This window comes from Seriola aureovittata, chromosome 8 (genome assembly GCF_021018895.1).
Source record: "Seriola aureovittata isolate HTS-2021-v1 ecotype China chromosome 8, ASM2101889v1, whole genome shotgun sequence".
In the NCBI taxonomy this organism is placed as follows: Eukaryota; Metazoa; Chordata; class Actinopteri; order Carangiformes; family Carangidae; genus Seriola; species Seriola aureovittata.
In genome coordinates this window covers 8,960,079-9,075,699 of record NC_079371.1, presented here as the reverse complement: position 1 = coordinate 9,075,699, position 115,621 = coordinate 8,960,079, and the positions used below count along the sequence as shown (strand labels likewise).

The 115,621-nt window shown below is 37.6% G+C and overlaps 9 protein-coding genes and 1 non-coding gene across 11 annotated transcripts in view; 3 read left to right on the top strand and 7 right to left on the bottom strand.

The window, feature by feature from the left end:
• Positions 1–927: 927 nt before the first annotated feature.
• On the bottom strand, positions 928–1,009 carry trnal-aag (transfer RNA leucine (anticodon AAG)). The gene has a single exon. It is a non-coding gene; the product is annotated as a tRNA-Leu (tRNA).
• A 432-nt stretch (positions 1,010–1,441) lies between these two features.
• On the bottom strand, positions 1,442–6,297 carry aurkb (aurora kinase B). The gene is made up of 9 exons (XM_056383037.1): positions 6,173–6,297; positions 5,141–5,179; positions 4,834–4,915; positions 4,712–4,754; positions 4,400–4,588; positions 3,564–3,702; positions 3,258–3,406; positions 2,957–3,131; positions 1,442–2,039 (listed from the first exon to the last, which is right to left on the bottom strand). Exons 1-9 carry the CDS (start codon positions 6,176–6,178, stop codon positions 1,866–1,868), a joined length of 996 nt encoding a protein of 331 aa, XP_056239012.1. The 5' UTR covers positions 6,179–6,297; the 3' UTR covers positions 1,442–1,865.
• A 1,934-nt stretch (positions 6,298–8,231) lies between these two features.
• On the bottom strand, positions 8,232–10,969 carry LOC130173830 (F-box/LRR-repeat protein 12-like). Its single transcript, XM_056383326.1, has 3 exons — positions 10,839–10,969; positions 10,628–10,703; positions 8,232–9,750 (listed from the first exon to the last, which is right to left on the bottom strand). Exons 1-3 carry the CDS (start codon positions 10,937–10,939, stop codon positions 8,707–8,709), a joined length of 1,221 nt encoding a protein of 406 aa, XP_056239301.1. The 5' UTR covers positions 10,940–10,969; the 3' UTR covers positions 8,232–8,706.
• A 193-nt stretch (positions 10,970–11,162) lies between these two features.
• Positions 11,163–16,586, top strand: cops6 (COP9 signalosome subunit 6). The gene is made up of 10 exons (XM_056383327.1): positions 11,163–11,303; positions 12,342–12,467; positions 12,603–12,734; positions 12,852–12,940; positions 13,312–13,374; positions 13,473–13,520; positions 13,637–13,751; positions 14,810–14,902; positions 15,167–15,267; positions 16,105–16,586. Exons 1-10 carry the CDS (start codon positions 11,261–11,263, stop codon positions 16,243–16,245), a joined length of 951 nt encoding a protein of 316 aa, XP_056239302.1. The 5' UTR covers positions 11,163–11,260; the 3' UTR covers positions 16,246–16,586.
• Positions 16,587–17,036: 450 nt separating this feature from the next.
• Positions 17,037–19,153, bottom strand: LOC130173816 (uncharacterized). Its single transcript, XM_056383308.1, has 4 exons — positions 19,078–19,153; positions 18,937–18,981; positions 18,643–18,803; positions 17,037–18,149 (listed from the first exon to the last, which is right to left on the bottom strand). Exons 1-4 carry the CDS (start codon positions 19,148–19,150, stop codon positions 17,358–17,360), a joined length of 1,071 nt encoding a protein of 356 aa, XP_056239283.1. The 5' UTR covers positions 19,151–19,153; the 3' UTR covers positions 17,037–17,357.
• A 1,741-nt stretch (positions 19,154–20,894) lies between these two features.
• Positions 20,895–30,804, bottom strand: mcm7 (minichromosome maintenance complex component 7). 2 transcript variants are annotated; one of them, XM_056383742.1, is made up of 15 exons: positions 30,600–30,804; positions 28,099–28,178; positions 27,318–27,482; positions 27,009–27,133; positions 26,662–26,842; positions 26,440–26,577; positions 26,198–26,347; positions 25,868–25,982; positions 25,622–25,753; positions 25,040–25,123; positions 24,496–24,707; positions 24,125–24,390; positions 23,823–23,991; positions 22,486–22,595; positions 20,895–21,512 (listed from the first exon to the last, which is right to left on the bottom strand). In XM_056383742.1, exons 1-15 carry the CDS (start codon positions 30,628–30,630, stop codon positions 21,287–21,289), a joined length of 2,184 nt encoding a protein of 727 aa, XP_056239717.1. In that variant the 5' UTR covers positions 30,631–30,804; the 3' UTR covers positions 20,895–21,286. The 2 variants fall into 2 exon arrangements, with proteins under 2 accessions (XP_056239717.1, XP_056239718.1); XM_056383743.1 differs by lacking the exon at positions 30,600–30,804 and adding an exon at positions 28,813–28,959.
• A 470-nt stretch (positions 30,805–31,274) lies between these two features.
• Positions 31,275–51,451, bottom strand: LOC130173099 (cohesin subunit SA-2). The gene is made up of 32 exons (XM_056382024.1): positions 51,351–51,451; positions 50,897–50,980; positions 50,409–50,505; positions 49,848–50,069; positions 48,895–48,991; positions 48,484–48,560; positions 47,869–48,073; positions 46,958–47,109; positions 46,040–46,237; positions 45,516–45,614; positions 44,941–45,020; positions 44,011–44,118; positions 43,656–43,752; positions 43,080–43,182; positions 42,718–42,821; positions 41,979–42,071; positions 41,639–41,731; positions 40,545–40,745; positions 40,152–40,219; positions 39,954–40,041; positions 39,434–39,514; positions 38,246–38,338; positions 37,537–37,705; positions 36,457–36,590; positions 35,923–36,024; positions 35,425–35,558; positions 34,971–35,093; positions 34,256–34,416; positions 33,525–33,714; positions 32,896–32,997; positions 32,681–32,774; positions 31,275–32,116 (listed from the first exon to the last, which is right to left on the bottom strand). The coding sequence occupies exons 2-32, from the start codon at positions 50,923–50,925 to the stop codon at positions 32,066–32,068; spliced, it is 3,645 nt and encodes a 1,214-aa protein (XP_056237999.1). The 5' UTR covers positions 50,926–50,980; positions 51,351–51,451; the 3' UTR covers positions 31,275–32,065.
• A 1,340-nt stretch (positions 51,452–52,791) lies between these two features.
• On the top strand, positions 52,792–67,054 carry gpc2 (glypican 2). The gene is made up of 11 exons (XM_056383074.1): positions 52,792–53,304; positions 55,181–55,339; positions 56,604–56,738; positions 58,270–58,445; positions 58,610–58,690; positions 59,191–59,356; positions 60,164–60,294; positions 61,105–61,251; positions 62,572–62,708; positions 63,711–63,883; positions 64,103–67,054. Exons 1-11 carry the CDS (start codon positions 53,103–53,105, stop codon positions 64,375–64,377), a joined length of 1,782 nt encoding a protein of 593 aa, XP_056239049.1. The 5' UTR covers positions 52,792–53,102; the 3' UTR covers positions 64,378–67,054.
• On the bottom strand, positions 67,053–78,889 carry LOC130173639 (integrin alpha-6-like). Its single transcript, XM_056383073.1, has 25 exons — positions 78,612–78,889; positions 78,400–78,521; positions 77,126–77,205; positions 76,759–77,029; positions 76,516–76,635; positions 76,147–76,360; positions 74,969–75,165; positions 73,551–73,639; positions 73,313–73,440; positions 73,077–73,166; positions 72,920–72,984; positions 72,409–72,554; positions 71,193–71,339; positions 70,911–71,032; positions 70,647–70,803; positions 69,990–70,073; positions 69,828–69,907; positions 69,650–69,724; positions 69,456–69,558; positions 69,185–69,361; positions 68,987–69,091; positions 68,619–68,729; positions 68,280–68,384; positions 67,875–68,000; positions 67,053–67,437 (listed from the first exon to the last, which is right to left on the bottom strand). Exons 1-25 carry the CDS (start codon positions 78,785–78,787, stop codon positions 67,357–67,359), a joined length of 3,171 nt encoding a protein of 1,056 aa, XP_056239048.1. The 5' UTR covers positions 78,788–78,889; the 3' UTR covers positions 67,053–67,356.
• Positions 78,890–112,994: 34,105 nt separating this feature from the next.
• Positions 112,995–115,621, top strand: part of LOC130173131 (uncharacterized) — a 4,835-nt gene continuing 2,208 nt past the window's right edge. The window contains exons 1-3 of the mRNA XM_056382082.1: positions 112,995–113,058; positions 113,171–113,515; positions 113,614–113,961. Coding sequence (XP_056238057.1) covers positions 113,016–113,058; positions 113,171–113,515; positions 113,614–113,961 — 736 coding nt within the window. The 5' untranslated portion in view covers positions 112,995–113,015. The remainder of the gene's footprint in view (positions 113,059–113,170; positions 113,516–113,613; positions 113,962–115,621) is intronic.

Below are 115,621 nucleotides of genomic sequence, written 5' to 3'. Positions count from 1 at the left end.
TTTAACTTCAAAAGTCACAATTGGGCATTGAACAGGTCCCAAATTCAAAATAGTAACATCAGAAATGTTGACCTCTTATTATGTGGCAGTAGTGACAATTAGTCACTGAAAACATTTTTGTGTATGGTGGTTTCGGAATGATGGAGACAGAGAACAATTTGATTCAAAATATGATGCAGGCTCTGGATGATTTTTTTTTTTTTTTCTAGGGCAACTATCATGTTTTCCCCAAATAATGTACAAATGGCTTGATACAGTAAATAGTGCACGTAGCTGCTGTGAATCCAGAAAATATTTCCTTGGAGGAGCATGTAGCCTGAATTAAACTGAAGTTGAGGCTAAGCCCCGAGTGTTTACAATGTCTGCCCCCGCCCCTGGATAAACGGATATAGCAGCTTGTGTATGAGAGACAATCAGGAAGATTAAACGACAACACAAACGCACGTTGTGCTGTGTGGTTTTATTCATACAGATACAGATACCAGATCCGAGACATATTCAAATATGATAATAAAGGCAAACAAAAGCAATTGAAAGAATTTTCGATTAACGATGTTGACTAAAACCTAAACTCGGTGTAACATTATGATCATTTAGTGACCTCTAGCGCTTTAATGTAACAAATTACATCCACGTTTGCTTAAGACTATGCCAAGTTATTGTGTAATTTGTTTTTTCGGCGATAATTGGCTTGACCCAATACTGATGGTGTTCCAGAGAAAATACGAGTTACCATCATTTCTATTGTTTTATGGTAAGTCAACCTAACGTATCACGTTTCCAGCTCGTTTGTTTTTGGTGACAATGTTATGTCGCTCGCTGTATAACTTCTACCGATATTCACCGACAACAAAAACTTTCAGAGAAGGCAGACGGTAGATCTCTGATAAATTAAATACAAAATACAATCTGAGGACAAAAATGTGATGGCAGCGGTGGGATTCGAACCCACGCCCCCGAAGAGACTGGAGCCTTAATCCAGCGCCTTAGACCGCTCGGCCACGCTACCGTATGTACACGTTACTGTCAAGTAACTTTGTGAATGTGTATTATTTAAATGATAAACTACCGATTACGAGTATTCTACTGTAGATGGGGGGGTCATTCATATATTATTAGTACAAACCTTAAGAAATAATTTCATAATATATACCATGTTCCCGTTTTATTAGTCTACCCTCATTGATAAAGAGGATGGATAAAATACTAAAATCATATCAGTATAATTCAACAGCACACGTGACAAACTAAACTACAGCCTCCAAAATGACCATAAATGTGAAGGAACATCTTTGTAAACAGTTTCAACAAAACCTGAACATAAACTTAATGAAATTAGGATAAATTGCAGGGTGCCTTTGTATTAGACCTGATATACTGTTTGGATCTGCAATGCAACCACTTCCTTTACATAATAAATTATTCAATAGATGTCCTCAAATCCTTTTATAATATTTATTAGAAATTTGAAGTACAGCTTGAGGGAAAATAAAACATGCTTTACACCCCATCCCTCAAACACATTATCTTAAACTATTTGAGAATATATTCGGCTTGAGGCTGTCTAACAGTAGTACTTTGGAGTCAACACCATCAGGCGCAGAAATACAAAACTGAGCTTTGTCCATTTTAAAAATGTTTCAGAAATTAAAGTAACAACACATACACCTCTAAATAACTAGACATATATAATGACACCACACTGTACAACATAAAACTGGGTATGCATGTATATGCATCATAAAATGTGCCGAAATAATGGCAGTTTGAAGCTCTTGGCAGTGAAACCAAAACATGCTGGCCCAGAGTCTCTCGTGGACATAAAACACCCCTCTGAAGGCAGTAAGCAGGCTGACCAGGTGGGCTCAGGATTTCTTGGCAGGGTAGGATGGGGGTAGGAGCCGGTGAGAGTTGCTGCGCACCCATGGGTGGTCAATGACACTCTGTAGTGAGAGGCGATTGGTGGGGCTGTGGCGAAGCAGCTTCGATATCAGGTCCCGTGCACCATCTGAGACAGTCTTGGGGAACTTCAAATCCACCTGAAAATGACGAGAGGGTATTTATTTATCTAATCATCACACAGACTGTTGCAGTAAATACTGACTTTTCTAAGAGAAATAGTTCATACTAGTTGTTTATATAGATACCTTACTTTTTTAAAATACCTGTGTATTGTGGTTTAATTGATTCATGATATATCACATCCCAATACTGATACCATAATTTTGCCTAAAACTAGGCTTTCTCAGCTCATGATCTGGTGTTGTTCAGGGTTCATGGACAGAAACTTATAAAGTTTCCTGAAATCACTGAAGAGTAAAAACATATGTAGATGAAAATATTATAAATTGATTCTTATTTCTGAATACAGCCATCATTTTGTATCAGTTATGATAGTGTTGTACTCAAGAGTAATTGCTAGGATCTGGAGACAGCAACAAGGCCACAGCAAAGTTTGTTGGGACACAAGAAAAAAAAAAAAAAAAAAAAATGTAGATGTTCTGATGATAAACCTTTGTTTGGAGGTAAATCTGTTAGTGAATGTACTTTAATTGTTGGTAATAATCCCCTAAGTACAGTAGGTAAACACTGAAGCAGGGTGACAGTCTGTAAACAGTGATGTGTGTTCAAGAGTAATCTTTAAAATTTCTGTTTTCAGTCACTAGAATTTTGAAAAACGCAAGAGACCGAGAGAGTGGAAGCATAACACGTCCTCACTCCTCAGTAAAATTACCCCTCAAACACCCCTACCAAAATAAGCACCAGCATGCTTAGTGCTGGTAGGGCCGACCCTTGACTATTCTGAACGGTGTAAAATATCTCAAAAAGGTTATTCTCACATATCCATGAATGGAAGTGGCCAAGGTTCTTCCAAACTTCACTTTACAAAAAGTGACAAAACAATTTCTTTAGATTTGTCCAACTAAGAATTTGACACCCAAAGAAAAACACCAACCTTCATAATTCTTTTGTACGTTTCTGAATGGCTGGCAGTTTCAAAAGGTGGGTTGCCAACCAGGCATTCGTAGCAGAGGACCCCAATGCACCACAGGTCCACTTTCTCACTGTGGGTGTGTCCCTCAATCATCTCTGGAGGGAGGTAGTCCAGTGTTCCACACATGGTGCGACGTCTGGGAAGGTTTAAAACAAGAGGTGAGTGGGGAAGGTAGCAAAAAAAACAGACATGCGACAGCATACAGCAGCAGACAGCCATTTCTTACAGGGTATAGTGGTGCATTGACACTATGATTACTCACCTCAGAGAAGGTGCATGAACAGACCAACCAAAATCGGCAATTTTCAGCTCTCCGCGATAGCCGAGAAGCAGATTTTCTGGCTTGATGTCACGATGAATCACTTTCTTCTCATGGCAATACATTAGAGCATCAGATATCTCCTCCATGTACTGCAAATTTAAAGAGGTTAACACTGAATTATGACATTTAAATTTAAACACACACAATACAAGCAATGTAGTTCATCAAGTCCAGTAAACTGCCTAGGATGAAGTAAGGATGTGCAAATTACTCCTGAACAATGAACAAACTTGGTTCATCTCTTACTGTGGCAGTGCGCTGGTCATCAAATCTTCCACATCTCTGTAGCTCTTTGTACATTTCACCACGTGGGGCGTACTCTAGCACTAAGAACACCCTTTTGCGGTCATGGAAGTAATTGTAGAAGCGCAGAATGTTGGGGTGCCTGAGGAGAAAATAGAGTATATTTTTAGGTAGAGTGTTGTTGAAGGTATTTCCAAAACCAAGTGAAAGACATTCAAAGTCAGTGTATTCATAGTACCAGAAAGCAAAATCCCTATTTGAGCAAGATGTGTGAAGAAGAATTGAATAAATGTGTTAATCTGGTATTTCAGAAATGAACCATCAATTAATCTGCTGAAACAGTGCTGCCAGTATTTTGCAGGGTTGTACTAGTTATTTTGTGATAAACTGGAGTAAATGTTTATCAAAATGCAAATGCTACTGCCTAAAAGAGCACAGATAACCATCATATGACATGCAGGAAGAACACAAATGTTCCTCCAAAACTGTACATGCATCTAACCTGGCATCTCATTGGTTAACCTACCATTAAAATTTGCAAAACATTATTCACATAAAACGTTGCAGCAATCGTTTCAGTTTGCAATTCACAGTAAAGATGTGAAGCACAAAATTAAACCACTGTTCATCTGACACCTTGTATATTATATAGATAAATGTTAGAAGTTATTGAATGTTCAGAGGGGCAGAGAATAGTAGCAAATAGCCTTCCAGGAAATGTATGAACTAAGATATTTTGCCCTGAATTATGCCCCTCAAGTACTCAGCATTTGTCTTCTAAACATAGCTAAATACCAACCCACATCAGACAACAAAAAATGTTCTTTCAGGATACTAACTTGAGATGGGCCTGAATCTCAATCTCCCTCCTGAGTTGATGCTCCACACCCTCCTTTTCCATCTGTGACTTGAACAACACCTTCAGCGCCACGATGGCTTGCAGCTTCTTTACTCTTGCAAGGTAAACATTACCAAACTTGCCCTTCCCTAATGGTCGACCGATGTCGAAGTCATCAATGGAGACTTTCCTGTAGAGAGTGCAAACACAAACATTCTTGTGCTAACCATTCAAACAGTTGAGGCCATCACTTTGATGAAAACAGATCATTATAGCAATACACAAATGGAGGGGAACGAATGAATACACTTACTTTGAAGCTGAACTGGATGAGCCAACGCACTCTCTCCCAGGGCCTAAAAATGACAATACAATCAAAACAGGAAGATTTGTTGAAGTTTGAATGGTATCTGTGTGTGAGGAGGCAGAGGTTACCTGTGATGGCATTTTTGTCCATCTCTGCTCGTGTCTTCACCTGAACACGCTGTGGGCCTGCCACCATGCTAGGGGTTGTAAACTGATATTCAGAAGCAAAAACACAAAAAAGCAGTTATTAAGTGCTTTATTGACAATAAACTTCAATTGGCTAGAAAACAATACTGATTTTGAATATTTTCACACCACATCAGCTCATTTGATAGACCTTTTTCCTAAGTGTTGGTACAAAAGGTAATCACAGATGAGATATTCATTAAGCACAGTGGGCAAATCTAGACATCTTTTTATAGCCATTACTACTTACCGGTCTTGGGAAATCCCTGGGCTCATAATTTTCCTTATTCTGTAAAGAAATAAATACAGACAGCTCACATTAACCTACAGTACATTTGAGTGGAGTGTCTTATCATTCAGACTTATTTTTAGCTTCAAGTTATATTTCTTATTTTAGACAATGTCCAGGGTATATATAGCAAGCAGGGTGATGAGGAAAACAGTCCATCAACTTAAAACACCCAAGGTGGCTCTGATTCTGAGGGTTTTTCCTGCATAGACTGAGGCTGGCTGAGTGGTATTAGGGCTCAACTACTTTCGCTGTTTATTGGGGATTTGTAGTCGCTTCAAGCTTCAGAAAGAGGGTGGACATTTTGATCTTTATGACTTCCCACTTTCATGATATTTTCTCCACCTTGACAACACACCCTTCAACAATGGACTGCATTAGACTGTATAGATGGCCCTTTTTGTCTGTTACTTCAGTGTACATTTTCAATATCTGTGAATGTATCAGACTGGGTACACTGGGTAGACTGTGAAGCTGACAATGTAACTTTGTAATGTTAAAAAGTTCTACTACATTTAGGTAAGGTAATACAACGCAGTTTATGTGTAATATAAAAAATGATTCATCACCACATTGATTAATTAGATTTTGGTTTAAGTTGTTCACTTAGATACAGTAAATGTCCTTAAATAGGCATGTTTCTGTCGTTAAACAATGAGAACGGTTCGGTAACGTTAGGCCACAGTTAAAACCTTTGCCTTGTTTGTGGGGTAGCGCCTGAAACATAGACTTACATTCAACACCATCGAATTACATTGAATATAGCCACTTATGTTTATCTTCTGTCATATACATACATTATACAAGGGTTGTTGTCATGTTCAACTCAATTTAAGAGACGTTATGCTACAATTAGGTTAGCTCAATAGGGTAGCTGGCAAACCTAACGTTAGCTACCTAGCTAAAATCTGCGACAACTGAAAGAAGCTGCTCGGAGTTCTCAATTGCTGCCCAGTCCAACCTCGCTACCAAAAAAGTAAAATACCAAATTACCTGCATCGTAATGAAGATACGGAGTATTAACTTTCCAGCGTGTAAAGCCCAGTCCTAATATTTTTGAACTTCTTCGGCCGCCAACGTTTTCAAAAAGCCAACCTTCACGACAGCGATTGGTCGGTATGCCTCACATAGAAGGCTCCCATTGGCCAGAATTGCTGCAGGAAAACACGTGTGATTGGTGAACACCGACGATACAGCGATATGGACCCGCCTTCCTCTCCTGTTTCCTTTTCCTGAATCTTTTAACAGCGGTGAAGAAGTGTTCACAGTGTCGTTACTTTATTATTGTTTTCATTCTTGGCCTGGCCAAAGTAACTGAACCCTATTGCTGTTTGCGTTTCCTTTGTAAAAGAGAATAAACATCTTTATGCTTGTGATGTCAACTATATAGTTTCAAATTTGAGTTTACCCACCATGGCCCCTTTTGTCCCTGGTGTTTCTTTGTAAGATGATATTTTTATTAGTGAAAACATCTGGGGCTGCAACTAACAAAAAGAAAAAAAAATCAAATATTTACAAGTTCATGATAAATCAAATAACTGTCTAGTCAATGAAAGGTCAAAAACAATTTGAGGAAAATGCCCATAATAATTTCTCAGACCACAAAGTGACATCTTCAAATGTTTTGTTTAGCTCAAAAATCTTAAGATTCAAAGATTTACATCTTTTACAATGATACCATTTCCAATTACATAAAGTAAAAATGAGCAGAGAGTCCTTCCCGCAGAGAATCTGGAACCAAAGAAAGTAATGTTTTTCAATGAAAAATAACTAAAATGATTGATTCACTATCCAAATTAGAGGCTATTTATTTTCTGCTAATCAATTATTTGATTACTCAACTTATCGTTTCAGCACTAACAACATTCTTTTTGTTGTAGATCCCAGATGTGTGAACAAGCTAAACTCTACAGCAGCTTCATAACATCTTAACATGACACAACAATTTATAACATTTTCCCCAATTAGAATATATGCTGTTAACTTATGTTTTTCGTTTAATGAGTGTGAATTGAATTTCATGAAAGGTCAGTCTGTAATTCAAAAAAAAGATCTTTATTTATTATTTATCTTTATTTTTAAGAGAATGCATCTATTAAATGACAAAATACAAAAACAAATATACCACAGGATTTATTTGTTCAAAATAGATTTATTCAAAACAGTTTCTCATTTAAATTTTCAAACATCTATAACTGTGCTTTAAATGACAATTCATGTCAAGGATGCACATCTTCCATGTTTTCTCTCCATTACACAATCAACAGACATTTACAATTAGCATTGTTATTTCATAATTTCTAAAAAGCATATAGGTAAAGAAATTGGAAAAATGACAGGGGATTGGGACATGATACAGATGAATTTACATATGGTATGCTGTTGTTCTGTAACACCAGAACCAGACACCTGTTTGTAACTGACATTTTGTCTGAATGTATACATTGTTGAACAGGAGTTAAAGTACAGGAAACAGGTGGATTGCCAGCAGTATGTTTCAGTTGTCTGCCTTTGTATCCGACACCTGCTTAAGTCTTTACAGTCTAGCAGCGACAGTTCCATATTTTGTGTCATATTGTGACTGAGTTTTAAACACTTAGCTAAAAGCTTGTCTATTTTTTTTAATATGTTTCATGTGAACAATCAATTTGGAAGTCAGACTATCCACTGATTTACCTCGAAGACAGTGAGTAACAATACAGACAATATAAACTGTAAAATCATATATTTGTCAACATCAGAGATTTTTCCAAAGTGTTTTCAATGCGATAGCTCCAACTTCAATATATATGGGTCTCCAAGGAAAAAAGCAAGGCTGCTTTGTGGCAAGATGACTTTCTCATCAAGGTAATGAAGTACCTTAATTTATCAGGTATTTTCAATGTGCTGGATTCACTTCTGGTTATTTTATCCAGAGAGACTTTATCATTTGATTTTCAATTTAAAATGCTATATCACAATATATAGCTACATTAAAAGTAAGCTTTTATTCAAGTGAAAGGAGTCTCTTATGCTTCAGGCAATTGGCCATCTCAGCTTTTATTCAAGTTTTATTCAATCCACACATGTCCACTAACCCTAATCCTCACCCTAACCCTTAAATTGCAAAGTTGACACCTGGTATTCCTCCTCTGGCTACGGAGGTTGGCAGATTCAAAAGTATCCACGGGTAAAACAGTCTCAAAAGCCTGGAAGAGAAAACAAGATGGACTATTAATTAAGAGTTTACTCTGATTTCTCCAGTATTACACTGTAGTTGTTTTGTCAGTGTTTTTTTTTAATGTTGTTGACACAAAGGTCAGAAAATCTGGTTGTTTGAAAAACATATGTTGCACCTTGGAACTGACTCATTTGAGACTATGATATATTGGAAGACAATATGGGCTGGGCATACTTATATCATGACACAATAATAAAAATGAATGTTAACCATTTCATCGATAATGCTATAAAAACTACACATATCTGTGTGAAAGAGAATTTTAACCATTTTGGCCACTTGTATTCATCAGTAGTGATGACGTCATTTAGTCTGCATTAATCTGAACAGAGCAGTTGGTGAAAACTAGTGTGCAGGATGGCAGCAGGACAGCCAGTGAGCGGCGCACACTTGGAATAGGATCGTTCACATCCAGCGTCTTGTTCTCATCATTGTTGCTATCTCCACCTGCAGCTTCTTCACTGCCCTGCTCTTCTTCACCGCCACCTTCCCCTTCCAACACTGGTGGACACTGCCGAGGCTGGAAGCTCACGTCCAAAAACTCCAGCCGTCGGAGTCCACGAAGCATACGGCAGCTCCGAACTATCTGCATCTCGCTGAGAGTACAGGCCCACAGGCGCAGACGCTTCAGGTCCTTCAGACGGCTGGCACAGAGTAGACCTGGCCCCACCTCTTTACCACCCAGGCTCAGTTCTTCCAGGCCAAGCCATCCTGCCCCTAGCCCCAGGGAGGCCATCTGTGACTGGTAGCCCTGCCGCCCAGTGATTCCTATTTCTAGAAACTTGAGCCTGGAAAGGCCTTCCACACCACAGATGCCGTCTTTGGCAGCGCAGCTCCTGAGCCCGTTAGCTGTTATGCGAAAGGTATCACGCAGCTCCAGTCGACTGAGCCTCTCCCATGATGTCAGACTCTGCAGGTGTTGGTCCGTGAAAGAGGGTACATTGTTAAGGACTAATGTTTCAATAGGAATCCCTGATGGAGTGCCAAGCTTTTTTCCTTTCTGATCCTGCCCTTTCTGTTGAGCACCAACACTGGACGTGGCTTCTGCTCTTTCTTGGGCAGGTGAAGTAGGCAGTGCCTGGTTGAAAAAGCTGCGAGGCAGCTCACAACCACGCAACTCCAGCACTTGCAAAGACGGAGGTAGAAGCTGGCAACTGGACAGGCTCCTCAGGTCTGCATGCAACAGATAGAGCTTACTCAGGCGAGGGCACTTTGTGGCCAAAGCTTTGAGCCAAGACTCAGAGAGAAAGCTACCGCCTCGGGCAGAGAGCAGCAACCCACGCAGCCGAAGGCATCTTAGTCCACAACCAAGGTACTGACGCAGCAGGACCCAAAGTATGCGGGATGTCACCTTGCACACAGTGGACAGTCCACGAATATGTGTGAGTGTTGAAAATAAAGGATGGGAAGCAAAAGAGAGAGTTTCTGTCAATCCATTTGTAATCGACTTCTATAGAGTCTAATGGTAAGACGTACACATAAAATACATATACAACATAAAACGTTACACTTCAAATTAAAACATTAAAAACGATCTTTTAACGTAATGAATACAAGTGGATAGTGCCTAATATTCTTCTTCTGGATATTTAACTCTGTGGTGCATGAGTACTTTAACTCTTTTAGGCTACAACCCACAGGAAACCAGTTTCATTTTTGTATGGTTCCTTGTCTTGACTTAAACAGCAAAACAAAACAACAATCTACTGTACAGATTATCAAATATGTTAATGGTTTTTCAGTTTTAATGCATGTAAGTTTGCTAACATTGTCTCAAAAGCCTGGGGAAAACAACAAGATTGATTATTTTAGCAGCAGCTTTCTGAATGAGAAAAGTCCTGAGCTGAGACCTAAACCTGATGGCAATGAAAGCTTGAGCAACTTTTGTAAGCAATGGTTAGACATGAATCCTCTGATACTTTTATGTATTTTTAAGATGGTAGCATGCAGACTTTGTCAGTGACTTGATGTGACTGTCAAAGATTCTTGACTTGGTTTTAGGTTTTCAAAGACTCTTAGCCTTTCCTCTTTATCGCCAAAGAAAGTGATAAAGTTGTGGCTATTGGGACATCTGATTTCTCGTAGGAACTGCGTGTTCTGTATGGCTATATTTTTTGTTGTTATTGTGGATGTGTTGTGTGGCTACGTTGATCCAATAGACGATCCAAATGAAAGATGAAAAGGTAAATCAAAACTGAAAGATTAACGTCACATTGTAAGTAACTTACCCCCTTCCATGTCGTCAGATCGACATGTCTCCACAGTCTCTGGTCTTTAACAAGACGTTTCCATCTCTTACACACTCTAAAAACACCGTAAAATGCAACAAAAAACTTAATCATGTGACTTGAGTCAGAACAAAGGCAAAGCTGGCAGAGTTTTGTTTCACAATACGAATAACTGGTAAAACACTGGTCGGCAAAGTTACATTTCTCTTACCTTCCAGCTTTGACGAGCTCCCGTACGCTCAGAAACGACAACACATCAATTAAAATGTTCTCGGGAAAGTAGTCCAGATTACAGAGTTTAAATTCTTCCATTTTGTAAACAAAACTCTTTAGACCTTCGACACGGACTACTATCACGACGCACACAGGTTGCGCCCAAATCAGCAATCCCCAGGAAACAGCTGCCCATTGACTGTAGGACCTAGCGGTACATACCCGGTTAAATCAAAAATGTTTCCTTAGGCGCAACATAGCGTATCTCGGTCGAAATCCATGTGTCTTGTAAACACTTGGTAGATTTATGAAAATAATTATGCGGTAGCGCTAATTTTAAAATTTCCTTATGTGGCGACGTTGCCGCCTAACGTTCGTTAGGTGAACACTCCACTGCGCCTGCGCGAAATACCGGACAAGATGGCGACCAGCAATGGTGGAGGAATGGAAGTGGATGGGGCAGGCGAGTATTTCTCCCTTATTTAACCATTTCTGTCCGATATCAACATTGACCTACGTGCAAATTGTGGCAGGTGTTGTATATTTGTGTTATGGGAGGTGGGAAGAGATGCCTTCGTGGTTTTAAAGGTGGCAGGTAGCGGGTCGGCCGATATAAGCGGGTTAACGTAAAGTAAATCTGCTCTAAAAGCTGTCAACAAATAAGTCATATTGGATTTCTGATCACTTCTCCTCTCATCTCTTAGTATAGTTTGGATCGGTAACACAAACCTAAATCCATCACCACATGCAGGTTGGGGAGAGAACTCATTACCTAGCTATAACAACAACCCAATCTCAAAATAGGGCTGGTCTTCTATGCCCTCTGTCCATGAGATGAACCGATATATCGGCCTATCTGCAAAGTTCATCCCCACAGACACAGTTTAAGACATGAATATAATACACTTCTTTGAATAACAACTAATCCCACAGAAAAATCGTATTACCCTATTTTAAGTGTTTAAATTTACATCTATTTCAAACAGACCTGAGCCACACGTCCTCCTCCAAAGTATGCGATCTGGAAAGAGTATAGACTAGACACAAATACATGAGAGGCAAACTCAAGCACACCATTTGCACATATTCACACAGAGGGAGAGAGAGAGAGACAAGGAAAAAACATGCACACAAGGGAGAGAGAGTGAGAAAGAGACAAAAGGAGAGGCTGAACTTCCAGAAGGATGAAGATCCAGATCCAAAACATCTGGAATGAGGCACCAACTGCCAGAGGGGGAGAGGGTGAGGTCCCAGGACGGCTGATGGTCCAACACAGAGAACCCGAGTTAAAAGAGAGAACAGGGAGAGGAAATGGGGGATTTAGATTGTGCACAGAGAAACTTTCCTACCTCAGCAGTTGAATGTGAAAACAGTCTTCTGGTGTCATCATTCTCCACAGTGAGGGTCAAACAAGAAGAAAAACACATTTTTCTGACTATAGCATTATTGTAGTTGTTGTAGATTTAAAGCTCCTCCTGTTTGTGTCTCTCTGTGACTGTAGCCAGCCCCAGTGTTATGGCCTCAGGGGTCACCGGGAGCGTTTCCGTGGCCTTACACCCTCTGGTTATCCTCAACATATCCGACCACTGGATACGCATTCGCTCACAGGAGGGACGACCAATGCAGGGTATGTATGAGAACGTTTCTGCAAGAAAAATGGTTTTTGTTAGAGTGGTGCGTACCTTATCTCTGGTTGCTCTTGAGTGTAATAAAACAGATAATTACAGTAGATGCTGTGCATTTTGTTTTCTCCTCTGCTCAGTGATTGGAGCCCTGATTGGGAAGCAGGAGGGTAGAAACATTGAGGTGATGAACTCCTTTGAGTTGCTGTCTCACACCATAGATGAACGAGTGCATATTGACAAGGAGTATTATTACACCAAGGAGGAACAATGTAAGTGGTGTTTATGTGTCAAGGGCAAAAATACACTTCTGTTAGTGCATTTACTTTTATGACTTTTTGTCAGGTGCTTGCTGTAGTTTTTCTATAATAATCAATCTCATCTCTCAGTCAAACAGGTTTTCAAAGAGATGGAGTTCTTGGGTTGGTACACCACAGGCGGTCCCCCCGACCAATCAGATATCCACATTCATAAACAGGTAGGCAAAAGTTAATGGTGCAATATGGACAGCAAATCTGAATGAAAGCAGAAGATGGGTATCTTTAACTCCTCTCAGATCTTCGCTTATTCATTCAGTAGCAAGTGGCGAGGCAGTCCTGTTGCAGCCGTGACCTTGATTGGTCAGATAACAGTAAATATTAAAGCAGTGGCTTTAATATTGCAGAGACAGACATATTTTATTAATCATTCATTTGTATACACTACAGAAGTTGTGTTAGTTGAATTCCAACACAATATCAATTAGACTTTTTTACTTTTGTTGTCGGTAGTAAAAGAAAAGTCATCTTACCTCATCAGATTTTTTTTTTTTTGGCCTTTTCTTACTGTTGTTTCACTCTCCTCCTCCAGGTGTGTGAGATCATTGAGAGCCCTCTCTTCCTCAAGCTCAACCCAATGACCAAACACACTGACGTGAGTTGCTCTGATTTCTTTCCCTTGAATTGTGAGAAAATAGCACAGTTTTGTATTAGATGCAGCTGCTCTAAACGATGCATCTTTTCTGCTTTCAGCTTCCTGTTAGTGTTTATGAATCTGTGATTGACATCATCAATGGAGAGGTACTGTTTATATCTAATATCATCTACATATTTTTTCCTGTGAAGGGACCCTCTTTCCCTAAGAGAAAAGTTTTATCTCATATGTTTTGGTGTTTTTTGTTGTTTTCTTCTCCCAGGCTACCATGTTGTTTGCTGAGCTGACGTACACTCTGGCCACAGAGGAAGCAGAGAGAATCGGTGTTGACCACGTAGCTCGAATGACAGCCACTGGCACAGGAGAAAACTCGACAGGTTTGTCAACCGAACTGTCACTACTGCTCTACTGCTTTAAAGGTTAAAGTGAGAGAGTTTACATGCACTGCAGTATCCTGTTATCTGTAAACCATTTTCACTTGTATTTAGAGTCGCTTTAATAAAGACTGTTTATGTAACAGTTATCCATAAAAGCGCTTATCTCTGCTATTATCTCAGATTTATGATGAATCGAAATGAAATGGCTTTTCCAGCCACTACTAGCTGAGATACTTGTGGAGTTTCTTACAGTTATGATTTGTTATATTTCAGAAATGGTGTTCTGAATATGTTGTACTATATATTTATGAGTAGAATACGAAGAAGCTCTGCTTTCAAATTAAAGACCAAAATACCCTGATTTGGTCAAGCAGCAGTACATTAGTCCAGGCTCTGGGCTGTTATATGATGTTTTCAGTTACATAAGCCACTTCACCCAAAGGACTCATTTCTGCAGGCTGTGTTGAACACAACTGTAAATTAATTTCTTTCTGGAGAGACAGTGTGGGAGATTCTGGCATCTCACATATATCTGATTCTTCAGTGCATAATCAGTGGATTTTATCAGTTATTTATGTAATGAAGATATTATGTAGACCTATACTAACTAGAACACCCCAAATTAATATTGATAACAGAAAAAAATAACAAAACTTCCTACCTTTATTTGTAACAAGTCAAGTCTTCATTTAAATTTTATAAATTTGAAGCATTCTCTCTTATTCCATGCAAATTAGTCATTGGAATTAGAGAGATGTTGTGGTTACTGTCCCATATAGAGCAGTCTCATATAAAAGCAATTTAAGTCTTTACATAGTAATAAATCAGTGGGAAATAAACACAGATACAGACTGTCAGCATGCTTATAATACAAAGAAATGTAAAAAATACAAACGCTAAACTAAACAGAAATGTCTTCTGTATCACTAGATTTTGAATGAGCCCTAGAAATGTGATGGAATCAACTCTCCTATGACCTGATTAATATTACACAGTGTCAGTAAAAATGGATCCTGTCTGAAAAGGTTTTAAACTCTGATATTTTGTGTCTCTGTTAGTTGCTGAACACCTTATAGCCCAGCACAGTGCGATAAAGATGCTCCACAGCCGGGTGAAGATCATTCTAGAGTACGTCAAAGCCGTGGAAGCAGGTGAGAGAACTGACAAGGCCTTTTGATGAGGCAGTGCAGTGAGAGCAAAGAATGTGAAAATAAGTCTGGAAAACAGCTGCTTTTAAATGAGATGTTTCCTTTCCTCACTTTTACGCCATTATGGGAGGCCCCCTCAAACAGACCTCCATAATTACAAGTGCCTGTTTGATAGCATCTTGACAGCATCATCTTACCTCGCTGTTTTAGTGTACTGCTTTACAAGTTTTGCTTTTTGTCCCTTCTGTCTGTTTCCATGTGCTGTAGGAGAGGTGCCATTTAACCATGAGATCCTTCGAGAAGCGAATGCCCTGTGCCACAGACTGCCGGTCCTCAGCACCACGAAATTCAAAACTGACTTCTATGATGTAAGCAAGCTTTGTTATGCCCCACCTACAAACATAAAGAATAGCCCTAATGGATGGTGATGCTTTCATCAAAATAGCAGATGTTAAAGGATGAAGCTGGTGTCACTCTACATTTTTCTTATTATCAACAAAGATCAAAAGCAACAATGCAAAACAAGAAGAATAGAGGGGGGGGGCAGGTGCGTTCACGGTACAATGTGATGGATTTACAAATGATGATAAACATGATTGTTACAGTGTTTAGAATCTAGTGTTAGCATAATTCAGAAGTGTCCGCTGTGTTTTCTTAACATTTTCAGGGAAACCAAAAATCACATGTGTCAGCTTATATATAGTTTCATTTTTTAGAAGAGGCTCAGTAATTTCCTAAAACAACAGGATATAGTAGTTTTCAGCAAACATCACTCAAACGAAAGTAAATAGTGTATTTGTTGGGAATAATTTTCAGCTGTGGATTAATACAAATTTGGTGTCCTAGTATTTCCAGTAGCAGGACAAATAAACTAACATTTGAATCGTGAGTGTGTTCCTAGTTTTGGACAAACTTGAGGTCTATGGCAAAGAGGAATAAACTCTCAGGCTTTGGATACACAGACAATTTTCATAAAATTAGTAGAAAATATAGAATATTACTGGAAAATCTTCAGTGTTCAATAGCAGCAAGAAACAAAGCTGGACAACGCAGATTCTTTTTACCACTCTCCTTAATCCCTCGTGTTAATATTCGGCAGATATTCATAGAAATGGGATTGTTATATGATCACTGTTTGTAGTGAATCTCCGAGTTGTACTGCCAAACAAATGCTTTCTGTAACTATGCCTCTGGTTTCCCTGCAGCAATGTAATGATGTGGGCCTCATGGCCTACTTAGGCACCATCACCAAGACCTGCAACAGTATGAACCAGTTCATCAACAAGTTCAACGTCCTGTACGACAGACAGGGCATCGGCCGGAGGATGAGAGGACTCTTCTTTTGAGCTGGCAGTAAGCCGAGGCAGAGACAAACAAGCACTGCAGTTTCTTTTTCTCTGTTTTGTCTTTGGGTTTTTTTTTTTGGTTTTTTTTGGTTTGTTTGTGTTTTGGTTAGCTAAGACAAATTCTCACACCAACAGTAGCTTTTCAAACCAGTTTACCATTTTCAACCACAAGTGTATCTAAAAGCACTTAATTACACCAATCAGTAAGAGGCTCTACTCTCTCTCGGGTATGCACATAAAATGAATCCACTGTACATGAACATTATATTATTTTACCCTGTTTGTTTTATTGTTTCATGTTTCTGTATGTAATAAATGATCTGCTGATTTTTTTCATGGGACTTTGACTCTTCTTCTTTCTAAGCTTAAATGATTATAATAGTATAGTATACGGTAACTATACCGAACACACAGCTCATAAAAACGTCAGACCTGCACTTTTAAATGAGCCTATGAAAGTCGGCTTCGTGCAGAGGTGGTTTAGCTGCAGGTTTATTGTCAGGTTTATTGTGTTTGCAGTTAGCTCGTCTTTTGAAGTTGTGTTCCTGCTGTTCGATTGCCTTTGGAGGTTTTGGAAAGACAGGCATACGCGGCAGGAAAAGGGAGCAGGGGGGAAGTTATGGCTGCAGAGTTGGAGGTCTAAGAGTCAGCATTTATATGAACTAGACATAATGACCCCCCAGCCTGCACGTTGGCTTTGTGAGTCTGCTCTTACCTTCCATGTGGCAATAGAAGGAGCAAACATTTTTTTCTTTTTAAAAGCATAGAAAGTGAAAACACAACTTCTTCACTGAGGAAAAACAGTTTTTTCACATTTTATTAAGTCTCAAAGACCATCTGCATTACATACTTGTATTGACTGCTTTTTTACATGCTGACAGTGATGGTAAATACACAAAGTTGTCAATTTAAGAATAAGGTTTAAACAAACGCTGCAACTTTTCAATGCTTTGGCACATGATGTTTTCTGTGACCGTACACTTGCAGGGAAACTACAAGCTAAAAAAAAAAAAACCACCACAAAATATGGAAATTGTGCAACTTAGATGTTTTCTATCAAAGTCTTGTGTGTTTAAAGAGAAACACCTTTCCTCCGAAACATCCTGGACTTTTTACTGACTGTCCTCTGCAGGCTCATCAGCAGCAGCAGCAGGCTCTGGGTACTTGAAGCGGGCTGGGTCGTACAGCTCATCCCTGGGGTCGTAGGGCATAGGGTAGTAGTAAGGGTAAGGGTAAACGGTTAATTTCTTCTCGATGGGTGCAGGAGGGGGTGGCTCCTCCACGGGCTCCTCCTTCTCTTCCACAGCAGGGGGTGGTGGTGGCGGAACCATAATCTTCCCTTTGATAGGCCTGGGTGGGTGGTCAATCAGGCAGTCGGGGTCCCAGTAGGGATCACAGTCGTACTCCATGCCCTTGAAGGTGCGGATGGGGGCAGGGGGAGACTTCTTGACGAGGACTGGCGGAGGCGGAGGTGGGGCGGACTTCATTGGTGGAGGTGGAGGAAATTGAGGCACTGCCACAGGGGCCGGTGGAGCCTTCTGGGGGGAACAGTGGGGGTGGTAGCGGGGGTCGCAGAGCACGGGCACGGCGCCGGTGGGCATGTAGACAATGTGGGGCTTGCAGAGGGGGTCCTTTTTGTTGCACAGGTACAGCACATCAGCCTGGGAAATGGATGGAGCAAGAGGAAGAAGAGGAGGAGGGGTCACTGGGGGCTCTGTGGGCTTTGGGACCCCTTTCATCGGGGGTGGAGGAGGAATAACTTTGCACTTCTTGTCTGTAGCTGGGTCGCACATGATCATCGGCACCCCCAGTTTGTTCTGGAAATAGGAGGCGTTTGGGCCGTAGGTGTGCTCCAGGTACCTCATCTGCTGGTAGAGCATCCGCAGCTTGTCGATCTCATAGAGCTGAGAGGAGAACACACAATCAATTCACCTATAAACCTTTATGAAGATGGAGTTTATATTTATAGATCATATTCACATTTTGATTGATTGATATTCACCATAAGAGCAAAAAATCTTTGTCACAGTTTTCCTTCAGTGTGTGGGCAGTTAAAATCTGGATATTATCTAAACTCTTGTGTGTTTTTATGCAGCTCTCTTGGCAATATCTCTCTTTAAAACCAGATTTGAATCTAGACAAACTTCCACCTAATGAAATAAGGAAATATTTCACTTCACAACTGAGTGTTAGTTGAGTGGTAATGATTGGAATCTGAACCAATATGAACATGGTCCCACAAAATCTGAGGAGCTCCTTTTCCAATCATTACAGAGGTCAGACTTCCAGAATAAGAGGTGTAAGGAGGTCAAGGGCATCACCCAGAATGAGAATGTGTACTTACATTTATAAATGATCATATCTTTACATGTAGCCTGTAGAGTGCTGGTGTCTTACCCCCTCAGTGTGTCCGATGCTGCTGTAGTATCTGTAATAAGACTGGAAGTCTGGGTTTCCTCTGTACCATCGAGAGTCTGCGTTACGCTTTGGTCTGGAGTGAGTCAGGAAGTCATTTGCTTTCTCTGAGTCAATATTAAAATGACTGAGAGGAACCATTTCTGTTGAAAGAAGAGATGATAACTTTATAGTCCTTTCAAAAAAAAAAAAAGTGCATCAAGCAGAGTACTGTTGAACAGCTGGACACAGAGATGAATTTTTGAAATGACAAAGGGGTTTAATATCTGCAGTTACCTTCCTGCTTGATGGCAGTCAGTAATGATTTGGCCTCCAGAAGCCCTGGAAGAGGAAACAAATTACTTGTTGGGTTTTAATATCCCAAAATTTTGAGACATTTGTGTTTCAGCAGTTGTACAATAAAAAATCAGAACTGACCTGGGAGCAACGTCAGACAGCAGAGAGCCCCCCCCAGCCATAATGTAGAAATCATCTTGAACCCCTGCAACATACAAGGAAAATAAATACAGTCCACACAAAATCATTGCTATTTTATTATTAAAGTAATAATAAAAGTAATATTTATACACCACTATTCACAAAGAACATATTAAAGGATATAAAGGCAAATTCTGTCCTCTGCTCCCTTTTCTTACTGAAATGGAGGCTGAACGAGATTTAACAATATACAAGAAAAACATTCATCTTTATGTCTACCCACATATCAGTGTACATTTCTTAAGACACATAATTGTGTCCCTATGAAATTTAATAAAAAGCAGCTAAAAAAGATGGAGTTGTACCATGTAACTGAATAACACCCTGTTTCTAGTTAAATGATCCAACACCGTGATCACCTCAATACATCAGTCCATGTTTTACTCACCTGGCTCAGGAGGCTGTCTTCACTGGTCTGACAGGGCTGAGTGGGTTAAATACTGAGCTCTGGGTCGGTCACGCTGAAACGTTATCTCCTGTCCAATAGGATTTCACTAACTTTGACACCAAAATCTAGTCTCCACCTCTCTCTTTAATACTGTTTAATATGGGGCCTTTGGCGCCAATTAAGAATAAAAAAGCCCCCGGACTTCAGCAGTGAAGCCATAAAGAGAACAGACTTCAAATGGAAACTCCCCATTAAGTCAGGAAGGAAAGCATCACCTGCTGGGACAACTGCAACTGTGGGGAAAATGCTGCCTACTAACACTATATCTCAGCCAAAAAAAAAAAACTGTAAAAAAATCATAGATAACAACCTGCACAGCCTCGAATGTGCCTTTATAATGAGCTGTTACGAGATTTCTAAAATGCTCTCAGATCCTAAAGGTGGTTATTTTTTACCCAGAGAACACCTGCTTTTCGTACCTTGTGACTATGAGGATGGTTATCGCCTTTGTAGAAAAAAGGCTAGACTAAGACTACGACTACATTCTTACAAGATGCTGTCATACAAAACATGACATGTCATACAATTACATGTTAGTGAGTTGATGCAAAGAGAGTTTCAGGGTTCTCATTCAACTTGAAAACTATATAACTATATACCCATGCAAAATAACTCTCACATTACTACAGTATACAGCAAATACAATCACAGTTTTGAAAAAAGATGGCAGTAGCATTCATGAAAAACCCACAGTTCTGGTGACTTACCACTGAAATCATTCTAGTTTCAGCGTCTTCTACATGATGCACTATGATGTTACAGTTAAAATCAGCTCCACTTTGACCAACCACAACAGTAAAATACTGCACACATTAATACATTAGCAATAATCAAATTTATATTAGTGTAAGTCACTGGTGTTTCCTTTCAGTACCTTTGATACATCAAATATTGCTGATAAAACCTTCATACTTTCACTGCACATGTTCAATGTATGAGTTCTGTTTGTACAGCATGACATTCCCTTTTCTGAATATGAACACTTCCTCTGCTGCTGTCTTGGTCTTTCATGATAAACTGAATGTTTGACAGATGGACAAACAAGCTAATTTAAGATGACACCTCAGGCTTAAAGTAGCTGCAAAAGGCATTTTCCACCATTTTTATGGACTAAACCATAATGAAAATAATCGTTAGTTGCGACCCTGTATGTTAGCATGTTTTATGAGCAAGACATGTAAAACGTGTTACTGAAAGCAGCAATTATGTCAGAGCTGCTCTAGTAACAAACCAGGTGTTCAGAGGTGATTGTGGCTTTTTTCTTCCCATTTCATGTTCACACAGGAGACAAAATGAACCAAATACAGCATAGTATTGAACCAACAATTTATTATAACAATACAAGGCTCAATGTTAATTTATCTTGCCTGATTTGCATTATAAAGTATAAAATGTACAGAAATGTTCCATTTCAGCCGGAAGCTTTAAGCTGCAGACAGCACAACAATACCAAAGTTCTGACATATTTACAAGCCATTTACTGGTGAACAGGAATCTTAAACATAAAACTCTATTGACCTCCAACAGCAGGATATTCTTGCAAAAATAGTCATGCTTAGAAAATGTCCAGGTTCAGCTTGACTTGCTGCTGGAGGAGGAAAAATAAAGAGCCATAATACAAGTCTGTAGAAAACCCACGATAAAGAGTTTTCCCCTCAGGCGTCTGAAACCTGCCACGCACAAAGATGTGTCCCAGGTTCTTCAGACGAAGGTGATGCGGGTGTGGGCCTGGTTGACCTGCCACACGTTCAGCTCCTCGTACTCCTCCAAGGCCTCCTGGAACTGGGCGGGGGTGAAGCCACGAGAGACACAACGCTGCTCCGCCTCAGCCATGCGAACGACGCCGCCGGCTCCACCACGGCCCGCCACGCCCTCTGCGGCGAGCTCACGAACCAGAGAGAAGATGACGTCGGCTGGACGCTGAGTCCTGTACAGGAAGAATGAGAGTTCAGATGTTTAGACTAAGTGGAGGAAAAGTTTTGTTCACACAGACTGAGATTAGTGTCAAGTACATGTTTAAAATGGAACCTGTACAAAGCGAATGTTCTTTTAGAAAAAGGTCAGGTGTTTCCACTGTGATGTTTTCACAGCACATATTAAACAAGATACATGTTTGTTAGTGAGGTTTTGGTGCTGCTGGAGCTGGGGGATGGATTTTGTGGCAGGCAGGCGTGATATTGTTGAACGACTAGGAAACTGCACAGTTTCTTACAATCCCAGGAAGACATCATGGTGTTTCACTTTATTGATCACATAAGTGCCACAAATAGTAACAAGAGCTTGAGAGAGAAGATCAAACCCAGTGTACTTTCCCACCTCAGCACAGATATCATTCATGGTGTGAAGTGGGTGTGAATGGAGCATTGCTTTTGGAAAGTTTCAGAAATGGATGGATAAAGACCACCCAGCCAACAAGCGGTTCAAACATAGTCTGAAGCTGGTTTAACAAAAATCAATCCTTTCATCTCACCGTCAGCATGAAAGTAAATAAATGCAACTATTTCTTTAATGAAAAATCGACTTAAAAATCTGAAGCCAACAAAAACTAGGACACAAGCAGCCAATCTGAGGCCATTTTAAAATTAGAAACATGGCTCTTTTCTCCTCCTATTGTTGTAAAAAGCCTCCGGGAAGTTTTCAAGCACTGCCTGGAGAACAGTTTATGGTAAAGGGGTGTGAACACGTCACTAGTCTTGACGCCTGCTTCGGTGAGCATGCTGCCGTGTGAACAGAGCGCCATAAAAATCCAGAGGTTTTACAGCTTCCTCCAGGATATGCAGCTACTGTTACAGGCATTCGAGAGGCTCATAAAGAGAATTTTAGGTACGACGACATCCGGTCACTCATGTTATGTGGAGCTGGTGCTGACTTAATGTTAATGTTTCCATGTTAATACCAACCTTGTGCTGCTGGATTTGTCAGCTTGTAGCGAGTCCTTTGACATCTCCATCAGTCTCATTGCCTCATTCACGTCCTCCTTCTCCACAGTGTCCATCATGCGAAGACGAGCCTGAAGGAGGACAACAAAAGGAAAAGAGGGGAGTTTGTTATTGAGAGGGAAATGAATGCAAAAACACACACACTGGAGAATTTTGCTAGACAGCAGATCCATCTTGATGACGTAGGCTGCGCTGTGCCGGCACTGTCAGACCGAGACAAGTGCAATGCCCTCTGGGATGGTCGGCAATTGCCCAAGTCTCCGCCTCTCAACACCAGCTAGTCTCTCTACAGATTGAAATTAGAACCTCTGACGGAAATGCCAGAAAAAAGAGAACCAGGATACTTTGAAGATCGGGTTTCTATGTGAAAATACTGACGACAGCTCTGGCCATGGTCAGTTTTGCATGGGTTTGCACAGCTGCACCTAACGCACACAGGCTGACTGCCCACCCTGCAAAGCTGGCCAGGATCAGAAAAACCTCTTACAGTATCTCGATTATGAAGGTGTAACAAATCATCTGTAGCATTAGGGCAGATGCAGAGTTCAGTTGTGACGTATTCTCAACATTACAATTCAAGCAGTTTCTGGCACACAGGCGTGGTTGTGGCAGCCGTTTGCCCCCTTGTGGAGATCTGTGTGGAGCACATTGCCGACCTGTCTGCATGAAGTGCTGGTTTTGCAGTAGGTGGATGACTGCTACCTGCACAAACAGCACTTTTGGCACCCAGAGGCCAAGACACCAGATAATAAACACTCCTTCAGGAAGTATTAGGTTTTTACTTTACATTTCTGCCACTTAGAGTCTTTTTTAGAAAACCTAAAGCACAAATACAGTTTTTACAAATCATGTAAAGGGATCCATCTGATTTGATATTGCTGAGTCATTGGGAAAGCTGACTGTATCTTCGGTGTTCGACATACTGGAGAGCTTTTGTCCAGCGTGAGAAAGAAGTGCTCACACTGCAGTAGGCCAGGTTATCATCACTACCTGCACTGTAAGCACTTTATCTCACACTGGACTATTGATGAAGGTACACAGGAAGATGGAATCAATTTAACTAATTAAATATTTATAATAACAGCAACTAAACATTAATCCACCAATCCATATATATTTGAGACCTTTCAAATGTTGTATTATCAGTGAAGGCTAAATGTATAATTAAAGAAAAAAAAAACAACAACAACAACAACAACAACATTGAGGAAAATTAATTTGATGCGGTTTCTGACAAAATCTATCGGTAAGAGTTTCCAGTTTAAACTACAGCTGACTTGCAGAGGTGTAATTCTCACCAGGGCAGTGGACAGACGCAGGATGGAGAGGAGGGTACGGGCAGAGGTAAAGGTAGTGTCTTTGCTGACTCGGGCCTCTTTCCTCATCTCCACATAGGCAGCAGTGATGTAATCAGCCAGTAACTCAGGCACCACAGGCTGCTGCTTCTTACACACAGCGATGTAACGTCTGAAGGGGAATAATTCATAATTGAGTTGCTATGTTTGTCATTATACTGTTAAAATTCACCACTCTCTTTTCTTAGTATAGCAGTAAATTAAAAACAATTTGAAACATTTTGAAATATAATGCAGACCATCACCTCATCAGCTTCATTTCGATGGGGGTAAAGTGAGTGGGTGGCTGACGGCAGTGCTGGTGGACATAGGTGATGTGCTGGGCCAGACGCAGGTCGGCATCAGCATCCGGCTTGTCCTGGATCAGCCACAGCAGGTCGAAACGGGACAGCAGAGCGGCCGGCAGCTGAATGTTCTGCTCAATGCTCTTCCTGGGATTGTAGCGGCCGTAGGCGGGGTTGGCTGCGGCAAGAATGGAGCATCGGGCATTGAGGGAGGTCATGATGCCCGCCTGGGGAGGAGACAAACGGTCAACATGTGTTTCACAGGCATTATATTTCAATTCATCCATAGTTAGTATAATTAAGCTACAAGTTGTAGCAATGCTTCTGTTTACCTTTGCGATGGAGATGGTCTGCTGTTCCATCACCTCATGGATGGCTGTGCGGTCAGCGTCAGCCATCTTGTCAAATTCATCAATGCAGCAGATACCCTGGTCCGCCAGCACCAAGGCTCCACCTTCCAGGGTCATTTCCCCAGTCAGGGGGTCACGCATCACTGCTGCAGTCAGACCGACACCGGATGATCCGCGACCTGTTGTGTACTGGCCTAAAAGAGGAGACATAAAGAGGAGACAGGAGAAAGTTATCGAATGAAATGATATACATTTCCTTTATTAAAATTGCATTCAAAGCCTATTAAAGACATTCAGACACAGGTATCAGGTAGTCAAAGTGGAAACTATAGTTGTGCCTACTTCAAGGTTTCCTAATCCTTCAAATGTCCAGCACTGGGCATAAAAAAGCCATCTCCAGTCAGACCATCACATCTAAAGTTAATATTTTACCATGTAAGCTCTAATGGAAAGAAAAATGCCTTACTGGATAAAATATTAAACCAGATAAAAGGACTTTTACTCCGACAAACAGGACTGTACTCACTTCGAGGAGCCAGACGGTCAATGTAGGACAGCAGCTGGGACTTTGCCACTCCTGGGTCTCCCATCAGGCAGATGTTTATGTTGCCTTAAGTGGAAAGAGTCAAAACAGGAAGAGTGTTGCAGTTATTACAAGATTTCATAAGGGCAAATACTTGTTTGAGCTATCTCCTTGTTATCTGTATAATATGTATTAAACAATTTGTAGTAATGTGGCATAAAGCGGAACTCCTGTTTATCCATTAAAAAAAGAAAAGTGTTTTGCTCCTTTAATAAACCTATTTTTATAACATTTCAGATAATTCACCGTTGCCAGATTCTAAAAAACGTTTAAAAACTCTACAAACTGTAATAACCTCCACTATTAGATATATAGATATTTTTTTCCATTATATGATTCAGTGGAGATACTGACAAATTATTGCCCTACAATAAAAGGAATATTCCATGGGATAAAAAATTACCCGGTTTTGTTGGGTTATGATCTGCAACTTTGACAACTTTTATTTCCCCTCGGAGATAAACAGTCAGGAATTGCCTGTCTATCGTTTAAGAAGAGGTTTAGGGGGCTTGTGCCAATGCTCACCTCGGATTTTCATGCCTTTAGGTGCCTGCTCCACTCCTCCGACCAGCAGCAGCAGAAGAGCCTTTTTCACATCTTCATGTCCATAGATCTCTGGTGCTATCGAGCCGGCTAGTTTCTCATAAAATCCTTCATCTGCAACAGAGAACAATCACCTCAGTTGCTAAAAGAGTGAGACAACGAACTGTCTTGTCAGGTTCTGGCATTCATGTGGGTCAATGTAGTTTCATTTCCCACACAGACCCCCACCTGTGATGCTGCGCATCTCCTCGTCAGTCAGCTCCTCGTTACCGAGCTCATCATCCTCTGTCTTGTTCATGAGTGTGATGTTGTGGGCCTCCAGGTAAGTTTCTGACAGAAGACCCTAAAATGTCCAAATCACAACATTTTATGGAGGGAGGGAGTCTTTGAGGTAGAGATACAGTTTGGGACAATTGGTACAGTGTTAACCCATTTATACTTCCTGAAAACTAACCACTGAAGTCACATCTACAATTATGAATCTTCATAAAAGTCAGAGTTTGGGGTGTTGTGTGGTCTGGGTTGACATGAAACATCCAAAACTCAGGTCAAACTTACCTGAACAGCTTGTTTGAAACCTGTGCGCAGAAGAGGGAGGAAGACTCCTGTGATGGCTACATGGTCTCCTGGCTGGGAAAGACGCGTGTTTTCTCCACGGGCGTACACCGACATGCTCCTTGGAATATTACCCACAGGCACCTGATCACTCTATAAAGATAACAAAATAAACTGATAAGAAAACAGAAACTTGCAACAATTTATGGCCACAACTGAGTATTTTACTGTGTTTAGTTCCTTACATGTTCCTGAATACGAAGCTCCTGGAATTTGACAAATTTGGAGCCTCTGGTCTGCAAGTAGAGACGGCCTCCAGATTTGTTGGTGACACACTCTTGGCTGGGACACATGATAAGGGGCATGAAGGAAGGAGACTGAATCTGAAAGACAAGGAGAAAGCATTATGAGGGATATCTGATTGTTTTAAAACATGCCACAAGATGTAATTGATTACAGGATCTTACTGGTTGATAGGTCTCAGCACCACACTGGTCACATGTGTAAGTAGCCACAGCCATCATTGGTTTAACCTCAGTGGCACGGGTCACTATGCCTCGAACTGCCACCAGGTGCCCGATGCTATCAGCTCGTACATCACGCACCACTTTAGGTTTAGTGGTGGTGGGAGACTTAAAGTAAAGCTCACTGTGGATGGAAGATAAAGTTCATGAGAAAGGTATTCATACAAATAGAGAAAGATTTACTGTTTTTTTTTGAAAGACTGAAAACAAATCAGGCACTCCAACTAGCATTAGTGAATAACCAAAAATTGTAAAAAAATAAAAATTCAATCCTCTATGATTAAACTTACAATCTCCTCATGAGTTCAGGCGGGTATTGGTTACGTGAGTCTCGAGTGTCTGCAGGGTCACGACCCCTCTGTTCCATCATCAGCCTGTGCTCAATGTACACGTCCAGGGAATCTTTGGCCACAATCTGGATACAAAAGCGTGTATGCATTTCAATTTTAATGAGCAGGGATGTAATGGGTGCATCAATAGTTGGAACTCTGAAAATGAGTCTGTTTTTAGGTCACCCACATTACATATTATTGGAAACCTAAAAAACACTTTGATTTTGTTTAAATCCTGTACAGGATCAATTATGCAAATCTACGTACTTCTCTTTCTTTGTACTCTGGCAACAGCTCATGGATGGCATCAGCGAACAGGCCTGTGTAGCGTTTGGCATTCTCACAAATGCTCTCAACCAGCTCGGGGTCTTCTTCAGCCACATCATCCAGTTCCACAAAGACAGACACCTGCTCCCTGTGGGCCAGTGCCACCTGTATACACAGACACGCAATTAGATGAGCCACTTAATTACATGACCTTGTCTGCAGATACAGATACTGCTCAATAACAACAATGGACACCTGTACACTTTCACAAATTGGGCAGGCTGTGATATTGCATCCAGATACAACTTCATAGTCTAGCCTGATTACGATGGCCTGCGCATTTTGCAAATACATTTAGGCATTTTATGCACCCATGTTTTTACATCAAGTGTGTGTGTATACCTTTCAGTTGCACCACTCAAACCCAAATGTCACATACCTTTTGTGTGAACGCCCAATTGAAAAGCTGATACATTTTGTATCAAAAATGCATTTGATTAAAAGAAGTGCTTCAGCCTCTAGATTTGAAGGCATTTGCTTTTTGGCAAAAACTGATAAATTACTGTTCAGGACTGAGACAAATTATGCCTAAGAAGACAAAGAGCAGCCAAAAAATGTATTCAAAAAAGGACAAAAGAAAACTCACTCTACCTAATACATCAGTACTTTTCCCTACCAAATTTATTCAGTTTGGTGTGATAATTTAAACCTTCCTAGTGAAGCCCAAAACAGTCAACTCTGAAAGCTACGCCCATTTTTACCATTTGTTTACTATACTTACAAGCTGAGCTCCATATTTGAACACCTTCTTCCCATTGTCATCCTCTGTGTAAAACTCCTGCAGGAACCTTTTGCATTTATCTGCAAAACAAACAAAAACACCTTTAGCTTTATTTTATGTCACAGCAGGAGAAAGAGAGAGAAAAAAAAAAAAAAAAAAAAAAAAAAAAAAAAAAAAACCAGGCCACATCCAGCAAACACTAGGTGGAGATTGTTTGTTAGCTATATGTGCACACAAAGAAATCATTGTTTACTGATGTTATCTTCTCATTTGTTTAAACATTAAAAACAGCTTTTTGAGTTTAAAGGTTGTTGAAAATGTTCATCAAAACCACTACCACCAGTGGGCCTACAAACTGGGAGCTAATTTGTTGTCCTGCGACGACCCCCTTTGTTGAGTAACATGGCATCCTGTAATCTCGATGAGTCACTATTGCCTACAGTAAAGCGCTAACTGCCACTGATGTACTGCGTGAGCCAAATCCCCCTTCAGTGTACCTACTATCATAGTTTTGGGGTGAAAGGGGTGACGTTACGCGGCAGATCGCTTCAGGGTAAGAATGTAAATACAACAACGGGCGCGCTCAGTTCAGTGTCCATTTTTAGAGAAAATATCCCTCACTTCTCGAAAGAACCACAACTACTAACAATATTTAATTCTACGTTGCAAGAAACGAAACTAGTAATACCACGGCGATTAAAACGGCCCACTTACTTTGACGCTGTAGCAAAAAATCAGCAGCGCTGGTTTATTATTTCTCTGTTCGAGGATGTTATTGTAAACAAAGCAGCACATGGCTTTTGTGCCTCGTCACTCATATCCCTCCGCGATCCCTCCGCTCTTAAAAATAATCCCGGCTGTTGTTTTCAACCCGTGGCCAGCCATCTTCTAACGTTAGCTTAGGTTAGCTCAGTTGCGTCGAGTACGGACAGTTCCTTCGATATTAGCCATTGTTCTTGACATAAATCACTGAGCGGTACGAGGTCGCCGATTTAACGTTTAATGCTTGTGGTTTCTGTCGGATAATTCAGTCAAAGTAGAACTTCTGAGCAGGTAGTTTGATGGAGCTATTGAATTCACAGATTGAGCGATGACTCAAGTCAATGTAAAGTTTCGGTTTTTAAAAACGAGACAAAATAAATCCAAATAAATTGTTGCAGGCATACTGAGTAACTGGAATTTGAAAGCCAAATCATGTTTACACTTTTATTACAAATCTTCATTCCTAACGTACATTTTGAAATAAACCTAATAGTTTGAATATTAGCAACATATATTGGGCTGCCTAAAACGTTACCGTAAACATTACGTTATTTGCGTTCAGTTCATTAGCGTTAAGTTCGTGTTTAAACACTTCGTGTACCCGAACTTCACATAAACCAACATTTCGAAGTGTCCTTAAACTAGTCACCGGGGCGACTCACCAGCTGGTATTTTATCAAAGCAGTCAGTACATCTAAATGCAAAATGGCACTTTAACTTGTGTAACTGACAGCCAGTTGGATAAGAGGGGTAGCTAACTTGCTAGCATGCTACGGTAGCTTTAACGTAGTATGGAGCAGCTAACTTGGTGGATGTTTAGTGGAGCAATATGTTGGATTGGAGACGCTTTAAACGCCGGAAACAAGTGAACGGAATGGACATTGTAGGTAGTGATAGGTTAAAATAAAGTGCTAAATAACACTAGGTAACATATTGATGTTAACCGTTTGGAAACATTTACGTTAATATTGCATTGTTACATCATGTAACAAGCTTAAGCCTTAACAAAACGCCGCTATATTTAAACAATTGATACGTTTTATCTATCAAATCAGCCTGAAATGTGGTAAATTTGTCTTTGGTAAATTCAAGACGTGCATTGAACATGCCCAATGATGTCTAACGTTACAAGTAACTGCCTACTTGTCTACAGCTGCTTTATCATAAGGTATGGTTTCATGAAATGAACAAAACGAGCATGTGATATCAACTTTCTAACGTTATTATCTCGTTACCAAGATATCTCTCTGCGCCCTCATTAACTTACTAGCTTAAGTGCAAGTTATTGTTGGACATGTGCTTGCACACTGGCGCCTGCTCCTTTGTTTAAGCGGATCCATCCGGGTCACTGTGTATTCAACAGGCTCACAGAAAATGCTTAACTAGTTCCTACCAAGTTATCTAGCGATCAAAAAACTTTGTGCAACTTCAAGGTTAACAACATTCACCCACATTGCGGATTTAGTGAACAAATTCGCAGGCAGACTAAGATGCACAACTTTGAAGGTTGTGGTCTAAGCTTAGTAAGTTAGTGCAGAGGGGAAAACAAGGAGGTAATATAGTAGTGTCTGAATAACACCATTTTGACTGAACACAAAAAATTGGCTGATTTTATAACGAATACACATCACGGTTAACTATCGCTGCGTTTTCGAAGAGCATTTTATGTTAAGTAAAGGTTCGGTCATTTAGGCCAGCCTGTTGCTGCCATGCCGTTATTGAGAAAGTTCACCCATTACCTTTCTCTGCCGCATAATCCTTACGAGCCATGGCTGCAAACGTTGACCCTCAGGTGAGATAACGTGATTCCAAAACCGTGAAGGTACCAATGAACAAAAATTATGTTTAAATTCGCGGTTTCGTTCCTTCACTATCACGGGAGACCTGTATTCATTCACTCGCAGCTCGAGTTTCTCCCCGGTCGCGGTGCAAGAACTGGCGCGAGTCTGACGTATCCAGCAGCCAACCATGTCGCTTCTTTCCGCAGGGAGAGGCGGGATTTTGTGATGGCGCGAAAGTTGCGGGCAATTACGCGTCACGTGCTTCTAGAAACTTCCGCCCTGTTTGTCAGGAATGGCGCGAAAGGCGATGATTGGATTTCATTACAACTGAGTGACCCGGGGGTGAACCTGAACTCTGACGCTAGGGGCCCATGAGCCAAATCTGACCCTCAAGTGATGATATTCGGCCCCTAAATGAAAGCTGAATATTTAAGTTGAATAGTAATCATACCTTTTACATAATCTGTCATGAACCTACAGCAGATATCAACATAAATACAAGGCTCATGTAAGTCCTAATGAAGTCCTTGTTACAAACTGGTTACAGGTAACAGTTTGCAAATGACATATTTTGTTGATTTGTGATGTGAAAATTTGTATAATACAACTTTTAACAAAAACACATTGAAAATGTTTCAAATGTTAATGTACTGTTTATTTTTGTTTCATGAACTTGACAAAGAAAAATTACAAAAAAACCTGTAATTCTGACATCCTCTAAAGTTTAGGCACCCTATTAAGTCAGTACAAACTAACCCCCAATTTAGGCAGGTATCACAGCTTGTAAATGCTTTTTGTACCTAGTTATTAGTTTATGCCTATTTCTTCTGTACTTTTCCATTTACTCACTATTGGCATTTTGTTCTCATTTTGTAATGTAGTACTTCGTACCATCCCCAAAACATGACTGAAAAACAAACAAAACAGCATGCTCAATTAAGCAAATTTTAATAAACATTAAATTAACAAGATTCAAAAACAAAAAAAAGTGCTATCAACAGCCATACAAGGTATGAAGTGGAATTCAAAATGTGCAGCAAGGTGAGGCTTTCAGCTTGCTGCAAGCAAACAGGGATCCAACCCTTAACATAACATTTCTTTTTAACAATTTGGAATATTTCTGAAACTTAAATATCAGAACTGTTTCTCTGTGTATTCAAAACACAAACACCAAACAATGAGCTATTTTAGCTTTTATCTCCAGACTTCATAATCATTATTTAGCCTCTATTTCCCTCCAACAAAATGAATGACCTAAAGTTGATCTGATAACTGAGCTCAGAATGGGGTCATGCAGAAGAACAGATGGCCCTAATATCCCGTACACTCAAATGTACTGAAACTACTGAAAACACAGTAGTGTTGAAGAGATGTATTAATCAAAAAGAGCTGTTGTTCCCAGGATAATCCAGGTCTTTGTGCCCTCAGTCAAAGAGCTCATCAAGGACGCTGGCTGAGGTGTGACGTGTGGAGGGCTGCAGAGCAAAAGCAGTATGAAAGTTTCAGTATGCCAGGAATGTAGTCCTTAATGTTGATATAAAAAAATATTTGCCAAGCAAAGAAAACCCACACAAACTGCATAAATAAACCACTAGATGCACTGTCCCAACTTCACATCTATACTTCATGCCTCTCTTAGCCTAAACAAATTCTGAATTTATTTATGCTTTATTCATTATACGCTGGCCGTATAAGAACTGCTGCTATAATGTGCCATTAATGAGTCCATAGTCAGCTCCACAAATCACAAGCAAAATATATTTTCATAGGCACTGATTCAACTGTAGCTCAGCTGACCTGCTCCAATACAGTGGCGCAGGGTATGACATGTTTCTAAGTTTCAACAAAAACTGATAACAGATTTTAGAGAAAGCAAAAAATACATTATTTTTTCTAAAAGTCACACACATATACTTTTAGAAAAAATAATGTATTTTTTGCTTTTTCTAAAATCTGTTTTATATATATATATATATATATATATATATATATATATATATATATATACATACATATATATATAATTTTTTTTTTTTTACCAATGTATATGGAGATTCATTGTCAGAGTCACTTTCATAATCCTCAATCTCAGCTTCCTCTCTTTCTGCATCGTCATCCTCAATCAGAGACAACCTGTGGTACACACACACAGATCAGTTTTGCAGGTAGCTATCATATTCACATTTCCTAAATACTAAAAGAAGATTCTGGGATGACACCATTTGTATCCTCCCTTTTGTTAGATCAGTCTTACAAGGTGAGGTGAGAGTTCAGGTCTTGCTGATCCACACTGCGGCCACTCTGGCTGGGGGGCAGCTGGCGTCGTTTGATGGGCTTCACCTTTCGCAACTGGGGCCTGGAGAACAGCAGCGGGTAAATTTTTGCAGCCATGAAGTCTTTCTCATGCTAGTACAAATGCTAGCTGGTTGTTAAAATGTTTGAAGCACATGTTAAGCTGTCTTTTCTTCCCTCTCCTATCTCTCCATCTACATAACATTTCTATCTAACTACCATGTCTGCAATAATTTGAGCATGTGTTAACAGTTGAGGAAAAGGAACTGTATATGACTTTATTTCAACAGATAAAAAAGATTGTCAGTAGGACCTTATCTTGTCACAAATGTTTCTGCAGTTGCAACATGTGCCCAGAGGGATTAGCTTTTTCCTCTAGTGGCCAAAATGACTGGTTTTGCCCGGTAACACTGCACAAGTTGTTCATTTAGGACAGAACAGAGAGTGGCTGGCTCTTGGCTGATAAGACTGACAGAAGGTAATTGACCCTTGGCAATTTCCACCATTTGGCAGGTGCCTGGCTGTAATTTCCAACCTCTGAAATAGAGATGGTAGATAGTGCAGACGTGTTGATGATCAAACTCAATTTACCCTGAGGAGAACTCTTCCTCGGACTCCAGCTCAGTTAAGCCGCTGCCAATGTCAGACCCTGTTGCTGTGGGTTTCCTGGAGGCCATCTGCTTGGCTGGCTGTCTCTGGACAGTGGAGGTATAGGCCGGGGTGTGAAGGCTGCTGTGGATACTGCTGCTGTCCAACCAGGATCCTCTGGCAGTGCTGGATACTGAACCAAATGAGACAGCAGTCACCCCAGAACGTTACTAACTATGGCATTTTGTTCATTGTATGGATTTTACAATCTCAACACAGAACATAGATCAGACACAGTCCAATGGATTCACAAACACATTAGCACCAACACGGCGAGAGGTTCATTTCCCAGGCAAAAGAAAAAGCTTGAGTGAGAATTCCTCTGAAAATTAAACACCTTTGAATTTAGATTGTTGGTTAGATATAAAAGGGAATTTGAAGATGTTACCTTGGGTTTGGGAGAACTTCTGATTGGCTTTTTTATTTACTATTTTCTTCTACAATTGAACAAAAAATGATGGAAAGATTAATCAATAATGAAAACAGTCATGTGTTGAGGCTTAGAGAAACCCTTTTCTGACCAAATTACTAATAACTCCAACACCCAACTTCAAGAAGGGAATTAGACATCGTTCCCAAATCATTCACGTTGCATCTTTTTAAAATATTAGTGGTAATGCATACTGTGTCTCCATGGACACAGGGCCTTTGTGTAGCATGTGTGGCCATCTCACCGAGAGCCGTGGTCTTCTTGCGTTTAGCTACAGGAGTATCACTTCCCTGCTCCCGCTCTCTGGGTCTGGAGGAGGAGCGAGCCTCCAGAGAGCGCTGATACAGTCTGACTGACGGCCTGGAGAGGGCAGCACTGGGACACTCTGATTTCAGCAGTGCAGCCCTGGGAGGGGACGTCACAGTGACAGAGGGATGAGGACAAAGACCAAGGAAACCTTTGTTCATGTTTAGTGGTTCAGTTTCTTCAGGCTTCTGTAAATTATGGTGAATCAATTTTGATCCAGTTAAACCATTAACACACAAACTATGATGGCATTTCAAGAATTAATATATTAGGATAAACATTACTTTCTGTTTGAATTATTTTGAATGAAAAACTAATTTTAATACAAAAAAAGCTTGATTTAGCAGCTTTAGTCCAGAGTTTAAAAAATGACAGCTTTAATCCCTCTTTTGCACCACTGACAGTAAGTTCCAGTATCACATTTCTTTTCCTGTGTATTTGTATATACTTGCTTCTTACTTTTACACAATAAAGACTGAAAAAGTAAAGTTTCCTAAATCATGTTTTCATAAAAGAAGAAAATCACTTTTCTTTGCTGTGATTCTAAAATAACCTACATATATCTACTGAATGATAACAGAGATCTGCTAAAACATTGGCACTGGATTCAGCAAGTTTAACAGTGAACATGTTTGAGTGTTTTAGGTCCTCACAGCTGGGCACTGTCCTGTAGCAGCAGCTTAAAACTGAACTCGCTGAGGATCTCCAAGAAGGCCACATTTGGGAACTGCTCCTCTCCTTCCTGTGGGTCCCGAAACGCAAAACGCATACCGTCCCTGAGAGCATACACAACACACACAATAGCTCTAACGTAAAAAAACACATTTTAAAACACAGAATGAACAACTTTAGTGTAAAAATTACAACCTCCAAGTGTGGCAATTCATTATAAACTCTGAGTTTATTATCAGGAAAGAGGAAATCTGTGTTGGAGGAGACCCATCGCTTTTTTTTTTTTTTTTTTTACTGAGCTTGTGCTGCTTCAATGAGCTGAAAAACTGCGTGAGCAATAAGAAAGTAAAACAGTAAATTCAAACTTTAATGAACCGAGTGATAAGCTGACACATCTGGTCTGTATGTGGTGACATTGACATGTGTTTTACTGACGTGTGCAGGGCCACCAGTGGTTTGCGGACACGATGAAGATCGACGCCAAAGCTCATGGCGAGCCTCTTGGCCAAGTCTCTAATCTCATTGAGATCCTGCCTGCTGTGGTCCTCTGTTAGCATCTCCGAGAACAGCTGAATACACATGACATGACTTTACGTAAACATCACCATGAAAATTTTTTCCTTTATATGTAAACGGCACACAATCGTCATCAGACCATCATGATGATGTTCGTCAGATGCTGAAGAAAAAACACCAGTCAGCTGTCAAATGTTAATCAAATCAAAATACGGTCAACATTTGGTAAAACTACTTTTAGCATGATGCAGAATTAGTACTATCATCATAATTTATGTCAACTTTCAAACAACAAATTCCCTGTGAAATGTCAAGCATTTATTAAAAGTTCATTGCTACCGTACTTCACAAGAAAAATTCCCGGACAGTCTAATTATCAACTTTAACATTATTATTAAGGTGTTAACAAGTGCACACCTGCTGGAGGCTCAGGCACAACGTCTTGGCGCTCTGTACAGGACTGATGAGCTTGCTCTTGTTCACAGTCTCTTTAATGATGTCACCAAAGTCTTTAAAGTACTGAAGCAAACCGGAAAAGAAAAGAAAAAAACTCAGTTATGATCATTAGTCTATTTAATTAACATCACAGGCTAAATGTCTAAAAATGTAAAAATAATTCTCTGTTCTAGTCGTCTGTGCTTCTTTTAGCCACTGTTCCTCTGACTCATTCTTAGCACCTCACTGGTTGTAAAACAGATTCTCTCACCCTCCTCCGCTCTCTTCAACATCCTCTCCATTATTCATTTTTTTATGTTTGACAAACTTTTCCTAACCTGTTAATTTAATGACAGTCTAACTAACCAAATAAGTCAACTACTACTAAACTCACAAATTAAACTATTTTTCTTACATATGCTCACAATTATGAGACCCAACCGGTCGATGAAATCAATGTGTGCTAATAATGTATAATACTAAACTGTCCCTTCAGGCCCTTATCGCCATCTCCACCTTGCTGTAGTGCTTGAACACATCGGTGGCGGCGGCGAGGTCCAGCACCCCGTAGATGACCAGCTTACAGTAGCCAGCCAGCTGGTTGCGCTTCCTCTGGAGAACAGTTATCTTCGTCTCTTCCTCACCTTCAGCTAAACAGGACAGCCAGGGTGGAAGAATGGGAAGGTGGAGGAGAGAAGAGACAGATGTGGCAGTAACAGACCAATAGTTAACTTATTCTTTCACATGTTGATAACAAACAAGGAAAACAGAACATGTGATGAAAGACTGGTGTTTCAACGTTTGGAAATCTGCAGTACATTGTGAAATACTGGGAAAAAAAAAAAGATAAGTTACAGGAGAAGATTCTCAAAACAAGACATAAAAAACTATGTCCACGGGCATAAATGAGGGTGGGGTCACCTGGGAGACATTCAGCATTAAAATTCAGCATTTCCAAAACACGACATCTTCACAAGGAAAACAAAATCCTTTTTCTGAACGTCACTATTCAAGTGAAATCTGCAACCGTGTTTTCACTTTGTCAACACTGTGTCAAAGTGCTTCTGTAAAAGTACCAGAGTTTATGCAAACATTTACTGGAGTGGGTGTTTTTCACTTGGTGTCAAAGTAACATTGAGTAGGGCTGGAATTTATGATTACGGGATCTGTTTTACATTTGGGTCAACTCTCATCTGCACAATCGCTCTATTAGGCTACATAGTAGTAATAGTAGATAGTATAATAATAGCCGACACATGTAAGGCCAAAACAAGGAAAAAGTTACGGATTCAAAAACAAAATTAGTTTAGAACCATAACAAACCTGTATGATTAATTGAGGAGTCAATCCAAAACAGAATACATACCTTGAACTTCAAATTTAAAGGAAGCCTGTGAAATGTTCTTGTAAAATAAGTTATGTTAACATTTAGCGGTATTCACCATAACACACTGTGTGTATCTTTGCAGGCCAAGAAACGTGTTGAATGCATTTCCTTACTCATTATAGGTTTTAAATGAATATATAGATAACTCAAAATCAATCAATATGAAAACGATTGTGACAGTACTTTTGGTCATATAATCCCAGCCCTACCATCCAGCTCAGCATCTTCAGACTCAGTGAAGATGTAGTCCAGGAGGAAAGCAGCCAACTCAGAGCGCAGGGAATCAGATGGAAGGTGGACCAGAGCTTGGAGGGTGGGATAAGAGCGGACTGAACTAAGACTGTACAACAGCAGCAAGTCACACAGCAGCTCAAATGCCTGTGGATGGAGGGACATAAAAAAACTTGAGAATTTACTGCCTCTCAATATCAAAATTCAGATCTTAACCACTCCAATATAATGACCATGATGTCAGTTTGTCTGATCAGCCCGTTCCTTGTCAAAGGATCACACAGGGACAACTTCACCAACGCTTTTTTAATATAGAGATTTAAATATTTGTCTATGGTCTCATTTCAACATAATATTGCTGCACTGCTAGTTCATATGTGGGGCAATGCTAATTGTAAGGTAACACTTTACCCCGAGTCCCCCTAATTAACATTTATAAGCAGTATATAAACATTTCCTAAATGGTTTATAACACATATAAATGTAGTTGCAGGTAGATCTAAGTGATTATTACAATATTTCTCAGCAACTATAATGAAGTGCTCCTGTGGGTAGAGCCTTCTTTATGAACACATAATGAATGACAAAATAGTAAAGTAAACCCTTTATCAAATCTTTGTATACTGTTTACAAACACTAAATATGGGGACTGTAAGTGAAGTGTTATCACTGTAACTAAGCTCTTACCTGATCTCTGATCTCAGTCTGGTTCAGAGACAGACATGTCTGACAGACTCTGCAGAACGAACGCACCTCCTTCTTCAGACGCTTCAGTTCAGCCTGGAACAGAAGGTGACGGAGGTACAGAGATATATTATCATCTTATCAATGTGTAGATTTTATGTGTGTAGGATTGGAATGAGGTGCAGTGTAAAGTTAATTTTATTCAATGAGCAATATAAATTTAAATTCAGCTCTTTACAAACACACAAACAATAGTTAACCCCATGAACTACAACTTCCACCACTAATCAGTTTATTAGGTTGAAGTATGGAGTTAGTGTAAGGGCAGGGTCCATGGTGACATTAGGGATCCTTAAATCTTGATGACACACTTGTCATGTGATGCCTTAAAGAGCTGAAGATGAAATCTGATGTATCCAATCAAATGACTCTCTTCCTGGTAACTACACATTGCAACCTGCTGTCAAAGCATAGAAAAAATTATAGTCTATTGATAAAATTCCCCACCATTACTTTGCCCTTATTATCTTAAATTACATGTGGATGCATCTTTACGTGAGTATTTCACACACGACAAACTCGTCAATTTCAGCAACGCTACAAAACATGAAGACAAGACAAGGAAGGCAAACAACACAAGCAAGAGATTTGTATGCATGTAAAAAAACACACACAAATGGTTTCATGAGTAACAATGACATGATCAGTGTGTGTGAAAGAGTGAGAGAAAAACTGCAGAAAAAGTGAAAATGAGCTCAAAACAAGAACAAAGGATTGAACGAGTGAAGAAGGATTAAAATGAAGAAAGATAGAATGAGACACGACAAATATATGAAGAGAAACAGTAAGAAAAGTGTGAACCAGCAGGAAATACATATCTGAGTGTCGTTGCGGGTTTGGATGCACACTAACAGATTGTTGTGTTAATTGCCTGCTGTCTGCGCAGCTGGTGTATTGTTGAACAACACAGACGAGAACAGCTCCACAAACACACAGGAAGGCCACCAACATGGTCGCCACGAGTTGGCTGTGGTGTGACAGCAATCATGAAAGTATTACTCATGTCGGTTGGCCCATGTCATGCAGGTAGGCAGGGTGTTAGTGTGTGAAAGACTGAGAGAAGGTCAAACTTGTTCAAAACATCAAATGGAGATAAAACTTTTGTGGTCTTTTATGATGTCAGCGGCGCACCTCGTTTGGTTTGGAGTTCACCGCATTCACTTTGGCCCACATCAGGTGAAGGGCTGCACACTTCAGAGCCGACACCATCAGCTGAAATTATAAAAAAGTACGATAAAAAAAAGTTTTTAAAAATCAATTTTGTAGAAATTTCAGTGCAATCAGCAAAAATATTTTAATTCAGCTCTTCCAAGCTGATTCCTATCTACATAAAACTCATTAAATATGCCAAGCTGAAAAAGGCCTCTATAGGATAAGAAGCAAATGTCAGAACTTCATTTGACTAAATTCATCAAACTCCTTGTTTAGCCCGAACTCAAATGCTCTGAGCAAAATTCAGGTGGCACGAATCAAAATCCAGTGGTCACTTAATGCAATTTACATGATTCCACAATCAATTTTCAGCTTCATGAAGCATATCTTACATTCTTGTTTTTCTTGATTATCATAGAAAATCTTTGGTCTGAACCACCTGAAGCTAAGGCCTCTATTATCACAATGCACCACTCAAACATCAGTGATCATCATAAACCTCCTTGTCGAGCTCTCTGGACTCCATCCTGCTCTTCAGCAGTTCAAGACAGGAGTCGAACAGCTTCCAGCCTGTCAGGTCTTTAGCACTGGACAACAAGAACACACAAGACACACAGACAACACACAATTCGTCTGTATAAAAATATATAGGATAGCTTGTACAACTACCATGTGTATTGTAAGAATGCACACCTACCTGCTCAAAGCAGCAATCCTTTTCAAGGCAGTGGCTGCACAGTATGTGTCATTCTCATCCGCAATCCCCTAGTTACACAAACACAAACTCTTGAGAGAACAGATGCTTTACATTTTTTGTTTGTTTGTTTTACAACAGAAACAACATGTTGAATAAAAACCAACAAATCCATTAGAAAAAGATATGCTGTCATTAAATATCGGGCTGGTTGTGAATACATTTTTTCCTGCTCAACTGAGCAACATCACAGAAAGGACACTTCATATTGCTAAAACAGGAGGGATGCATGAACTGTTACTTCTACAGCTGCCAACTCTGTACGAGCATGTGTGTATGCATTTTAATACATGCCATATTTGCCTGTATGAAAACTTCACTGACACAGTCACCCACCTGGAGCACGTCACTTAAGTATGTGCTGAAGCACTCGGTCAGGCTGTCCAACAGCTGGCTGAACACCAGGTGTGCGCGGGAGGAGAAGGTGTAAGAGTCAGAACACAGAGTGCAGGCCAGGTGGGAGCAAGCCTCCAACACAGTGACCTCGGTGTGCTTCTCCACAATGCCACATACCCGGGACAGCAGCAGGTCCAGATGCTGAAAGAGCAGAGGGGAGAGTGGACAGGGGAAGATGTAGGAAACAGAGGACACCAAAAAGTAGAATATGCATTGCTTGGGACAATTTTATTTAGTTTACTGGTTTTTCTAACTCACTCATGAAGCAGCCAGCAACCACAGGATAATTTGAGTATTTTAATTAAATTCTGAAGACAAGTACCTTCACAGCTGGGCTCCTCATACTCATCCTCAGAAGTGCAGACGAGATTGGTGAGAGTCTATGTGGGTGTAAACTTTTGTGTTGCAATGAAATTGGACATGCAACAAATTTTCACTGTTGCTCCACTTCACTGCAGTAATTCGTACCCACTGAGCACTTAGACACCACCGGCTCGCTTATTTTGTGTCCAAAAATCTCTTTTGGTGATGAATTTCCTTTTACAACAGAATACAGTGTCTATCTACTTTATCTTATTTACACGCCTGCTGTTGTCCATTGTGTGCCCACCCCATCACCAATCTGCGACATTAACTGAAAATTCCCATGGTCCCCGACCAGCAGGTTAGTTTTTGTTCCGATTTGTTTTATTTGTTTATTTCCTCTAATAATTAGTTTAAAATAACCATTTGTCATTTACTGTTCCTTTGTGTTATTAATATGACAATGCAAGTCATCAGACCAGATTAACTCTGAAACCCTAAATAGGACAGAAATCATTAAAAAATGTCTGAGCGCCAGCGGCTCAGTTCCTTCTATTTTTTCCCCTCTGTTCTCATTTTTTCCCTTGACGTATTAGACTACCATCTCAGCAATATACTTTAGAAAGACAGCATATTAAAGTGTGTATAGGATCGCAGTATGAAAAAAGAAGGACTTTCAATCATTTATTTAGGGAAATTCTATTGCCTTTCCACATTTCCAGTCCTCCTACCTTCTCCAGCCACTGAGCGCTGCTGTACATCTCCAGGTCGAAGTAGAGGGGAGCTTTGAGAAGGAGGCTCACCTTCCCTGCATCTGCTGAGTACTGCAGGTCAGCATATAGCACAAACTCAGTATTTCAAAATAAAAAAAACAAAAACAAATCAAAGGTATTTGATATAGTCATGTGACCTCTAATATACAATGACATTAATACAGAATTACTCTTTAGTGTAGAAACTAAGGTGGGCACTTAAAATAACTGCCAAGCACTTTTAACCCTTTGTGTATATAACGTACTGGATTAAACAACCTGCAGTATCAAGTATGTTAAGTGAACTGTGGCTGTGTACCTTGGTCAGTAGCTGTGGCAGTAAAGGGATGAAGTGAGTAGTGATGCGTCTCTTGTCTTGTTCCTGCATCTTCTTATCCTTCATACTCAAGATCTAATCACACATTTACATTCAGTGAGCGGGAACAGGCAATCAGTCACGACATTTACATGCACATGTGCGCAGACGAAAAAAGGCACATATTGTAAGTGCGTCCACTATGTTTCACATGTGTAAGTTACATGACCACAGACGGGACAAATACCACCACTGCACCGGAAAACCTGAAATGTTTATGAATTACGTGGTTGGATATTTTCAGGAAACCATATAAGAGGTCAGTAAACTGTGCTATTAGATGCTGTTGGGCATCCATATTGATATACTTTGTTGTTCTAAATATTCCCATGTAAATGACCAGAAATGAAATTAATATGTTCACTGTACTAAAATAACACTCTTTCAAACAACGTGCAACATTTCATGCCCAGCACTCGTCATTCACTGTAATTAACCATCCATCTTAAAATGTGATCTAACCCGAGACTGAGGAAATCAAGTATTAGTCAGTGGAAACACATATTCAGACAAATAAACCAGACTAGAAAGTTTCATATTGTAGCTTTAGAAATATGTCTTTTTGTATGATAGGTGAGTAGAGAGGTAAAAACAAAGAATGATATTTCTCTCGCCCCCAAGCTCCACCGTGCCATAAACCATAAAACTACAGAGAATTATGTGTGTCTATGTGTGTCATCACCTTCTTGCCCTGAGTTCTCCCAACAGGTGGGGTTGCCTGTGCTGCCTGTCTGATGGCACACATCATCAGGTCTATGAGAACCCCCTCCTCCTCGTACACCAGACCTGACAACAGAGACGCAGAGACAGGAGCAGAACTGAGTGGGTGATGTTTGAGACAACACAGAGCAGGGAACAGAGACGGAGCAGCACAAGTTGGAAGACGGAGCAAACTTGATGTTTTTATTTTCACTGTGATGATACATGAGATTTATCTTTTAGTTAAGCTGGGCTGTCTGCACTGACTCCATGAGTCCATACCCAGCGGTGAGTGTTGCTCAGACTGCTTATCGTGTCTACACAGTCTCATTTCATTCCTCTCACCAGCCTCCTGTAGCAAGAGCGCCGTCATAGTCTCCCAGTCTCTCAGCTCGGACCCCGCCACATCCCACAGACTGTCCACCAGGTACGCCCCGTGCTCATGAAACTGTTGAGAGTGAATGAGTTCTTTTACCTCAGGTGTACAGCACCGGTGCGTTACTGAACTATACTCCATCATTCAGAATTTAAAATGTAATTGGATGTTTTGCTGTTGCTGTTGTGAAAATAAGATCTTTTGAGGAGTATAAATATTTTTTATTATTAGTCTACGCTTCATCATGAAAACATAACTGCAAATGTCCTGTAGGAAACATTGGTGGGAATTTACTTTGGATCCCACTATTTTAGCTTTGTTGGTCAATCTGTTTGTGCTTCTTAAAATCACACTGCCAGAAAAACATCTCACTTCTGTATATATTCAACCATTATTCAATTTTAGTTTCAGGCAAAATATAAAACAAAAGACTGAACTAAAGGAGTTGGAGCAGATTATCTATATGCGCATTTTATCACATTGTCAAATTATTCTACTTTCAAACAAAGGGGGAGAGAGAGAGAGAGTAGGAAATGTCCTTCTACCTCACTCTGGATGTAGAAGGAGATGAGGATTTGAAAGAAGGCTGCATTGCCACTTATTTCATTCTCCTGGCTGTCACTGGCAATCATACTTTTCAGTCTGACACACACACACACAAAAAAACAATAATCTTCAAAATAAATCAACCAGAAATATAGAAATGAGTAACTGCAGATGACGAGAAAGACTGATTCCACATGCAGGTGGCAATAAAATAACGTAATCACACCACAAACCGCACTAGAAAAAGGTTGTCAAATACAGAATGAGTCACACACAAAAAACACCCTGAAAGAAAAACATTACCAGTCTGCACATTAGTCTGACAATGTGGGGAAAGGAAGGATGAACGTGTACTTGTTGTAGAAGAAGACGCCGGCTGCAGATGCCAGGCCTCGGTGTGCCGCGTATACCAGAGGATAGATGTGGCTGCACTCATCTTCACCCAGGCCTTCCTCTGTCTTCCTGCATTGTGAACAAATACAAACACATACAGGTCAATTAGTGTCACATTAAAAATAAAATGTGGAAAATCTCTTTGTCATCAAGAACTGGACTTATTCTTGTTAAGTGATTTGTTTTGATTTTTAACTGAAATTTTCTTGCACGATAGGATTTTTAAACAATATTTTTTCCACATAATTAAACAGACCTTTAATAACCAGCAGTTCCAGATCTTGAATTTCATTACCACTTTGTCATCTCTCTTGTTCATCAATCTTAAAAACATCTAATTAACATGTGACTTGAGTCAGTTGTGTGAGGTGTTGGCCAACGTGAGAGCTCACGACTCATGTTGTGAATCATAAACAATTACAACAAAAAGTGTTATCACAGTTAGTAACAATTTCACATCTATTGTTGAGAAGCTGGATTATTGTTGCGGAGCACAAATGTGAACAACCAGGATATATTTGCTTCACTTGAAATGTTTTACTCAGGCATCTTGAACAGTTTCTCATTCAGGGATTTGAAAAAAAAAAAAGCTTCAAACCTTTAAACCAACACTACCCATATGAAGTATGGTATATATGGTGCAAAGACTAACTGAATTCAGCAAAAAGATTTAGTTGGCATCATAACTAATGCTCTAAACTGCAACTGAATATATCTTTTTTGTAAGTAAAACTTAAAAATATCTATGCAGAAAAGATGAAAAGGCGCTTGAAATTGTATTAGTAAAATTTACTATCTTTGGCATGTCTTGATCTCCTAAAATGAAATGCCTGCACTGTATGTTGGAAATAGCGGCACGGAGAAGCCACCAGAGACAGAAAAACCCCTCACTGTTGGATCAGCAGCAACAGATTGACCACTTCCACTGCCACGTCTGCCTCCTTGTCCAGCACCATGCTGAGCATCCTCTCCTAAACACACACACAGACAAATGCACAATCATGCAAGCAAATAAACAGGCATAAATAGGACATTCACAGACATGCATCAATGTACCCACACCCACAGACACACATGCACGCGCACAAACCCAATGATTAGACACAAAGCCGTGGCATGAAAACCATTTATCTGCTGCAGCACATGCGGCTTAGGAGGGTTTTTATGTGTTTGAGAAGAGCTTATTAACCATCAGTAACCAGCAGCAATTAACAAACCCAGACAAAGGAATAGACCAGACCATCAAAACAGGAATGGCAGGGAAAAAAAAAAAAGGAAAGGAAATAAGGGGAGGGGGTACAAAATACTGGGAAGGGAGACATAGGCAGGCAACAAAACAAAAACAATACAATAAGCTGAAACAATAGATTAAAGAGAGATGCTGAGGCAGACAGACATTGGGGAAAAAAAGAGGGAGAAAAGAGGAATTAAATGAGGTGTGAGCCCAATCCAGAGGGATGCCTCACTTTAAATCTGCTGGTGAAAAGCTCCAGGCGGCCAATGAATTCCTTCTCCTGGTACAGACCCTGCAGGGCACGCACACACTGCATACGCACTGGACTTTGCTAAGGGAAGGGAAAAAAAGAAGAGTACACTAACACACTTTCTCTAACCTGCATACAGACTAATTCCCAAGTCTGTTCACAGTGAACACTTCTCTTTGTGCAAGTGTGTATGTGATCCTTCTTGTGTCTGTGCGCAGCTGGTCTACAGTTGTGTCTGGTATGAGGGGCTGTCAAAGCCTGTTACGAATGAAAATAAAATAAGAAGTGGCTCAGTCTGTACTGCCCAATTCCCCATGCACTGCAGTCCTTGTCACTGTTGTTTTCACTGCCGGCCTGAAGAGAGCTGCAGACAGAAAGGTGCTACTGCTATGTTACGTTTTGTTGCCGGTCATGGGAAATCAGGAAATAAATGAAAGACATTACACTTCTAATAACACTTTATTTTGTAATGTAGTTTCAATTGTCTTGTCCTGTGTGTGTTCAACCTTATCATGCAGGGTCCAGCCCAGGTATTTGAGACATCCATCATTCAGGAAGTCTTCAGGGTCCGTTTTCAGCCACATGCCAAGCTCCTCAATACATGCCACCCGGATCTCAGGCAGCCGATCCCGGTAACGGTGCACAAACACACCACGGAAGCTACTGTTCATCATGGAGGAAAGCTCCTCTCTTTTCTCCCACAGCTAGAACACATACATGCGAAACAAATGCATATAGACATATACAACCAGGATTGTGAATAAATCAGTAGCCAAGTCACCCGGGCTCCTGTCCACATGTTTCATCCGTTTTTTTACAGTGTGTGTTCCAGCTGAGGCAATCATCACAGCATAAAATGTTCCTCATGTCAAACTTTTTCCAGATTTTATAGTGACTAAAATCATACAAAAGTATCCTTTGTTCTACTTCTAATGCTACTTTATCAGTTTTAATAATGACACTTAAAGCATGCATTATCTGTTGTCCCTGATATAAAGGCTCCTGTCTTCATACCTCAGAATTTCTGTGTTTTACAATGCATGACAAGTAGGGGGAAGAATTTCAAACCACACAGCTAATAAAAAAACTGTTTCTAACAAGCACGTTGCCAAGTACCTATTTGCAACTGTTTAAAGGGGTTTCAGGCAAAACATATCTTATATATGTATATTTCAGTTTGATCACTGTTAACAATTGAGAAAACATTGGTCCTCTCATTGTCCTTTGTGTCCTTTGTATCCTAAAACAAACTTCCACGGTTTTCCTCATAAGGTCAATGTCACTTTAATGTCCTGACCTGCATGTTTATGTAAGAGTGACTGTGTCTCCACTCATGCCAGCGTTTGTGTGTGTGTGTGTGTGTGTGTGTGTGTGTGTGTGTGTGTGTGTGTGTGTGTGTGTATGTGTATGTGTATATGTGTTACCTCACTGATGGTGGCCTGCAGCTCCTCCAGTCTGTCAGAGGCTCTGTCATGTGCCCTCTTGCTGCTCTCAGTGTTGTATTGCCGCTGGGTGGTCTGCAGCTGAACAGACACTAGCACAGCTACTTCCACCACCCCAGTCATCAGCTTCATGGCTAAATAAAAAAAGAAAATAGAGGTTAACAAGGTCAGTCTGGGAGGTTTCACTGGCATGGAGTTATTGAAGAAAAAAAAAAAAACTGAATGAATCATTAAAAAACAAACAAACAAGAAAACCCTTCATCTCCTGCCCTTTTGGCTAAAGCCAAACCCTGGCTTCCTCTTTAACATGCCAGTTTTCACTTCATGGTATTCATTTTTTCAACAGATTTTACAGTTTTAATTTAGAAGTATGTAGCACTCAATAGGTAAATTCACAGTCCGTGTTTATGGAGCAGGTTATAAACTATGTGCCATAAAAATCCTCAACTGGTGACTGAAGCCTTTTTAACAGCAGTACAGAAAGTAAATCCTTGACAATAAAGTACAGTACTAATCATAATATGGATAAGCTGTTGAATTTTATTTGGTGATTTGGTCGTAAGAAAGGAACTAATTACATGGTTAAGCAGGGGCTCCAAAAGAATACAGTGAGAAACAACAAAAGCAAGCTGTATAGGATGAGTATATTCTGGAAAAACAAAAGAACTTAAAACAGATGTCAGCTGAAAGGAGCAATTTGTTCTGCCGCCCGGAGAAGCTAAAACCTCTGGTATCACAGGCACGGATTGCAGGTTTTCAAACTAAAGCGAGTGACTTCAGTGATTAATATACAAAAGTGAAAACTACCAATCGAAGAGTGTAGCCTCAAAGCTCCCCTGTGAAATCAGAATACTTTTCTGTTTTAGACACCTGTATTGTACCAATATGCTTACCGAACAGGGTGCTGGTGTGTCTGAAGGCTCGGACCTGGGAGTCAGACAGGCCAGTGAGCAGGGCCAGCAGGGAGGGGAAGAGGTATTCATCATAAATGAGGCTATTCTGAGAGGAGCGCACCAGAACCTGAGCAAACTCGCACAGGCCGGCTTTGAAACGCTTCTGCTGGGGGCCTGAAGTGGACAGAGGGTAGTTCACTGAATCCTGGAGGAAGACAGGTAACAAAAGAAATGGAGGAAACATCGTACACTGTGCCTAGTATATTTATTTGAGGCGGAAGCCTGTGGTTTGCTCTGCTAATGACGATTATGTCAGCAGCGAAACAAAGTGATTAACTCATTAATGTGTCCATTTATCAGTATTAAGAGATTAATTAGGGTGTTCCATCACACTGTACTCCATCCTTTAGATGATAATCTCCTGGGATATGGAGGTCATTCGACTTTCTCAACTAACTCCAGCAGGATTATTAGTAGACAGAAGGGATGACTAACCCTAAATGCAATTGCTGATCTATAATAATAATAATATTAATAATAATAATAATATTCATTTTTTAGGATTTATCTAAACGAACATAAACTATATCTGCACAAGTGTTTTTCTTGTCTCACCTCACTGAACTCCTTAGTTAGTGTGCTGATGATCTCAGCATTCTGCATGCTGTCAAACATCTCTCTACTAACCACACCTGCACAAAAGAATAAAAGGTTAACACAATGTTCCACATTAGGAATTAAAGTGGACTAAGATAAGAATAATGATACAATAATGCTGGTTCTTAAAAAGTTTAATTACATGATATGATTTCTTCTCATTTTCACTGCACCCTCACAAATATTGATATAATGTGTTGTCAGTGGACAGAGGATTAGCACAGCCCTTACACACTGCATCGTTAGCATAGCAGGAGATCAATAGCAGACTGCTGATCATTGCCTGAGCTGAAATTGAAAAGATAATCTGTTCAACTTTGACCCACACCCCCCACCTCTCATCTCCTGGCCTCCCTCTTGACCTCTGACCTTTGCATCCGCAGGCCCGGACAATGAAGTTGATGAGCACCAGCAGCCCCACCTCTCGGTTTTGCTTGTAGCTGTCCAGCCATTCGTCCACCACTGCCTTAAGATTGACATAGAGACAGCAACCAATCAGAATGCTGCACTCAGATCAAAGAGCAGATGGATATGATAATAATATATCGTTTGAATAACATTATCGAGTTCAGCTTTAACCTTTCTTCCAACCACTGGTCTTTTGTGTTTTACTTTGTAACATATGTGCATGTGCATGCCCCATCTTTTTCTTCCCCTTATATTTCTGGCCTTCCAGTTTTATTCACCAACTCCTTTGCATAATCATTTTTGTCAACCGTAGCATGATTATACATACAAAGACACTCCTTCAGAGCATCTGTTGTATTAATAATAGTGTACATTTGAAATGCAGTAAATGCAATGTAAAAAAAAGGAGTAAAATTTAGCCAAAAACTGAGAAACCTTCGTGATGCTATTGAATTTCTTAAACTGCTATTTACTAGGTTTGCCGAATGTGCTGTATGAGTGGGCCTTCACCTAGAATCACCACCTGCATTGTGTTGCTGTTCTATTCTGTAGTGACAGACCCTTTTTTATTACTGATCACCACACTTTTTTTTGTCTTTCTATTGTTATATGGTCCCTCTTTTCTAGTCTTTACCCAGAGGAGACTGGGTATAGGACAACAATAGTTGGGATGGACGTGTGCTGTCAATCATTGACTACACTACTCCTTCCTCTTTGCGTATCAAAGGCAATTCTGTAGGGTCACATCAGTCAGCCACTGACAGCACATGATTATCTGTCTCATGGTAAGCTCTTAGAGGGCTGTTTCTCTTTTCATCACACATACCTCCTTCGGCACCTCCCTCCCTTCATGTGTTTATCTCTGCAAACCATTCCCCCTTCCTTCCATGTTCTTCAGCTGAGTGTTTGCTTACCACCATAGCACTCTTTCCAGAGCGAACTGCATCATAGATATCCTCTGCACTGATACCCTGGTTCCCCTCATTCACTCTACTCACAGGTCTGTGAGAGACCTGCCTGGATGTCCCCCGGGAGTGCTGCTGCTGCAGGGAGGGGTTTAGAGGAGTGGGGATGGGGCTACTGCTGGGGCTGGATGTCGCCCTCAATGCAGCTTTACGCCTGGGTCTCTTGGGTGGCTTGAGATGAAAGAGAGATGGAAGAGCAGCTCAGCAGGGGATTTAAAGTGAATTGATGTGGTCAACTGAATTAGTGGTAGGTGTGGCAAGATATGGTGCAGGCTTGAATCAAACAGCGATCTCAGTGTTGCATGACTTCAGTTAAGACTTTTTGATCATTTACAAGAACTGAGAGATGTTTGACAATGATGCAGATTGTTTCAATACCATAAAAAATTATACTTTGACAAAATCATAAGCTACTCTCTGATCTACTTACTGGTGATCAATGTAAAGTGTGTGTAATGTGAGTAGCATCTAAATAAGCAGGAACTAGTGAAAGTAAATAAGATAATTCACCTGAGGTCCAGGAGCTACCGGTTTCCTTCGCTTAGTGGGTTTTATTGTGGCCTCATAATCACTGCCAGAGTCTGAGAAATCATCCAACTCCTCAAGACTAATAGAAAAGAAAGGAATCAATAGAAAGCCTAGCATCAAAAAATCATTCAAACATTCAGTTGTTGCACATGGGGTATCATTTATTACTTTTTGCTGTGCAGTTTTGGCTGCTATAGATGCATACATGTTGCAAATGCTTTGCAAAATGTGCCATCTTTGACATCTCCTTTTCTTTTAAGAGAATAACAAATTGTTTAGGTTCTGTTCATTTGTGGACACAATTTTAAATCACTTATGTGCTACTGATAGATGCCATACTTCATATATTACATATCAACTCTGTTCAACAACTGTGCATGAACGTTTTACTTTGTGATACGAGTCTGTGGAGTTAAGATGAAACATTCAGATGGCTGAGTAGGATTAACTTTGGGTTTGATTAACTTTACCTGTCCAAAACATAGTCTCCAGCGGCCATTTTGGGTGAAGGAGGCTCCAGGGACGGCGTGCTACTGCTGGTTAGCTGGTCTTTGCTGACACGTTTCAGGTGAAGGAGGACAAAAACTTAGTTAGCTACAAGAGCAAAACTAGCTAGCACCTTTGATAAAACTAGCTAGCTAGCTACGTATTCAACCTCATTTACAGTATTTCAAACGTCGATTATCGGACTTGGTCGACTAACAGTGATCTAACTAATAAGTCCGACCAACAGACATTTTTACAGACATATCTTTTCAAAAATGGGACCAAATCTTCGTTAAATAAATCTTTTCCGATAATGGATCGGACAATACTCGTACAGAGGATCCCTAGAACAGAAGACATTTTACCGTATCCAGCTAACTACTAAAACTAAATTATTCAATAACCATTATCCGCAAAATTATTACACAATTTTACCACCTGATAGTACAAAATAGTATGTTCCTTTCTTGGGACGCTGATTTATCGTGATTTTTTTTGTCTTGTCATTTCTGTCAGACACAAGGGCGCGGAAAAGTATGTCAAGTGATTCTGGATGCTGATTGGCCAGCGCCTCTTCAGCTCAGAAGGTGATTGGTCCTTTCAGAGGGTCACTTAATTATCATTGGTCAATCATAATACACTCTTCATTCACTCTTTTCCAATTGAACTACTCCTGAATAGTATAGGAATACAACTGTAAAATATTTATTTGCCCGACTCTCCGTATGGATATTTCTTCTATAAAATTCTACATTTTATGTCATAATATATTTCATGTCATAAATATATATAGTTTTGTATCCGTGTGTGCTCTTTCAGTCTGTCTGATCTGTGTCTGTCTGTGTCTGTCCAGTTTTTAGGACCCTGAGGTGGTTGGCTCAGCTGCTCCCCGCCCCGTCACCGCAGGCTCCTCACCCCTCTCTCCTCTGTTGGTCCTCCGCACGGTCCATTGTTCTGTATTTGATGGGCTATGGCCGGAGTCAAACAAGCCAGGGTGAAACATACAACTTCTGGTCCGATACTTCAAAATAAAATATTTATTGCCCTTGCAATGCTTACTAGCAGTGGATGCATGGGCACAGTAAAAGGCCCCCATACCTTGCTACGAAGGAACAAGAGATCCGGACTGAAAGAGATTACATAACGACGACAAATACTGAAGCAATGGCAATTTTTCTCTCCTTGCTGTCATTTTGAGTCACTCTATAGTAGTACCTCAAGTCGTTTTGAATCTCTTTGGGGTTGTTGTTCATCCCTTTGTAGTCGTTTTGGGTCTTTGTAGTCATTTTTGTGTCTTATCGTAGTCTGTTTGTGGTCATTTGATTGATTTGCCAACAAGAAATATAAAGTCCCTTCAAGCAGAGGCCCTTCTATACCCTGGGACCCCCTGGGCCTGTGCCCAGCAGGCTGTACAGTAATCCATCCATGCGCAGGGGCATAACACATTAATCCCTCAATGGGATTAGTCCTGAATTATATAAATAAATCTTTCCTTTCTATATTTCCTGTGTGACAATGAAACTAACTACAAAGTTGCTCATCTTGAATACATTACTAGGGGTTACCTTGAACCTTATTTACTATATGGTGGAAACGTCTGTCTCTAACCATAAATTCTGCTCTTCTAAAATGCAGACAAAAACCCAATTTGGAACACACTGCACTGTATAATTGGTGTATAAACTTCTAATTGAGTACATGTATTATTATTTTTTAATATTGCCTTTTGAATTTTTACACTCTCAGAAAAGGCTTTGGCTTGCCTTGTTGGAACAAGGCTATGCAAATAAACATGCCTCTGCTTTTATTTTGAAATGAGCCACCTTTCCGGTATTTCCCAGCTAACTCCCGTGGACTTGACGGAGTTTGTTAGAAGATGCTGAGGAACGGGAGTGCCCCACTCACACTCCCTTTACACTTACGTACATCAGCGGATCTCCCAGGAAGGACAAATTAACTGGACACAGTCGATGGAAACGTGTGTGTGATGTAAAAACCCGGTCCGGACGCGTCGGTTCATTGCACTTATCGGAAAACTATGGCTGTTTCTAAAGACTGACGATTTGGGACACTACTCTTTTTACTTTTCCGTTCATCCAAACCGGCCAGTCATTCATTCATTCATTCAATCATTTATAAGCTGCTGCATCCTGTTTGTAGACTATATAAACCCATCCCCTCCATTGGTGTATGTTTCTGAGACCTGCGGTGAGGATGGATACCCGGCTATCTTTCCCCAGGTACCCGCTGCTGGTGCTGCTCTGCACGGTCGCTGCTCTGTCAGGGATCCGGAGCCCAGTGGCTTCTGCTGGGAGGAGCTGCGCCGACACCCGGCAGGTGTACGCGGAGAAGGGGTACGGCACAGACATCGCTCCGCTGACTCAGATCTCCGGTAAGACTCTGCACCTAGCCTCCGGTGGGGACAATTTACACAATCAGGCCGTTTTTGGGACTCACTCTCCAAAAGAAATATTTGTTTAAGTCAAGTTTACAATAAAATGTAAGATGCATGTCGCAGCAGAGATGTAGGCGCGTCAGCATGCTTTACTTTGTCTCATGGACACGGATTAAATTACCATTATGCCCACTAAGGTCACCATAAATTTTCTGGCCGGTAATAGAAATACTCCTCAAATCATTATGGGAATATTATAGCAATATTTTAGCAGAAAAATATCCCAGACACACTACAAATCACTATAACAAAGTGATATAAAGAAAGTACAGGGTGGCTCAAAACTCACTAATAAGCACCAGAAACACCCTTTAGGAATATCATGGTGAGTTTTCCTCAAGAGAAACGATGCATGGTGGTTTAAAACAAATTACACCCGCCCCCTCCTTCCCTCTGTGCTGTTTAAATAGGATGATTAAGGGGATGAGCAAATTGCCAACACCGGTGCAACAAAGAACCTCGCCCTAATTAGTCTTTGCCTACTGGCCCACTGTTAAATCCCTGCATATACCCATAGGCTCTGTTCATTGGTGATAATCTTATCTGCTGAATGAAAAGATATAATGTGGATTACAAACAGTTGGATTTTTGATATTTGGAAGTTTTGGTGAGGGGGTGGGATAGAGGAGATGAGGAGAGAGTTGAAGTAGATTGTAGGCGGTTTGTTAAAATATGAATGTCTGACCATGTGAGCAAATGATGGAGCCACTTGAGTGGCTGAAGATGTAACCTACTTCTTGGAGGATTAGTATGTTAAAGGGAATGATGGTGTGTGTGTGTGTGTGTGTGTGTGTGTGTGTGTGTGTGTGTGTGTGTGTGTGTGTGTGTGTGTGTGTGTGTGTGTGTGTGTGTGTGTGTGTGTGTGTGTGTGGCTACCCGCAGACAGACCTGGAGCTTTGAATATAAAGAGTAATATTTCTGAGTGAAATGTATGTTAATTCAGAGGATTTACTTTGAGGTAATTCTGCTGTGTGTGTGCGAGTGACTGAAAAAACTGCAATATTGATTGATTTTGTGTGTGTGTGTGTGTGTGTGTGTGTGTGTGTGTGTGTGTGTTGGGCTATCACTGCCTGAGTCTTGGCTCACTGTCCCGTGGGCCAGGGGAGCAGATGGCTGGGAGAGCAAAGGATGAAGCGAGGCAGTTTAGAAATGGAAATAGAGGGATGAGAGAGGGCTAATAGTGAGACACACAGAGAGAACAAAAGAGACAGTGAGGAACATCAGCGAGGGTGGAGTTGGGACTGAGACTTTCAACTGCATTAATTGTAGTAATATTCATGGTGGATGTAAAATTATAGAGACAAAGAATTCAAACCTGCACCACGTTTTGAATGCTGTATGTTATTTTTCCCTCCTGGTTGTCATTTGCATATCATTACCTCTGACATATCAAAGACCCAACCTGAGCGGACAAAGAAAGACAGATTGAAGCTGAATAATTCATGCAGGGAAATTACAATTTTTCATCAAAAGCTTATCTTTGATAAGATTTCCCTATAGTAACAAAACAGACTGATAAGTGGAGGAATTGACTCTTTCACTAAAAACATCTGTTTTGATCTGGGAATAGACCCACTGACGTTATTGAGAGTAGCTCTTGGTTTTTGTTGAGCTATTAATAATGACTTTATTTGTAGCCATATAGCACTTTTAAATGTAAAGATGCAGCCCAAAGTGTTTGTTTTTTTGCAGATTCAAAGCAAAAACATTATGTTATGCTTAAACCAAAATAATCAAATGTATCCACATAAGTTTCTGAGTGTGTGATCGTTCCTAACCTTTCTTTCTCTGCTGGCCTGGTTTTATTTTCCAGGTGAGCACCTGCGGCTCTGTCCTCAGGACTACACCTGCTGCTCCAGTCAGATGGAGGAGACGCTGGCGCTTCAGAGTGATAGGGACTTCCTCAGAGCCGTTGAAGACAACAGCCAGTTCCTTCTGACCACCTTCACCCAGAGACACCGCAGATTTGATGGTGAGAGGCCCACTCAGAAGCTTGTACAGTTATTATATTTAATGGGATCATTACCTGGTTTGAAATTGGTTAAAAAATACTTCCTCTTTTTGCAGCCACAGTGGGTACATTTGATGGAAAAAAAAAAAACTGCGCCCAGCTTGTCTTCATCTCACACTCCCCTATCTACCAAGTTTGCAGCAATGAGTGACAGCTGATTAAAAACTTATTTAAGATCTCGTACTGCACAGTTCCTCTCAGATGGTCAGATATCTGTGCCACAAAATTGACTTTGGCAGCTAAAAGCGCTGCACTGCATACATATTGCAAAGATCCTAGTATGATTCATATCCATGTTTAATCAATGCATGAGAACTGCTGATATTAAAGGAATATTCCAGACTGCGACAGCTATTGCAGTTTCATAAAGTGTGGGGACTCACAGGAGATAGATAATAAAAATTAGGGTTACAATTGAAGCAACAGAGGATGAGATATCCTGACATTGGTCCCTTAAGTTCCAGAAGCACTGCATCCTGCATTTCCCATAATGCAACGTAATGCTGTCTTTATTTGCACCCTTCCTGCCTACATTTCTTAAACTCCACACCTCCCAATTTTTATCACAGGCTTTGTCAAAAACTTGTAGTCTCGAAGCTGAGATAACCCTGATGACATCACTATGACATCATCAGCGTTATTTTTTTGACTTTAAAAAGCTTGATTCAGAGCTATAGGAGACAGTTTTCACAGGATTTCACAGTAGGACTATGCATGGCCAGTAAACTCCCCTTCATGTGTAAAATTGGTGGAGGGGCCCTTTAAACAATTGTCAGTGTAGGAGAGTTTTAATGACTAATTTCATCCATATTGTCTCAAATTCTGTCTGTACGGCTGTAGGTTTGTAGCAGCCACAGCACAGAGCTGAATGTACACTTCCTCCTCCCACCTGCTCTGGACTGCTAAGACCTTTTTTCCCTCCTCATCCTTTTATATAATGCATGTGATGAATCATTTAAAAATGCTGAAGGAGTGGGAGACTGAATATGAGTCTATAAGATGGATTTTAAATAAAGTACATGTTGTTACACTCATTTACCAGAGTGCATGATCTGATGTAACTGTCCCTATGAGCTGTTAATCTGAGAGGGAGGGGGTGGGGGGGTGGGGTGTGTGACTGAATGCCTACATAGAAACCTGGCTAAGATATTAGAAGAAAAGAAGTTGGGTGACAGTTTGATATGTAATCTGCTTCTGCTTTTTTTTTTTTTTTGTCTCCCTGCAGAGTTCTTCAGAGAGCTTATAGACCTGTCAGAGAAGTCTATGAATCAGATGTTTACCAAGACCTACGGCCGTCTCTTCACCCAGAATGCACACGTCTTCCAGGAGCTGTTTGTGGAGCTCCGCAGATATTATTCTGGTTAGTTCAGTGACCTAATTCACCGCAGCCAACAATGTTAATAGAAGATGAGATTTCAAAAAAAGGAACTCAAATTATGTTTTATGTATTTAGATAGTCTAATGGTCAAAGTGGTACCGGTTAGGATTGGATTTGCTACATAAATCAATAAAATTAGGGGCATCCTGGTGGTTTTGTGGTCTAAGATACATGCTGTGTAATTGCAATGTCCACATTTCCAGCTGTGACCCTTTTTTCCTTACTCCCTTGCCATATTTTCTGTCAGTCTCCAATCTGAAATGGCAAATAAATGCAAAATATGAATGACAGTTTTGGACATTTTAGGCAGTTAGAGTACAGTATTTAAAACCCAAGTTAACCCACCTTCTATTAACTCTCATTCGACACTCTCTGAATTTGTATGATGCAATAAACATTTTTTTTGCAACAAAATAAAAATGAATGCTAACAAGCAAATTTTAGAGGACATTTATTCAGGGAAGCAACTTGGGCTCTGTACTATCAGCACAACAATGAATTAATAAATGCAGAGACCTGGTGATCTGGTCAAAGTGAGAGCTGTGATGATCCCCTGTTGCACTGCTAGTTTAGTTTGGTTTTATCAGTCCGTCCCCGTGTTGTGGTAAATCCACAGCAGCCTGGGACAACAGTAAAGAGTCAGGATTGTCTTTTAAGGAGTACTGACATGCCAAACTGGAGAAAAAAAAAGAACTGGGAAAAAAAATGAGAAAAAAGAGACCTGGAATCCCACGGACGCCAGACTGTTTCTATTTCTGTTCCGGATCGCTCTGTTTTGGCATGACAGCCGCTCGCTGGCGAGTCTTTGTGCAGGCTGTTGCTGCTTAGTCAACCTGTCTTTGTCTGCCAAACAGCATGGACGGCTAATTTGAGGCTGTATAGTAGACTACAGATTGGAGAGTCGCATATTCAGAATCATGTCTGCCAGTTGTCAAATGTGGAGAGACTTAATAAGCACCCAAGCACATTTAAAGTAAGAAATGAGAAAAATACTGCAGCAAACAAAACCTAAAATGTCTTATTATTAACATTAATTAAATAAATTAAAAACATTAAAATTGCATGCACGTTCTACAGCCGTAGGACAGGAAGCACTGCATGGGATACATATCCTGAGCGTTATAATACTCCAGCAGAAATTTAATGGATGCTATATGCTTTATTTATCTATTTCATTACTTGTCTTCAGGTTAGCTCTCTGTGCCTAGCTCACTGTGTGTTTGGTTGTTTTAAAAGCATCAGCTGACATGGCAGTGTCTAGATAATGACTGGCTTTTTAGTTTGGGGTGAACTACTCCTTTAACCTTGCCCTTTTGGGCATCATAGTAGCACAGTGCAAAAGCATATTGTGGTTTAGATTAAAAAAGAAAAAAAAGCCCTGTACATCCACTCTGCTGACACTGAAATGCCCCCTAATAAGATGCTGTCTTTCAGAAATGTTTTTTATTTTTCAGATTACAGACATTGTTTGCTGATGCTGGCAGGTTCCTCATAGTTGCTCTTTTGTCAACAGGGGGCAGTGTAAGTCTGACAGAGGTTCTGTCAGACTTCTGGTCCAGACTGGTGGAGCGGGTCTTCTCACTCGTCAACCCCCAGTATCAGTTCAGTGAGGATTACCTGGAGTGTGTCAGCAAACACGCCGAACAGCTGCAGCCATTTGGAGATGTGCCCCGCAAACTACGCGTACAAGTGTGTGCCTTGTGATAAAACAATACAGCGCTGACATGGACACTTTGAGAAAACCCATGGCTTCAGTATAACTATCCAGTATAGCTGTACTTCCAGTTATGAAGAATGAGAGAGCACATTGAGCTGCGATGATCTGATTCTGTTCTCTTTGGTTTCACATTCAGGTGTCCAGGGCTTTCATTGCTGCCAGAGCACTGTCTCAGGGCTTGGCTACTGGTCGGGATATTGTTAACAAAGCAACAAAGGTGACTGGTTCTTATTGCTAGTTGTATTCTATTCAGTATCTGCTTTTTTCAGCACTTTACTTGAGCTACATCATACTCATATGAAGTAATATATTTAATCATGTCATTTTTGTGTAAATTAAACATATAATTCCTGTTGCCCTGAATCCAAAAAGATGCTGCAGTAGAGAAGAGTTTCTCTAATGTTAATGACATAGGCCTGGCACTTTTCAAAATAAAGGCACAGTTGAGATCCTGTAGCTAACCAGTTTGTTCAAATTAAAATATCTGGATAATTTCAACTTGAACCCTGAGAGTAAAAAACCAACATCTTGGCAATGAGTATGCACTTTGTCCAGAGAAAGCTGGAATGAAAGTGCTTGTTTTCCAAGCTAACTGCGGTTCGCTTGTGGAGCTGCTGACATAACATATAAAGTTCCCTTACACAGTAATACTAATGGTAATATTGTGCCCTCTTATTAATTCTTTCTGCCACAACTCCCACTGCTTTGTTTTTTCAGTTGACTGCAGACTCAGAGTGTGTGCGTGGCCTGATGCGTCAGTGGTACTGCCCACTGTGTCGAGGCATGCCCTCCCTGCGGCCCTGCCACTCCCTGTGCCTTAACGTGATGAAGGGCTGCTTAGCCAATCAGGCCGACCTGGACACCGAATGGAACAATTTCATTGGTGGGTGAGGGTAGGATGAACAATACATCCTAATAGATTTTAAAGTGGGTTTAGGGCCAGGTGAAAGACATATTTTTTTGGATTAGGTATAATATGTACTTCAGCTAAAGCACCCATGTTTCAAAGTGCCACAATAACTTTGCTTTCAATGATTTTAGATCCTTAAGAAAAAAGATGTTATGACCTAAATGACATTTAACTACACTTTGAATTATTATCATTATAAGATTGAGCATACCTAAAAGTAGAATCCTTTTATTGCTCTTCTGTCACTCATTTACTTTCGACTTCCTTTTCCCCTAATGAATTCCTCCTCCATTAATCATTCATGCTTCTCTGCTCCTTCTCAATTGATCTGTCTTCCTGTGTTTCCTTTCCCCTTTCATCAAACCCACACATTCCCTGCATTTTCTTTCTTTTCATGTGTAGTGCTTCCTCTCACCTTTCATCACTCCATCCATGTCTGCTGCACTCAAGCCCATTTTACCCTCATGTACCCTTTTCTCCAACCACCATTCCTTTCTCCTTTTCTCTGCATAAAATGTTGGCTTGCTTCCTGATCTCCCTGAACGCCCCATAAACAGATGTTAATCAAATCTCTTCAGCTGGTTAGCCATTGAGAGATTCCAGACACAGGGAGCCATTGTCTTGATGTTTATCAAGGTCTACAATATGCCACCAACAGAGTTTTTTTTTTTTTTTTTTTGCTTGTATAACCCTGACAGTGAATATTTGGATGAATGTGGTCATAGCAGGGTTCATCACCTTACCATCTCTATTTCTGTCTCTTCCTCTCTCCTCTGTCAGATGCTCTGTACCAGGTTTCAGAGAAGTTGGAGGGACCATTCAACATGGAGCTTGCAGCTGACTCCATCTCCGTGAAAGTGTCGGAGGCCATCATGCACATGCAGGAAAACAGTGTCACCATCTCCACTAAGGTAAGAACGAGAACACAAGCAGATGAAAATTGCTTTCCCCGAATTTTCATTTTGGCTGTTCTTCAGCGGAAATGTAATTCAATAATAATTCACTGAACCTTTTGTGCCTGCATAAAAATCATCATCCAGCATTTTCAAAATATCACTCTTACAAGTCACAGCTATATTGCTTATTGTTTAATTCTGATTTTAATCTTCTTAATGAGAGAACATGCAGTAAAAATGACAGGAATTATACCCGAAGAGCATGACAGCCTGACAGTATGATTAAAACATGGCAGGCATCCCAGGAGCTAATCCACCAGAGAGACACCCACATCTCGATGGAAACAGAGAAGCTCCTGGTTTGTGGTAACAGCGCTTTAAGGAACTGGCATCTCTCGCTTTTACAGCTCAGCATTCTGCGTTTGCTGTTTTTCATTAACAGAGCATAATTATGGAGGCTATGGAGAACCTTTTTCATATATATTGCTTGTTTCAGTTCACATTGATTTAAATCTTAGTGTAGACACTGACTACACAGAGCTCATCTCTCAGCTTTCATTTACCACCATAACTCTTAACATTACTTAAAAAACAGCTACTGATGACGAGCTTTACATTTTTAGGCATTTTTTGTTGTTTGGTCGGGTGTTGTTAAAGAACTTCTGTGAGAAAAGTTAGGATAACACTAATTATCACTGTAGGAACATCTGAAGGTGGGTATTTCATTATACTGGCAAATCTTTTGATAAGATTATATTAGACTGTAAAGATGCTCTTGTGACACGGCTGTTGACAGTGATGTTGCTTTGTTGTTCCTTAACTCAGGTGTTCCAGGGCTGTGGAAGCCCCAGGCCTGCTCCAGGTCGGTCTAAACGCTCACCGAAAGAGTCGGGGGGAAACAGGAGGCCTTTCCGCACCTACAGCCCTGAAGAGAAACCCACCACTGCTGCAGGCACCAACCTGGACCGACTGGTGAGGAAGAAACACTATTATAGTCAATTAAGAACAGATTAAACCTGCAATAACAATAATTGTTTATTGGCCACTTGGGGGCAGCATAACAAGATATAAACATTTATAAAGTTGTTTTGATGAGTTTGTTCGCAAAAAGTTAACTATTTGCACATCCAGTTGATACAGAGCAACGTTAGCATTAATTTTAAAGTCGTGTCTCTGGCACTGCGGCAAAGTTAAGCTCAATATTCACTTTTTTCTACCTCAGTTTTGGTCTCCACTAACTCCAGTTCAGCAGCTACAATGAGTTCAGAAAATATTCACACCCCTTCACTTCGTTGCTGTAAGCTCTAATTACAAACTTCTGAATTAAGGGTCTGAATACTTTTGTAAATGAGAGAATTCAGTTAAATAAATTTGAAAGAATTTCTAAAAACATGTTTATGATGTAGATTTAATTTTAAATGTATAAAATTGACATTTTTGCGCATCAATCTACACTCAATAACCCATAATGACAAAGTCTGCAGTATGTCTGAGTACTTTCTGATGTAAATGAGCTACAATTCGTTTATCAGAGCTTATTTGTCTTCTGTGTCTGGAAACAATGTTGATGAGAGCAGTGAGAGTGAACCAAAACATTAAAGCTCTGGCAAGAAAACCAAAACAACAGGCTGAAAGACGCTTCAAGCTTCTGCAAAGGGAGGGAAAACTGCAGTCGGGTGATAATTATCTGTTGGTTTGTCACTACACACAATTATGTTTGGGTTTGTCTTTTGGCAGGTTGGTAATTTCAGCTGCTCTTTATAAGACAAAATACTTACTAGTGCAGCTTTAAGTACTCAAATATTCACCTTTTTGGGTTGCGTGTGATTTAACTATATTAATGTTGAAACTGCAATCAAGAATGTCAGATATGATTGTATTGTGCTTGTACCAGGATTCAGTCATAGCAACTGAGCAGAAAGTGGAAAGTGGACAAAATGAGGGAGAAAAATAAGCTTGGTACAAGAAGCTAATAATACAGAGCGGTCAGAGCCCAGACAGTATTCCTGTGACCACAGAGTGATCTGGCAAGACAGAAGCGCTGGACTATAAATAAAACCAAGAGCAGAGGAGAGAGTAAAGGGACAGCAGTTATTTACTGTATATCAATTTATAAGACATAAAAGGCATGTGGTTTAAGAACTGACCCAGAAGCAGTGTCATGTCCGTTTTTTGACTTTGTCCAACGTCAGCACTGCAGCTTCCATATGCTTTCTCCAGTCAGACATACCAAACAAGGATACTTTAAAACCGGGTCTGACTCATAACCAGTTCCTTCCCGCCTCCGCACAGGTTACCGAGCTGAAGGAGCGACTGCGGCCTATGCGGGGCTTCTGGGTGTCCCTCCCACACACCATCTGCAACGATGAGAAGATGGCTGCCGACGTCACTAATGAGGACCGCTGCTGGAATGGGCAGACCCGGGGGAGGTGAGCAAGATCAGAGCCGAGGAATGGAGGGAGGGGATAGGTAGAGGCGGGGGAGGAGTGAGCGAGTGATGGTACAGAGGTGGCAGGATGCAACAGATGGAACTGAGTTTGTTTAATTTTGCCACCACCAGTCACCCACATACTCTCTATGTGGGTCTGCTTGCTTTTATGTACACAGATATCGACCAACAGCATGTATCCAGGCTGATTTAAAGAGACTGTGTAGTCCTGTGTGTGTGTGTGTGTGTGTGTGTGTGTGTGTGTGTGTGTGTGTTGTGAGAGAGGTACACAGGTAGGAAAAACTAGTCTGCATAATGGATGATTTTGTGTCTATGATGTTCCAGCTGTTAGGCAACAGTTTTATGTAAAAGTACACCCACCTTGGAAGCTTCAATCACAAAGTGGGACTGTAGCCAGACTGGAATAGATAGAGCAGCTGGTATAAAATGTTTTACCACGATAATTAGCTTGTGGGAATAGAGTACATCTTATTATATATGTCAATGGTAAAAATACAATTTTGCCATTCTGGTATAGAGTTTTAAGAAGATCTGGTGCATGCAGCCATGCTAGCAACTTAGTGAAGCCGTGCTGATGCTGAGCTTAATGTTAACCAGTGGTGGACAAGGTACCTGAAAACTGTAGTTTGAATTTCACACATGCAGAAATCAAACATAAGATACTGCAGTTGAACAAGCAGATGCTCCTACAGTTTGGAGGGATTTACTAACCATTCAGCAGCAAGTTTTTTTTGTTTTTTTTTCTCGGTCATTTTTTGGCTTTATTGTGACAGGGACAGTGAGAGAGAGAGAGAGACAAGAAAGTTAAGGAAGAGAGAGGGGGGTTGACATGCAGCGAAGGGCCTGAAACGGATTTTAAACTAAGCTAAGTCAAGGATGTCTACATTGCAAAGTTGCCTTGCACCGCTTTGAAAAGATCTGTGTTCATATTCATCCAGTTTTCTGTTTTTGTACATGAATGCCTGTTTGTGTACACACTCAGGTACCTCCCAGACGTGACAGGTGACGGGCTGGTCAGCCAGATCAACAACCCTGAGGTAGAGGTGGATATTGCCAGGCCAGATGTGAGGACCAGACAGCTGATCATGGAGCTGAGGGTGGTGACCAACAAACTGAGACATGCTCAGAGCGGACAAGACATGGACTTCATGGACAGTGAGTGTTCCTGACGGTCAATATTTCTATATCTGTGTGTCTGTATATCTTATGAGGAGTATTAGTTAGTCCTTGGTTTTTCTCAGTATGTATTGGTGATTATGAAAATCTGGAACAACATCCGTAAAATTTAAACCCTTTATTTGGATTGTAAAATTAGCACTTTCTTTTTATTTCCACGCTGCACATCAGTCAGAAATTACTTTTCCCTTGTTCCAGGTGAGGAGGGCAGTGGCTCAGGGGGTGGAGATCATGGTGAAAGGTACAATGATGATTGGCCAGGCTATGGGCCTTACTCTCCCCCATACAAGCCCCCTCGTAACCCGGTCTCCAACCCTGCAAAGCCTCCTCGAGTCCGAGACAGAAACGGGTCCAAGTGGAACAGAAACAACGGCCATGGACGGGTTCGATCTGCATCCAGTGGGCTTACCTTCTCCCTGGTTTCTTTGTTGTCTTTGCCTTTCATGGTCACTGTTGCCCCCATGTGGAGATAGCTGGTTATTACAGTCTGGTTGTGGAGGTTTTCTGTCTTGCTCAAGTCTTAAGCACATTATGAAGAAAAACAAAGTCATTCCATTTGGTTACACCAGCAGAAACAAAATGACAAAACAGGCTAATTTAGCAATAATCAGAAATCTGTTTACAGCACAAAACAAATTAAGTGAATATTTTTCCTACTGTACAAGCCTCAAAAGAGGCATCACCAGACATTGATGACGACTAACAATATTTAATTAATGGGTACTGCCCTTTTTTTAGTGCCATTTGTGAGATGTATTTCAATCTTGACGCTGGAGCACATTCGAGAAAGGGGAACAAAAGTGCTGCAGCAGAAAAAGAATTAGCAACATGTTTGGGTGATGGAGCTGATGGTCTCATGGTTTGGCGTTCTGTGAGATGGAGATTAGTTGTGCCAGTTAATTACTGTGTAGTTTCGGTGAGCAGCTGATATGATCTGAGTGCATTTATTTGCTGCCATTCTCATGAATTTAGGTTGATTAATATAATTGATTTGATTTCAGTCATGGGTGTGGTTCATTTAGTTCATTTTTTTTAATCTTGTGGAAGTCGTGAGATGTAATTTAATCGCTTAACTGAACCTCCTATTTTGGCTTAGGAATTAAAAAAAGTCACAGATGACTCTTGAAACCAAACAAGCGGCTTATTTTGAATGTACCTAAAAGCTCAAATTAATTTGGGTTGCTTGTGATGAAAAGGGGTTAATTAATGTAATATATTGGTGTTTTTAATTTATTTGTAATATTATATTTCTTTTTTCTCATTATTATGATTTTTAAGGCAAAGGTTGGATGTTTTTATCTTTGAAAAGTTTGTTGTCTTTAACTTCCTCTGGTGAAAAAAGAAAAAGGGAAAATCCAGCTCTATTTGATCAATCACAACTAGACACTTAATTATCATATGAAATTTGGCCACAAGACCAGCTATCATTTTTTTAATCTTAACCAGAGATTGTTGAGGAACAACATGTGTGAGTGTGTGTGTGTGTGTGTGTGTGTGTGTGTGTGTGTGTGTGTTTGTATGGTGGTTTTATATTGTTTGTTGTTATATGTCCTGGTTTCAATTTATAGTTCTGGGGTAATGCTGAGAAGATATTGGGATGTTTCATAGTGTGCTTTTCTACTTATTTTTCCTAAAAGCAACAAAAGATGATGAAAACACTGAGTGAGCTGTTGATGTGACGCAAAATTAGACTGAATGTTGACGGAAAGACAAAATCTGTCAAGATGTGTGGCTTCTAATTTTCATATGCTGAATGTGTTTTGACAAAGATAAAATCAAAGATTTTTCATGAAGATAAAAAAATTTGTTGGTGAAGAGTTGGTCATCGATGTACAGCAACGAACATGAGGGTGAGCTTGAAGTAATAGTTCGACATTTTGGGAAATACTCTTATTAGCTTTCTTGCCGAGAGTTAGATGAGAAGATCTACTCTCATGTCTGTATGCCAAACATGAAGCTACTGCCAGCAGCTGGTTAGCTTAGCTTAGCACAAAGGCTGCAGATGGGGAAATCTGCCTACCAGTACCTTTTTTATTTTTATTTTTAGTTTACAAACAAACTTATCTCATGTCATACATACAAAAAGTGTAAAAACCACAAATTGTGTTTTTATAGCAGTTTGTGCACCAGTCTTTCCTGGTTGGGAGCAACCAGCTAGCCCAGCACATAACCCCCGTAAAATTGAGAAATTCTGTTTTTAGTTTATGCTTTTAATTTTTTAAGTGTGTGTTAAGCAAACGGGGTACAATGTGTTAAGTAATTAGTGAGCTTTAGAAGTGCTAGTAGGTAGATTTTGTTACATTTTCCGTTTTTCTGCTGCATTTCCAGTCTTTGTGCTAAGCTAAGCTAGCTAGCGGCACGTCCAACTTTAGTTTAAAAAAAAAAAAAAGAAAAAAAAAAAAGCAAACAAGGTTATTTCTCAAAATGTTAAACAATTTTAAATATGAAATTCAATTGATAGGATCCCAAAAGCGAACACAGACAGAGATGGAGAATATAAAAAGAATGTATCGATGCTGTAAAAGGACACTTTTCCGTTGAGTGGGGAAATTGTGAAATCCAGTTGGTTGTAACAGAAGTTCACTTGTAGTCAAATGGGCTATAGCACCTGTACAAATGCAAAAAATAGCAAGAGAAGGGTTTCATTCTAAAACATATCCATTTCGGTCAAAAATATGAGCTTTTCATCACTCATTATATGACAAAGATGATCCCATCCTCTAAAATGTCACTCCTCTGTAAATAATAGGTGAAATATTACTGTTGACAAACGATCAAAGGTGGATGTCTTATTTTGGAATGAAACTCTTTCAAGACAGTAGCGACCACGTACAAGACTTCACCACAAACACAGTATTATGTTGCACAACTACAAATGAAAAAAAGTGTTTCACAGTATTTCAAAAGCAACAGTATTTTAATTGTATGTGCTTTCGATGATCAGCAGTCAGATAAGGATGTGGTGGCTGCAATATTTCCATTCAATTTCAGGTAAATTGTTCTTTAGTTTTACCTCTCATCCATTCCCACTACTCGCACATTCTTTCATGGTGAAAGTATAACACAACTTTTTTTCATGTTGTCGTAACAATTTTTTGGTATCAAACAAGTGATATTTTCTGCTTCATTAAAAAAAAACGAAGAAAAATATGTTTTTCTCTCCCCTTTTATTTTCATTTTATTTTGTTCTTACAAAATCAACCAAAAATGTGCAGTCATTAAAAAAGAAGTATCCATATTTCAGTTGTACCTTTACAAATGAGTTAAATGCAGTTACAGTATTTTTTTTTTTTTTTTTTTTTTTTTTTTAAAGTTCTGCATCAAGTATGTCCCTGCAAATCACTTATGATCATGTAATTCTGCAGTAGTAGTAGATAGAGAATATCAACTTCTTGTGCTCATGACAAGTGTCTCATACCACTGAGGCATCAGGACGCCCTCAGTGTCTCCTTTTAGCCTTTTAGAGGAGCAGTCTCTGGATCTTTATTGTATGAGGGCTTCTTGTTATGTGCGAGACAGTTGATACGTTCATGCTGACAAGGATAGAAAATAAAGGATAATCAGTACATGTGCTGTGGCATGGGGCATGCTCTCATAACTCACAGATAACATCACGTCTTTATACAATAACATATAGTATACAAAATCTGTATTTCTACTTAAAGCTGCAAGTTCATGAAAAACGACAATATTTAAAGGGGCTATTTGTAAGATACAAGATGCTTTCCACCGCAGCTCTCAGGTGAGTAAAGGAATGAAGTTTGGTGCTGAAGTTGCAACGTTTCTTCTAAACTGATAAGTTTAACTGATAATGATATACTGATAAGCTATGTAATCTATGTAGCAATAGCAAAAGTTACAAATAGCTGGAGTAGCACTAATATTTTGCCAGTTATTCTTGCACAGTTGGTTTACCACAATTTTAAATAAACAAACCAAAAAAAAATTACAGATTAATTTCATTTATTACCTTCCACATTAAGTATCCAAAAACCGCCAACAATAGGAGCAAAAAAATGACTGTTAAGAAGATTATCCACCAGGCAACTTTGGTGAAGTATTCAGCCTTTTTCTCAAAAAACACTGTCAGCTTTACCTGTGGACAGCAATGACATTTTAGTGTGGGAATCTCAAAACACAGGAACAAGTTAACATTATGCAAACTATAAATTACCAATATAACTTAAGATACAAAGATTTCAGGTTGTAGATTGCAGGATTACAAGATCGTGTGTTTTTCCCATTGGTTACATAAATGTAAATGTCACCCTGCAAATTTAAATCATTGTCTCAGCCCAGAGGGGAGATAAAATGTGTAAAAACAAAAATCTGCCAAAGTAATTCAGCAAATTGTTTTTTTCACTCATGGTTTTACCTTTGTCTCAGGCTTCTCCGGTTTAAGTCCAATATTCTCTGGAGAGTTGTTTAAACTGAGGGTGGCATCCACAACAATGTCAAGATAATTCAAAGAGCTGTAATCCTGAATGGGAGAGGCATAATAAATGAGTGAGTAGTCTCATGCTTTATACTTCTGATTAATGATAGGAAGGCTTCAGCCAACAAAGTAAGCCACAAAAAACTAAAGGTCGCTTGGAATATTTGTTGGAAACAAGATCCTAAAGCAACTAAACTGAGGCTTTTTCATCACTGTTATCTGTCAGAGCTGATGCATTTCATACATATGAGAGGAGTTATTTTGTAGAAATTGTGTAACCTCAGTAAAAGTGGTGTTCCAGAGTTGTGAGTGCAGAACCATCACTGCAGTACTGTCCAGACCAAGCAGAGGGCAGCGTATCTCCACACACTTGAGTCCATCTGAGCAGGTCTGAGGAGGAGAGCAACAGGCCTGGGGTCACACTCGACATCTGACAAATTCACAAATAACTAGATGCTGATTTCTTCTTGACTCCTAACTCTCTTGACCCGCCCTTTCCTCTGACCAGACCCTCGACCGGCTTAGTTTTTAACCATGCTACTGACATGGCTCTAGAGATGGAATTGTTGATCTCACAATGAATACAGACATTCAAATCCCCCAGAGAATAAAGTTGTAGTTTCTGTGTGGATCTAATAATTCCTTACCAAGGTTTTGTATTTCCTACTTGTTGGAAGAAATGAAAGAAACCCGTCAGTAGAGAGGGCTTCATATTCAGCTTCACGTCTTTTCCTCGAGGGATCATGCCAACCCTTGATATCAAACATTACCAAGTTACAGGGGTGGTTTACAGGCATTCCTTACGCTTTCAACAATAAAACAAAATGTAGAGAGGAATTTATTACCTTCACATGTTTAAGTGGATTGATTTCGTTTACAGGCGAGCAGGAGACAGACTGTACGCCTTCACTGGTGATCTGAGTCAGGTACAGAAGCCATTTTCCTACAGCGTTCTCCTTTGGCCAGTAGATGTTTAGTGAAGCATTGGTGAAAGATTTGAGTGGTCTGCCCAAATTGATTATCTGAAAAATAGAAACTAAACGGTGTCCTTGAATGTGTTTGTGTGAAAAAAAATAATTTTAATGTAATTTAAGGTAGCAACATATGGCGTCTCACCCTAAATTCATATCGAACTGGGGTTCCAATTTCATCCACTGATTTTATGGCACTTTCACCAATCAAGGTTTCGCCAAGTGACACTTGGGATGGCCTGGCTAGTCTAAAAACAAACAAACAAAAACAGACCATCATATACTATATTTGACATATTCATTGATTAGTCCAAGGCATTTAATACAATCACTACCAACCCATATACTTGCAGCTCCAGCTCAAAAACCACTTTGGCTAATGCCTCGACTGGTTGTATGGTCTGCACACTTGTCCTTTATGAAATAAATAACAAAACCTGTTTATTCATAATCATGTTCACCCCACTGATCAATAACTGGTGCCAGTTTTTCTCTCCACTCTCCTCAGTCCACTCACGTCTCAAGTTGCATGGTGACGTTGATGTCTTTTGTACTCAGTGAAATGCTGGACGTTGTGAGTATGACATAAAACGTAACCTGAGGGCACCAAAAGAGTCATCAGACAGAAACTTGCAGGTTGGTAATCCACACGTGGAGTAAACTGAACTATACTACTCACTTCAGCATCTCTTTGGAGTGGGTTTCCCAGTTCACAGTCTACTACTGTTCCTTTGGCATTGGCTGTACAACTCACTTGTGTTTCCTATAGATACAAATATACATTTGGCATATGCACATAAACCAATGGTATATACAGTATACAAATAAAAAACAAAGGAATTTGACTGTACTGGAATAAAAACAGAAAACATTTAGGTCATCCAGATGAAGATTTGCTGTATTTTTGTTACACAATGCACACCATATACTCATCTTAAAAATATTACACATTAACTTTTTTCCACCATAGTTCTTTCCTCATTGTTTTCTTAATGAAAAATGAAAAAAAATTTATTTAACATAATTCAATTTATCTTGTCTTTTTGAGAGTTCTTTCTACAAGCTTTTAGTTTCCTCTGTCTCCTACACAAGTTTTACTTTACTTTAAATTCGTGTGTATCTGAGTTGCATGAAGTGTACATGTAGGTAAAAGTGTGTTTGTATTTGTGTGAATGACTTTGAGTGTATATATCAAATCTTTTATAATAATCATATTCTTCTGTGCAAACATATAAAAAAGAAGCTCTTCCGTCATTGGCTGATATTTCACAGTAACCACACTAGTCAAGATGTTTTTGCTCATTTTTCTTCCACTACAAAGTCATTGTATACTCACAGCTGCTGTACTGTAAACAATAGAGGAGTAATGAAGAGAATCTGGGAGCAAGATGATTGAGTGACTCTGGTGTGCGTCATCACCGTTTCTGTTAGTCACAGTGACCTCTAAGGCTATGTCTTCATCAGAGGGCGTGATGACTGCTACACCATCCTCTCTAGAGACATGACATAACCCAGGATGAGAATAGATTTTGAGTTTAGCTTTCAATCACACAAATTGTTTTTGAGTTTGGTTACTTTTGGTTTACCTTGTTTGCCTTACCTGGATAGTGACTTGAAAACATCTTGATCATTTTGTGTTTTTCTGGAACAGAACTTGTATTGTAACTCTAGGTTACTTTGGCAAATATTGTCGCTGCCGCAGCCCTTGTTTATTAGGACGATCTGTGAAAACAACAGAGGAGGAATTGTTTATTGAAACCACACTTATTAAAACTTAGCTCAGCCTGGACTCCCAAACAAATTGACACATTTCTGAAGTGTTAAAATTAAATTCACACGACTTTGGTGACAAACACTAACAGATGGGCACACACATTCGTACCTCTGAGACATTGCTCTTCTTCTGGTAGAGGTTGAGGACAGGAGTTATGTTGGACAGATATGCACTCGTCCTGGTTGTCTGACTGGGACTCCACAGAGATACTGACACAGACACGGGGATTCTGTGCAGCCTGTCCATGATATCACGCTGGAACGTAAGAGTTTTACTTTGGTTTAATGTGTGCTGTCTGGTGTTTAACGAGAGGCCCATAATTAAATTTTTTCGTTTTTTAATACCTTTGTTTTTTTCCTTAATAAAATTGTAATTTTTAAATGTTTCACCAGGTGCTACACATATTCAGAACCAGCATTACCTCAGTTAATAATAAATGCCACTCAATAAAGACTTCGGTACAGTATAATAGAGGTTAATTGCCCTTAAAAAAAAAAAAAAAAAAAAAAAACGGACCTTGAATTTTTTCTTATTTTATAGATAAAAACACTGTAAACCATAATAAACTGACTGGTCACATCCTTCTGTTTTTATTCTGTTATTTCAATAAACTGATCAACCTCTGCTCCCTTTGAGCTCAGAGTAAAACAGCACTACTTCACGTCATCTGAATATATAGCCAAGGTAGGCCAAACCTCTGAGACGCTGATTGGCTGTGACGTCACCCACTGGAGCCATTAGGAATGTCTGATTCAGTCACGTGACTCTAGACGTCACTGGCAAAGAATGCGGAAGAGAATCGATCAATTAAACACACAGACAGAAAGCAACAATGCGCCAGAAAAACGGTAAAACTGATCCAAATATTTCCTAACTTTTAATGTGAGCGTATCGATCGAAGTCAGTGACGCTCGCGGACAATCAGGGGCTTGACAGAAAGCGCTGATCGTCTAGTTTAAGTAGAAAAAAACCGGCACGTCTGTAGCTAAAAACGGTCGTGGAGCAGTGACTACAGACAACGTGAAATTTGGAAGCGTATACGCTCCCACGGGCCTAAGGGGGTAAAAGGACAATTGGCCATTTACACGCTTTTTGTTGGACATAGAAGGGAAAACACAGGTGTTACCAATAACATTAAGAATGGCTATGTTCTATTCAAATGTCCCAATAAGTCATGACGTGTAACAGTGAGACAGCATGCACAATACCAGGACCCTGAAGCTGAAGCTAAATTAATTCCTTTAACTATTTACACCTGTTATTATTTCTTCTTTACTGTGACATGTCAAAATGTGTTTTGTGAAAAAAGCCAATGAGACAGTACCAGAAGTCGGAGCTCGGTGTCAGTGCAGATTGTTGTCCCCTGTAGTGCCAGCTCCAGTTTTCCTCGAGACGAACCCAGAAAGTCGACTCTGGGAGGAAGCCTCGCTCTCCTCTTCTCAGCATCAACCTCAAAGGTGTAGTTGAGCACTACAGTGGAAACATTTGAGATGCTGATACTAAATTCACTGTTGCAACTACTACATCTACCTTTGCTACTACTGCTACTAACTTGTACCCGCTGTTACTACTACTACAGTTACTGCCACTAAAACAACTACTTCCAAAATGATAAAGTTAAGTAAAGCAAGTAAAATTTGATGTATTTCTAAATTCTAAATTTCAGTTCAACTTTGAAAAACCTGAGCTTGAGTGTGACTGATTATCTTTTTTATAGATAGTCCTGTCTGGCATCAGCTTTGAAAACGTGTATGTTACATTGACATTAAATGCTACAAAATACAGGTGAACAACCTGTACATGAAGAGTACTGAACTGACATTAAGGAAACTCACTCAGTTTGGGGTTGAACGATGCTGGATGTGCTGTGTAGGTAAAACACGCCTGAACTGCAAAATAACTTCACAGAAATTTGTACAAAGAAACCCTGGATCAAAAGCCAATAAGCCTGCAGTTAGATGATGTTATTATTTGTGTTGTAGTACATTTTACCATGTGTGTTTATCACACTGTTCCTTTGTGATGTCTATTTCACTTGGTGTCACCTGTAGAGAGTGGCTGACAGTGACCACTGGCCTTGCTCTGTAACAAAGGCAACAAAAATGACAGGTTATAGCTCTTGTCCTGACGTTATAGCTCTTGATTGAAACAGGCACCCGCTGGAAAAAACATTCAAACTGATATATTCCTCTTATCTCCAAGTGTTTGCGCTGTAGCTGTAAAATTACCTGTAAACAAAAACAGAATCTGAGAGAGATCCCACAGCCAAATCAGGGTACTGATTGCCATCCACATCCAAGTTGCCAGACAGAGAATATCCAAACAGATTAATTTTATTGGATCCTGATGAGAGTACCTGAAAGTAAGTCAAAATATGAGAATGTAATATCAAGGTCCGTTCTTGTTGTCAACCTATGTCAAACAATTTGAAAAGGTGTCCTTTCATAACTAACCTGACGACCTCACCTGTGCTGGCTTTTTGTGGATACCGTCTGATGAGCCACAGTAGAGATATACCTGACCTGAACCATCATATGGTGCCCCCACAGCAATATCTGTCAGCAAAGATGAACATTTAGACAAAGTGGGGTGACAACATAAATTAGAGTTGAGTAGTTTATCAGTGATCCCAAAATGTCCTTAAAGTCTCGATAAGAGAAGAAGAGAGAAGAGAAGAAATAAGGCTTGCTTCCTCTTATAAATCAAATCATAAGCAATAAAATGCTCAATTGTACATTGCAGTACAATCACAAGTTTTGCTACTACAGCCTTACTTAGTCTGGTATGACCAGTAGCGTATTGTATCAACTGTTTGCAAACTTTAGATGAATAATGCTTTGTAACTCACTGCTTGTGCTACTGTTGTGTTTAGTTTTACTATTGTCTTGTAGTTGCCACTTGTGTCACAGAGGATGATGTTCAGTAAAAGTTACTTCAGCCCCTTTCCATCACTCAAAAAACCCGATAAGACCCGCTAACATCGGGGCTTTTGACGGTAATGGAAAAGGTTGCAATCGGCATTCACACCCGGAAATAATGACTCTGCAGTGGAAGCAAGTATTTATCGGCTCCGGCTCTGAACGGCATTGATGTAAACACAACACCCGGCTGAACTCGCTAATTTTCACCCCTTTTGTGGACATGCCTGTCACCTGCCCAGCACGTTGCTGTTAAACCAGAAACACTGCGGTTACACTGTGCTTTGATATGAAAGAGTGAGCTGCAGCCCCAAAATTAGTTTTGAATATCCGTTTTATCACTGTTTCTCCACTGAGTGTGGGTGTGTGCTCTGTAAGTGCATGTGATGACATCAATTGGCTTTTATTAGCAGATTTACCTTTATTTAAACACGTTTATACCTGCTAATTTTGGTGGCAAAAGGGTAATAGTCTCACTTTAAAGAACCAGTGTGTAGAATTCAGGGGAATCTATTGGCAGAACTAGAAATACTCTTAATTGTGTTTTCATTAGTGTATAATCACCTGACACTAAGAACAAGTGTGTTTCCGTTAGCCTAGAATCAGCCCTCATATCTACATAGGAAGCAGGTCCTCTTCCATGGAGCTCCCCAGTCCTATCTTTCTACAGTAGCCCAGAAAGGACAAACCAAACACTGCCCCTAGAGAGGACCTTTCGTGTTTTTACGTTACCTGAAGGCAACCACAGGTTCTACTACATGCTTGGAAAGGGAGGGGTGTGAGGACGGGCATTCAGTTGGTTTCAACCTCAACACTAGATGTCACCAAATCCTACACACTGGTCCTTTAAAGCGTCTAATAGAAAAAGTGAAAATTTTGTGTTTGAATTCAAAATGTGAATATTCTGACTTCCTAGTTGTTGTGCATAGTCAGTGTATGATGTATTTGATATAAAAATGTCACAACCTCCATAACCGTCTTGATTGATATCTCCTATGTTTTCCACTGCAAGGCCGAACATGGAGTCTTTATGTCCAAGAAGCTGTGTTGGAACAATATCCTCCCAGTTTTTTCCTTTGTTGTTGATATAGATGTAGACGGCTCCTCCAACCAAACCATCTTTGACAAAGAACTCTGGTGCTCCTACAGCAAGGTCCTCCCATCTGCACATACCAAGAGAACGACACAGTAACACAACAGCACACAATGGAAACAGGGAGCCATGTTTGTTTTGGCAGAATACTTGAGTAATGATATGAATTGCTTACTAAAGATTCTGTGATGTAAATTGTGTGACTGTGTGCACAATTCCCATTGCCAGCATGATGTATGAATGGCACTCAGTAAAGCGCATACCTCTGCCAAGGCCAAACATTTTCCGTTTTTCATTTTCAATTTTCAACAGATCTGGATTATTTTGTGGATCTGCACCAAACTGTAAAAACTCAAAGATGTGAACATCATAAATCTTTCTGATTTGTTACATCCAGATCCATATATTAGTTCCTGAGAAATTGATGAAAATGTTGAAAAATGCTCTATCTTGCAATGTTAAGGAAAATGATTAAAAAAAAAATCCTGCATCCACCACTTTAACTTTAGCAAAATTTAATGTGTTCTTGCCCCATGCCTCCACTAGGTTTGGTTCAGTACTTTTTATGTAATCCTGCTGACAAACCAACATGGGTGAAAACATAACATACGGACTGTTTGGCCTTGACGGAGGTATGAGCTCTAGGGTGCCAGAGGGAACAGAAGGAAAGGTCATTGCATGTATTACAAACTGGCTAATAGATGTTTGGGGTGAAAACTTCACATGTTGTGTGGAATGTGGTGCTAGGACAAAGCTCATGGAATGTCTAAAATGGAAAGTGTAGAGTATTTCATTCAGAGGACATGAATGTGGGCAGCAAGTTTTCATGGTAATCTGCCCATTAGATTTGTGTTTGTGCAAATTAAAATAAATTGCCAGGTTATATGGAAGGTCATCCATTATGATTGATTGATAGATAGATAGATAGATAGATAGATACTTTATTTACCTATTAATTATATTAAAGACCATTATACTGCGGCAAGTTTTATGATGGTGATGCTGGTGCTTATAAAAGGCCATGGAACCAATATAATCATGAAGAACCTACCCGTCACCATTTAAATCAACCACTGCCACATCATAGCCAAAGGAGGAGGCCAGGCCTGGACCAGAGAGGACTAACTCCACAGACAAACTTCGCTTTGCCATAGGGTCTGCCTTAAGAAATGTCACCTGGCCGCTGTAGCCTCCTCGGGGGGCTCCTGATACAATCGTCAGCTCACCCTTTCTGAACAGGGCCATACCAGAGTCAATGGAGAATCCTGGACAGCAAAGAAATGAACTTGGTTTATTGCAAAGTTATACTTCATAAGAGGGAAAAGAGATCTACCTTATAGCATTTCATTAACCATCAGATTTATGAAGAAAGATGCAACTTTAAATACCCTAATTAACTCTGACTAGACTAGAAACTGACCCAGGTAGCTGTTTCTCTGGAGTGGAATGAGGTTTTTATTAAACAGGTCTATGTCCCCAGTTTCACGAGTATCTTCACTCAAGATGTCCAGGTTGTCCAAGAGCTCCAGTCGTACAATTCCTGTAAACAACATCACAGAACAAAACACAGAATAACAGAAGCACAACATTTAACATTTTAGGTTGGAAAATATTATTGCTGATGAAACGAACACCTGAACTCCAGCTGTGAATTTTATTCTACCTTTCCACTGATAAGCGCCGGGTGCCCCAAACAACAGTGATCTGTTGTCCTTTGCAAAAGATGCTCCATGACCCTGCTGGCAGTATGCAAACCACTCATGGTCCTTGCGACGTCTGGTTAGGTGCTCAGAATCACAAACTACCCTCCTCCATTTTCTCTCTTCCTTCCCAACCTTCAGGTCATCTCCTAAGAGATAACACTGACCCGTCACCAGACGAGGGACATTCACGCTTGGACTCGGGCTCCACTGCTGGTATCGATGAGCACAAGTCTGCAAGGGAAGGATGATGAAATGGCAAAAGCTGCTGAATAATTTATTCTATTCTGTATTATTTATTATATTATCAATGTGGAGTGTTTCACTTACCATTACATTTTGACCAGGACCTTGGCTCGTCACTCTAACTCCCATCCACTGGCCGTTTATGCCTTTACTATTGAGGAACTCTAGTAAAAGAAACAAGCTGAGCTCACTGTGTGGCCTCAATGTATAACTATAGTATAATTACATTGATTAGAGGAAGCACTCAGGTCCTGCTTTTACAATCCTACTTCAGCAAATGTACATAAGTATTTTCATATATTCTCAAATGTATTAACTTTAGGGTCTAACTTTGTGTTCATATATAGTCAAGTCTTGTAATGAACATGCAAAATGAACCACTGAATTCACTATGAGTATCATAGCAATCCCCCTTTACAACTAGTTGCTCAAAATATAAGCTAATGATAGCACCCAAATTCACACCTCTTCCACCCACAGTTATGGGATTAGGGTGTATGAAGCACGGTTGTCCTCAGGCTGTCTGTCTATTATTATATACAATGTTGCTCATAAAGTTGGAATAAAATATTTTTTAACTCTTTCCATGAAATGATTGTGACAATGTGATTTATTTTATTTCACCTAGGTAATTGGGACACATAATGTAATCATTGCACCTGGTCAAAAGTGATTACTGATGCATTTAAATAGGAATAAACAGAGTATTGTGTCTGAAAACAAAATTATTCCAACTTTATGGGCAACTGTATATATATATATATATATATATATATATATATATATATGACATTATTACATTGTTAATACTGATGCATCAATGCGTAAGCAGTGTCTTACTTCTGTAGTTGCTCAAGGTGGAGCCAGTTTTAAGTACTTTATGTATAGTTAGGTAATGTAGTTCACTAGTTCCCACTCTAGGGGTCACGAGATTAATCTGGGGTGAGGGGAGAGGAAAGAAAAAAATAACTAAATTCTGCTAGAAAAATCTGAATTAATTTTTTGGACTTAAATTTTTGCTTTTTTGTGAAATATTGGATAATTTGACCTCTTCTAATTAAACAGGAGGGGGAAATCACTCTTTCTTGGAAGTGCTAACAACTCATCTTCATCTAAGTGTGACCCTATGTAGGCACTGTTTGTTTGTATAGGGCTACAAGCCAAAACGTTTGGGAGACACTGGTTTAATCTATGACAATGCATTTTATTTTATAGTTTTATCATACAGTATGTTTAAGGTAAACTCTTAATTTTTATAAGAAACTGAAATATTACGACTTTACTTTCCACCAATGGTCATATTACTTAAAAGATACTAGGATAACTCAAGCAATTTCAGTTAAAATAGGCAGACAAACCTTCACTTTCAAACTCAATGGGCTGGCAGCGCTCAGATGTTATAGTCAGATCACATCTGTAAACAACACCTGTAACATTCACCTGGTTCTGGTGTTTTGCTTGTGGAGCTCCAACCAGCAACCTGAGAGCAAATACCTCAAGTAGTAAGACACAGATACAGAATTTGCTTTCGTTTGCTCTCATTTAAATGGAATAACTCATTTTGACTCACAGGTTCTTTCTGGCAGGGCTCAGCTGCTGGTGAAAGGCAACAGAAAACCCAAACAAGCTTCCTGGATCTCCATTTCTCTGCAACACATTCTCAGTGTCCAGGTTAAAAGCTGAAATATTAAGGGTCTGGAAATACCAAACACTCCACAGATACACTATGTGCCAGTGCTTCGCCATGATTAAAATATGTAATCAGTTCTTTCACCGAGAGAATGTAAACCCTTATTGAAAAGGGCGGGTGCTGACAGGTGCTAACTGGCTCATTGTAGACACAGACAAATAAGGTGTGGTTGTGAGAAATGTAACAATGCTGGACTGTTCAACTTTATGAGCTGATAACTGTAGTTAATATTAACCAATTCCTGCTTTGATGAAAGTCAAACATGAGACATGCCCTCTGACCAAAAGTCTTCTCTGCTGAGTGTGCGTTGCTTGTTGATCATGGCTCAATATTTAGAAAATTACATCACGTTGCCTTCCACTGACTCTGAAAAGAGTAAACAAGCACATGACTGAATAACCTGAGAACGTGTCTGAAATTATGGTCTGAGATAACAATGAATGGGGCGCTACAAAAGAACTAAATGTAATTCAGAGAGGAAGCAGCAATAAAGATTATTAGACATGCTTAATAGTCTGCTGTTCATTTATTATTGTAGTGATTATATTTTATTACACAGGAAAGAGGATAATAAATAAAAAACTTTTTTTTATTTATATAACTGAATGTGCAACACTCACTCTACCAGTCTTATTTTCAAATTTAAATTTCAAATTTAAATTTATATAACATTCTGTTATCTTGCAGTCTTATGTTGAAAGCGATAAATTAATTAATCAGTGGGCCATCCGCCCAGCCAGCAAGCTAGCTGCCTGGGGAGGGGGAGTCACGAACTGTTGCCTCACAGTGAGAAAGTTTTGTGTTCAAACTCCGATGGTTGGGCCTTTCTGTAACTCTAACTTATTCTAACTGAGTTTTTTAGGCGTTATTATACTATGATGTTTTAATGACATTTTATGCCTTACTATACTATGATGTTTTTATGACAATTTATGCCTTATTATACTATGACGCTTTTATTACATTTCATGCGTTCTATACTATGACGTGCTTATGACATTTTATGCCTCATTATAATATGACGTTTTTTTTTTAACATTTCATGACTTATTATACTGTGATGTTTTCATGCCTTACTTTACAATGCCTTTTTTATGACGTTTCATGCCTTCTATACAATGACGTTCTTATGATATTTTATGCTTTATTATACCGTGACGTTTTTATGACGTTTTATGCCTCATTATACTATGACGTTTTTATGACGTTTCATGCCTTCTATACAATGACATTCTTATGATATTTTATGCCTTACTATAGTATGACATTTATATTACATTTTATGCCTTATTGTACTATGATGTTTTTATGACATTTTATACGTTATTACACAATGCCGTTTTTTATGACGTTTTATGCCTTACTATAGTATGAAGTTTTTATGCCTTACTTTTTTATGACACTTTATACCTTACTTTACTATGATGTTTTATGCCTTACTATAATATTTCGTATTTATGACACTTCATGCCTTACTATAGAATTAAGTTTTTATGCCTTACTGTAATATGACGTTTTATGCCTTACTATTCTATGTTGTTTTTATGACACTTTATACCTGACCATACTATGATGTTTTTATGACACTTTATACCTTACTATAGTATGACGTTTTTATGCCTTACTATACAATGATGCTTTCATGACATTTCATGACTTCTATAATATGATGTTCTTATGAAATTTTATGCCTTACTATTCTAATATGACTTTGTGACATTTAATGCTTTATTATACCATGATGTTTTTTATGACGTTTTATACCTTACTATACTATGACGTTTTTATAACATTTCATGACTTATTAAACTATGATGTTCTCATGCCTTACTATACAATGCTGTTTTTATGATGTTTTATGCCTCATTATACTATGACATTTTTATGATGCTTTATGCCTTACTATACTATGATATTTTACGCCTTGCTGTACTATGATGTTTTTATGCCTTATTATTATATTATGTTTTTTTTGACATTTTATACCTTGATATACTATGTCATTTTTATGAGGCTTTATGCCTTACTATAATTTGACGTTTTTTTTTTAAATTTTATGCCTTACTTTACTATGATGTTTTATGCCTTACTATTCTATTATGTTTTTATGACACTTTATGACCTATTATACTATGACCTTTTTATAACTTTTAATGCCTTAGTACACAATGACGTTTTATGCCTTACTGTACTAAGATGTTTTCATAACGTTTTATGCCTTACCATACTATGACATTTTATGCCTTACTATACTATGATGTTTTAATGACATTTTATGCCTTACTATACTATGACGTTTTTATGACGTTTTATGCCTTACTGTACTAAGATGTTTTTATGACATTTGATAACTCACTATACTGTGATGTTTTTATGCCTTACTATACTATGACGTTTTTATGACAATTTATGCCTTATTATACTATGACACTTTTATTACATTTTATGCGTTCTATACTATGACGTTCTTATGACATTTTATGCTTTATTATACCATGACGTTTTTTTGACGTTTTATGCCTCATTATACTATGACGTTTGTTTTTAACATTTCATGACTTATTATACTATGATGTTCTCATGCCTTACTTTACAATGCCGTTTTTATGACGTTTTATGCCTCATTATGCTATGACATTTTTATGACGTTTCATGCCTTCTATACAATGACGTTCTTATGATATTTTATGCCTTACTATAGTATGACATATTTATTACATTTTATGCCTTATTGTACTATGATGTTTTTATGACATTTTATACCTTATTACACAATGCCTTACTTTATTATGACGTTTTATGCCTTACTATACTATGCCATTTTTATGACGCTTTATGGCTTACTATACTATGATGTTTTATGCCTTACTATAATATTTCGTTTTTATGACACTTTATGCCTTACTATTCTATGATGTTTTTATGACATTTTATACCTTACTATAGAATTAAGTTTTTATGCCTTACTGTAATATGACGTTTTATGCCTTACTATTCTATGATGCTTTCATGACATTTCATGACTTCTATAATATGACGTTCTTATGAAATTCTATGCCTTACTATTCTATTATGACTTTGTGACATTTAATGCTTTATTATACCATGACGTTTTTATGACGTTTTATACCTTACTATACTATGACGTTTTTATAACATTTCATGACTTATTAAACTATGAAGTTTTTATGCCTTACTTTATTGTGACGTTTTTATTATGTTTTTATGACACTTTATGACCTATTATACTATGACCTTTTTATAACTTTTAATGCCTTAGTACACAATGACGTTTTATGCCTTACTATACTATGACATTTTTCTGAAATTTTATGCCTTGCTATACTATTATGTTTTTATGCCTTATTATACTATGATTTTTTTTATACCTTACTTTACTATGACGTTTTACGCCTTACTATTGTATTATGGTTTTATGACACCTTATGCCTTACCATACTATGATGTTTTCATGACACTTTATACATTACTATAGTATGACGTTTTTATGACACTTTATGCCTTACTATTCTGTTATGTTTTTATGACACTTTATGCCCTACAATAATTTGACGTTTTTATGAAACTTTCCTTACTATAGTATGAGGTTTTTATGACACTTTATGCCTTACTATACTATGACATTTTATGCCTTACTATTCTATTATGTTTTTATGACATTTTATGCGTTGCCATACTATAAAATTGTTATGCTTTATTATTCCATGAAGTTTTTATGACATTTTATGCCTTATTATACTATGGCGTTTTCATGACCTATTATATTATGAACTTTCTATTACTTTTAATGCCTTACTTCACTATGAAGTTTTATGCCTTTCTATACTATATTGTTTTTATGCCTTACTTTACTATGATGTTTTATGCCTTACTATTATATTATGTTTTTATGACACATTTTTATGATATTTTATGACCTATTATACTATGACCTTTTTATGACTTTTAAAGCATTACTACACTATTACGTTTTATGCCTTACTATACTATGACACTTTTCTGAAGTTTTATGCTTAGCTATACCATGATGTTTTTATGCCTTACTACACTATAATGTTTTTATACTTTACTTTACATGACACTTTATGACTTACCATACTATTAGGTTTTCACGACACTTTATACCTTACTATAGTATGATATTTTTATGACACTTTATGCCTTACTATACTATGATGTTTTATGCCTTACTATTCTATTATGTTTTTATATTTTATGCCTTGCCATACTATAAAACCTTTATGCCTTGGTATACTATGACGTTTTTAGGAAATTTTATGCCTTACTATTCTATTATGTTTGACACTTTATACCCTACAATACTTTGATGTTTTTATGAAACTTTCCTTACTATAGTATGAGGTTTTTATGCCTAATTATGCTATGACATTCTCATGACATTTCTTGCCTTACTATTCTATTACAACTTTGTGACACTTTATGCCTCACTATACTATGATTTTCTAATGAAATTTTATGCCTTACTATATTATGACATTTTTATGACATTTACTGCTATTATACTATGACATTTTCATGACTTTTAATGCCTTACTGCACTACGACGTTTTATGCCTTACGATACTATGATGTTTGTATGACGTTTTATGCCTTACGATACTATGATTTTTTAATGACATGCTATACTATGATGTTTTTATGCCTTACTATACTATGATGTTTTTGTACTTTACTTTACTATGACGTGTTATGCCTACTATTCTATTATGTTTTAATGACACTTTATGCCTTACCATACTATGATTTTTTCTTAAACTATGACGTCTTATGCCTTGCGATACTATGTCGTTTTTATGACATTTTATACCTTACTACACTTTGACGTTTTTATGCCTTAGTTGACTATGAATTTCTAATGACATTTTTATGCCTTAGTATATTATGACATTTTTATGACATTTACTTCTTATCACACTTATTACTATTCTATGTCATTTTATGCCTTAATATACTCTGATGTTTTTTATGACATTTTATGCCTTATTTTACTGTGATGTTTTATGCCTTACTATTTTATGACATTCTGACATTCTATGCCTGACTGCTATGTTTTTGTCAGAACTGATGTTGGACGTACAAGCAGAGAAAGAACACACAACACACTAGCAATAACAGTGCAAGGGAGTTTATTGAGGACAAGGCAATAGTGATGGTGAATATGGAGGGGGAGTGGGTCTGCGGAATCCAGTTCTGTGGTGAGAACACAAGGCAGGAGCATGGAGGACACAGGAGATCAGAGGCAGGTGAGTAAACACGCTCTGGAAACACAAGGGATGGCTGGAGACCAAAAGCAGGTGGATTTGTGTGGCGTGGTGACAGCAGAGTGTGGCAGGATCAGCAGCCCACAAATCAGGAAGTCATCTGGAGCATAGGAGAACAAACAGTTACTATAGACAAAACACTGAGAAGATCAAACTAATCAGTGCAGCCAAGAGAGTAACTACCAATGTGAAGAGCGGAACAATGTGGCAACAAATGGAGGGATGACCGGGGTAGATGTACTGCAGATGATGAGTGATAGATTGGTGACCTGCTGTCCAGACCAAGCCCCCACTGAGTCACCTGATGTCAGGCACACATACAGATTCACATACACGGGGGAGGGTAGACAAAAAGGAAAATTAAAAACACTGAGACACGACAGGACTATGACACTTACTATGCTCTGTTTTATGCCTTACTACTCTATTAGGTTTTATGCTTTACTATACAATTAAGTTTTTATTATATTTTATGTCTTACTATACTATGATGTTTGTATGACGTTTTTATGACATTTTATGCATTACTATCCTATGATGTTTTTATGACATTTCATGCAATACTATACTATGATGTTTTCATGCCTTAGTATTCTATCAGTTTCAAATTACATTTTATGTGTTATTATATTATGTTTTTATGAAATTTTATGCCTTACTATACTATGACGTTTTTATGACATTTTGTGCCTTACTATACTATGACGTTTTTATGCCTTACTATACTATGAGTTTCAAATGACATTTTATGCCTTAATGTATTATGACGTTTTTATGACATGTTATGCCTTATTATGCTATTAAATTTTTATGACACTTTTTGCCTTACTATATTATGATGTTTTTATGATGTTTTGTGGCTTACTATACTATGATGTTTTTATGATGTTTTGTGGCTTACTATACATTGTAGTTTTTATGCCTTACTATACTATGAGTTCCTAATGACAATCTGTGCCTTACTATACAATGCCGTTTATTATGACATTTTTAGAATGTTTATGCCTCACTATTATATTATGTTCTTATGACGCTCTATGCCTTACTATACTATGATGTTTTATGTCATACTTTACTATGACATTTTTAGGAAATTTTATGCCTTACTATAATATGACATTTTTATGCCTTATTATACTGTGACGTTTTTAATGACATTTCAAACCTTTCTATAAAATTACGTTTTTAGTATGTTTTATGCCTATTTATACTATGATGTTTTATGCCCTAAAATTATATCTTGTTTTATGGCATTTTATGCTTTACTGTACTATGACGTTTTTATGCCTTAACATAAAATGAGTCTCTAATGACATCTCATGCATTACTTTACTATGACATTTTTTGCCATTTTCATGCCTTACTAAACTATGACATTTTTTGCGATTTTCATGCCTTACTATACTATGACGTTTTTTGTCATTTTTAAGCCTTACTATACTATGACGTTTTTTCCATTGTTATACCTTACTATACTATGACGTTTTTTGTCATACTATACAATAACATTTTTTAAAATTTTTGGCCATACTATACTATGACGTTTTTTGCTATTTTTATGCCTTACTATACTATGACTTTTTTTTTTTTTTTTTTTACCATTTTAAGCCTTACTATACTATGAAATTTTTTGCCATACTATACTATGATGTTGTTTGCCATTTTCATGCCTTACTATACTATGACGTTTTTTCTCATTTTTAAGCCTTACTATACTTTGACGTTTTTTCCATTTTTTTGCCATACTATACAACAACATTTTTTCCCATTTTTTGCCATACTATCCTATGACGTTTTTTGCCATTTTTATGCCTTGTTGTACTATAACGTTTTTTGCCATTTTTATGCCTTACTAAACTATGACATTTTTTGCCATTTTCATGCCTTACTACACTATGATATTTTTTGCTGTTTTTATGCCTTACTATACTATGACGTTGTTTACCATTTTTATCCCTCAGTATACTATGACATTTTTTGCCAATTTCATGCCTTACTAAACTATGACATTTTTTGCGATTTTCATGCCTTACTATACTATGACATTTTTTGTCATTTTTAAGCCTTACTATACTATGACGTTTTTTCCATTTTTATGCCTTACTATACTATGACGTTTTTTGTCATACTATACAATAACATTTTTTTTTACAATTTTTGGCCATACTATACTATGACGTTTTTTGCTATTTTTATGCCTCACTATACTGACCTTTTTTGCCATTTTTATGCCTTACTATACTATGACATTTTTTTTTTTTTTTTTTTTACCAATCTTAAGCCTTACTATACTATGAAATTTTTTGCCATACTATACTATAATGTTGTTTGCCATTTTTATGCCTCACTATACTGACCTTTTTTTCCATTTTTATGCCTTACTATACTATGACGTTTTTTTCCATACTATAATATGACGTTTTTTGCCATCTTTATGCCTTACGATACTATGACGTTTTTTTTTTTTCACCATTTTTATGCCTTACTATACTATGATGTTTTTTGCCATTTTTATGCCTTACTATGCTATGAAATTTCTTGCCATACTATACTATGACGTTGTTTGCCATTTTTATGCCTTACTATACTGACGCTTTTTTCCATTTTTATGCCTTACTATACTATGACATTTTTTGCAATACTATACTGTCATGTTTTTTGCCATTTTTATGCCTTACTATACTATGAAGTTTTTTTTTTTTTTTTTTACCATTTTTATGCCTTGCTATACTATGACATTTTTTTGCCATTTTCATGCCTTACTATACTATGACGTTTTTTCTCATTTTTAAGCCTTACTATACTTTGACGTTTTTTCCATTTTTATGCCTTACTATACAATGATGTTCTTTGCCATACTATGCTATGACGTTTTTTGCCATTTTTATGCCTTACTATACTATGACGTTTTTTTTTTTACCATTTTTTGCAATACTATACTGTGATGTTTTTTGCTATTTTTATGCCTTACTATATTATGAATTTTTTTGCCATTTTCATGCCTTACAATACTATGAAATTTTTTGCCATACTATACTATGACCTTGTTTGCCAATTTTATCCCTCAGTATACTATGACATTGTTTGCCATTTTTATGCCTTACTATACTATGACATTTTTTCTCATTTTTAAGCCTTACTATACTTTGACGTTTTTTCCATTTTTATGCCTTACTATACAATGATGGTCTTTGCCATACTATGCTATGACGTTTTTTGCCATTTTTATGCCTTACTATACTATGACGTTGTTTACCATTTTTATCCCTCAGTATACTATGACATTTTTTGCCAATTTCATGCCTTACTAAACTATGACATTTTTTGCGATTTTCATGCCTTACTATACTATGACATTTTTTGTCATTTTTAAGCCTTACTATACTATGACGTTTTTTCCATTGTTATGCCTTACTATACTATGACGTTTTTTGTCATACTATACAATAACATTTTTTTTTACAATTTTTGGCCATACTATACTATGACGTTTTTTGTCATACTATACAAGAACATTTTTTTTTACAATTTTTGGCCATACTATACTATGACGTTTTTTGCTATTTTTATGCCTCACTATACTGACCTTTTTTTCCATTTTTATGCCTTACTATACTATGACGTTTTTTTCCATACTATAATATGACGTTTTTTTTTTACCATTTTAAGCCTTACTATACTATGACATTTTTTGCCATACTATACTATGATGTTGTTTGCCATTTTTATGCCTCACTATACTGACCTTTTTTTCCATTTTTATGCCTTACTATACTATGATGTTTTTTTCCATACTATAATATGACGTTTTTTGCCATCTTTATGCCTTACGATACTATGACGTTTTTTTTATTTTTTTCACCATTTTTATGCCTTACTATACTATGATGTTTTTTGCCATTTTTATGCCTTACTATACTATGAAGTTTTTTTTTTTTTTTTTTACCATTTTTATGCCTTACTATAATATGATGTTCTTTGCCATTTTTATGCCTTACTATACTATGACGTTTTTTTTTTTTTGCTGCGTCGTGCAGCGTAGTGGTCTAAGCAGGCGCCCCATGTGCAGAGGCTACAGTCCTTGCTGCAGTCGGCACTGGTTCAAATCCCGTATCGGACGGCCTTTCGCTGCATGTCATTCCCCCTCTCTGCCTCCCTGTTTCCTGTCTCTCTCCACTATACTGTCCAATAAAGGCATAAAAAGCCCAAAAAATATACTTAAAAAAATATATATATACTATGATGTTCTTTGCCATTTTTTTCCCTTTCTATACAATGACGCCTTTTGCCCTTTTTATGCCTTACTATACTATGACATTTTTTGCCATTTTCATGCCTTACGATACTATGTCATTTTTTGCCATTTTCATGCCTTACCTATGACGTTTTTTTCATTTTTAAGCCTTACTATACTTTGACGTTTTTTCCATTTTTATGCCTTACTATACAATGATGTTCTTTGCCATACTATACTATGACGTTTTTTGCCATTTTTATGCCTTACTATACTATGACATTTTTTGCCATTTTCATGCCTTACTATACTATGACATTTTTTGCCATTTTCATGCCTTACTATACTATGACGTTTTTTCTCATTTTTAAGCCTTACTATACTTTGACGTTTTTTCCATTTTTATGCCTTACTATACAATGATGTTCTTTGCCATACTATGCTATGACGTTTTTTGCCATTTTTATGCCTTACTATACTATGACGTTTTTTTTTTTACCATTTTTTGCAATACTATACTGTGATGTTTTTTGCTATTTTTATGCCTTACTATATTATGAATTTTTTTGCCATTTTCATGCCTTACTATACTATGAAATTTTTTGCCATACTATACTATGACCTTGTTTGCCAATTTTATCCCTCAGTATACTATGACATTGTTTGCCATTTTTATGCCTTACTATACTATGATATTTTTTCTCATTTTTAAGCCTTACTTTACTTTGACGTTTTTTCCATTTTTATGCCTTACTATACAATGATGGTCTTTGCCATACTATGCTATGACGTTTTTTGCCATTTTTATGCCTTACTATACTATGACGTTGTTTACCATTTTTATCCCTCAGTATACTATGACATTTTTTGCCAATTTCATGCCTTACTAAACTATGACATTTTTTGCGATTTTCATGCCTTACTATACTATGACATTTTTTGCCATTTTTATGCCTTACTATACTATGACATTTTTTTTTTTTTTTTTTACCAATCTTAAGCCTTACTATACTATGAAATTTTTTGCCATACTATACTATAATGTTGTTTGCCATTTTTATGCCTCACTATACTGACCTTTTTTTCCATTTTTATGCCTTACTATACTATGACGTTTTTTTCCATACTATAATATGACGTTTTTTGCCATCTTTATGCCTTACGATACTATGACGTTTTTTTTTTTCACCATTTTTATGCCTTACTATACTATGATGTTTTTTGCCATTTTTATGCCTTACTATACTATGAAATTTCTTGCCATACTATACTATGACGTTGTTTGCCATTTTTATGCCTTACTATACTGACGCTTTTTTCCATTTTTATGCCTTACTATACTATGACATTTTTTGCAATACTATACTGTCATGTTTTTTGCCATTTTTATGCCTTACTATACTATGAAGTTTTTTTTTTTTTTTTTTTACCATTTTTATGCCTTGCTATACTATGACATTTTTTTGCCATTTTCATGCCTTACTATACTATGACGTTTTTTCTCATTTTTAAGCCTTACTATACTTTGACGTTTTTTCCATTTTTATGCCTTACTATACAATGATGTTCTTTGCCATACTATGCTATGACGTTTTTTGCCATTTTTATGCCTTACTATACTATGACGTTTTTTTTTTTACCATTTTTTGCAATACTATACTGTGATGTTTTTTGCTATTTTTATGCCTTACTATATTATGAATTTTTTTGCCATTTTCATGCCTTACAATACTATGAAATTTTTTGCCATACTATACTATGACCTTGTTTGCCAATTTTATCCCTCAGTATACTATGACATTGTTTGCCATTTTTATGCCTTACTATACTATGACATTTTTTCTCATTTTTAAGCCTTACTATACTTTGACGTTTTTTCCATTTTTATGCCTTACTATACAATGATGGTCTTTGCCATACTATGCTATGACGTTTTTTGCCATTTTTATGCCTTACTATACTATGACGTTGTTTACCATTTTTATCCCTCAGTATACTATGACATTTTTTGCCAATTTCATGCCTTACTAAACTATGACATTTTTTGCGATTTTCATGCCTTACTATACTATGACATTTTTTGTCATTTTTAAGCCTTACTATACTATGACGTTTTTTCCATTGTTATGCCTTACTATACTATGACGTTTTTTGTCATACTATACAATAACATTTTTTTTACAATTTTTGGCCATACTATACTATGACGTTTTTTGTCATACTATACAAGAACATTTTTTTTACAATTTTTGGCCATACTATACTATGACGTTTTTTGCTATTTTTATGCCTCACTATACTGACCTTTTTTTCCATTTTTATGCCTTACTATACTATGACGTTTTTTTCCATACTATAATATGACGTTTTTTTTTTACCATTTTAAGCCTTACTATACTATGACATTTTTTGCCATACTATACTATGATGTTGTTTGCCATTTTTATGCCTCACTATACTGACCTTTTTTTCCATTTTTATGCCTTACTATACTATGACGTTTTTTTCCATACTATAATATGACGTTTTTTGCCATCTTTATGCCTTACGATACTATGACGTTTTTTTTATTTTTTTCACCATTTTTATGCCTTACTATACTATGATGTTTTTTGCCATTTTTATGCCTTACTATACTATGAAGTTTTTTTTTTTTTTTTTTACCATTTTTATGCCTTACTATAATATGATGTTCTTTGCCATTTTTATGCCTTACTATACTATGACGTTTTTTTTTTTTTGCTGCGTCGTGCAGCGTAGTGGTCTAAGCAGGCGCCCCATGTGCAGAGGCTACAGTCCTTGCTGCAGTCGGCACTGGTTCAAATCCCGTATCGGACGGCCTTTCGCTGCATGTCATTCCCCCTCTCTGCCTCCCTGTTTCCTGTCTCTCTCCACTATACTGTCCAATAAAGGCATAAAAAGCCCAAAAAATATACTTAAAAAAATATATATATACTATGATGTTCTTTGCCATTTTTTTCCCTTTCTATACAATGACGCCTTTTGCCCTTTTTATGCCTTACTATACTATGACATTTTTTGCCATTTTCATGCCTTACGATACTATGTCATTTTTTGCCATTTTCATGCCTTACCTATGACGTTTTTTTCATTTTTAAGCCTTACTATACTTTGACGTTTTTTCCATTTTTATGCCTTACTATACAATGATGTTCTTTGCCATACTATACTATGACGTTTTTTGCCATTTTTATGCCTTACTATACTATGACATTTTTTGCCATTTTCATGCCTTACTATACTATGACATTTTTTGCCATTTTCATGCCTTACTATACTATGACGTTTTTTCTCATTTTTAAGCCTTACTATACTTTGACGTTTTTTCCATTTTTATGCCTTACTATACAATGATGTTCTTTGCCATACTATGCTATGACGTTTTTTGCCATTTTTATGCCTTACTATACTATGACGTTTTTTTTTTTACCATTTTTTGCAATACTATACTGTGATGTTTTTTGCTATTTTTATGCCTTACTATATTATGAATTTTTTTGCCATTTTCATGCCTTACTATACTATGAAATTTTTTGCCATACTATACTATGACCTTGTTTGCCAATTTTATCCCTCAGTATACTATGACATTGTTTGCCATTTTTATGCCTTACTATACTATGATATTTTTTCTCATTTTTAAGCCTTACTTTACTTTGACGTTTTTTCCATTTTTATGCCTTACTATACAATGATGGTCTTTGCCATACTATGCTATGACGTTTTTTGCCATTTTTATGCCTTACTATACTATGACGTTGTTTACCATTTTTATCCCTCAGTATACTATGACATTTTTTGCCAATTTCATGCCTTACTAAACTATGACATTTTTTGCGATTTTCATGCCTTACTATACTATGACATTTTTTGCCATTTTTATGCCTTACTATACTATGACATTTTTTTTTTTTTTTTTTTACCAATCTTAAGCCTTACTATACTATGAAATTTTTTGCCATACTATACTATAATGTTGTTTGCCATTTTTATGCCTCACTATACTGACCTTTTTTTCCATTTTTATGCCTTACTATACTATGACGTTTTTTCCATACTATAATATGACGTTTTTTGCCATCTTTATGCCTTACGATACTATGACGTTTTTTTTTTTTACCATTTTTATGCCTTACTATACTATGATGTTTTTTGCCATTTTTATGCCTTACTATACTATGAAATTTCTTGCCATACTATACTATGACGTTGTTTGCCATTTTTATGCCTTACTATACTGACGCTTTTTTCCATTTTTATGCCTTACTATACTATGACATTTTTTGCAATACTATACTGTGATGTTTTTTGCCATTTTTATGCCTTACTATACTATGAAGTTTTTTTTTTTTTTTTTTTTACCATTTTTATGCCTTACTATACTATGACATTTTTTGCCATTTTCATGCCTTACTATACTATGACGTTTTTTCTCATTTTTAAGCCTTACTATACTTTGACGTTTTTTCCATTTTTATGCCTTACTATACAATGATGTTCTTTGCCATACTATGCTATGACGTTTTTTGCCATTTTTATGCCTTACTATACTATGACGTTTTTTTTTTTACCATTTTTTGCAATACTATACTGTGATGTTTTTTGCTATTTTTATGCCTTACTATATTATGAATTTTTTTGCCATTTTCATGCCTTACTATACTATGAAATTTTTTGCCATACTATACTATGACCTTGTTTGCCAATTTTATCCCTCAGTATACTATGACATTGTTTGCCATTTTTATGCCTTACTATACTATGATATTTTTTCTCATTTTTAAGCCTTACTATACTTTGACGTTTTTTCCATTTTTATGCCTTACTATACAATGATGGTCTTTGCCATACTATGCTATGACGTTTTTTGCCATTTTTATGCCTTACTATACTATGACGTTGTTTACCATTTTTATCCCTCAGTATACTATGACATTTTTTGCCAATTTCATGCCTTACTAAACTATGACATTTTTTGCGATTTTCATGCCTTACTATACTATGACATTTTTTGTCATTTTTAAGCCTTACTATACTATGACGTTTTTTCCATTGTTATGCCTTACTATACTATGACGTTTTTTGTCATACTATACAATAACATTTTTTTTACAATTTTTGGCCATACTATACTATGACGTTTTTTGTCATACTATACAAGAACATTTTTTTTACAATTTTTGGCCATACTATACTATGACGTTTTTTGCTATTTTTATGCCTCACTATACTGACCTTTTTTTCCATTTTTATGCCTTACTATACTATGACGTTTTTTTCCATACTATAATATGACGTTTTTTTTTTACCATTTTAAGCCTTACTATACTATGACATTTTTTGCCATACTATACTATGATGTTGTTTGCCATTTTTATGCCTCACTATACTGACCTTTTTTTCCATTTTTATGCCTTACTATACTATGACGTTTTTTCCATACTATAATATGACGTTTTTTGCCATCTTTATGCCTTACGATACTATGACGTTTTTTTTTTTTATTTTTTTCACCATTTTTATGCCTTACTATACTATGATGTTTTTTGCCATTTTTATGCCTTACTATACTATGAAGTTTTTTTTTTTTTTTTTTTACCATTTTTATGCCTTACTATAATATGATGTTCTTTGCCATTTTTATGCCTTACTATACTATGACGTTTTTTTTTTTTGCTGCGTCGTGCAGCGTAGTGGTCTAAGCAGGCGCCCCATGTGCAGAGGCTACAGTCCTTGCTGCAGTCGGCACTGGTTCAAATCCCGTATCGGACGGCCTTTCGCTGCATGTCATTCCCCCTCTCTGCCTCCCTGTTTCCTGTCTCTCTCCACTATACTGTCCAATAAAGGCATAAAAAGCCCCAAAAATATACTTAAAAAAATATATATATACTATGATGTTCTTTGCCATTTTTTTCCCTTTCTATACAATGACGCCTTTTGCCCTTTTTATGCCTTACTATACTATGACATTTTTTGCCATTTTCATGCCTTACGATACTATGTCATTTTTTGCCATTTTCATGCCTTACCTATGACGTTTTTTTCATTTTTAAGCCTTACTATACTTTGACGTTTTTTCCATTTTTATGCCTTACTATACAATGATGTTCTTTGCCATACTATACTATGACGTTTTTTGCCATTTTTATGCCTTACTATACTATGACATTTTTTGCCATTTTCATGCCTTACTATACTATGACATTTTTTGCCATTTTCATGCCTTACTATACTATGACGTTTTTTCTCATTTTTAAGCCTTACTATACTTTGACGTTTTTTCCATTTTTATGCCTTACTATACAATGATGTTCTTTGCCATACTATGCTATGACGTTTTTTGCCATTTTTATGCCTTACTATACTATGACGTTGTTTACCATTTTTATCCCTCAGTATACTATGACATTTTTTGCCAATTTCATGCCTTACTAAACTATGACATTTTTTGCGATTTTCATGCCTTACTATACTATGACATTTTTTGTCATTTTTAAGCCTTACTATACTATGACGTTTTTTCCATTGTTATGCCTTACTATACTATGACGTTTTTTGTCATACTATACAATAACATTTTTTTTACAATTTTTGGCCATACTATACTATGACGTTTTTTGCTATTTTCATGCCTCACTATACTGACCTTTTTTTTTCCATTTTTATGCCTTACTATACTATGACGTTTTTTTCCATACTATAATATGACGTTTTTTTTTTTGTTTTTTTTTACCATTTTAAGCCTTACTATACTATGACGTTTTTTTCCATACTATAATATGACGTTTTTTGCCATCTTTATGCCTCACTATACTGACCTTTTTTTCCATTTTTATGCCTTACTATACTATGACGTTTTTTCCATACTATAATATGACGTTTTTTGCCATCTTTATGCCTTACGATACTATGACGTTTTTTTTTTTTTTTTCACCATTTTTATGCCTTACTATACTATGATGTTTTTTGCCATTTTTATGCCTTACTATACTATGAAGTTTTTTTTTTTTTTTTTTTACCATTTTTATGCCTTACTATAATATGATGTTCTTTGCCATTTTTATGCCTTACTATACTATGACGTTTTTTTTTTTTTTGCTGCGTCGTGCAGCGTAGTGGTCTAAGCAGGCGCCCCATGTGCAGAGGCTACAGTCCTTGCTGCAGTCGGCACTGGTTCAAATCCCGTATCGGACGGCCTTTCGCTGCATGTCATTCCCCCTCTCTGCCTCCCTGTTTCCTGTCTCTCTCCACTATACTGTCCAATAAAGGCATAAAAAGCCCAAAAAATATACTTAAAAAAATATATATATACTATGATGTTCTTTGCCATTTTTTTCCCTTTCTATACAATGACGCCTTTTGCCCTTTTTATGCCTTACTATACTATGACATTTTTTGCCATTTTCATGCCTTACGATACTATGTCATTTTTTGCCATTTTCATGCCTTACCTATGACGTTTTTTTCATTTTTAAGCCTTACTATACTTTGACGTTTTTTCCATTTTTATGCCTTACTATACAATGATGTTCTTTGCCATACTATACTATGACGTTTTTTGCCATTTTTATGCCTTACTATACTATGATGTTCTTTGCCATACTATACTATGACGTTTTTTGCCATTTTTATGCCTTACTATACAATGATGTTCTTTGCCATACTATACTATGACGTTTTTGCCATTTTTATGCCTTACTATACTATGACATTTTTTGCCATTTTCATGCCTTACTATACTATGACATTTTTTGCCATTTTCATGCCTTACTATACTATGACGTTTTTTCTCATTTTTAAGCCTTACTATACTTTGACGTTTTTTCCATTTTTATGCCTTACTATACTATGACGTTTTTTGCCATACTATACAATAACATTTTTTCCCATTTTTTGCCATACTATACTATGACGTTTTTTGCCATTTTTATGCCTTACTATACTACGACATTTTTTGCAATACTATACTGTGATGTTTTTTGCCATTTTTATGCCTTACTATATTATGACGTTGTTTGCCATTTCTATCCCTCAGTATACTATGACATTTTTTTTTGCCATTTTCATGCCTTACTATACTATGACGTTTTTTGTCAATTTTAAGCCTCACTATACTATGACGTTTTTTGACATTTTTGTGCCTTACGATACTAAGATGTTTGTTGCCGTACTATACTATGACGTTTTTTGCCATTTTTATGCCTTACTATACTATGACGTTTTTTTTTTTTACCATTTTTATGCCTTACTATACTATGCAATTTTTTGCAATACTAAACTGTGATGTTTTTTGCCATTTTTATGCCTTTCTATAGTACGACATTTTTTGCCATTTTCATGTCTTAATATACTATGACATATTTGCAATACTATACTGTGATGTTTTTTACCATTTTTATGCCTTACTATACTATGACGTTGTTTGCCATTTCTATCCCTCAGTATACTATGACATTTTTTTTTGCCATTTTCATGCCTTACTATACTATGACGTTTTTTGTCAATTTTAAGCCTCACTATACTATGACGTTTTTTGACATTTTTGTGCCTTACGATACTAAGATGTTTGTTGCCGTACTATACTATGACGTTTTTTGCCATTTTTATGCCTTACTATACTATGACGTTTTTTTTTACCATTTTTATGCCTTACTATACTATGCCATTTTTTGCAATACTAAACTGTGATGTTTTTTGCCATTTTTATGCCTTTCTATAGTACGAAATTTTTTGCCATTTTCATGTCTTAATATACTATGACATATTTGCAATACTATACTGTGATGTTTTTTACCATTTTTATGCCTTACTATACTATGACGTTTTTATTAACCATTTTTATGCCTTACGATACTATGACGTTTTTTGCCATTTTTATGCCTTACTATACTATGACATTTTTTGCAATACTATACTGTGATGTTTTTTGCCATTTTTATGCCTTACTATACTATGACATATTTGTAATACTATACTGTGATGTTTTTTGCCATTTTTATGCCTTACTATATTACGACATTTTTTGCCATTTTCATGCCTTACTATACTATGACCTAATTTGCCATACTATACAATGACATTGGTTGCCATTTTTTTCCATTTCTATACTATGACGTTTTTTGACATTTTTATGCCTAACTATACTATGACATTTTTTGCCATTTTCATCCCTTTCTATACAATGACGTTTTTTCAATTTTTATGCCTTAATATACTATGACATTTTTTGCAATACTATACTATGACGTTTTCTGCTATTTCTATGCCTTACTATACTATAACGTTTTTTTACCATTTTTATCCCTTTCTATACAATGACACTTTTTGCCATTTTTATGTCTTAATATACTATGACATATTTGCAATACTATACTGTGATGTTTTTTGCCATTTTCATGCCTTACTATACTATGATATTTTTTGCGATTTTATGCCTTACTAAATTATGACGTTTTTTGTTATTTTTAAGCCTTACTATACTATGACATTTTTATGCCTTACTATACAATGATGTTCTTTGCCATACTATACTATGACGTTTTTTGCCATTTTTATGCCTTACTATACTATGACATTTTTTGCAATACTATACTGTGATGTTTTTTTGCCATTTTCATGCCTTACTATACTATGATATTTTTTGCCGTTTTTATGCCTTACTAAATTATGACGTTTTTTGTTATTTTTAAGCCTTACTATACTATGACGTTTTTTGACATTTTTATGCCTTACTATACTATGACGTTTTTTTTTAGTTTTTTTTTTTACCATTTTTATGCCTTATATACTATGATGTTCTTTGCCATTTTTATCCCTTTCTATACAATGACGCCTTTTGCCATTTTTATGCCTTACTATACTATGACATATTTATGCCTTACTATACAATGATGTTCTTTGCCATACTATACTATGACGTTTTTTGCTATTTTTATGCCTTACTATACTATAACGTTTTTTTTACCATTTTTATCCCTTTCTATACAATGACGCTTTTTGCCATTTTTATGCCTTACTATACTATGACATTTTTTGCAATACTATACTGTGATGTTTTTTGCCATATTTATGCCTTGATATACTATGATTTGGGGCGTCGTGCAGCGTAGTGGTCTAAGCAGGTGCCCCATGTGCAGAGGCTACAGTCCTTGCTGCAGTCGGCACTGGTTCAAATCCCGTATCGGACGGCCTTTCGCTGCATGTCATTCCCCCTCTCTGCCTCCCTGTTTCCTGTCTCTCTCCACTATACTGTCCAATAAAGGCATAAAAAGCCCAAAAAATATACTTAAAAAAAAAAATATATACTATGATGTTCTTTGCCATTTTTTTCCCTTTCTATACAATGACACCTTTTGCCATTTTTATGCCTTACTATACTATGACATTTTTTGCCATTTTCATGCCTTACGATACTATGTCATTTTTTGCCATTTTCATGCCTTACAATACTATGACGTTTTTTCTCATTTTTAAGCCTTACTATACTTTGACGTTTTTTCCATTTTTATGCCTTACTATACAATGATGTTCTTTGCCATACTATACTATGACGTTTTTTTTTTTACCATTTTTTGCAATACTATACTGTGATGTTTTTTTGCCATTTTCATGCCTTACTATACTATGATATTTTTTGCCGTTTTTATGCCTTACTAAATTATGACGTTTTTTGTTATTTTTAAGCCTTACTATACTATGACGTTTTTTGACATTTTTATGCCTTACTATACTATGACGTTTTTTTTTAGTTTTTTTTTTTACCATTTTTATGCCTTAATATACTATGATGTTCTTTGCCATTTTTATCCCTTTCTATACAATGACGCCTTTTGCCATTTTTATGCCTTACTATACTATGACATATTTATGCCTTACTATACAATGATGTTCTTTGCCATACTATACTATGACGTTTTTTGCTATTTTTATGCCTTACTATACTATAACGTTTTTTTACCATTTTTATCCCTTTCTATACAATGACGCTTTTTGCCATTTTTATGCCTTACTATACTATGACATTTTTTGCAATACTATACTGTGATGTTTTTTGCCATATTTATGCCTTGATATACTATGATTTGGGGCGTCGTGCAGCGTAGTGGTCTAAGCAGGTGCCCCATGTGCAGAGGCTACAGTCCTTGCTGCAGTCGGCACTGGTTCAAATCCCGTATCGGACGGCCTTTCGCTGCATGTCATTCCCCCTCTCTGCCTCCCTGTTTCCTGTCTCTCTCCACTATACTGTCCAATAAAGGCATAAAAAGCCCAAAAAATATACTTAAAAAAAAAAATATATACTATGATGTTCTTTGCCATTTTTTTCCCTTTCTATACAATGACACCTTTTGCCATTTTTATGCCTTACTATACTATGACATTTTTTGCCATTTTCATGCCTTACGATACTATGTCATTTTTTGCCATTTTTTTGCCATTTTTTGCAATACTATACTATGACGTTTTTTCTCATTTTTAAGCCTTACTATACTTTGACGTTTTTTCCATTTTTATGCCTTACTATACAATGATGTTCTTTGCCATACTATACTATGACGTTTTTTTTTTTACCATTTTTTGCAATACTATACTGTGATGTTTTTTTTGCCATTTTTATGCCTTACTATATTATGACGTTGTTTGCCATTTCTATCCCTCAGTATACTATGACATTTTTTTTTGCCATTTTCATGCCTTACTATACTATGACGTTTTTTGTCAATTTTAAGCCTCACTATACTATGACGTTTTTTGACATTTTTGTGCCTTACGATACTAAGATGTTTGTTGCCGTACTATACTGTGATGTTTTTTGCCATTTTTATGCCTTACTATATTACGGCATTTTTTGCCATTTTCATGCCTTACTATACAATGACATTGGTTGCCATTTTTTTCCATTTCTATACTATGACGTTTTTTGACATTTTTATGCCTTACTATACTATGACATTTTTTTTTGCCATTTTCATGCCTTACTATACTATGACATTTTTTGCCATTTTCATGCCTTACTATACTATGACGTTTTTTCTCATTTTTAAGCCTTACTATACTTTGACGTTTTTTCCATTTTTATGCCTTACTATACTATGACGTTTTTTGCCATACTATACAATAACATTTTTTCCATTTTTTGCCATACTATTCTATGACGTTTTTTGCCATTTTTATGCCTTACTATACTATGACATTTTTTGCAATACTATACTGTGATGTTTTTTGCCATTTTTATGCCTTACTATATTATGACGTTGTTTGCCATTTCTATCCCTCAGTATACTATGACATTTTTTTTTGCCATTTTCATGCCTTACTATACTATGACGTTTTTTGTCAATTTTAAGCCTCACTATACTATGACGTTTTTTGACATTTTTGTGCCTTACGATACTAAGATGTTTGTTGCCGTACTATACTATGACGTTTTTTGCCATTTTTATGCCTTACTATACTATGACGTTTTTTTTTTACCATTTTTATCCCTTTCTATACAATGACACTTTTTGCCATTTTCATGTCTTAATATACTATGACATATTTGCAATACTATACTGTGATGTTTTTTGCCATTTTCATGCCTTACTATACTATGATATTTTTTGCCGTTTTTATGCCTTACTAAATTATGACGTTTTTTTTTTTTGTTTTTTTTTTTACCATTTTTATGCCTTAATATACTATGATGTTCTTTGCCATTTTTATCCCTTTCTATACAATGACGCCTTTTGCCATTTTTATGCCTTACTATACTATGACATATTTATGCCTTACTATACAATGATGTTCTTTGCCATACTATACTATGACGTTTTTTGCTATTTTTATGCCTTACTATACTATAACGTTTTTTTACCATTTTTATCCCTTTCTATACAATGACGCTTTTTGCCATTTTTATGCCTTACTATACTATGACATTTTTTGCAATACTATACTGTGATGTTTTTTGCCATATTTATGCCTTGATATACTATGATTTGGGGCGTCGTGCAGCGTAGTGGTCTAAGCAGGCGCCCCATGTGCAGAGGCTACAGTCCTTGCTGCAGTCGGCACTGGTTCAAATCCCGTATCGGACGGCCTTTCGCTGCATGTCATTCCCCCTCTCTGCCTCCCTGTTTCCTGTCTCTCTCCACTATACTGTCCAATAAAGGCATAAAAAGCCCAAAAAATATACTTAAAAAAATATATATATACTATGATGTTCTTTGCCATTTTTTTCCCTTTCTATACAATGACACCTTTTGCCATTTTCATGCCTTACGATACTATGTCATTTTTTGCCTGACGTTTTTTCTCATTTTTTGCCATACTATACAATAACATTTTTTCCCATTTTTTGCCATTTTTATGCCTTACTATACTTTGACGTTTTTTCCATTTTTATGCCTTACTATACAATGATGTTCTTTGCCATACTATACTATGACGTTTTTTCCATTTTTTGCCATTTTTTGCAATACTATACTGTGATGTTTTTTGCCATTTTTATGCCTTACTATATTATGACGTTGTTTGCCATTTCTATCCCTCAGTATACTATGACATTTTTTTTTGCCATTTTCATGCCTTACTATACTATGACGTTTTTTGTCAATTTTAAGCCTCACTATACTATGACGTTTTTTGACATTTTTGTGCCTTACGATACTAAGATGTTTGTTGCCGTACTATACTGTGATGTTTTTTGCCATTTTTATGCCTTACTATATTACGGCATTTTTTGCCATTTTCATGCCTTACTATACAATGACATTGGTTGCCATTTTTTTCCATTTCTATACTATGACGTTTTTTGACATTTTTATGCCTTACTATACTATGACATTTTTTGCCATTTTCATGCCTTACTATACTATGACATTTTTTGCCATTTTCATGCCTTACTATACTATGACGTTTTTTCTCATTTTTAAGCCTTACTATACTTTGACGTTTTTTGCCATTTTTATGCCTTACTATACTATGACGTTTTTTGCCATACTATACAATAACATTTTTTCCCATTTTTTGCCATACTATACTATGACGTTTTTTGCCATTTTTATGCCTTACTATACTATGACATTTTTTGCAATACTATACTGTGATGTTTTTTGCCATTTTTATGCCTTACTATATTATGACGTTGTTTGCCATTTCTATCCCTCAGTATACTATGACATTTTTTTTTGCCATTTTCATGCCTTACTATACTATGACGTTTTTTGTCAATTTTAAGCCTCACTATACTATGACGTTTTTTGACATTTTTGTGCCTTACGATACTAAGATGTTTGTTGCCGTACTATACTATGACGTTTTTTGCCATTTTTATGCCTTACTATACTATGACGTTTTTTTTTACCATTTTTATGCCTTACTATACTATGCCATTTTTTGCAATACTAAACTGTGATGTTTTTTGCCATTTTTATGCCTTTCTATAGTACGAAATTTTTTGCCATTTTCATGTCTTAATATACTATGACATATTTGCAATACTATACTGTGATGTTTTTTACCATTTTTATGCCTTACTATACTATGACGTTTTTATTAACCATTTTTATGCCTTACTATACTATGACGTTTTTTGCCATTTTTATGCCTTACTATACTATGACATTTTTTGCAATACTATACTGTGATGTTTTTTGCCATTTTTATGCCTTACTATACTATGACATATTTGTAATACTATACTGTGATGTTTTTTGCCATTTTTATGCCTTACTATATTACGACATTTTTTGCCATTTTCATGCCTTACTATACTATGACCTAATTTGCCATACTATACAATGACATTGGTTGCCATTTTTTTCCATTTCTATACTATGACGTTTTTTGACATTTTTATGCCTAACTATACTATGACATTTTTTGCCATTTTCATCCCTTTCTATACAATGACGTTTTTTCAATTTTTATGCCTTAATATACTATGACATTTTTTGCAATACTATACTATGACGTTTTTTGCTATTTCTATGCCTTACTATACTATAACGTTTTTTTTACCATTTTTATCCCTTTCTATACAATGACACTTTTTGCCATTTTTATGTCTTAATATACTATGACATATTTGCAATACTATACTGTGATGTTTTTTGCCATTTTCATGCCTTACTATACTATGATATTTTTTGCCGTTTTTATGCCTTACTAAATTATGACGTTTTTTGTTATTTTTAAGCCTTACTATACTATGACATTTTTATGCCTTACTATACAATGATGTTCTTTGCCATACTATACTATGACGTTTTTTGCCATTTTTATGCCTTACTATACTATGACATTTTTTGCAATACTATACTGTGATGTTTTTTTGCCATTTTCATGCCTTACTATACTATGATATTTTTTGCCGTTTTTATGCCTTACTAAATTATGACGTTTTTTGTTATTTTTAAGCCTTACTATACTATGACGTTTTTTGACATTTTTATGCCTTACTATACTATGACGTTTTTTTTTTAGTTTTTTTTTTACCATTTTTATGCCTTAATATACTATGATGTTCTTTGCCATTTTTATCCCTTTCTATACAATGACGCCTTTTGCCATTTTTATGCCTTACTATACTATGACATATTTATGCCTTACTATACAATGATGTTCTTTGCCATACTATACTATGACGTTTTTTGCTATTTTTATGCCTTACTATACTATAACGTTTTTTTACCATTTTTATCCCTTTCTATACAATGACGCTTTTTGCCATTTTTATGCCTTACTATACTATGACATTTTTTGCAATACTATACCGTGATGTTTTTTGCCATATTTATGCCTTGATATACTATGATTTGGGGCGTCGTGCAGCGTAGTGGTCTAAGCAGGCGCCCCATGTGCAGAGGCTACAGTCCTTGCTGCAGTCGGCACTGGTTCAAATCCCGTATCGGACGGCCTTTCGCTGCATGTCATTCCCCCTCTCTGCCTCCCTGTTTCCTGTCTCTCTCCACTATACTGTCCAATAAAGGCATAAAAAGCCCAAAAAATATACTTAAAAAAATATATATATACTATGATGTTCTTTGCCATTTTTTTCCCTTTCTATACAATGACACCTTTTGCCATTTTTATGCCTTACTATACTATGACATTTTTTGCCATTTTCATGCCTTACGATACTATGTCATTTTTTGCCATTTTCATGCCTTACAATACTATGACGTTTTTTCTCATTTTTAAGCCTTACTATACTTTGACGTTTTTTGTCAATTTTAAGCCTCACTATACTATGACGTTTTTTGACATTTTTGTGCCTTACGATACTAAGATGTTTGTTGCCGTACTATACTGTGATGTTTTTTGCCATTTTTATGCCTTACTATATTACGACATTTTTTGCCATTTTCATGCCTTACTATACAATGACATTGGTTGCCATTTTTTTCCATTTCTATACTATGACGTTTTTTGACATTTTTATGCCTAACTATATTATGACATTTTTTGCCATACTATACAATGACATTTTTTGCCATTTTCATGCCTTACTATACTATGACGTTTTTTGTCAATTTTAAGCCTCACTATACTATGACGTTTTTTGAAATTTTTGTGCCTTACGATACTAAGATGTTTTTTGCCATACTATAATATGATGTTTTTATGCCATACTATACTATGATGTTTTTTACTATTTTTATGACATTTTATGCCTTACTATACTATGACGTTTTTATGAAGTTTTGTGCCTATTATACTTTGATGTTTTTATACCTTACTATACTGTGAGTTTCAAATGACATTTTATACCTTAATGTATAATGACATTTTCATGACATTTTATGCTTTACTATACTATGACGTTTTTATGATGTTTTGTGCCTTATTATACTATGATGTTGTTATGCCTTACTATACTATGAGTTTCAAAAGACATTTTATACCTTAATGTATTATGACGTTTTTATAACATGTTATGCCTTATTATGCTATTAAATTTTTATTATGCTTTATGCCTTACTATATTATGACATTTTATGCCTTACTATACTATGACGTTTTTATGACGTTTTGTGCCTTACTATACATTGAAGTTTATATGCCTTACTATACTATGAGTTCCTAATGACATTTCATGCCTTACTATACAATGCCGTTTATTATGACATTTTTAGAACGTTTTATCCCTCACTACTATATTATGTTCTTATGACATTACTATATTACGTTTTTATGATGCTTTATGCCTTACTATATTATGACATTTTATTCCTCACTATACCAAGACGTTTTTATGCCTCACTATATCATGAGATCCTAATGACATTTTATGCCTTTGTATGACTTTTTTAATGACATTTCATACCTTTCTATAAAATGACGCTTTTAGGACATTTTACGCCTAATTATACTATGACGTTTTATGCCCTAAAATTATATCATGTTTTTCTGGCATTTTATGCTTTACAATACTATGACGTTTCTATGCCTTACCATAAAATGAGTCTCTAATGACATTTTATGCCTCACTATACAATGACATTTTCATGGCATTTTATGCCTTACTATTCTATGACGTTTTTATAAAGTTTTGTGCCTTATTATACAATTAAGTTTTTATGCCTTACTATACTGTGAGTTTATAATGACATTTTATACCTTAATGTATTATGACGTTTTTATGACATTTTATGACTTATTATACTATGATGTTGTTATACCTTACTATACTATGAGTTTCAAATTGCATTTTATACCTTAATGTATTATGACGTTTTTGACATTTTATGCCTAACTATGCTATGACATTTTTATGCCTTACTATATTATGACATTTTATGCCTCATAGTATGATGTTTTTATGATGTTTTATGCCTTTTTATACTATGTAATTATTATGACAATTTATGCCTTACTATACTATGATGTTTTTATGATATTTTGTGCCTCACTATACATTGAAGTTTTTATGCCTTACTATACCATGAGTTCCTAATGACGTTTGATGCCTATTTATACTATGACGTTGTTATGCCTTAGTATTCTATGAGTTTCAAATGACATTTCATGTGTTATTATATTATGACATTTTATGCCTCACTATACCATGACGTTTTTATGCCTTACTATACCATGAGTTCATAATGACATTTTATGCTTTTGTATGACTTTTTTAATGACATTTCATACCTTTCTATAAAATGACGTTTTTAGGACGTTTTACGCCTAATTATACTATGACGTTTTATGCACTAATATTATATCATGTTTTTATGGCATTATACGTTTTACTATACTATGATGTTTTTATGCCTTCCTATAAAATGAGTTCCTAATGACATTTTATGCCTTACTATACAATGCCGTTTTAATGAAGTTTTATGCCTTACTATCGTTTGATGTTTTTATGACATTTTGTGCCTTATTATACTATGACGTTTTTATGCCTTACTATACTGTGAGTTCCTAACGACATTTTATGCCTTACTATATTATGACGTTTTTGTGACTTTTCATGCATTATTATTGTACAATGCCGCTTTTTGCCTACTATACTATGATGTTTTTGTAACATTTTGTGCCTAACTATACTATCATGTTTTTAGAACATTTTATGCCTGTCATGGTTTTGAGGTAAGTAGGACCCAAATGCAGCCAAAACTTGGGGAACGGTGCAGACAGGTTTATTAACTAAAATAACAGACATGAACAGACGACGTGAACAAACCCTGAACTAAACAGACGAACCGACACTGACAAAGGGGAGCACAAGGACTATATAGACAAGGGAGGCAAGGGTGATTGAACACAGGTGAAACACATTAGGGCGGGGCAGACAATCACCACACAGACACAGGACCAAGACAGGAAGCAAAACACTGACACAAGGAAACCAATTACAAAATAAAAGTGCAAAAAGTCCAAACAAAACTAACAAAAGGTGTCTGCCATAGCAAACCATGACAATGCCTCACTATCATATTATGTTTTTATGACATTTTATGCCTTACTATACTATGAGTTTCAAATTACATTTTATACCTTAATGTATTATGACGTTTTAAGGCATTTTATGCATTACTATACTATGATGTTTTTATGACATTTTATGCCTTACTATATTATGACATTTTTTTGACATTTCATGCCTTACTTATACTATGACGTTTTTATGCCTTACTATTGTATGACGTTTTTGACATTCTATGCCTGACTGCTACGTTTTTGTCAGAACTGATGTTGGATGCTCGAGCAGAGAAAGAACACACAACACACCAACAATAACATTGCAAGGGAGTTTATTGGGGACAAGGCAATAGATATGGTGAATATGGAGGGGGAGTGGGTCTGCGGAATCCAGTTCTGTGGTGAGAACACGAGGCAGGAGCATGGAGGACACAGGAGATCAGAGGCAGGTGAGTAAACACACTCTGGAAACACGAGGGATGGCTGGAGACCAAAAGCAGGTGGGTCTGTGTGGTGTGGCGACAGTGGAGTGTGGCAGGATCAGCAGCCCACAAATCAGGAAGTGTTTTTGAGCACAGGAAAACAAAGAGTTAATACAGACAAAACACAGAAAAGATTTAACCAATCAGTGCAGCTGAGAGAGTAACTACCACTGCGAAGAGCGGAACAATCTGGCGACGAATGGAGGGATGACCCGGGTAGATGTACTGCAGATGATGAGTGATAGATTGCAGGTGTGGTGGTGAGCTATTATGTATATTGATTTGTAGTAAACGGGTGCACATCCAGGAAGGTAGACTTCAAAGCTAACCGGTTTTGCTAAATTTAGCCTGCAGAGGCTTCTTGTACCTAGCTCCATATCCTGTTGATCCCCAGAGTCATGTACATTCTGAGTAAACATGCTTAGTGGTCTGTCAGAAGCAGAGAAATAGCCAGCCACAGCCTACATCTCACAGCTCAGCTACTGCATGTGGCTTTGCTTGTTCCTTCACAGGCATAGACCTGCATATACCACAGTGCAGTGAAACTAAAAAAGACCGTTGGTGACTTTCAAAAAAACTACTTGAGAGCAGTTACACATGAAATATGTATTGTAAGCATTTCTGAACAGCAACTACTCCCAACGCTCTTTTGTTTGTCAATAAATGTTTTCATGTTGCTCTCAGTGACTATGGCAAGAAGACCTTAATCGTCTCTTGAGCAATGAGACATATGTTATGTACACATCCAGTGACTTTATTGATACTGCACAATAGGAAGTGCAGGACAAAATCTGCCAGCTTTTACATTTCTTGCTGTTGTGATGAGTGAAGTGAGATTTTACATAATTATAGATTTCAGCCAAATTTCTTTAATTTAAAATACCCTCAAACTATACTGCTCTTTTGTTTCATTTGTGTTTGTAGTCTTGTGGCAATACGAGAGCTCTTTTTTCCTCAGGAAGCTCAGGTCCTTTGACATCTGCAGTGAAATGCTGCACATGTTTTATTAGTCAGTGGTGGCCAGTGTACTCTTTTATGCTGCAGTCAGCTGGGGCAGCAGCATGTCCCACACAAAGAGACTGGACAAGGAGTCTGGACTCACCCAGGACTGTTGTGGAGAAATGCATGCAATGTAAGATGGAGGCCATCTTGGATAATACCAACCATCATCTGCACAACTTTCTGGCAGGACAGAGAAGCAGCTACAGGTGCAGCAAATGTCTCATCTCATCTCACTGCGCTGCAGAACAGAGAGGTTCAAGAGATCCTTTGTTCCCACTGCCATCAGGCTATACAAAACCTCCACCAAAGGATGTGGACTAATCTAATTATTGTTGTTTATTTATTATTATCTGTTTTTATTATTATTATTATTATTATCAACAACAATAAGCTAATGGACACATGAAGGGGGATAAATAAAGTGTCTATCTATCTATCTATCTATCTATCTATCTATCTATCTATCTATCTATCTATCTATCTATCTATCTATCTATCTATCTATCTATCTATAAGTTCTCAGGCATACTACAGTGTGGTGCAAATCTTGTACATTGAATAGTTTGGGGTATACTCGACTCAGGCCTAGTTGCACATTTCACTCAAGTGACAGCATTTTGAAGGTTCTTCCTCACATGCTTCACATTTATCTACTAATGCCAATGACTGTAGATACACAATAATTTAAGAGTAATTTGAAACTGAAGCTCAGAATAAACACTTTCATCTTGCACTCTCACATCCTCTCCTTGCTTGTCTCCATGATAAGAAACTTACATGTTCTTCCTAAATGTATTATTACAGAGTGGAAAACATCATTATAACATTTTAAATCAGTGTTAGTGTGTTGTTGCTATATGTGTTAATTGTTATTTGAATTTTCAGAAAAAGAGAGAGACGGAAGTGTGTTACTTCAGCCCAGCCCTATTTATGAAACATGTAGGTACTTTCTTTTAGTTTCGGAGATGAGAGGTGACGTCTGCTCTGAAGTGGTATGGCCCACCAATGGACGTGTGTGCAGCAAGCTTTTATCATCAAAGTGCAAGGTTGGCTACTGCTGCTTTTAGGTGTGAAGAGAGAGGAAGGAGCTTCACAGGTCTATTTATTCATTTCTTTACTCACAAGGAATCCTCAGCCGTTTTATTTAATTTACTGTCCTGAATGTGATATAGTGAATATGAGTTCACCATGGACAAATTTCTGTGTAGACCTCATATGATGCAGCCTTTGTCTCCCAAAATCTTTGGTTTTACAGGATGATTACCTATCAAATAGTTCCCACCACAGTAGTATTTTCAGTAACTATTGTCATGAGGATACTGTCAATTCACATCAAGATGATGACTTGAAAAGATGAAAGCCAAGAAATCAAAATATACATTAACATGTATGTTAAACGTAGACCTTTTTATCTTGCTCTGATGGTGCAAGACTTGTTTTGTCGTTTTTCAAAGTTGGTCATGTGTTACACTCTTACAGTTGTTTGCAGGTGGGAATCAAATGACGGATCTGTCCTTGCAACTCCTTCAAGTTGGTCAGTCTCATTGATGTTGATCCCTTATTGACAGCTTCCCTTTACTACACCATAAGTTTTCCTTTTTTTAAATAAAGAATTCATTTCTGTCTTTCATATTTCCTTACAACATGAAGAATATATGTTTTCTTAGCCTTGTCTTGTGATTGTCAGAAATGCTGAGCCTGTTTCTTCATGTAGATGTCACGTATTGCATGGTAGATCGTTTGATGCATGTGCACCTTGACCTGGTTAGCAAGCAAGTGTGGTCAAATTAGGCAATCTAGAAAGTTCAAGGTAATGTCACAGCAATAGATATTCAATTTTCAAAAACATCCCTGTGAGAGACAGAAGTGACAGCTGACTCTGGTACAGTTTGTAGCCTAAATTTGTTCTTCAATAAATGTTTTTAATACAACCTTAGCGTACATGGAGAGGTTACATTTACAAGGCCATGGTGCATTATGTCCTTCCAGTGAAGTGACTCATAATGCTATCCATTTAATAACAAGACTAAGAGTCTACAGTCATGCCAACAGTGAGACGAGGTACTGCTTTTGGCTACATGCTAGTGAAAGCATGCTAACATGCTCAAAATGACAAAGCTAGCATTCAGATGTTTAGCACGTAATGTTAACCATCTTAGTTTAGCATGTTAGCATGCTAGCATTTTCACAAAACACAGAAAACTCTTGAGGCTGATTCTCAAGAGTACAAGACAAATGATCTATTATTTAATTTTGACCTGATGGTGATGCTAGATGAAAAGTTAGAGAATCACCAGGATGATTTAGGTTTTTCCTGAGGGGGACACGGGTGTGTGCATCAAAATGTGCGTATCGTAGCAGTCCACCCAATCGAGTTATTTTACACAGAACCACGAGTGTCAGTCTCATGGTGGCAATGGAGGTAAGTCAAGGGATCACCATGGTTGTTGAGATGCAACTGTTGGGTACCATGAACATCAGTACAAAATATGTTCAGTAGTTGTTGAGACATGTCACTCACTAAATGAAAGCTTTAAGAGGAAAAGTCAGGGGATTCTCAAAGTTGGTATCATTCATTATTTTGGGGGACCATCTGTCCAAAATATAATGAATATCTGTCCAGCAGTTGTAGATATATTTCATCCTGGATCAAATGGTGGACCAACTGCTTGTCCAATATTTCCATCTCTAGAAACATGCTGCTGTCATGTGTTAATATACTGATGGATGTCCAGTCTCTATTTGGGACAAGAAAAGCTGTTGCTCTACTACTGACTTTATCTGACTGGATATTAATGTCACTAATAATGTACACAAATGGTTTTCAAACTAGTTTTAAATACTGTAAACTGTAGAAAAATGTCACTTCTATCTCAGGCTATGATGGATTACGAAATATATAGCACAAATTCAAAAGGTCTCAACAGTATGACCAAGCTGTGTTCCACATAGCAACATTAAAGCATACATTTGCAACAGTTGCAAATCTATGAACATTTGTGGTGGACTTTCCCCCCCCTCCATCATCACTTCTCACATTTCAGAGAATTGCTCAAGACGTTGTGGCTTCTTTCATAGACGAACTTTACTGTGAATGCTCAAGCACAAAAATCATGTCAGAAAAAACATGTTAATTGTTGGTCATGGACCTTGTGGGGATCAAATGAATTAGGGGTTTGTAATTCATTTTAGCTCAGAGATCAAAGTTTTAGATCTCTGCGTACTTCAAAGGAGGATGACGGACGTTCAGACTGCCGTCATGTTGACTGAGTGTTGTTTTTACTGTTGATGGGTCCTGTCTCATTGACTGGAAGATGGCCAGTGAGAATAGACTCATAACACCTTCTTATTCTCATAGCACTGTCTTGAGGAATTTAGTATCATGTCATTGGCAAAATCATGATGGACTATAATTGGTGGTGGAAGAAATATTCAGATTATTTATATGGGTAAAAGTAGCAATAACACACTGTAAAAAAAATACTCCATTACAAGTAAAAATCTACATTAATGCACAAAAATGTATAAGTTATCAAATCTTTTAAATACAAAATCAAAATATGAAAAGTAACTGGTAACTATAATTTATTATTATAAAATTATAAAATATAGTGGAGTAAAAATCAATGAAATGTAGAAGTAGTAGTTGTAGAGGTATTTAGTAAGATGAAATGAAAATAATACAAATATCTCAAAATTATACTTAACTATGTTACTTGCGGAAGCTCCATCACATCAGTTTGAGAAAGACTGTTTAGACTGACTCAAAACAAAACCTCAACACTTGAGTTTGGTGAATATAGTTTAACATTATAGTAAGTAAAAAATTAATTTGAGTCCTGTAAATGTCCTGAATTAAATTTTAATCTATATTTAACATTATGTTTATCTTTTATTACCTAAGACTACTACTAATATAGGTAATAAGTGATTAGTAATTATTGTTATGCATTAATAATACAAGATGAATAAAAGCAGATATCTGCAGAAGCTACAACGTCAGCTGTGTGTCTTTTGCCCAGTTATGCCTCACTTCTGTTATTGATCAAGTTGAGTTATATCTAAAATGTACTATTCAAATCATCACTATGTGCTAGCATCGCAAATTGGGCATCATAAAGAAAATAAAATGTACAGTTAGAACAAACTATACAGCTGATTCTCTGAAAATGGATCATCAGTGTGCTAAATTTGACAGGAAGTGCATTTTCTATGGTTCAGCCAATCACTATGATTTCCACTTTGTCAACCTTGATTACCTTGTGACTAAATCTTTCATTTGAGTGGGAAGACACCAGTTGTGCAAGAGAAGGGCAGTGATCACAGCAGCACAATGATCGGAGGACTGGCTGCTTTGATTCTATTGAGTACATTGTGTGAGTACAATTTTTATCCACTATAAATTACTGCTAATTGATTTGTATTTTGTATCAGTGTTTTTTATGCTGTCATGTTGTAATTCTATTATTGTTTTTCTCTTTTCTTTAGCTGTGATTCAAACTATAGGGGTTCCTCACCACATCTCTCTGACTGTGGTTGAACCCGGTGATAATTTGACTCTGACATGTGAAGTCATTGGGAAGGAAATCGGGTTGTTTTACTGGTACAAGCTGAACTTCGGATATATGATACAAACAATTGCTTCAGGATCTTTCACTAAAATAACACTTCAAGGACAATTTAAAAACCCAAGATTTAATATCACAAAAGTGGGTGAGCTTCATTCTCTTATCATAAGAAATATAAGCAAAGAAGATGAAGCAACATACTTCTGTCAAGCAGGAGCAGCATATCTAATGAAATTCATTAATGGCACAAATTTGGCAGTGAACGGTAAAGTATGCTCATTTCAGTTACTTTCCTTGCTATGACTTTTCAATACCCAAACAACTATAGTTCATTTTTTTCATGCCCTTTTGTGAATCCCACAGACCATAAAAATCAGCAGACACATGTCTATTTGCATCAAAGTCCGGAGACAGCATCAGTTCAGCTGGGAGACTCAATGACTCTCCAGTGTTCACTTCTCTACACGGACAAAGAGAGCAGAGCCCAGTGTCCAGGTGAACACAGTGTGCACTGGTTCAGAGCTGGATCAGGAGGAATTCATCCAGGCATCATTTACACTCACAGCAACAGGAGTGATGAACAAGAGGAAAGGAGCTGTGTCTACAGTTTGTCCAAAACTATACAGAACTCCTCTGATGCTGGGACTTACTACTGTGCTGTGGTCACATGTGGAGAGATCCTGTTTGGTGAAGGAACTACAGTGGAGACAAGTATGTTTTAAAGTCTTATAGTTCATTGTATTTATTATTATTCTGTTACTTTTCGAGTCCAGTGTTGATAATAGGAAAGGAAGACTAAAACATTCCTCTGCTCCGCAAAATTACAGTAGGCTATTTTCAATTTTAGGACATTTATCATAGCTTTTTTTGTAAAAATACTGGATAGTTTTTATCTCATCAGGCATTGAAAAATGATTCAAATTAGATCTGCTTGAAGTGCTCAAGGTTGGGAAAGAGGAACCACTGAATTAGTTTAGACAGTTCACATGCACAATGAGGCAGACTTGTGTCAACACATATATAATACAGTTCTGTCTTGAGTGGGGTTTTCACTGCCTCTGCTTCTTTTCCTCTCTTTGTTCTTTTTGTTTGCTTTTGTGTGTGTGTGTGTGTTTGTGTGTGTGTGTGTGTGTGTGTGTGTGTGTGTGTGTGCGCCATTTACCTTCATTTCCTGTGGTGCTTCTTGTTCCATAAAGGGCCCTGTTGATTCTTCATGTTTTCTTGTGCAGTTTACGTAAATGTTGTTGACTGCGTACTTGAGGTGATGGTAACATTCAGATCAATCCAAACAATCCAATAGAAAAATGCCATAAACTAAAGCCTAAAAAATTGCCACAGAATTAAATATTTGACACATTCTACACCTGATAAGCATTTCAAAGATTGTCTCTCTGCATCGAATTGTAAAGTGTTGCCGTTTCGTGTTCTCACCTGTGGTACTGTTTCCTAGAAAAAAGCTGAATGAAACGCCGCATACATTAACTGCACCAAAGTCACACAAAGCCCACGACTATCCCATCAGACATTGCATTGATTGCATTCTGATTCTCGCCTGTGCTTAGGTTTAAACAACAAACTGCTTTGGTTACACAAGACCATGAAGTTTCTCTGACCCTAACCAAATGCTGTGAGTGCATAAACATAACCATAAAGAAGTTTAATAACCTGCTTGTATACCTGTATAAAACTTACCTTGACCCTCCTGTTATATTGCAGGTCAAATTGATCCATTTTAAAGTTAAAAAATCTAAAAAAAAATAGTTAAAAGTATTTTTTCTGTCCAGCAGTTGTACACACACACACACACACACACACACACACACACACACACACACACACACACACACACACACACACACACACACACCCTATTCTCTCATCTGTAAAGTGAGGCAAAACTGTCTGCAGAAAACAATGGATGGATGGATGGCAGTGACTGGTGTTACAGACATCAAGTCAGCTTTCGAGCCGGTCATGCCCAACTCAATACAGAAAATCATTCTCAAAATGACTAATCTAGAAGGAAGGTGTGTTTTGGGGTGGAAGTGGAAGGAGCAGGATAAAATGCATTTACATGCATATTTGGGGGTCCTCATCCTGGCTGGGGTCTATAAGTCAAAGGATGCAGAGACAGGCAGGGCCATATTTCGTGCCACAATGTCTCTGGAGACTTTTCGTATTTTCTCCAGAGTAATCCGATTTGATAATCGAGAGACAAGGGCTGTCAGACGGGAGAGAGACAACCTGGCAGCTAATAGGACAGTGTGGGAAAAGTGGGTAGAGCAACTTCCACTTCTCTGTAACCCAGTCCCTAATGTCACAGTGGATGAACAGAAGAGGTGTCTCGTGTTAATTTATCAACATCACTCAA

Coding starts and splice junctions, on each gene's coding strand:
- aurkb (XM_056383037.1), bottom strand. Junction 3,407..3,563: donor ATGACCAGCGCACTGCCACA/GTAAGAGATGAA, acceptor TTAAATTTGCAG/TACATGGAGGAGATATCTGA. Junction 2,040..2,956: donor CGTACAAAAGAATTATGAAG/GTTGGTGTTTTT, acceptor CGTCATTTTCAG/GTGGATTTGAAGTTCCCCAA.
- LOC130173830 (XM_056383326.1), bottom strand. CDS start 10,939: ATGGAAGAATTTAAACTCTGTAATCTGGACTACTTTCCCGAGAACATT. Junction 10,704..10,838: donor GAGCTCGTCAAAGCTGGAAG/GTAAGAGAAATG, acceptor CGGTGTTTTTAG/AGTGTGTAAGAGATGGAAAC. Junction 9,751..10,627: donor ATCTGACGACATGGAAGGGG/GTAAGTTACTTA, acceptor ACTGTGTGCAAG/GTGACATCCCGCATACTTTG.
- cops6 (XM_056383327.1), top strand. CDS start 11,261: ATGGCGACCAGCAATGGTGGAGGAATGGAAGTGGATGGGGCAG. Junction 12,468..12,602: donor GGAGGGACGACCAATGCAGG/GTATGTATGAGA, acceptor TCCTCTGCTCAG/TGATTGGAGCCCTGATTGGG. Junction 13,375..13,472: donor CAATGACCAAACACACTGAC/GTGAGTTGCTCT, acceptor TTCTGCTTTCAG/CTTCCTGTTAGTGTTTATGA.
- LOC130173816 (XM_056383308.1), bottom strand. CDS start 19,150: ATGTTGCAGGGGTTCAAGATGATTTCTACATTATGGCTGGGGGGGGCT. Junction 18,982..19,077: donor CTGTCTGACGTTGCTCCCAG/GTCAGTTCTGAT, acceptor TTCCTCTTCCAG/GGCTTCTGGAGGCCAAATCA. Junction 18,804..18,936: donor GACTGCCATCAAGCAGGAAG/GTAACTGCAGAT, acceptor TTCTTTCAACAG/AAATGGTTCCTCTCAGTCAT.
- mcm7 (XM_056383742.1), bottom strand. CDS start 30,630: ATGGCTCGTAAGGATTATGCGGCAGAGAAAG. Junction 26,348..26,439: donor AGCTTCGTATTCAGGAACAT/GTAAGGAACTAA, acceptor TTATCTTTATAG/AGTGATCAGGTGCCTGTGGG. Junction 25,124..25,621: donor TAAAGGCATGAAAATCCGAG/GTGAGCATTGGC, acceptor TTTCCACTTAAG/GCAACATAAACATCTGCCTG.
- LOC130173099 (XM_056382024.1), bottom strand. CDS start 50,925: ATGGCCGCTGGAGACTATGTTTTGGACAG. Junction 38,339..39,433: donor TGAACTCCAAACCAAACGAG/GTGCGCCGCTGA, acceptor CTTCTGTTCCAG/GCTGAACTGAAGCGTCTGAA. Junction 34,417..34,970: donor CTACAGGACAGTGCCCAGCT/GTGAGGACCTAA, acceptor GTCCCCTCCCAG/GGCTGCACTGCTGAAATCAG.
- gpc2 (XM_056383074.1), top strand. CDS start 53,103: ATGTTTCTGAGACCTGCGGTGAGGATGGATACCCGGCTATCTTTCCCC. Junction 59,357..60,163: donor CGAATGGAACAATTTCATTG/GTGGGTGAGGGT, acceptor CTCCTCTGTCAG/ATGCTCTGTACCAGGTTTCA. Junction 60,295..61,104: donor GTGTCACCATCTCCACTAAG/GTAAGAACGAGA, acceptor TCCTTAACTCAG/GTGTTCCAGGGCTGTGGAAG.
- LOC130173639 (XM_056383073.1), bottom strand. CDS start 78,787: ATGGCGAAGCACTGGCACATAGTGTATCTGTGGAGTGTTTGGTATTTC. Junction 71,340..72,408: donor ACACCGAGCTCCGACTTCTG/GTACTGTCTCAT, acceptor CTTACGTTCCAG/CGTGATATCATGGACAGGCT. Junction 69,362..69,455: donor CAGTTCGATATGAATTTAGG/GTGAGACGCCAT, acceptor TCTATTTTTCAG/ATAATCAATTTGGGCAGACC.